The following is a 121,896-nucleotide window of genomic DNA, read 5'->3' as shown; positions in this document are numbered from 1 at the left end:
TTTTACCAATAATAAAAAAAACCTCACTTCACCCACTTGCTCACTCTGCAGCAGTCTCTTCTCTCTTCAGTGAATGGGACCTGCCGAAGGTGCGCGGAGGTCACTGCACGCTCCCACGTGGTTACGTCACCACGCAGATCGCAGGTCCTGCTCAATGAAGAGACTACCGCACAGCGGGTGAGTTTTTTTTTTTTTAACCCCTCCTGGGTAAAGTGTACCCGTTTTTAACGGCTGTTAGACGGGTGCACTCCTGTCAATTGGCCGTTAAAAACTGTCCCATTGATTTCAATAGGTCCGTCTGACAGCGAAAACGGCCAAAAATAGAAAGCTATTCACTGGCCGTTAAAAGAACGGCCAGTTGAATAGCCCCATAGACTTTCATTGGTGCTAAAAATGGCCGTGTGCCGGCCAATATTCACTGTCGTGTGCATGAGGCCTAAAACTGATGCTCACAGATGGGTTTTTTTTCATTTCTCTGAGGGATCGGATGTGAACGGTTGCCATCAGTCTCCACACATCTCCCAGACCCTAAACCCCCTGTCATGTAACGGAACGTGACGGATAACTTTCCCCGTCCTTCCTGCGCGCTCACCGCCGTCGCGGCCTCTCCTCAGATCCTGCGTGCGTCATTCCGTACGAAACGCCGCTGACGTCATCACGGCTCCAGCTACGCTTCGGTCACAAGGAGGAGCTGTGCTCTCGGTGGAGCTGAGGGAGGGTCACGAACTCTGACCCGCCGGGAACCGAGTGCAGCCCATAACGGAGTTTTCGTCGCCTGGCAGCAGTGGTCCGCTGTGCTTTCCCGGTCGCAGGTAAGACGAGCGCGAGTACTGGAAGGAGACGTGAAGGAAGTGACCCGGGGCTGTGTAATATGAGCTAGCGGGAGCGCTGGAGGACTCCGGCTGTTCCGCTCCTGCACATGAATACGTCCGCTTCACCCCCTCCCTGTGACCTCTGACCTCCACCCGACAGGAACAGCTTCCCGGAGACGCTGCGTGCTCCCTCTCCTCCCTCTGTGCGCGCACTTTACTGACGAGCCCCGGCTGTGTGCGACCTGTCACTGCGCCCGCACCCATGGCGGCACTCCAGCTTCCTGCTGCAGCCATATGCTGTGGCTATGCGATGGCAGCGCATTGTCTCTGGCTGTAAACTGGGAAATGGCTTAGGAATGATGGCAGCCTCGGGGGTAGTTGTATCACTTTTTCCTGAAAGCCCATGATCAGCCTTTGTGCAAAAGGGTGCTGCCTACTGCAAACCCACAGTGGTGCCCTCCTTACCAAGGCCTAAGGAGCGTGATCTGAGCCCTGGAGACAGCGGCCCAAGGAGCTCAACATCTGTGTGGCCTGGTCTGTCTTCTTGGAGATGTAAAGTAGAACTGGCTTAGGCATCAGTCATGGATCTGCAAAAACGCTTCCGTTACAATAATACAACCGCATGCATCCAACATGTACGGATCCGGTTGTATTATGTCTTCTATAGCCATGACTGATCTGTCTTGAACACCATTGAAAGTCAATGGGGGACGGATCAGTTTTCTATTGTGTGGAGAGAACACGGATCCATCCCCGTTGACTTACATTGTGTGCCAGGACGGATCCGTTTGACTCCGTTTTGTCAGGCGGACAGCAAAACGCTGCAAGCGGCGTTTTGGTGTCCACCTCCAGAGAATGGCGACTGATCGGAGGCAAAATGATGCATTCTGAGCAGATCCTTTTCCATTCAGAATGCATTAGGGCAAAACCTGATCCGTTTTGGACAGCTTGTGAGAGCCCTGAACGGATCTCACAAATGGAAACCAAAACGCCAGTGTAAAAGTAGCTTTAGTTGCCCATAGCAACCAATCAGATCCCACCCTTTCATTTTTTACAGCTCCTTTGGAAAATGAAAGGTGAATTCTGGTTGCCAGTTTCCCCTTACACCATTGAAAATTCTGCAACTGAATATCAGTTTCATTCATTTGAATGGGGCTGGCAGAAATCTGTGATTGCCGAAAAAACAACCCGTTCAAATGAATGGAACTGATTCACCCGTGACTGGTAAATCTGCAGTGTTGTTCAGTACCAGCAAAGTGTAGCAATTCTTATCCACAAATAAATTGCAGGGTTATCCAGGATTTCACCCCACCCCTCTGGCACCGCCACATTCAGTGTGAATGCTTAGGCCTTTTCCTAGGCTGTCACCATACATCTGAAAGGGCCTGAGCTGCAGGATCAGACACTGCTAGTATGCAATGTACAGCGCTGTGCTGGGTAAGCTCCGTTGTGCTGCCCATTGACATCTATTATGACAGAACGCCTCTTAAAGGCTTCCTTGGGGCATTCTGTTATATTCCGTGATAAAGGAATCCGTAACAGAATTGCCCAAATACCTGAACTTGAAAAACAAAAGTTTTCTCATCCCTACTGATGACCTAACCTGAGGATAGGTCATCAATATCAAATTCCTGGATAAACTCTCTAAGGCCTCATGCACATGACCGTTCCGGTTTTTGCAGTCCGCAAATTGGGGATCCGCAAAACACGGAAGCTGCCTTCCGAAATTTGCGGAACGGAACAGGCGACCCCTTGTAGAAATGCCTATTCTCGTCTGCAAAACGGACAAGAATAGGACATGCTATTTTTTATTTTTTTTTGCGGCGCCAAGGATCGGAGCAACGGATGCGGAGAGCACACAGAGTGCTGTCTGCATCTTTTGCGGCCCCATTGAAGTGAATGGGTCCGCATCCGAGCCACCAAGACTGCAGCTCGGATGTGGACCAGAACAACAGTCGTGTGCATGAGGCCTAAATCTACAGCATGTCAGTTTATTCTTTGGATTTTCATTGCGGATTTTGCAATGCAAAGAGTGAAATCTGCATCAAATTGGCGACCTTTCCTCGACAAAAAAACATTGTTTCGGTGCTGCCAACCCCCAGCTTAGGCTACTTTCACACTGCCGTTTCTGGGTCCGCCTGTGAGATCCGTTCAGGGCTCTCACAAGCGGCCCAAAACGGATCAGTTCAGCCCCAATGCATTCTGAATGGATAAGGATCCGTTCAGAATGCATCAGTTTGTCTCCGTTCAGCCTCCATTTCGCTCTGGAGGCGGACACCAAAACGCTGCTTGCAGCGTTTTGATGTCCGTCTGACAAAACTGGGCCAAACGGATCCGTCCTGACTTACAATGTAAGTCAATGGGGAAGAATCCGTTTTTTATGACACAATATGGTGCAATTGAAAACGGATCCGCCTCCCATTGACTTTCAGTGTAAGTCAAAACGGATCCTTTTGCATTATCATGAACCAAAAAAAAAAAAAATATATATATATATTTTTTTGTTCATGGTAATGCAAACGGATCCGTTCTGAACGGATACAAGCGTTTGCATTATAGGTGCGGATCCGTCTGTGCAGATACCAGACGGATCCGCACCTAAACGCAGGTGTGAAAGTAACCTTAAAGAGGACCTTTCACCTGTATAAACTATGGTAACTGAGTATGCTGCCATATAGAGCGGCGCCCGGGGATCTCACTGCACTTACTATTATCCCCGGGCGCCGCTCCGTTCTCCCGTTATAGGCTCCGGTACCTTTGCTTCTTAAGTTATAGTAGGCGCTGGCCAATCGCAGCGCACAGCTCACAGCCTGGGAGAAAAAAACCTCCCAGGCTGTGAGCTGTGCGCTGCGATTGGCCAGCGCTGCAGCCTAGGAGAAGGAGACGCCCACAGGACAAGGGAAGACACCGCCTACTATAACTTAAGAAGCAAAGGTACCGGAGCCTATAACGGGAGAACGGAGCGGCGCCCGGGGATAATAGTAAGTGCAGTGAGATCCCCGGGTGCCGCTCTACATGGCAGCATACTCAGTTACCATAGTTTATACAGGTGAAAGGTCCTCTTTAAATGCTGCAGACTTTGTGCTACAGAAAATCTGCACATGTGGACCTGCCCACTAAAAAGGTTCAGCAAAGCCTGTATTTTATACATTTCTATCTTTGTCCACCTTCTGTGAACAGCTATCGGTACAGGGGAGGTGTTATCAGTGACTGATAGCATTGTATGTCAGTGTACATAGAGAAGACTGTACAGGGGAGGTGTTATCAGTGACTGATAGCATTGTATGTCAGTGTACATAGAGAAGACTGTACAGGGGAGGTGTTATCAGTGACTGATAGCATTGTATTAGGGGTGGGCGATATAGACGATATAGGCGATATGCGATATAAATTTGTGCCACGATATGGATTTTGAGCATATCGCCTATATCGCCGGACCGCAATATGATCCTGAGCCGGCACAGTGGAGAAGGAGAGAGTCCCTCCCTCCCCACTGTGCGCGGCTGCCGCTGACCACCAATGACAAGAGGAGGAGGGGAGGGACTGACAGTAAATCATTGAGTTTTCACGATCTCAGTGAGCGCGTGAAAACTCAAATCCGATGGTATATTCTAACCCCCAGGCGTTCCCATGGTGACAGGGACGCTTGCCTGGGGGTTAGAACATACAGGGCCACGCCGCTGACAGTAGAACATTTAAAAACTAATCAGTAACTTTAACTTTATTAATTGGTGATCTCTTTACTGTATACCTTACTAGGTCTTAGCTCCGGTAACTAGTGATGTCCGGTTCATGAACGAATCGTTCATTTGAATCGATTCAGTTCAGTGAACCAGAGGAGTCGATTCACTTGAATGATCCGATCTGTTTGAAACGGCTCTCAGTCCCAGCACACAGACACTGCAGACAGAGACGCTCAGCTCACCACCTCACGCTGGCAGCAGGAGCCTGAGGGAGGGACTGGGGAGGAGTCAGTAATATGATCTTAGAGTGGAAGAGCTGCTTCTGCCAGCCCCTCCCCTCCCCGCCCACCAACCAATCACCGACCAGAGCTGAGGGGGCGAGGCCAGCACAGCACACTGCAGCTCTGACTCGAGTCCTCGGAGTAGTGCAGGGTCAGGGAGTCTAAAGGAATCGAATGAGTCACAAGAATCTAAAGATCCGACTCAGTCAGTGACTCATTCGATTCATTGAGTTAGAAGAGCCGGGAGTCAGACTGTAGAACAGTTTACACTGAGGCTGTCAGCTCTTGTTGCAGCAGTGATAAGGAGCAGAGAGATAAGAGAAGGGACAGATGACACAGAGTTTAGATTACAGGATGAATTAAATTAACCCTTTAGAATCAAATTGGCTTCTCAGGAGATATATATGTTAAAGGCATATATAGGCAGTACTACTGAATGAGATGCCTTTAACATATATATCTCCTGAGAAGCCAATTTGATTTGTGGGATCTGTGGATGGCACCGTTTAGGGGAGGGGGGGGATCTGTGGATATCACCTTTTAGGGGAGGGGGGGATCTGTGGATGGCACCGTTTAGGGGAGGGGGGGGTGTCTGTGGATGGCACCGTTTAGGGGAGGGGGGGGGATCTGTGGATGGCACCGTTTAGGGGAGGGGGGGATCTGTGGATGGCACCGTTTAGGGGAGGGGGGGGGGATCTGTGGATGGCACCTTTTAGGGGAGGGGGGGGGATCTGTGGATGGCACCTTTTAGGGGAGGGGGGGGATCTGTGGATGGCACCTTTTAGGGGAGGGGGGGGGGATCTGTGGATGGCACCTTTTAGGGGAGGGGGGGGATCTGTGGATGGCACTGTTTAGGGGAGGGGGGGATCTGTGGATGGCACTGTTTAGGGGAGGGGGGGATCTGTGGATGGCACTGTTTAGGGGAGGGGGGGATCTGTGGATGGCACCGTTTAGGGGAGGGGGGGGGGGATCTGTGGATGGCACCGTTTAGGGGAGGGGGGGGGATCTGTGGATGGCACCGTTTAGGGGAGGGGGGGGGGATCTGTGGATGGCACCGTTTAGGGGAGGGGGGGGGGGATCTGTGGATGGCACCGTTTAGGGGGGGGGGGGGGATCTGTGGATGGCACCGTTTAGGGGAGGGGGGGGGATCTGTGGATGGCACCTTTTAGGGGAGGGGGGGGGGATCTGTGGATGGCACCTTTTAGGGGAGGGGGGGGGGATCTGTGGATGGCACCTTTTAGGGGAGGGGGGGATCTGTGGATGGCACCGTTTAGGGGAGGGGGGGATCTGTGGATGGCACCGTTTAGGGGAGGGGGGGATCTGTGGATGGCACCGTTTAGGGGAGGGGGGGGGATCTGTGGATGGCACCGTTTAGGGGAGGGGGGGGGGATCTGTGGATGGCACCGTTTAGGGGAGGGGGGATCTGTGGATGGCACCATTTAGGGGAGGGGGATCAGCTCCCTGCTGCTGTGTGCACAAAGCACAGGGCAGCAGGGAGAGTGTAAAGTCCTATTCACCCTAATAGAGCTCTATTAGGGTGAATATGACAAGGGTTCTACGTTCTAGCCCTTAAGGAGACTAATAGTTATTAAATAAAAAGTAAAAAAAAGTTTAAACAATCCCCCCCAAATATAGAAAACAATATATCGCAATATATATCGCATATCGCACATGCTTAAAATTATATCGCAATATAGATTTTAGGCCATATCGCCCACCCCTACATTGTATGTCAGTGTACATAAAGAAGACTGTACAGGGGAGGCGTTATCAGTGACTGATAGCATTGTATGTCAGTGTACATAGAGAAGACTGTACAGGGGAGGCGTTATCAGTCACTGATAGCATTGTATGTCAGTGTACATAGAGAAGACTGTACAGGGGAGGCGTTATCAGTGACTGATAGCATTGTATGGCAGTGTACATAGAGAAGACTGTACGGGGGAGGTGTTATCAGTGACTGATAGCATTGTATGTCAGTGTACATAGAGAAGACTGTACAGGGGAGGCGTTATCAGTGACTGATAGCATTGTATGTCAGTGTACATAGAGAAGACTGTACAGGGGAGGCGTTATCAGTGACTGATAGCATTGTATGGCAGTGTACATAGAGAAGACTGTACAGGGGTGGTGTTATCAGTGACTGATAGCATTGTATGGCAGTGTACATAGAGAAGACTACAGGGGAGGTGTTATCAGTGACTGATAGCATTGTATGTCAGTGTACATAGAGAAGACTGTACAGGGGAGGTGTTATCAGTGACTGATAGCATTGTATGGCAGTGTACATAGAGAAGACTGTACAGGGGAGGTGTTATCAGTGACTGATAGCATGGTATGTCAGTGTACATAGAGAAGACTGTACGGGGGAGGTGTTATCAGTGACTGATAGCATTGTATGTCAGTGTACATAGAGAAGACTGTACAGGGGAGGTGTTATCAGTGACTGATAGCATTGTATGGCAGTGTACATAGAGAAGACTGTGCAGGGGAGGTGTTATCAGTGACTGATAGCATTGTATGGCAGTGTACATAGAGAAGACTGTACGGGGGAGGTGTTATCAGTGACTGATAGCATTGTATGGCAGTGTACATAGAGAAGACTGTACGGGGGAGGTGTTATCAGTGACTGATAGCATTGTATGGCAGTGTACATAGAGAAGACTGTACGGGGGAGGTGTTATCAGTGACTGATAGCATTGTATGGCAGTGTACATAGAGAAGACTGTACGGGGGAGGTGTTATCAGTGACTGATAGCATTGTATGGCAGTGTACATAGAGAAGACTGTACGGGGGAGGTGTTATCAGTGACTGATAGCATTGTATGTCAGTGTACATAGAGAAGACTGTACGGGGGAGGTGTTATCAGTGACTGATAGCATTGTATGTCAGTGTACATAAAGAAGACTGTACGGGGGAGGTGTTATCAGTGACTGATAGCATTGTATGTCAGTGTACATAGAGAAGACTGTACAGGGGAGGTGTTATCAGTGACTGATAGCATTGTATGTATAAAGGATATAGCAGATGATTGTCAGGAGGGAAGCTCCGGCTACTTTCACACTGCAAAAACGGATCCGTTACAATAAAAAACCGCATGCATCCGTCATGAACGGATCTGTTTGTATTATCTGTAACATAGCCAAGACGGATCCGTCATGAGCTCCATTGAAAGTCAATGGGGGACGGATCCATTTTCTATTGTGTCAGAGAAAATGGATTCGTCCCCATTGACTTGCATTGTGTGCGAGGACGGATCCGTTTGGCTCAGTTTCGTTAAGCGGACAGCAAAACGCTGCAAGTGGCGTTTTGGTGTCCGCCTCCAGAGCGGAATGGAGACGGAACGGAGACAAACTGATGCATTCTGAGCGGATCCTTTTCCATTCAGAATGCATTAGGGCAAAACTGATCCGTTTTGGACCGCTTGTGAGAGCGCTAAACGGATCTTACAGACGGAAAGCCAAAACGCCAGTGTGAAAGTAGCCCAGTGAATTAGACAGTAATTTATTTACATGCAGCAATCTCTTTTATAGGGTGTGGAGGATAAATCTCCAATAGCATCGCTCATCTCCATACAGAATCATTGTTTTGCCGGCAGCCTCTTTAGACAGTATAATCTGCTGCACAAATGATCATATTACCCGATGAATGAGCATTTTGCTCGTTCATCGGGTAATCGGCGGCACCTTTACACTGGCAGATAATCGCTAATGAGCGTTCCTACACTTGTTAGCGATTACGTGGCCGATGCTTGGCCTGTGTAAAGGGGCATTAAGTGTGCATACATAGCTGTCAGTCATTGATAACACCTCTGTACCAATAGCTGTTCACAGGAGTGGACAAAGACATAAATGTATAAATTACAGGTTTTACTGAATCTTTTCCCACAAAACAATATATTAGGCTACTTTCACACTAGCGTTCAGAGCGGGTCCGTTTGATGTCTGCTCAGACGGATCCGCTCCTATAATGCAGACGTTTGTATCCGTTCAGAACGGATCCGTCTGCATTATAACTTAGAAAAAATTCTAAGTGTGAAAGTAGCCTGAACGGATCCGTCCAGACTTTACATTGAAAGTCAATGGGGGACGGATCCGTTTGAAGATTGAGCCATATTGTGTCATCTTCAAACGGATCCGTCCCCATTGACTTACATTGTAAGTCTGGACGGATCTGTTTGCCTCCGCACGGCCAGGCGGACACCCGAACGCTGCAAGCTGCGTTCAGGTGTCCGCTTGCTGAGCGAAGCGGAGGCTGAACGCCGCCAGACTGATGCATTCTCAGCGGATCCGCGTCCACTCAGAATGCATTAGAGCTGGACGGCTGCGTTCGGGGCCGCTTGTGAGCCCCTTCAAACGGAGCTCACGAGCGGACACCCGAACGCAGGTGTGAAAGTAGCCTTAATCTGCTCAGCTCCTGCAGATTGCATTTTGTAGTTTGTCATTCGACCATTTCATTAGTTTGATTGCTTTTTAAACTCTCCATATAGGGGTTCTTTGCTTTTGCTATATTGATGACCCCATACTTAGGATGTACCAGCACTGCTTTCTCTTCTCTGTTTCCTGCTTGTCATCGGCATTATAGCGGCGTGTAGGTGGAATTACAACTCCTAACCGTCCTATTCACTTCTATGGGAAGGAGCTGTAATCACACTGCTCGCTGCAGCAACGTCTACAGTAAACAGTGAGGAGTAAGAGAGCTGTGTGCTCTACAAACAGCTGATCTCATATTGATTACCTATTCTGAGGATAGTCAATATAACAAAAGCGGAGAACCCCTTTAAAAGGCTTGTCATCATAAATATATATATAGTTTTTATTTTTAACCCCTTAGGGACGCATGACGTACCGGTACGGCATGTTTCCCGAGTCCTTAATGACCCATGACGTACCGGTACGTCATGGGTTTAAACCGCGATTGCGGTGGGGGTTAATCGGAACAGGATGCCCGCTGAAATCATTCAGCGGGCATCCTGTCACAACGCCGGGGGGGGGTCATGTGACCCCCCCATATCGGCGATCGCCGCAAACCGCAGATCAATTCAGACTTGCGGTTTGCAGCGCTTTCTGGGACCGCGGGGATCAGAAACTTTAAAATGCCCAAAATTTGCCAAAGATTTTCACTAGGGGTGCACCGAAATTTCGGCAGCCGAAAATATCGGCCGAAAATGCACCTAATCCACTTCGGCCGATATTGTTACATATCGGCCGAAAATATGGGGTGTGGGATTTGTCACCCACCATCTGCGGGCGGGCGCCGGGCGGGCGGTTTACTTTGTCACTGCATCTTAATTTTACCTTACAATCGTGAGGCTCCAGTAACTAACAACTCTGCAGGCAGAGCGGAGGGCGGCGTAACGTCACTTACTCACGTGACGCGCCTGCTCCGCCTCCTTCATTCATAAAGTGGGCGGAGCAGGTGCGTCACGTGAGTAAGTGACGTTACGCCGCCCTCCGCTCTGCCTGCAGAGTTGTTAGTTACTGGAGCCTCACGATTGTAAGGTAAAATTAAGATGTAGTGAGTGATTAGTCTGCTGTGAGCAGCAGGGCCGGGGCTGTTATGGGTAGGGGGATCGGTCTATGGCACTGCTATGGGGAGGGGGGATCTGTGCACTGCTATGGGGAGGGGGGATCTGTGCACTGTTATGGGGAAAGGGATCTGTGCACTGTTATGGGGAAAGGGATCTGTGCACTGTTATGGGGAAAGGGATCTGTGCACTGTTATGGGGAAAGGGATCTGTGCACTGTTATGGGGAAAGGGATCTGTGCACTGTTATGCCCATAACAGTGCACATATCCCCCCCTCCATAACAGAGCCACCCACAGATCCCCCTCTCCATAACAGCGCCACCCACAGATCCCCCTCTCCATAACAGTGCCACCCACAGATCCCCCTCTCCATAACAGCGCCACCCACAGATCCCCCTCTCCATAACAGCGCCACCCACAGATCCCCCTCTCCATAACAGCGCCACCCACAGATCCCCCTCTCCATAACAGCGCCACCCACAGATGAATTTCATTCATGAAAAAGAATTATTAATAAAATCATTAAAAAAAAAGTATTTTAAAAGTATTTGGGCAAAAAGGCAGTTTCGGTTTCGGTTTCGGTTTTCGGTCAAGGGCATCCTGAATTTTCGGTTTCGGTTTCGGACCAGAATTTTCATTTCGGTGCACCCCTAATTTTCACTCCCCCTGAACTATTTTATGCAGGGGGGGGGGGGGGGGGTGGTTGCGGGCGGTGCGGCAGGCAGGATCGCGATCCCCCGCTCGCCTCCTCTTGAATATTCATTGGCGTCCAGTGGGTATACCAGAGTGTCAGCACATTGCTGACACTCTGGTATAAACGGCTGACATCTGTGCTGTGATGTCAGCCGTTTAACCCTTTCCATACCGCGGTCCATACGGTATGGAAAAGGTTAACAGTCAGGGAGCCCCCCTCCTTCCCCTTCCCCGTCTGCTCAGTTGTGGCAGACGGGGAAGGTTCCCATGGCAACAGGACGCCTTCTCATGCTAAAGGCATAGATCTGTTCAGACAAAGTGTAAGTAAAATACTGTACAATACACTATATAGTGTACTGTATTATACAGACATCAGACCCACTGGATCTTCAAGAACCAAGTGGGTCTGGGTCAATAAAAAAAAAAAAAAACACTTATCACTGAATAAAAAATACACTACACATATTAGGTATCGCCGCGTCCGTAATAACCTGATCTATAAAACGGTCATGTTACTTTCCCCGCACGGTGAACGCCATAAAAATAAAAAAATAAAAACTATGAGAAAATTGAAATTTTGCCCACCTTACTTAATAAAAGTGATCAAAAAGGTCATATGCACCCCAAAATAGTGCCAATCAAATCGTCATCTCATCCCACAAAAAATGAGACCCTACCTAAGATAATCGCCCAAAAACTGAAAAAACTATGGCTCTCAGACTATGGAGACACTAAAACATGATTTTTTTTGTTTCAAAAATGAAATCATTGTGTAAAACTTACATAAATAAAAAAAATTGTATAAATATTAGGTATCGCCGCGTCCGTGACAACCTGCTCTATAAAAATACCACATGATCTAACCTGTCAGATGAATGTTGTAAATAACAACAAAAAAAAAAACGGTGCCAAAAAAGCAATTTCTTGTTACCTTGCCTCACAAAAAGTGTAATATAGAGCAACCAAAAATCATATGTACCCTAAACTAGTACCAACAAAACTGCCACCCTATCCCGTAGTTTCTAAAATGGGGCCACTTTTTTGGAGTTTACTTTCTACTCTAGGGGTGCATCATGGTGTCAAAAAAAAACAGTCCAGCAAAATCTGCATTCCAAAAACCATACGGCGCACCTTTCCCTCTACGCCCTACTGTGTGCCCGTACAGTAGTTTACGGCCACATATGGGGTGTTTCTGCAAACTACAGAATCGGGGCAATAGATATAGCATTTTGTTTGGCTGTTAACCCTTGCTTTGTTACTGGAAAAAAAAAATTTAAATGGAAAATTTGCCCAAAAAATCTAAATTCTGAAATTTTATCACCATTTGCCATTAACTCTTGTGGAACACCTAAAGGGTTAACAACGTTTTTAAAATCAGTTTTGAATACTTTGAGGGGTGTAGTTTCTAGAATGGGGTCATTTTTGAGTGGTTTCTATTATGTAAGCCTCACAAAGTGACTTCAGACCTGAACTGGTCCCTAAAAAGTGGGTTTTTGAAAATGTCTGATAAATTTCAAGATTTGCTTCTAAACTTCTAAGCCTTGTAACGTCCCCCAAAAATAAAATATCATTCCCAAATTGATCCAAACATGAAGTAGACATATGGGGAATGTAAAGTAATGCCTATTTTTGTAGGTATTACTATGTATTATAGAAGTAGAGAAATTGAAACTTGGAAATTTGCAATTTTGTACACATTTTTGGTAAATTTGGTATTTTTTTTATAAATAAAAATAATTTTTTTTTACTTCATTTTACCAGTGCCATGAAGTACAATATGTGACGAAAAAACAATCTCAGAATGGCCTGGATAAGTCAAAGCATTTTAAAGTTATCAGCACTTAAAGTGACATTGGTCAGATTTGCAAAAAATGGCCTTAAGGTGAAATAGGGCTGAGTCCTTAAGGGGTTAAAGACGACTTGTCACCACAAAATACATTGGAGTTGGCAGGCAGCATGTTATAGAGCAGGAAATGCTGAGCACACTAAAGCCTCATTCACATGTCTGTGTCCGTGCTCCAATCCGTGAGCAGGTGGTCAGTGATGCATCCGTGTTGGGTCCATGTGTCCGTTTTTTGCTGTCCGTGTTGCATTCGTGTTTCACTGTCACTGAACAGCTGCAAAATAATTTTCAAAGACTCTCTCCTTAATGATCCTTGAAACACGGATTCAAAACGGATGGCATCTGTGGTTTTCACGGACCCATAGACTGCAATGGGTGTGATGGATCAAAATAGAGCATAGGGCGTGCTAAAAAAACGGACCCATGGATCATGCCAAAACACTGATGTGTTTATACACACATTAAAATGAATGGGGACGTGGGCTGTCCGTGGAGAACACGTACAGCACACGCCTGTGGAACACTGACGTGTGAATGAGGCTTCATACATAGTTTTATGTGAAAAGATTTATAATTTATACATTTAAAGAGTAGTTACTAATACAGACATGTAAAGACCAGTGACAGGTCTATTTTAAGGCCTCATGCACATGACGGTATCCGTTTTGCGGTCCGGCCGCGTGCGTTCTGTATTTTGCAGAAAGTCCGTCTTTAAAGCAGTCGTGTTCTTGCCCGTGATATGGACAATGATAGGACATGTTCTATATTATTTTTATAGTTTTATTTTTTGCAGCTCGGATGTGGACCCAAACCTCGGTCGTGTGCATGAGGCCTTAACCTCTCACGCTCTGCTCCCGACAAACCACTATAAAGCATGGGTATGAGCGATGGCATAATAATCGCTACTTCCAATACTGTGGAGAAGATTGCTACATGTAGCACCAATCTCCTCCACGGACAAGCTGGTGGATGTCGAGAAGAATCGCTTCCTTCCCGACAATTGTCAGCCTCATCTGCTTGTCTAATACCAGCCTTAAAATCATCTGCCAGAGTTCATTATCCATTAGGGCTGCAGCGATTACTCGATGTAATCGATGCAAAAAAATCCTAGATGCAGTTTCCCTGTATCGAGGATTCGTTTAAATCGCATGACCATGGAGCGAGAGTGAATTTAAGCCTCTCACTCACCGCGGCCTCCCGTCGGCACCGCGCTGCACTGACTAGGGCCTTGTGTGCACGCATTATCAGCGCGCTGGTTGACGCTGTGTGTGATGTCAGGTCCCTCCCAGTGCATGCTGGGACATGGCAATAGATTGCATTGGGGCACTGGGGGAGGGGGACATGGCAATGGATGGCATGAAGGGGCAGATGGCACTGGGGGAGTGAGGAAATGGCATGGAGGGGCTGATCTGATGGCACTGGTAGAGTGGGGGACATGGCATGGAGGGGCTGATCTGATGGCACTGGTAGAGTGGGGGACATGGCTTGGAGGGGCTGATGGCACTGGGGGAGTGGGAGACATGGCATGGAGGGGCTGATGGCACTGGGGGAGTGGGAGACATGGAATTGAGGGGCTGATCGCACTGGGGGAGTGGGAGACATGGCATGGAGGGGCTGATGGCACTGGGGGAGTGGGAGACATGGAATTGAGGGGCTGATCGCACTGGGGGAGTGGGAGACATGGAATTGAGGGGCTGATGGCACTGGGGGAGTGGGAGACATGGAATTGAGGGGCTGATCGCACTGGGGGAGTGGGAGACATGGCATGGAGGGGCTGATGGCACTGGGGGAGTGGGAGACATGGAATTGAGGGGCTGATCGCACTGGGGGAGTGGGAGACATGGCATGGAGGGGCTGATCTGATGGATCTGCCGGAGTGGGAGACATGGCATGGAGGGGCTGATCTGATGGATCTGCCGGAGTGGGAGACATGGCATGGAGGGGCTGATCTGATGGATCTGCCGGAGTGGGAGACATGGCATGGAGGGGCTGATCTGATGGATCTGCCGGAGTGGGAGACATGGCATGGAGGGGCTGATCTGATGGATCTGCCGGAGTGGGAGACATGGCATGGAGGGGCTGATCTGATGGATCTGCCGGAGTGGGAGACATGGCATGGAGGGGCTGATCTGATGGATCTGCCGGAGTGGGAGACATGGCATGGAGGGGCTGATCTGATGGCAGTGGGGAACATCACATGGCAAAGGATGTCATGGAGGCACTGGGGGAGTGTGGGACATGGCAATGGATGGGATGGAGGGGCTGATGGCCCTGGGGGAGTGGAGCTGAAGGCAGTGGGGGAGCTGATGCACTTGGGCTGATCGAACAGGCAGGAACGAAGGGTGTTGGGGACTGACGGTAGGGGGTCTGAGTTTTTATAAAGGAAAACAGTCTATTAATTCATTTTTTCTTATTAAAAAACGCAGCATATTACAGTACCAGCAAAGTGTATGATTACCCAAATCTCATGTACACTTTAGGAATTTTTTCCATGCGGAAATTGACCTGCTGTACAGATTTCAAAATTTATAGCATGTCAATTATGTCTGCAGTATTAGCTGCAGATTTCACCTTTTCTAATGGAAGTTTGAGATCTGCGGCAAAACCACATCTAATTCACTCCAAAATCCGCAATTATAAATTGCAGAAACGCACATGAAACTGCACGGATGTTATGTGTGTTCACCTGCACTCCTGTGCCGGTGGCCTAAGGGGATCCAGCATGTTTCTTAAGGGGTCTTTAGGGCTCATGCCCACAACTGTGTGCTGGCCAGGCCCGTATTGCGGCCCACAAACAGCGGGCCCTTAATGTATGGGCCCCGGCCATGTTTGCACCCATTCACTTGAATAAGTTCGCAATCCAGAAGGTCCTGTGTGGAATGGAGGCATGGACGCACTACGGAGTGCTTCTGTGGGAATTGTCTCTGTGCCTCTGCACCGCAAAAAAAAAGAACATGTTCTATTTTTTTGTGGTGCGGACGGATCACGGACCCATTCAAGTTGAATGGGTCTGGATCCGTCTGCGGAATCCGCATGGATGTTGACCGTGCATTGTCGACCGCAAATTGCGGTCCGCAATGCACGGAGCGGCCGACCAGCGGTCATGTGCATAAACCCTTATGCTGGTAGTTTTATCAGACAACTGTTGAGAGGGAAGGTTTCCTTCCCAACAATCTCCTGCTGGTCAGTGGAAGATACCTTTGCATTTACATGCAATAATCTTCTCCACAGTATGGGGAGGAGCTATTGCTAATGCCATCGCTCGTCCCCATACAGAGTCATCCTACGAACACTTGTTAGCAGAGATATAAATGTATAAATTACAAGTTAGGGTCCATTCACACGTCCGCAAAATGGGTCCGCATCCGTTCCGCAATTTTGCGGAATGGGTGCGGACCCATTCATTTTCAATGGGGCCACAAAAGATGCGGACAGCACAGTGTGCTGTCCGCATCTGCATTTCCGGTCCGCGGCTCCACAAAAAAAAAAATAGAACATTTCTATTCTTGTCTGCAGACACGGACAAGAAAAGGCATTTTCATTATAGTGCCGGCCATGTGCGGTCCGCAAAATGCGGAACGTACATGCCGGTGTCCGTGTTTTGCGGATCTGCAGTTTGCGGACCGCAAAACACTTGTGGACGTGTGAATAGACCCTTATACTGATATTTTTTTTTCCCCCTCAAATTTTATATACCACTCTGCTCAACTCTTTCAGATATTCTGGAAGATTATCGGGGATGAACATTTGAACATTCCTTCGCTCGTTCTGACAATCTGCCCATCTAAATGTGCTATCGATCACCCGATGAACAAGCAAAACACTTGTTCATCGGGTGAAATGATCGTTATTGCTGGCAAGTAAATGATCATTCCTGGGCAGCAGGTTGTGCTGTCTAAACAGCGATCTGCTGCCCAGAAACAATGCAGCTGTATGAGGATGAGCGGTAGCAATAGCCATCCCTCATACTGTGGAGGAGATCGCTGCTTGTAAATACAACGCTTCACCTCCACTTAATGAGCAGCCAGTTGTCAGGAAGGAATGCTTTCATCCCGATAATTGGCTGCTCCTCTGTACATGTAAATCCACCTTATGAATTACAGATAGGACAGGATCCGCCATTCACAATAGGTTATTGTCACAGCTTATCTACCCCTTCCTTACACAGTGACCTTTGCTTAGGCAGAGCATGTCTAGAAAACTCTCCCATAGAAGTTAATGAGTCCCCTCCAGACGGCACGTTACTGTGGTCCATGTGGCTGCTGAAAAACATGTCTCTGAATCCCGTTTAAGGAAATGTCACCAAAAATGTTATCTGCCAGTTAAAACCAGATAGCGATTCTTCTCTGCTTTTACTTTCTAAATGTTTTTTTTATTTTTATTCTACTTGCTGAACATGATTATAGGGGAAGCCACCTTGCCTGAGCTTTTAAGTGTTTAGGCCTCATGCACATGACCGCATCTGTCTGGTGGTCCGCAAAATACAGATGCTGTCTGCATTTTTGTGGAGCCTTTGCCTTCAGTCATCTGTGTGCTTCCCACATCCCTATCTCCGTTCGGCAAATATATACAATGTGTCCGCAAAATTTGGACAATGGACCCATTGAACTCAATGGGTACACAGAAAATCCGGATGCAACATGGACAGTATGCATGTTTTGCGAATCTAGGATTTACATACTGCAAAATACATATGGTCGTGTGCATGAGGCCTTAGAGATACTCTTTACGGCAGCCCCATGGGCCAATAGACACAATCGTCAGGAGGGGACATCCTTGACTTCTGTGGGGGAGTTTTCTAGGCATGCTCTGTGACCTGTGCAGAGGTCAGGAGGGAGTAGATAAGCTGTGATATCACCTATTGTGAATGGTGGATCATGTGTTATCTGTCATTTTAATCCTCCCTATAGTGATATCACCTCTGTGTATAGATAAGCAGGTAACTGCAGTAAAGTGATCTGTGCAGACCAAGAAGTGGCTTCTATTATTAGGCTTATGATTTGGCTTATGATTTGAGTTTCTTAACCGCCTCCAGACCGCCTAACGCAGGATCGCGTTCCGGAGGCGGCAGAGTCAATGGCAGGGGGGTGATCACCCCATGAAGACTCCCTGATCACCCCCCTGTAAGGCTCCATTCAGACTTCCGTATGTGTTTTACGGATCCATGGATCGGATCCGCAAAACACATACGGACGTCTGAATGGAGCTTTACAGGGGGGTGATCAATGACAGGGGGGTGATCACCCCATATAGACTCCCTGATCACCCCCGTGTCATTGATCACCCCCCTGTAAGGCTCCATTCAGACGTCCGTATGTGTTTTACGGATCCATGGATCGGATCTGCAAAACACATACGGACGTCTGAATGGAGCCTTACAGAGGGGTGATCAATGACAGGGGGGTGATCACCCCATATAGACTCCCTGATCACCCCCCTGTCATTGATCACCCCCCTGTAAGGCTCCATTCAGACATTTTTTTGGCACAAGTTAGTGGAAATAGATTTTTTGTTTTTTTGTTTTTTCTTACAAAGTCTCATATTCCACTAACTTGTGACAAAAAATAAAATCTCACATGAACTCACCATACCCCTCACGGAATCCAAATGCGTAAAATTTTTTAGACATTTATATTCCACACTTCTCACGCTTTAGGGCCCCTAAAATGCCAGGGCAGTATAAATACCCAACATGTGAACCCATTTCGGAAAGAAGACACCCCAAGGTATTCGCTGAGGGGCATATTGAGTCCATGAAAGATTGAACTTTTTGTCCCAAGTTAGCGGAAAGGGAGACTTTGTGAGAAAAAAAAAAATCAATTTCCGCTAACTTGTGCCCAAAAAAAAAAAATCTTCTATGAACTCGCCATGCCCCTCATTGAATACCTTAGGGTGTCTTCTTTCCAAAATGGGGTCACATGTGGGGTATTTATACTGCCCTGGCATTTTAGGGGCCCTAAAGCGTGAGAAGAAGTCTGGGATCCAAATGTCTAAAAATGCCCTCCTAAAAGGAATTTGGCCCCCTTTGCGCATCTAGGCTGCAAAACAGTGTCACACATGTGGTATCGCCGTACTCAGGAGAAGTTTGGCAATGTGTTTTGGGGTGTCATTTTACATATACCCATGCTGGGTGAGATAAATATCTCGGTCAAATGCCAACTTTGTATAAAAAAAAAATGGGAAAAGTTGTCTTTTGCCGAGATATTTCTCTCACCCAGCATGGGTATATGTAAAAAGACACCCCAAAACACATTGCCCTACTTCTTCTGAGTACGGCGATACCACATGTGACACTTTTTTGCAGCCTAGGTGGGCAAAGGGGCCCACATTCCAAAGAGCACCTTTCGGATTTCACAGGGCATTTTTTACACATTTTGATTTCAAACTACTTCTCACGCATTAGGGCCCCTAAAATGCCAGGGCAGTATAACTACCCCACAAGTGACCCCATTTTGGAAAGAAGACACCCCAAGGTATTCCGTGAGGGGCATGGAGAGTTCCTAGAATTTTTTATTTTTTGGCAAAAGTTAGCGGAAAATGATGATTTTATTTTTTTTCTTACAAAGTCTCATATTCCACTAACTTGTGACAAAAAATAAAAACTTCCATGAACTCACTATGCCCATCACGAAATACCTTGGGGTGTCTTCTTTCCAAAATGGGGTCATTTGTAGTTTGTAAACGCTATAACTTTTACCCAAACCATTTTTTTTTTTTTACCCAAACATTTTTTTTTATTTTTATCAAAGACATGTAGAACAATAAATTTATAGAAAAATTTATTTATAGATGTGTTTTTTTTGGAAAAATTTTACAACTGAAAGTGAAAAATGTCATTCTTTTGCAAAAATTTCGTAAAATTTCGATTAATAACAAAAAAAGTAAAAATGTCAGCAGCAATGAAATACCACCAAATGAAAGCTCTATTAGTGAGAAGAAAAGGAGGTAAAATTCATTTGGGTGGTAAGTTGTATGACCGAGCAATAAACCGTGAAAGTAGTGTAGTGCAGAATTGTAAAAAGTGGCCTGGTCTTTCAGGGTGTTTAAGCTAGGGGGGCTGAGGTGGTTAAATAAATATTGTCACACAATTATAAATGTCACCAAAAATTCTTTAAAAATATGTTTAACTTAAAAACATGATTTAAACAATAGGTAATTTTCTGATGACACATTCCCCTTAACAGCAGCTCAGGCAGGATGGCTGCTCCCATAGTCGTGTGCAGAATAGAGAATAAAAACTAAACTAAAACAGATAAAATATGTTTGTGTCTCATTTTAATTAGTAAAAAAAATATAGTTGGCCTATTCCTTTTTATCTGCATCCGATCCGTATTTTTTTGCAGGTCTAATGCGTACCCATCCACTTCAGTGGTGCTGCCAGCACACCGCGTGCTGTCCGTTCAGTAGCACCTGCAAAAATATATAACATGTCCTATTCTTTTTTAATTTATTTTTTATTCTTTATTTCTATTTTGCAAAAGTAACAAAATTATTGCATGTTGAATCACATACATTAGAAAATAGTAGTCGGATCATGCCGACTGACATCATGGAGCATAATCCAACAATACACAAACAATTACAACACATAAGTCTGTGTATGATATTCAGCCTGTGGTGACAATAGAGCACCTTGATTCATCTGACAAGAACCAAACAAAACTAAAAGGGCCAAAAATGATGTGGCCTCAGCATGAAATTAAAAAAATAAAAATAAAAAATCAACAAACAGGAACGGAGGGAGCACAGGACAAAGATACAAAAGGGGAATTGGGGGACAAAGGATTAAGGAAGCAGGGGGAATAAGTGAAGTGTTCAGGAATGTCCAGACGACACTTTCAAGCCAGCAAGTTCCGATACTCCGAGGAGTCTTGAAAAGTGAACCAGGGGGACCACATAGTAACAAAAGCTCTGTTACCACCTTTCAAAGAGGCTGTGAGTTCCTCCATTCTCCGTATCTCTTCAACCTTCTGAATCCACATTCCCATAACCTGTCCTATTCTTGTCTGTGGTACGGACAAGGATAGGTCTGTTCTACCATGGCCCGGATGTTCCGTTCTGCAATATTGCAGAAAACTTGCGGCTGGTATAAATGTTTTGCAGACCACAAAACAGGCGACGGTCATGTGCATGAGCCCTTAAAGAGGATTAGTCATCCGATTTCACAACAAGCTGCATACGTTGTTAAATGGATCTCTTTGACCTGATGAGGACTTTGAAAAGCCACGCCATCATGGCCTACTATTGCTTTTTGAATGTTTTCTCCTTTTATTTTCAGAGGAGAAATCTTTCATAAATTATGGATCTCTTAGACCTGATGAGGACTTTGAAAAGCCACGCCATCATGGCCTACTATTGCTTTTTGAATGTTTTCTCCTTTTATTTTCAGAGGAGAAATCTTTCATAAATTATTCAGCCACCTCTCTGCTCCTCCGGACAGCCCAGGGCGCACTCAGCTAGCTGACAAAGGTGAGCACGCGGAAGAAGCTTCAGACTGCAGACAGGCAGGACAGTGGGTGAAAGAGGTTGTCACAGTTCTGTCCATTGACATCTGCGAAAAAAAAATCTGTGTTTCATCTGTGAAGCATCTATGTTTGGTCCGCGTGTCTGTTTTTTGCCCTCCGTGTGTCATCAATATTCCACAGACACTGCTCAGCTGAAGATTAATTTACAACACATCTCATATTAGCGGTCAGTGAAAAACGGACCAAACACTGATGCCGTCTGTGTTGTGTATATGAGTTTCACAGAGCCATAGACTGTAATGGGCGTGTTTGCTCTGCATCATGGATCTGCGTCCTGGATCAAACTAGTGCATGTCTCAGTGAGCACACATCACTGAAAAACGGAAATATGGACGAGGCCTTAATTATTCTTTATTGCAGGCGGATCTCCTGTGTTTGGTTTCTTCCTGAAACTTGACAAACCCTTCTAGAAAAAAAAAAGTCAGAATGACATAAAAAAAGCGGTACTCACCTCATCATTCCTAATGCTCCCCGGATTATTTCTGGTCTCTACTTCCTGGTCCTTCGCAATGCACACTGTCTATAGGGTACATGCACCCGATGGTGCAAAAACTGCATAAACTACACTAAATATGTGAAAAGACAGTTCCATACAGCTCACCTTTGACCAGATTAGAAGGCACTGACTGGCTTAGGAATAGCGCTTCTAGAATCAGAAAACAGTTTCGCATATGAGTAAGGCTACTTTCACACTTGCGGCAGTGTGATCCGGCGGGCAGTTCCGTCGTCGGAACTGCACGCCGATCTGCCGCTGACTGAAAGCATTTGTGAAACGGATCCGGATGCGTCTCACAAATGCATTGCAAGGACGGATCTGTCTCTCCGCTTGTCATGCGGACAGACGGATCCGTCTTGTACATTTTTTTAAATTTTTACCAGTCTGCTCATGCGCAGACTTGAAGGACAGATCCGGCATTCCGGTATTCTGAATGCCGGATCCGGCGCTAATACATTCCTCTGGGAAAAAATGCTGGATCCGGCATTCAGGCAAGTCTTCAGTTTTTTTTCGCCGGAGAGAAAACCGTAGCATGCTGCGGTTTTCTCTTTTGCCTGATCAGTCAAAACGACTGAACTGAAGACATCCTGATGCATCCTGAACGGATTACTCTCCATTCAGAATGCATGGGGATATGCCTGATCAGTTCTTTTCCGGTATAGAGCCCCTGTGACGGAACTCTATGCCGGAAAAGAAAAACGCAAGTGTGAAAGTACCCTTAGGCGTCTTTCACACTTGCGTTGTTGGGATCCGGCATGCACTTCCGTTGCCGGAGGTGCCCGCCGGATCCGGAAAAACGCAAGTGTACTGAAAGCATTTGAAGACGGAACCGTCTTCCAAATGCTTTCAGTGTTACTATGGCACCCAGGACGCTATTAAAGTCCTGGTTGCCATAGTAGGAGCGGGGGAGCGGTATACTTACAGTCCTTGCGGCTCCCCGGGCGCTCCAGAATGACGTCAGAGCGCCCCATGCGCATGGTTGACGTGATCCATGCGCTTGGGGCGCCCTGACGTCACTCTGGAGCGCCCGGGGAGCCGCACGGACGGTAAGTACACTGCTCCCCCGCTCCCCACTACACTTACCATGGCTGCCAGGACTTTAGCGTCCCGGCAGCCATGGTAACCATTCAGAAAAAGCTAAATGTCGGCTCCGGCAATGCGCCGAAACGACGTTTAGCTTAAGTCCGGATCAATGCCTTCCAATGGGCATTAATTCCGGATCCGGCCTTGCGGCAAGTGTTCCGGATTTTTGGCCGGAGCAAAAAGCGCAGCATGCTGCGGTATTTTCTCCGGCCAAAAAACGTTCCGTTCCGGAACGGAAGACATCCTGATGCATCCTGAACGGATTTCTCTCCATTCAGAATGCATTAGGATAATCCTGATCAGGATTCTTCCGGCATAGAGCCCCGACGACGGAACTCTATGCCGGAAGACAATAACGCAGGTGTGAAAGAGCCCTTAGGTCTCATTCACACGAACATAAGGGCTACGTGCCCGTGCCGTGGACTGCAAACAGCGGCCGGCAGTTCACGGGCACTGGCCGTGTGCACTCCGTTTACGGACCCATTGATTTGAATGGGTCCACAATCCACAACATACAGTTGCAAGAAAAAGTATGTGAACCCTTTGGAATTATATGGATTTCTGCACAAATTGGTCATAAAATGTGATCTGATCTTAATCTAAGTCACAACAGTAGACAATCACAGTCTGCTTAAACTAATAACACACAAAGAATTAAATGTTACCATGTTTTTATTGAACACACCATGTAAACATTCACAGTGCAGGTGGAAAAAGTATGTGAACCCTTGGATTTAATAACTGGTTGAACCTCCTTTGGCAGCAATAACTTCAACCAAACGTTTCCTGTAGTTGCAGATCAGACGTGCACAACGGTCAGGAGTAATTCTTGACCATTCCTCTTTACAGAACTGTTTCAGTTCAGCAATATTCTTGGGATGTCTGGTGTGAATCGCTTTCTTGAGGTCATGCCACAGCATCTCAATCGGGTTGAGGTCAGGACTCTGACTGGGCCACTCCAGAAAGCGTATTTTCTTCTGTGCAAGCCATTCTGTTGTTGATTTACTTCTATGCTTTGGGTCGTTGTCCTGTTGCAACACCCATCTTCTGTTGAGCTTCAGCTGGTGGACAGATGGCCTTAAGTTCTCCTGCAAAATGTCTTGATAAACTTGGTAATTCATTTTTCCTTCGATGATAGCAATCCGTCCAGGCCCTGACGCAGCAAAGATGCCCCAAACCATGATGCCCCCACCACCATACTTCACAGTTGGGATGAGGTTTTGATGTTGGTGTGCTGTGCCTCTTTTTCTCCACACATAGTGTTGTGTGTTTCTTCCAAACAACTCAACTTTGGTTTCATCTGTCCACAGAATATTTTGCCAGAACTGCTGTGGAACATCCCGGTGCTCTTGTGCAAACTGTAAACGTGCAGCAATGTTTTTTTTTGGACATCAGTGGCTTCCTCTGTGGTATCCTCCCATGAAATCCATTCTTGTTTAGTGTTTTACGTATCGTAGATTCACTAACAGGGATGTTAGCATAAGCCAGAGACTTTTGTAAGTCTTTAGCTGACACTCTACGATTCTTCTTCACCTCGTTGAGCAGTCTGCGCTGTGCTCTTGCAGTCATCTTTACAGGACGGCCACTGTTAGGGAGAGTACCAGCTAATTGCAGTGAGGTGTCAGCCAACTGGCGTCCAATCAATGAGATTAAATTGGAGGTGTTGGTTACAGCTGCCCTGAGCTGTAACCAACACCTCCAATCTCATCTCATTGATTGGACTCCAGTTGGCTGACACCTCACTGCAATTAGCTCTTGGAGAGGTCATTAGTCTAGGGGTTCACATCCTTTTTCCACCTGCACTGTGAATGTTTACATGGTATGTTCAATAAAAACATGGTAACATTTAATTCTTTGTGTGTTATTAGTGTAAGCAGACTGTGATTGTCTATTGTTGTGACTTAGATGAAGATCAGATCACATTTTATGACCAATTTGTGCAGAAATCCATATCATTCCAAAGGGTTCACATACTTTTTCTTGCAACTGTAGGATCCAACATAGAACATGTTCTGTCTTTTGTGGTGCTGCTGAGGCATGTACTGGACAGCCCATAGATGTGCTTCCAAACGTTTCTGTGGGCTTCTGCTCCGTGCCTCCGCAAAAGATACAGCGTGTCCTATCTTTTGCCATTCCTTGCGGCTCGCGGATCCATTCAAGTCAATGGGTCTGCATCCGCAGCGTGGCGTGCACACGGTCAGTGTCTGTATATTGTGGAACCGCCGTTTGTGGTCTGCAATATTGGCATGGAGCCCTTACGTTCGTGTGAATGAGTCCTCAGAACCTTAATTTTTTTTCTGGTCCAAAATGCGTAGATGCTGCGTCCTATTTTCTGTATGTTGGGATTTATCGTTTGCTACAATAAACAGTTTTTATTAGAAACTGGACCTTTCTGACGTTTTTCAGGTTTTCGCACTATTATCCATGTGATTTACTTTCGAATTGTATAACTGATTTTGTCTTGAATTTGCCTCATATATCACCATTTGCATTGAAAAGGGTAAAATCTGCACTGAAAATGTGCACGAAAAATTGACAAGCTGAAAATTTCTGCACCGTGTACATGAGATTTTGAAAATCTTACCTTACTTTTCTATACAAAAATCCACATTAATTTGTCTCTTGGAGCTTGGGGTGAAGAGACTAGGCTGAATCTGTCTTAATAGTTATCCCTAGGGATGAGCGAATCGACTTCATTGTAATACTGTACAGAGTTCCCACTCCGTACAGTATTAGAATGTATTGGCGCCAATGAGCCAAAGTTCTTCGTGAAGTCGCGCGAAGCATTGCGTAATAACTTCGTTAATTATTACTGTAAAAAACCTTGATACCGAACTCTGATTCGGTTCCTAGTGGTACTTTGGAACTGAACACGATCGGTACCAAGGTTGTTTACGGTAATAATTAATTTCCAAAGTTATTATACGAAGTCTCGCCCAACTTCACAAAGTAATAACTTCGGCAACTCGGAGCCAATACATTCTAATACTGTTCAGTGCGCTCGCTCCTTAAAATATTACGACAAAGTTTTTAGCTAATAGACTTCGGATGTACCATCCGAAGTTGATTCGCTCATCCCTAGTTTTCCTCTATGCACAGGATAGGGGATCAGAACACCCTGTAACATTCAGATAGATGCAGATTAGGGGCTAGGACAGAGGCTGTCATCGCATTAGACAGGAGGTATATCATGGAAAGTAGTCAAAGCAAGTGTTCATGTCGCCATAGCTAATCTTTACCCACGTCTAGAACCCTTTAAGGGAGTCTGTCACCACAATTCGCCTTTATAGACCACTTACATAGCACTATAACATAACTATAGATCAGTCAAATGGTACCTTTGTGTTTTTGTTTGGATGTTCGCCAGGGGCAAAAAATTGAGTTTTATTCATATGTAAATGAGGGCTCGCAAGTGCCCAGGGGCGGCGTTCGGGCTGTAGGTGCCCAGGACGCTCTGCCTTCTTCTCACATAACCCCTCCCCAGCCTGTTGCTTGGCCCGCCCTGTAAGCCTCTTACGTCATCCAGTGTACTGGCCGATATCCCGCCCGCGCATGCGCACTGCATGGAATGATGCTGCTGCCCACAATGGTCATCACAGTGCACATGCGCCGGCGGGATTTCGGCCAGTACACTGGATGACGTAAGAGGCTTACAGGGCGGGCCAAGCAACAGGCTGGGGAGGGGTTATGTGAGAAGAAGGAAGAGCGGCCTGGGCACTTACAGCCCGAACGCCGCCCCTGGGCACTTGCGGGCTCTCATTTACATATGAATAAAACTCAATTTTTGCCCCTGGTGAACATCCAAACAAAAAGACAAAGGTACCATTTGACTGATCTATAGTTATGCTATAATGCTATGTAAGTGGTCTAAGGGCAAATTGTGGTAACAGACTCCCTTTAAAGGAGAATTTATTAAGTGGGGCTTTAACATTAAGTGCAAACTGTCAGCTCAAACCCCCCCTCCCCCCCCCACATACTACAGTAAGGCTGGGTTCACATAACGTTTATATTATTCGCTTAGCAGATCACTTTACAGATACCCAAAAATATACTTTAGACCCTACCTAAGATGATCGCCCAAAAACTGAAAAAACTATGGCTCTCAGACTATGGAGACACTAAAACATGATTTTTTTTTTTTTGTTTCAAAAATGAAATAATTGTGTAAAACTTACATAAATAAAAAAAATTGTATAAATATTAGGTATTGCCGCGTCCGTGACAACCTGCTCTATAAAAATACCACATGATCTAATCTAACGGTGCCAAAAAAGGTATTTCTTGTTACCTTGCCTCACAAAAAGTGTAATATAGAGCAACCAAAAATCATATGTACCCTAAACTAGTACCAACAAAACTTCCACCCTATCCCGTAGTTTCTAAAATGGGGTCACTTTTTTGGAGTTTCTGCTCTAGGGGTGCATCAGGGGGGCTTCAAATGGGACATGGTGTCCAAAAAAAGTCTAGCAAAATCTGCCTTCCAAAAACCGTATGGCATTCCTTTCCTTCTGCGCCCTGCCGTGTTCCCGTACAGCAGTTTACGACCACATATGGGGTGTTTCTGTAAACTACAGAATCGGGGCCATAAATAATGAGTTTTGTTTGGCTGTTAACCCTTGCTTTGTAACGAGAAAATATTAAAATGGAAAATCTGCCAAAAAAGAGAAATTTTGAAATTGTATCTCTATTTTCCATTAAATCTTGTGCAACACCTAAAGGGTTAAAAAAGTTTGTAAAATCAGTTTTGAATACCTTGAGGGGTGTAGTTTCTTAGATGGGGTCACTTTTATGGACTTTCAACTCTAGGGGTGCATCAGGGGGGCTTCAAATGGGACATGGTGTCAAAAAAAACCAGTCCAGCAAAATCTGCCTTCCAAAAACCATACGGCGCACCTTTCCCTCTACGCCCTACTGTGTGCCCGTACAGTAGTTTACGGCCACATATGGGGTGTTTCTGCAAACTACAGAATGAGGGCAATAAATATAGCATTTTGTTTGGCTATTAACCCTTGCTTTGTTACTGGAAAAAATGGATTAAAATGGAAAATTTGCCAAAATTTTCACCATTTGCCATTAACTCTTGTGGAACACCTAACACCTTAACAACGTTTGTAAAATCAGTTTTGAATACCTTGAGGGGTGTAGTTTCTAGAATGGGGTCATTTTTGGGTGGTTTCCATTATGTAAGCCTCACAAAGTGACTTCAGACCTGAACTGGTCCCTAAAAAGGTGGGTTTTTGAAAACTTCTGAAAAATTTCAAGATTTGCTTCTAAACTTCTAAGCCTTGTAACGTCCCCCAAAAATAAAATATCATTCCCAAATTGATCCAAACATGAAGTAGACATATGGGGAATGTAAAGTAATACCTATTTTTGTAGGTATTACTATGTATTATAGAAGTAGAGAAATTGAAACTTGGAAATTTGCAATTTTTTTTTTTACAAATTTTTGGTATTTTTTTATAAATAAAAATGAATTTTTTTGACTTCATTTTACCAGTGTCATGAAGTACAATATGTGACGAAAAAACTATTTCAGAACGGCCTGGATAAGTCAAAGTGTTTTAAAGTTATCACCACTTAAAGTGACACTGGTCAGATTTGCAAAAAGTGGCCTGGTCCTTAAGGTGAAATAAGGCTGTGTCCTTAAGGGGTTAAAGGGGTTGTCACTTCAGCAAGTGGCATTTATCATGTAGAGAAAGTTAATTCAAGCCAGTTACTAATGTATTGTGATTATACATCCATATTGCCTCCTTTGCTGACTGGATACATTTTTCTTGTTATACACAGCTCGTTTCCATGGTTATCACCACCCTGCAATCCATCAGTGGTGGCTGTGCTTGCACACTATAGGAAAAAATACCGTCCGAGAACGTGGGAGCTCACATAGGCTGGTGCTTTCTTCTGTAATGTACAAGCGCAACCACCGCTGCTGGGTTGAAAACGAGCAGTGTATACTGTGATGGGAAAATGAATCCAGCCAGCAAAGGAAGCAATATGGACTAGGGTTGTTGCGAGTATCGATACCGGGATTTCCATTTTTTTGATACTGGGCTGCGCTGCTGTGCAGTCTAGTATCTCTGAACATGAGCGCGCTGCTGTCAGCGCGCTCATGTTCCCTCAACAGCACAGGGGAGAAGGAAGCTGTCTCTCCATCCCCCTGTGCTGCTGCCACCAATGAACGGAGACAGGGGCGGAGGAGGGGAGGGCGCACTGTGCCACCAATGATAGGACTTTTCCTACACAGAGCGGCGCCCAGAGATGTCCCTGCACTCACCATTATTCCTGGGCGCCGCTCCGTTCGCCCGCTGTGCCCCATTACTGTCTCCTCTCCTGCTCCATATGCTAATTACTATCGGAGCAATGGGGAGGAGACATCAGCTTCACTAGTGGGCGTTCCTTCTCTCTGCGCTGCGATTGGACAGCGCTACAGCCAGGGAGAAGGAACGCCCACTAGAGAAGCTGATGTCTCCTCCCCATTGCTCCGATAGTAATTAGCATATGGAGCAGGAGAGGAGACAGTAATGGGGCACAGCGGGCGAACGGAGCGGCGCCCAGGAATAATAGTAAGTGCTGGGACATCGCTGGGCGCCGCTCTGTGTAGCGTACTTAAAGACTACTTTATGCGTCCAGACTTTAACACATAATACAGAAGGCGGGTGCCGGTAGCAGAATCGCATTGCCGGCACCCTGCCCCTGACAGGGAGCTGCGATCAGCGGCAGTTAACCCCTCAGGTGAGGGGTTAACTGCCGCTGATCTGCCAGTACCCGCCTCCTGTATTAAGTAGGGTTGTCCCGATACCACTTTTTTAGGACCGAGTACAAGTACCGATACTTTTTTTCAAGTAGTCACCGATACCGAATACCGATACTTTTTTTAAATGTCATGTGACCGTTTTGGGGGATCTGTGGATCTGTGGATGACGCACTGTCATGTGGGGGATCTGTGGATGGCACTGTTATGGGGGACCTGTGGATGGCACTGTTATGGGGGATCTGTGGATGGCACTGTTATGGGGATCTGTGGATGGCACTGTTATGGGGGATCTGTGGATGGCACTGTTATGGGGGATCTGTGGATGGCACTGTTATGGGGGATCTGTGGATGGCACTGTTATGGGGGATCTGTGGATGGCGCTGTTATGGGGGATCTGTGGATGGCGCTGTTATGGGGGATCTGTGGATGGCGCTGTTATGGGGGATCTGTGGATGGCGCTGTTATGGGGGATCTGTGGATGGCGCTGTTATGGGGGATCTGTGGATGGCACTGTTATGGGGGATCTGTGGATGGCACTGTTATGGGGGATCTGTGGATGGCACTGTTATGGGGGATCTGTGGATGGCACTGTTATGGGGGATCTGTGGATGGCACTGTTATGGGGGATCTGTGGATGGCACTGTTATGGGGGATCTGTGGATGGCACTGTTATGGGGGATCTGTGGATGGCACTGTTATGGGGATCTGTGGATGGTACTGCTATGGGGTGGGATATCTGTGGATGGCATTGTTATGGGGTGGGGGGATCTGAGGATGGCATTGTTATTTGGTGGGGGATCTGTGGATGGTGCTGTTATAGGGGATCTGTGGATGGAACTGTTATGGGGAGGATCTGTGGATGACACTGCTATGTCATCCACAGATCCCCCTCATAACAGTGTCCCCCAATACACCGGGCCCCGCCGCTCACCGAAGTATTTATAAACGTGAATCCTTATCCTGTTGTTAAGTTGAACTAACGCTGCCCTCTCCCATGTTCCCCTGTATCCCCCTGTATCTCCACAGCACTTACTTAAGCTTCCATAGCAGGCAGAGCGGACGGCACCAGTAACGTCACTCACTGACGTCGCGCGCCTGCTCCGCCTGCTTCACTCATAAAGTGGGCGGAGCAGGCGCTCTACGTCAGTGAGTGACGTTACTGCTGCCGTCCGCTCTGCCTGCTATGGAAGCTTAAGTAAGTGCTGTGGGGATACAGGGGAACATGGGAGAGGGCAGCGTTAGTTCAACTTAACAACAGGATAAGGATTCACGTTTATAAATACTTCGGTGAGCGGCGGGGCCCGGTGTAAGAGTACAGTGACTGCACCGGGCCCCGCCCATAGTTACGCCCTTAGTATTCTATTTATGTATCGGGGCGGGGTATCGGCGGCTGAGTACCGCCGAGAAAACTCGGAATCGGTCCCGATACCGATACTAGTATCGGTATCGGGACAACCCTAGTATTAAGGGGTAATTATCATTGGTGGCGCAGTGCGCCCCCCACCCCATTAAAATCATTGGTGGCACAGTGCCCCCTCCCACCACCCCCCAGTATTAAAATCATTGGTGGCAGTGGCCACAGCGTCCTCTCCCCTCCCCCTCATTGGTGGTGCAGTGGCAGCTTCTGATCGGAGCCCCAGCAGTGTAATCCTGGGGCTCCGGTCGGTTACCATGGCAGCAAGGACACTACTGAAGCCCTGGCTGCCATGGTAACATCCCTGATGCTGTGTGCACAGGGCAGCAGGGACAGTGTGAGGTTCTATTCACTCTGATAGAGCTCTATCAGGGTGAATAGGACAAGGGATGAAAAAAATCCCAGGTTCTGGCCCCTAAGGGGGGAAATAGTTATTAAATAAGAAGTGTAAAAAAAATTAATAAAAAAAAAAGTAAAAAAAAAACACCAAAATATTAAGTATGAATCACCCCCTTTCCCAATTTCACATATGTTTATTTATTGTTTATACATTTTATATCACACATCGCCAGGTCAGAAAAGTCCAAACTATTAAAATATGAAAAAAATCTATGCGGAACAGAAAAAAAATAATAAAAACTGCGCGATTCGCCATTTTTTAAAATGCAGAATGCACATGGCTTTTTTGGTCTATTTTTTTCGCATGGTATCAAGTATCGCAATACTTTTTTATGGTATCGAAACCGAATCAAGAATTTGGTATCGCAACAACTCTAATATGGACAATCACAGTACATTAGTAAGTGTCTTGTATTAGCATTTATCATGTAGAGAAAGTTATTTGCTAAAGTAACAAAACCCTTTTAATACATTTTAGACTGGTGACACCTGACGCTATGTGGCAGTGCAGCTACTAAACTAAATGGCTGTACTGCTAAGTTACTGTGACCCCAGCGTCACAAGAAATGCAACACTGGGTGGATTTCTGGTTTTGTAGCCTAGCTCTTCTGTTAGCCAGCCTAAGGGTACTTTCACACTAGCGTTATTCTTTTCTGGTATTGAAATCCGGTAAAGGGTCTTAATACCGGGAAAAAACGCATCAGTTTTGTCCTAATGCATTCTGAATGGAAAGCAATCCGTTCAGTATGCATCAGGATGTCCTCAGTTCTGTCCCTTGTACAGTATTTGACCAGACAAAATACCAGAACAATACCGCACTTGCCGTATCCGGCATTAATTTCCATAGAGATGTATTAATGCCGGATCTGGTACTAAGTGTTTTGGAAATTGTCGCATTGCCGGATCCGGTTTTCCGGTCTGTGCATGCGCCGGGATATAGGAGGAGCGGGTTTCTCTTTTGATCTTTAAAAAATATATATTAAATACTCGATCTGTTATTCCGGATGAGACGGATCCGGCATTTCACCGGATCCGTCTAACGGAACCGGAAAAAAAAAGCTTTCCGTTTGTATACGGATTGCTGGATTCTAACAACGCTAGTGTGAAAGTACCCTAACTGCCAGTTTGTGGGAGCAGAGTGTCAGAATGCAAATAAGTATAAGGATACAAAGTACATAATCAAATTCCTTTACAAACAATGTGCTGTAGTTTGAGGGTATTGACGAGCTGACAGTCTTTTACATTTCTGATTTTTTATTTTTTTTTTTGCATAGTTTTTCACAGGCTTATACTTGGCACAAAACTGGATGTCCTAAAGAACATCTTTAATTCCAAAGGTTTTTCAGTGAAGACAGATCATGGCGTCTATAGAAGAAATAGCCCACCAAATTATCGAACAGCAAATGGGAGAGGTATCCTTCTCAGAATTGTTTAGTTATACTTTTGGCTGATGATTTCTCTGAGAGAGAGAATAACTGAGGCATGTAATAGAACTGCAGAATTTCATGCTAAAGTAAAAATATGACGGTGGTTATTTTAGCCCCTTAAAGCGATTTTCCCATCTCAGACATATTGCTAGGATATGCCCCCATTGTCTAATAGGTGCAGGTCCCACCTCTGGGACCAGCACTATCTCGTAAATGCAGCTGGCAAAGTGAAGGCTGGTGCACTGCGCGTGCGCGGCCGCCTGCCATTCATTTCTATGGGGCTGCCAAAATAGCCGAGCGCTGGCTCTTGACAGTGGAATGGCAGCCTGGTGGGGGTAAGCAGCTTCTTGACAGAGGTGCTATGGACAGTGTGGGCACTAGTGGATCTGTAAGACCTTGGGTGGAGTGACTAGAACTGAGGTGAATGAACAGCAAGAACTGGGCAGTTATAGCCAATACTGCCACAGTGAAAATTAGTATTCTGAGTCTATACTTGATCAATTGGCTATAACTGCCTGCTGTTCAACCCAGACTCCACCAAGGGGCTTATTAACCCTAGCCAGTGCCTCCCAGGGGCTTATTAACCCTAGCCAGTGCCTCCCAGGGGATTATTAACCCTAGCCAGTGGCATTAAAAAAAAAACTAAACATAATTTTGACAAATATTTCTGGCAGTTGCAGTGTAAGTTTTTGTCACCTGCCCAATTGTAGTAAAATGTCAATTTGTCTGAATACCTTAGAGATGGTTTATACCGGTTGGGGTTTGTTCACATCTGCATTGACGGCTCCTTCACAGATTCCGTCAAAAAGACTGGATACATAAAGTCCTGCATGCCAAGTCCTCCAAGCATTTCTGTTATTTCCTCTTACTGAGCAGAGCAATGGAAATTTACAGTGGTGATGTGAACTTACCCTAAGGGCTCATGCACACGAATATATCTTTTGTCCGCATCCAATCAGCATTCTTTGCAGGTCGGATGCGGACCCATTCACTTAAGTGCAGTCACAAAAAATGCGGAAAGCGCTGAGTTTTCTGTCTGCATCTGCACATCCGTTCCATGCCATCCACAAAATTATAGAACGTGTCCTATTCCTGTCCGCATTACGGACAAGGATAGGACTGTTCTACCAGAGGCTTGCCCTTCCATTCCGCAAAATGCGGAATGCACGCGCCGGTATCCATGTTTTTCGGATTGCAAAACAGCAAACGATCGTGTGACTAGGAGTTATAGCAGTAGGTACTGAGTTCTTCTATCCCATCACTGATGTCAGTTGTAGTCTTTCCAGAGGGCCACAGTTCCCTGTATAAAGAGCAGCCTTGGGCCTCTTTCACACGAGCGAGAATTCCGCCCTGGTGCAATGCGTGATGCAAAAGCATTGCGCCCGCACAGAATCCGGGCCCATTCATTTAAATTGATCTGTTTACATGTGCGTTGGTTTTCACGCATCACTTTTGTGTTGCGTAAAAATCGCAGCATGTTCTATATTCTGCAATTTTCACGCGACGCTGGCCCCATAGAAGTGAATTGGTCTGCGTGAAAATCATGATTTTCACGGATGATTGCTAAGAGATGTTGTTTGTAAACATTCAGTATTTTATCACGCTTGTGCAAAACGCAGTAGATTGCATTGCACCTGCGCAATAAAAACTGAACGCGATCGCAAACAAAACTGAATGGCTTTTCACTGAACGCATCCGGACATAATCGGGACACGCTCGTCTGCAAGGGGCCTTAATGTTGTGTAGGCCTACGTATTATTAAATTGCTGCAACTTTCGCACTCCTCCTCTGCTAAATAGTCCTCATTAATGCTAAGAGGAGTATTTTTACTCTTGTGAAAAAGATATAGTGCGATATTGGCATAAAAAACCTTATTCTAGTACACATTGCTCCTAGGCCTGTAGTCATATAAGCAGTTCCTGTTGAATTGTGTCTTAATATTAAAATGTAACTATTTTATTGTTTTATTAGCTTTCTCGCACACAGACTGAAGTAACACATACTGCATTGGTGGATGGAAATACCCAAAGGATACAGCTTATTCCATCTGAGTCAAGTGTTTCCATACCTCACCGAATACAGGTTTGTTAACTTTCTTACGAGAACATTAAGGCAGTAGAATACTTACTTTATGAAACTCCAGAGAAACTTTCATAAGTAGTGAAATGATCCTACCAAGTTTATGTAATGCACCAGCCATGCAATTAATACTCTCTCTCTTGTCCCCCCAAATGCATCTTTCCTGTACACTACACATCTGTACACAACCTGTGACCCACAATGCCATTCTGTGCATAACCCAACTATTGTTTCATTCCATTAGCTATAAGCTAAATACCCTTGGTGTGCCCATAATACTTAAGTGTTATTTACATGATTTTAAAACCTCAATTTTGCTAAAACATAGCAGTCATCCTGTGTAGTTATTCTGTGCCCACTGAGTGGATGCATGTTATTTCCTTAATTAAAGGCGTCTGCAGATCGTCCGGACTTGGAAACAATATACAATCAATGAATCAAGAATTAGTATCAGAGGTGCCTCAGCATGTATCTGGCGCATGAACTTATAATAACCAGTAAGCTTATTTTACATTGATCCGATAACATAGGAGCAAAATAAACCTACTGGTTATTATAAGTTCTTAAATAATGTAAGTGACAGGCACTATATATCCCGGGGTTGCATAGATATATCACTCAGATAGGTATAACATACACATACGTGGTTTATTTTCCATAAAAACTGATTAAAACCTGGGGTAGTTCATATTAATGAATAATAACATAAAATATCTCTCTAATATATCTATAGATGAGAACCATAGGCCCTAACTGATTTTTACATATATATGAGAACAATTGATATAACAGCGATTTTTATAATTTAAAGGCAGATGATTGGTCCGTAACACTATAATAAATATAGGTGTGATATTATATATATATATATATATATATATATATATATATATATATATATTATTATTATTTTTTTAATCAGTTTATTTTTTTATTGAAATAAACATTATCACATGAATATCATTAAGGAGTCCGTAGTTTTTTGTATAGTCGGTCATAAGTATATCAACTTACAAAAACATTGGTGTACGCAGACACCCATGACAATTTATGGTAAATCAAGATCTATATGAATATTGCAGCATTTAGGTAGTTGAACGTTGAACCTTGTATAAAATATCACAATAACATCCTTCCCCACCCTAGCCCAACTTGAGCAGAGAGACATCCGTACCAGTATGTGTAAGAGTAGTTATACAATTGGACGCCAAGACAGTTCCGTCTATCTACAATAGGCCAGCCTTTTAAACATTATACAGTAACTATATGTTTCCCCTGGAGAGGGAGTGTAAGGAAGACATTTGTCCCCGTATACATTCTTGAACTAGTGCCTGGGACGCTAGCTGTGCTGACTCAACCCACCCCTGCCATAAAGATAAAAACTTATTCGGACATTTTCGTTTAGCGTATACTCTCTTTTCTAATCTCAAAAATTATATTCATCCTATTAATAAACTCTTGTTTTGTGGGCGGGGCCTCTCATATCCAGTGTTTAGCTATTAGTACCCTAGCCTGGAACAGGAGTCTATGAATCCATAGGGAGTTCCTGTCTCCCAATCCCAGAGAGTCCAGTATCCCCAGTATACAAACCCTGGGGTCATTAGGTAGACATATCTGAGTTGCCATTGTTCTAATATGTCTGACATCCTCCCAGTAGGATCGCAATCGTGCACAGTTCCAAATCATATGGAGCAATGTCGCGTCCTCTTCCCCACATCTGGGACATTTTGAGTCTGAACGCACTCCAATTCGGAAGAGAAATTGTGGGGTTCTATATACTCGATGTATGAGATACAATTGTGATAGTCGCTGAGATTCACTAACCGTCAGAGAGGGAGTGAGGGCCAAAATATCTGTCCATTGTTCCTGGGACAATGCACCAAGATCCCTCTCCTATTGGACCCTTGCCTTAATGGTAGTAAAGAGGAGGAGACATCTATAATATGCCTATATAGCAACGATAGAAGGCCCTTAGTGGAAGAGGCTTTTAATAACTGTTTAACCACTGGGGGAAGATCAGAAATTCGTACACCCCTGGGAAATTGCATCTGAAACGCAGGTCTCAGTTGTAAACATTGGTAGAAAAATGTGTTAGGTAAGCTAAACTCCTCCTGCAACTGCGTAAAGGATTTGAAAACTCCTTCTGATTGAAGTTGTCCCAGGAACAATAAACCTTTTCTCTCCCATGGAGATAAACCCTCCAGGCGAAATATCTCAGGCACTTGGGGATTACGCCATAAAGGGGTAGCATCACAAAAACCAATGATACCTATCATACTTTTAAATTTAGACCATACTTTGGTCACTAAGGACAGGGTAGGGAACGTGGTCAAGCGCAAGGGTCTCATTTCCACTGTGGCAATCGGAACCCTCTATTTTGTTATGGATGAGATAATGGCAGCCGAAGAATCCAACTCTTCAGTCCGGAGCCATCCTTTAAAATGTTGCATCTGGGCAGCTATGAAATAGAGCCATGGATTCAGTAAAGATAATCCGCCCCCCTCTTTATTTTTTTGGAGCGTTGCAATACTTATTCTCGGCTGCTTTTTCCTCCAAATTATCCTTTGAATTTTAAAAAATACTCTTTGTGGAATCCAAACTGGAGAGTTATGGAGGAGATATAGCAACTGAGGCATAAGCACCATTTTTATAAGATTGCTAAATTTGTCACTAAATCCGATACTTGCCTCTTTCAGTTATAGGTCGCAGCAGTCAGTGGTTCTATGGTTTAATTTAATGTAGTCGGTCGGAGATAAAGTCACACCACCCCTAGATATTTAAATCTATCAGCTACTTGTAAGGGTAGGCATTTTACATCTAGTAAGGCTGGGAGTGGATCAAGTGGAAGAATCGTGGACTTATCCCAGTTAATGGTGAGTCCGGAATAGTTCCCAAATCCAATAATTTCCTGCATTATAGAATCTATGGAGTATTGTAAGTCCCCTACATATAATAATACATCGTTCGCGTATAATGAGACTCTTTCTTCCCGGTGATCCAGCTGAAAACCCTGCCAGTGTGTCGATGTGCGCAGCAGACAGGCAAGGGGTTCAATGGCAAGTGCAAATAGCAAGGGTTACAAGGGACATCCCTGCCGAGTACCCCTATGTAACGGAAAATATTCGGACAGCCGCCCATTTGCCCTGATTCTTGCAACTGGGGAGTAATACAGTAACTGTACCCAGGAGATAAAGCCTTTTACCAAAACCCATGGCGGTCATGACCTCCCATAGATAACTCCATTCTATACTGTCGAAGGCCTTAGCAGCGTCTAGTGACACTACAGCCCGGCAGCCCCCTGGATGTACTGGTCTTTGTGTATTAAGAAGCAGTCTCCTTAGATTAACTGCTGTGCTTTTATCTGGCATAAACCCAGATTGATCTATGTGAATTATCGGAGATATAACTTTATTAAGTCTATTGGCCAATACTTTAGCTAATATTTTGAGGTGTGCTATATATATATGATAAATGGATATTCAGGTCACTATAAATATTTAGTAGACAATAATGTATCTTCTTTATTTTATTAATTATATTGTTATATATTATTATTATTATTATTATAGTTGGGGCCTATGGTTCTCATCTCTATATTTATTATATATATTAGAGAGATATTTTATGTTATTATTCATTAATATGAATTGCCCCATGTTTTAATCAGTTTTTATGGAAGATAAACCACGTATGTGTATGTTATACCTATCTGAGTGATATATCTATGTAAACCCGGGATATATAGTGCCTGTCACTTACATTATTTTTGGTATTTTTTGAATATATACGGTGGAGGGTGGGCCGCAGGGAGAGCACCCATATTTTTTACATCTAAGAGGGTGAGCCACTATTATAGTTTTTTTTTTACTGATTATTATAAGTTCTTGTGCCAGATACACGGCTGAGGCACTTCTAATACAAATTCTCTCAATGCAGCTCAATTAGGGACCGGCTAGTAGTAATAGAATACCATTAGCATTTTTTTTTTTTTTTTTTTACATTTCTACCGATCTCTTTCTAGTTGTTAAAGCGTCACAAACTTTTGTCATAGAGACATATCAATGGTCATGGTCTGAGTGCTGAGATCCCCTACAACCAGTGGAGAGAATCGCTCACATATCATGCTCTCACTCCTCACAGTATTGAGATGGGCCCAATGACTTTTGTAGAGCCCGTCTCGTGCAGTGAGGAGAGAGCGTGATATGCACGCGCTTCTCGTTCTAGAGATCGATGGGTGTCTCAGACTCCCACCAGTCAAAACCTTTCATATGTCTCTTAGAGATATCAAGTTTTTTTTTTAAAAGCTTTAAGTTTTTTGACAGCCAGAACTTTTCACCTACAGATAATCATACACATAATTTTTTTCTAATCTGTTTTTATTTTCTGATTGTAGATTTATTTTTTATTCTGTTTCCTGAACATGATTACGGGGGCTGCCATTTTACCCGAGCTCTTCTTAACCGCATTGGGACGCAGACATAATAGTCTAGATCTGACTCAGGCTCTGTGACCTAGGCAGAGGTCAGGAAGCTGTAGATTAGCTACAAAATCACCTATTGTGAATGATCGATACAGACCAAGAAGTGGCTCCTATTATTAGGCCTAGTGGCTAGTGACATGGAAAATTAAAAATAACATCAACGAGAAAATATTTAAGTGTTTTTAATATAAAAACTTAATATAAATGAGTCATTTTCTGATGGCATATTTTTTTAAATATATTTAGCTTGTCACAGATCAGCAGACGGGTCAGAAAATTCAGATTCTTACAGCAGTTGATCAAAGTGGGACAAGCAAAAGGTTCATTTTGGCTAATAACGATGGCTCCTCTCCAAGTAAAGTGATCCTTGCAAGGCAAGATGGCAGTCAAGGCAAGGTATACCTTACAACTCCTGACGCTGCTGGTGTCAACCAGCTATTCATCTCAAGTCCTGATGTTTCTACACAGCACATTCAGGTAAAAAGCCTATGTTTTGTCTGCCCTGAAAACCACTATACCATTTTACTTGGCCTTACCTCCACTGCCACTTCCAAGAATTCTTTTTGTATCAACATTTATTTTGTGATAAAACAAACAATATATATCATAATACATTACATTTGTTTTTGATTGTGAAATATTTAGATACTTTTGAGCACAATTTTTTTAATTAATAAAAAAGCATATAAATGGAATTTGTCAACTTGATTTAGTTTTATTACCTGCAGTACTACGAGTGGTACTGTACATAGGGACTCCAGAACGCTATCTCTTCTTCTCATTCTCTCCTTTTCCTGTTCTTCAGCTGTCTGTCCTCAAAGCCTTGCTGGTTTACATTGTCTGAATTGGTGAGCTGTGTGTACATAGTGGAGTCCAGACAATGTAATGCAGCTGAGCTTTGAGGGTGCACACTTGGAAAAGGGGAGGGGGGGGGGAGAGACTATGAGGGTGCACACCTGGGGAGGAGAGTAACATTGACTCCGTACGTACAGTCCTGCTCATGTATTACTGGAGTTATAGGGTTGAATTAAAGTGACGGGTAGCTTACTCCCTTTAACTACATTCTGAGGTTTAATAATTGATTTCTTTTGTGTTTTATGCATTTGTTACTATAGATATTGTCAGATGCCCAATGTTTAGACCAGAATTTAAACAAACCAGTAGTGGATCTTTGTGTGGTCTGTGGCGATAAAGCTTCAGGTATGTATGATCACTCTAATTATACATTTAAGGGTTTGTCCAGTCTTTAACTGATGGCGTATCCTCAGGATAGGCCATCACTAGCTGATCGATGGGAGTCCAACACCCCGCAAACCTGTTGATCATCTGTTTTGTGAAGCGCCATCGCCATAAGTTGGTGCTGGAGCTACAGAGCATTATGGAGGACATCGCTTTTTACTGCAGTGCTGCTTCCATTGAAGTCCAATAAATACAGGGATTAAGCTGTTCAAGTACATGAGAATTGGCAAAGGCAGCAGCATCCTGAAGTCACAGACCCTCATAACCAGCATGTTGCAAACAAGCAGGACATGTTACCCCCCATTTACATTATAAGCTTTTTTTTTTTTTTTTGTGTCACACACAAAAGACTACTTATGTAAACAAAAGACCATTATGTGCTAATATAATCCTAAAGAATAAATATATTTTTTTAATGAAAATAAGACGTGCGTGTGTACTGTATATTGCAAACACACAAGACTAGCAAAAGCGAATAACTATATATTTTTTATGGAAAGTGTATGTATATTTTACACACAAAGTCCACTATATTATTGATAACACCAATATATTTTTTTTATGAAAAAAAGGGAAAACATTTGTGTACACATACACAATAACTGCTACACTCTTGCTAACTACGGTAATAACTATGGCTGTAATAAAAAAAAAAATCTTTATTTTAATAAAACAGCATGGTCACAACACAGCAATCTGCAGCACCACGGGAGCTAGCAGATCGTAAATCAACCTGACACTTTTATATGTCGGGTTACCATCCTTGGTCGCTAGAGAGTTGTTAAGTACATTTTTATTTTCTGATTGCAATTTTGTTTTTTCAGTTATCTGACATGATTATGAAGCAGAGGTCTCGTCTGGGCTGCTGCTTTGCTCTGTTACAGCAGTTTGGACATATGCTTTATATCAGCCATGTGAACAAAGAAACTGATGTCTGGAGATGCTCATTGACTGACATGGGAGAGTTTTTTTCTAGCCATGGTCTGTGCCCTGTGTGGAGTTCACTGTGAGGGAAGGCTGATGAGCTGATCTATAACCATCTACTATAGTAAATGGTGTGATCTTTATGAACAAATGTCAGTGAGCAGGGACAGGTTTTAAAGCCTCATGCAGACGTCCGTGGAACACGGTCCGTGAGATACTGGACTGGCATTGCAGGAGCGCACAGCGTCCTAGCAACCAAAGACACCGTGCGCTCCTGCAATGCCAGTCTGGTATCTCACGGACCGTGTTCCACGGACGTCTGCATGAGGCTTAAGAGTATGCACGTGCTCATGGTGAACCAGTACTATTGAGCATATGTTCATATTTAGAATATACCTTGCAGCTGTTAGGTCAGATTTACCTATTGGAAAATTTAAAACAACCAAAATGACCTCTCTTCCAATGTAGTATATGAATGAAATTTTATAAAATCTGGCTGATCCTATCTTTTCCTCTGTGGATAAAAACTCAGCGGTAAAATTGCAGGTCTGTCAGAAGTGCCTAGCAGTGTGTAGTCTACCATGCAGCTTGAATCGGTAGAGGTGGAAACTTGCCCCATTTCAGTCCTAGGGTCTGTTCACATTATTCGCAGGAAAGCTCCCTGGCGCATACATTAAGCGGACCCATAGGCTTTATACTGACAGGGACCCAAAGTGTGTTCTTTAGTCCTGGTTTAATTTCTATTTATTTTTTAACCATGAGTGCCTCTCTGTCCATTTAAAGGGGTTCTGCAGTTTTTTTAAACTGATGATCTATCCTCTGGATAGATCATCAGCATCTGATCAGCGGGGGTCCGACACATGGGACCCCCGCCGATCAGCTGTTTGAGAAGACAAACGAACTGAGCTTAGCCGCGCCCAGGCCAGTTGATACTAGTCGTGACGTCACTGGGCCAGCGGTAAACAGTGAGAAGGCCGCGGCGCTGCTGGAGCGCCGCTGCCTTCTCAAACAGCTGATCGGCGGGGAACCCCCGCCGATCAGATTTTGATGATCTATGCAGAGGATAGATCCTCAGTTTAAAAAAACTGCAGAACCCCTTTAATGTATGTGCTGGGATCTTTCTCATGGGATGCATCAGTCATGCTTTCTTCCTCAACTCTTCCAGGGCGCCATTATGGGGCGGTAACGTGTGAGGGCTGCAAAGGTTTCTTTAAAAGAAGTATTAGGAAAAACCTGGTTTATACATGCAGAGGATCGAAAGATTGTGTTATTAACAAACACTACCGCAACAGATGTCAGTATTGCCGACTACAAAGGTGTATTGCACTTGGGATGAAGCAAGATTGTAAGTATCTGTTCATACTCCTTTACCTTGCCTGTCGGATCTCTAATGAACCACCAATCTGATGTGTTATCCTGCAAATTGTTTGTTTTTTATCCAGTTGGCCTTGTTCACACAATGCTGCTTTGCTGCACTGTGTAAACAAGTCATTAATTGGCTGTTGGAACAGATGTCATAGTTCTTCTATTATAATGATAGTGTTTTGCTCTGTTCTCAACGAATTTTTGTTTCCAATCGGAGATGCATTTCAGGGGTATTTTCCAGCAGACGCTTTCAATGTATGCCACTGAACATCAAATTCAAAATTATTCTGCCATTTTTGTTTTTCCTACACAGTCGGTATGTGCAAGGATTTCTATTCTCCTTCACAGTTCTCTTACAATGTGGATGTATCTATAACAAAGTCGAAGGGCTGTAATGGCAATGGCTTTATTTATATCCGGAAAAGAACAAAATCTGTTCCAAATTCTTCCTCAGAATTCAGTTTTGAAGACATTTAATGCGTCATAATGGAATTAATATATTTTCCAACAGAATTGTATTATTTTATCACAGTTTGGTGACCTCTCTTCCATTTTCTTGAAATATCAATTGTTTTCATGCTTTTTTGCAAAAAGGTCTTTCGTCCTCCCCATTTTGCAGGAGAACTATGTATTTCTTAAAGGTAGGGATATTCCAGTTACATTTCCCAAGTCTGTGCAGGATCGGATAGGGGATAACTATTAGATCGGTGGAGGGCCTACCGTTGGGGCTGCCACTGATCACAAGAACTTGGGCCCTGTACCCTCTGCAGTCCCCTGAAATGAACGGAGCGGCCGGCTGGGCATGCATGCTGCCGCTTCATTCATTTCTATGGGAATTCTGGAGATAGCTCACTGTACTCTATCTCAGGAGCGCCTATAGAAATTAATGGAGCGCCACACGTGTACCCAACTGGCCTCTTCGTTTATTTCAAGGGATTGCAGGGGGTACAGAGACTCTGTACTTGTGATCAGTGGGGGTCCCAGAGATAGGACCTCCACCTATCTAGTAGTTATCCCCTGTTCTATGGATATGGGATAACATAATGTAACCGTAATACCCCTTTAATAAAGTGGAACAATCACCAGGCAATCTAATTAACAATGTTAACCTACATAAAACCTCTCTGTCTATAATTGACAGCACAACGTTCCACCTGGAGTAACCTACAATGTCATAACAAGAAAGCCAGTGGAGATAATATATCCAAATTCATATCACTTTATTATGTATAAAATATAGAGAGAAAGGGCAAGATGGAAAAAGTATACAGAGAAGCAAAGGGCATACAGTACAGACCAAAAGTTTGGACACACCTTCTCATTCAAAGAGTTTTCTTTATTTTCATGACTATGAAAATTGTAGATTCACACTGAAGGCATCAAAACTATGAATTAACACATGTGGAATTATATACATGACAAACAAGTGTGAATCAACTGAAAATATGTCATATTCTAGGTTCTTCAAAGTAGCCACCTTTTGCTTTGATTACTGCTTTGCACACTCTTGGCATTCTCTTGATGAGCTTCAAGAGGTAGTCCCCTGAAATGGTTTTCACTTCACAGGTGTGCCCTGTCAGGTTTAATAAGTGGGATTTCTTGCCTTATAAATGGGGTTGGGAACATCAGTTGCGTTGAGGAGAAGTCAGGTGGATACACAGCTGATAGTCCTACTGAATAGACTGTTAGCTGCTTTTTTCTTGCCATAATACAAATTCTAAGTAAAGAAAAACGAGTGGCCATCATTACTTTAAGAAATGAAGGTCAGTCAGTCAGCCGAAAAATTGGGAAAACTTTGAAAGTAAGGGCTATTTGACCATGAAGGAGAGTGATGGGGTGCTGCGCCAGATGACCTGGCCTCCACAGTCACCGGACCTGAACCCAATCGAGATTGTTTGGGGTGAACTGGACCGCAGAGTGAAGGCAAAAGGGCCAACAAGTGCTAAGCATCTCTGGGAACTCCTTCAAGACTGTTGGAAGACCATTTCAGGGGACTACCTCTTGAAGCTCATAAAGAGAATGCCAAGAGTGTGCAAAGCAGTAATCAAAGCAAAAGGTGGCTACTTTGAAGAACCTAGAATATGACATATTTTCAGTTGATTCACACTTGTTTGTTATGTATATAATTCCACATGTGTTAATTCATAGTTTTGATGCCTTCATAGTCATGAAAATAAAGAGAACTCTTTGAATGAGAAGGTGTGTCCAAACTTTTGGTCTGTACTGTATATTCCACTGGACTATCATGTATCCCCACAATGCTGATAAGCACTTATCGGGTACCAGGTCCGTGCTGTGACACAGAAACATCCAATGTGCACCAAAGAGGTGTATAGTATAACGTATACACACCCCAATGGGGAATTACATAATATACTGCAATTGCCTCAAGAAAAATTCATGGATGTTGGTGCGATCCACAGCCAGCGTCCATGGCAACCATCAGCAACATAGATATATATAATGCCTGGTACCAAAATATCCACAGCCTAATCTACACACAGCACACAATAGTATGTCTGTATAGCCTAATCAATAACATAGGCCTAATATAGAAGCTGTATATGGCAGTGTCTATAATGGTGTCTCAATAGACACTTGAGTCCTGGGACGTACCTGAAGACATGACCAAGCCCAGATGGATGTAATAGCCCTAAGCGCAAGACCTCGACGTGTGTTTCACCTCAGCGGCTGTACATAATAGTGATATGAACTTGGATATATTATCTCCACTGGCTTTTTTGTTAATCTAATTAACAAGCCTGTCTGAGACTGATACCTGACTAAAGGTACTATTACACCAGCAGATGTCATACAGATCACGATAAACGATCGAAGATGTAGAGACTCGTTAACAACAATTTTGCTTATTATATACATAGATAATCTTTAGTACTTGTGGTCGTTATGCGTTCACTTTTAAATCATTTTTTGTTATTACATGTAAAGATGGGGGGGCAGATGCTTAGTCAAAGTAGACGACTCCATATTATACAAACCGATACATTAACGAGGAGCAATAATTTTTTATCATGCTGAAAGATCACGATGGACGAGAAATGAGCAATTCATACTTATTACATCACACAATTCTCGTTCATTTTTACTCGCATGCACGAGACTCTGTACGATATTCACTCCGTGTAATAGGGCCTTAAAACCTAAATGCTCATTAATATTTCACTTGCATAATAATTTGAAACACAGTGTAGAGGTATATATTTGCATACATTGGACATTAGCTCTGTAAAAACATATTGGGGGAGATTTATCAAAACCAGTGTATAGGAAAACTAGCTTGGTTGCCCATAGCAACCTATCAGATTCCACATTTCATTTTCCAAAGGAGCTCTGAAAAATGAAAGGAATCCGATTGGTTGCTATGGGCAACTAAGCCTGTTTTCCTTTATACCAGTTTTAATTGTGTTGTATACTTTATTTTTTTATTTCTTTCCAACTGAATTCCTCTGTATAGAAGGGATGCACTGGGGACTATTGAGTCCCAGGATGTTACCTTTTTGGAACATGACACCCTAGATAGAACCTTGTGTACAGTGCTGTCCTGATCATTCTAGTCTCTTGGAAGTAGGGTTCGAGAACCCCAGAGATTTTGGTTTTATGCAGCCTTACCTGATTGCATTATTGTAACCTAGTTCATTCTCTGCTGAACGTTTCCAGCTGTGCAGTGTGAAAGAAAACCTATTGAAGCTGCTAGAGAAAAATCAACAAATTGTGCTGCATCCACAGAAAAAATCTACATTCGGAAAGATTTGCGAAGTCCTCTGGCTGCAACAACAACTTTTGTATCTGACAACAAACCCATAAGGTAAGCTCAGTTCTGCAGCAGATGACCTGTATGGCTTTGGATAAAACCTTGAGTACATGCTTTGTTCTGTGATGGTTTTCGTTATCTATAACTTACCATATAACTTATCTGGAGTACATTTAGGCTAGGGCTTACACAGCGACATGTGTCGCACCAATGTCGTGCGACTTTTATTGTAATGACAGTCTATGGTGTCACACTACAACATGCAACATACTGTTATACAACAGTCGCAAAAAGTCCATCCAAGTTGGATTTGCATCACAGTGCGACACGATAGACCAGGCATCCTCAAACTGTGGACCTCCAGCTGTTGCAAAACTACAACTCCCAGCATGCCCGAACAGCCTACAGGTATCAGCCTACAGCAGGGCATTGTGGGAGTTGTAGTTTTACAACCGCTGGAAGATGCCTGCCATAGACCATCATTACAAGAAATTTGTAGTTGTAGCCCATAAGTCGCACGATGCATGTTGCCGTGTAGCCCTAACCTCAGTCAAAATTTACAATGCCATCTAGTTTCCAAAGCACATGTTCATATCCTCCCTTCAGCTCAGCTGTTTTGTAAACCATATTTTCTTCCCAGGTCAAACAATTTGTTGGATTCTGGAATGTTAGTGAATATACAGCCTTCTGGAATTAAAACTGAGCCCATGCTAATAACACATGAAAACGTAAGTCTTCTGGTAAAATGATGAATGGATCTGAGGGTCCTTCTTCTTTCAGCAAATTATAGCAGCTTTTCTAGGGACTGCATTAGAAGTGAATTTTATGGACCTTAATTTGTATTTCGCCAAATCTTTGTGTGTTTATTTTTGCTCTGAAATAACCTTGTCTCTATTTTGTTCCTATAAAATGTTGTTTTAGTCCCCACAGCATTGCTCCTCTCCAGTTTTTGCTTGGCCTCAGTGGCACTGAATCAATACAGTGGACTGAGAAGGGAGGCTAATGCCAGGTGCTGCGAATTCACAAGATGCCACTGTAATGCATTTATAGAGATAAAATACTAAAAACGGGTCACAACGGGAAGGATAAAGTTGAAAAGTGTATTCAAATGGGTATAAGTTGCCAGCCATTAAGAGGCATATTTCCAGCAAATTAAAAGATTATTATTTTTTCTTTGTAGATACTGTAATGCTTTAACCTGTTTAGGACACAGGGCGTACAGGTATCGCGGCAAACCGCAGTATTTGTTGCTTTTACTGTAGGTTGCGGCCGTGCCATCGTGTCCCCATGCGACTGTAGGGGGGACCCGATGGCACGGAAGGCAGCGCGATGCCTTCCGGTGACGAGCCTGCGCTTCAACTTTTTTTTTTACTTTTTATTTAATAACTATTAGCCTCTTTAGCGGCTAGAACCCTTGTCCTATTCACCCTAATAGAGCTCTATTAGGGTGACTAGGACATCACACTCTCCCTGCTGCCCTGTGCATAGTACACACAGCAGCATGGAGCCGACTATGGCAGCCAGGGCTTCAGTAGCGTCCTGGCTGCCATGGTAACTGATCGGAGCCCCAGGATTACACTGCTGGGGCTCGGATCAGAAGCTGTTACCCTGGGGCCACTGCCACCAATGATTTAATAGTGTGAAGGGGGGGGGACGCAATTAATATAATACTTCGAAGAGGGAGAGTTCAGTCCCTCCCCTCCTCCTCCTCCTCTCTGTTCTCATTGGTGGCGCAGTGGCCACAGTCCCTCCCCTCATCCTCCTCTCTGTTCTCATTGGTGGCACAGTGGCCACAGTCCCTCCCCTCCTCCTCCTCCTAGTCTATTCTCATTGGTGGTCAGCGGCAGCCGCACACAGTGGGGAGGGAGGGACTCCCTCCTCCTCCACTGTGCCGGCTCAGGAGAACATGGTGAGTGCCGAGAGCGGCACATGCCATGTTCTACTGCGATATGGCGGTATAAACGAAATCTCTATAGTTGGCCAGATTTATATAGTTTATATTGCATATCGTCTATATCGCCCAACCCTAATTCCAATACAGAAGTATTGGAATGCATTGTAAAGGGGATCAGACCCCCAAAAGTTGAAGTCCCAAATTGGGACAAAAAATAAAGTGAAAAAAAAGTTGAAGAAATAAAGTTTTCCCCCCAAAAAATTAAAAGTTTCAAGTAAAAACAAAAACGTCATTTCCCCCTAAGAAAGTAAAAAGAAAATTGGTAAAAAATAGGGGGGGGGGGGAGAGAGAGAGAAAGGTATCGCCGCGTCTGTATCGACCGGCTCTATAAACCTATCACATGACCTAACCCCTCAGATGAAAACCGTAAAAAATAAAAACTATGCTTAATAAACCAATTACATCACAAAAAGTACAACAGTAAGCGATCAAAAAGGCGTATGCCCACCAAAATAGTACCAGTCTAACAGTCACCTCATCCTGCAAAAAATGAACCTCTACCTAAGACAATCGCCCAAAAAAAACAAAAAACTATATGGCTCAGAATATGCAGACACTAAAATAAAATAAAAATTGTGTAAAACTTAAGTAAATAAAAAAAGTATACATATTAGGTATCGCTGCGTCCGTAATAACCTGCTCTATAAAAATATCACATGACCTAACCCATCTGGTGAGCACCGTAAAAAATAAAAACGGTGTAAAAAAAGCCATTTTTTGTCACCTTACATCACAAAAAGTGTAATAGCAAGCGATCAAAAAGTCATATGCACTCCAAAATAGTGCCAATCAAATCGTCATCTCATCCCGCAAAAATCATACCCTACCCAAGATAATCGCCCAAAAACTGAAAAAACTATGGCTCTCAAACTATGGAAACACTAAAACATGATTATTTTATTTTTTTTCAAAAATGAAATCATTCTGTAAAACTTACATAAATAAAAAAAATAGTATACATATTGGGTATCGCCGCGTCCGTGACAACCTGCTCTATATAAATACCACATGATCTAACCTGTCAGATAAATGTTGTAAATAACAAAAAAACAACAACGGTGCCAAAACAGCTATTTCTTGTTACCTTGCCTCACAAACAGTGTAATATAGAGCAACCAAAAATCATATGTACCCTAAACTAGTACCAACAAAACTGCCACCCTATCCCGTAGTTTCTAAAATGGGGTCACTTTTTATTCTGGCTTAGACCTCAATCACCGTCTAGGGGAGAATTCCTCAATAGGATGTCCGATATACGCTTAGAAAAAGGTGTATATGTTAAAAGACAATGTGTAATGAAGTTTAACAAAATATGGGATACATGGGAGAAATTTAGGATACAGTGTCCGGATTAGCTTCTCTTCTTAGTTGGATTATGGGAAGGTAGAGGCACAGTCCGTGTTTCTGTGTGCTTTCTTTCTCCTTTATCTTATTTAGCTCTGGATGTACGATGTATGAAAGTGTTTAGTACTACGTATGATGGGTGTGAAGAGGAATGCTAAACAGATAGGAGAAGTACACCAATGGCTATGCTTATGATATATTAATAAGATAACCTATGTTGGAGTTCGGATCCGTTCCATCGCTCGGGTAGGGGGGGGGGTGATTGGGTTTTAGTTGGGTACTATGTTCAATAATTATAATGGATGGGAAATGTGGTTTGTACAGGGTATACTGTGTAACTAGTTTACTTGATTTTATGTATATCCTATGCTATGCCTGATGATATATTGCATACTCATGGAAGTAATTCTTTGGCCGATCATGTAATGCTATGGCACTATTGTTATCAACTGTTGCATGTATACTGTGCAGACTATTTTCTTTCTTTGTATTTTTGTGATTTTCAAAAAAAGTCAAATAAAAATTATCTGATTCAAAAAAATAAGGTCACTTTTTTGGAGTTTCTACTCTAGGGGTGCATCAGGGGGCGCTTCAAATGGGACATGGTGTCAAAAAACCAGTCCAGCAAAATCTGCCTTCCAAAAACCGTATGGCATTCCTTTCCTTCTGCGCCCTGCCGTGTGCCCGTACAGTAGTTTACGAACACATATGGGGTGTTTCTGTAAACTACAGAATCAGGGCCATAAATATTGAGTTTTGTTTGGCTGTTAACCCTTGCTTTGTAACTGGAAAAAAATTATTAAAATGGAAAATCTGCCCAAAATTTTTTGAAATTGTATCTTTATTTTCCATTAATTCTTGTGGAACACCTAAAGGGTTAACTACGTTTGTAAAATCAGTTTTGAATACTTCGAGGGGTATAGTTTCTTGAATGGGGTCATTTTTGGGTGGTTTCTATTATGGAAGCCTCACAAAGTGACTTCAGATTTGAACTGGTCCTTAAAATTGCTTCTAAACTTTTAAGCCTTGTAACATCCCCAAAAAATAAAATAGAAGTAGAGAAATTGAAACTTAAAATTTTGCAAATTATTTTTTTTAATAAATAAAAATGATTTTTTTTTTTACTCCATTTTACCAGTGTCATGAAGTACAATATGTGACGAAAAACAATCTCAGAATGGCCTGGATAAGTCTAAGTGTTTTAAAGTTATCACCACATAAAGTGACACTGGTCAGATTTGCAAAAAATGGCCTGGTCCTTAAGGTGAAAATGAGCCCGGTCCCTAAGGGGGAGGGGTGGGGGGTGTAAGAAGGAATTTTGGGTGGGGCGGAGGCCTCTTTAGCAGGGACAGCAGAAAGGTCGGGCCTGCGCTTCCCCACGTTTTTGCCGGGGATTGACTCCATTTAATTCTCCTTCTTCGGTATCCTGGCGCGAATCTTGGTGCCTTTTTCTGCCTTCGCCCACCTTTTTGTTTCAAGTGGACCTCTGCGGGACTCTGACTCAAGGCACCTCCGGATAAGCTGCATTGAGGGACACAGGCCGGGTAAGCTCTGTCTTCCCTTCCTACAGGGTTTAACCTACCCCCCCCCTCATCTTCCTACCTGTCACTACAGGGTACTCATTATGTCCGAGCCCAGACCCCAAAGCAGGCGGTCACTTCTGTGCGCCATTTTGCTTGTGCTTCTTGTCGCTTAAAATTTCCATCCGGTCAGTTAGATCCCCTCTGCTCTTCGTGCTTTGCTCCATCGCCAAGTGGCTCTGCCCCTCACCCAGTCGCCCCTACTGCCCAGCCTATGTTAGAGCCAGAGTGGGCGCGCTCCCTGTCAAGGATGGTACAGGACGTCTCCCATACCAACAAAGCCATTGTGGAAATACTGGGGTTTTTGTCCGCAAGGCCATTCTCTGACCAGTTAGACTGGGGATCCTGGGGCTCATTCCCTTCGCGGCCATCCCGCTAAACGGGCCAGACCATCCTCCCCTTTCCTCTGCCTCTCCGCCACCTCCCAGAGAGTCTTACTTCGACGTGTCCTCCTTGGAAGAGGCATGTTCTGAGGAGAGGTTTTCAGATGCGGACTTTGTCTCCTGAGAGTCAGTCTTCAAAACTGTCCTCCATGGTGGACAATCTCATTACAGCGGTTATCGAGACCTTACAGGTTGAGGACCCTGCACCCTCATTGTCCGGCCTTTTCCTTCAGGAGGACCCGTTGCTCGCCCAAATGTTTTCCCAACCACCAGGATTTTGATTCCTCTCTTTCCAAGGAGTGGAATTTTCCTGATAGACGTTTTGCCTTACCAAAACGCTTAGACGTCCTTTATTCATTCCTGGAGGATTTGACTAAGAAGTTGTTGTCCTCACCTATAGTTGACCCGCCAGTATCCTGCTTGGCAAAACATGCGACTTTGCCGATGGCGGATGGGGCTTCTTTCTCTGATATCAGGGATAAAAAATTGGAATCACTGTGACCGGTTTTTGCCTCTACATGGGTGAACAAAGCTATAGATGAGTGGGCAAACAATCTAAGTCAGGGTCTCTCCTCGGGGGACCCTTTGGAGGAAGATCAGAAGCGCAAGCCTTCCTTTAAACCTCGCCCCTCCTGGCGTCCCCGTCAACAGGGCTCCAAGTCCTATAACCCCAAGACCTCCTCTGCATGACGTGCAGCTTCCAGCGCCCTCTGATCTGGTGGGCGGCCGTGTTTATCTGTTTCGTCATGTTTGGCTGGCTCACATGTCAGATGCCTGGGTGAGAGATGTCATCTCAGAGGGTTACAAGCTGGAATTCAGGTCCCCTACCCCCCCTTCCGTGCCGTGTTTTTTTTTTTTTTCTCCCCGCTAGTCTCCCCTGACCTCTCCCTCTGCCGCAAATTAACGGGGCCCATACTTGGCGGGCCGCATCGCGCCACCATCAGCATCCAGGATCCCGGACGAACCCCCAACTGAAGGGGTTAATTCATTTTCACCAGCCCGCGCTGACAAGCGGGGTTGGCGCGAGGCTGCTCCGGGCCTCCCGACACTCCCCTTAGGCGCGCACTAACCCGAGACGGGTAGGCGCCCCCTGCAGATAGCCCCACCTGAAGGATGGCTTACGATGCTGAGTTTTCATTGGGGGACACAGCACCCACCCAGTATTGATATTTCATTTTGACACTATGTTTAGCTATGGGTTGCTTCAGTTTGGTTCGGACCACTGGCGTTTGTTGCGTATTTTTATTCTTCTTGTTTCGGTTTATTTATCCTAATGCTTGGGCACAAACTGATATGCTCTCTCCTGGCTGGGAATATAGCCTGCAGGGGAGGAGTTAACAGTTCTAGCCTAGTGTCGCCTCCTAGTGGCAGCAGCAAGCTATACCCACGGTCCTGTGTCTCCCAATGAAAACTCAGCAAGAAAGAGATTTTACAGGTGAGTCACCATAATCTAGTTTTTCAGGATAGTTACACAATTCTGCGGCAGGTAGTGATCATACCGGTTCCTCTGCAAAACCGTTTTCGCGGGTTCTACTCCAATCTCTTTGTGGTCCCCAAAAAGGAGGGGACGTTCCATTCTGGACCTCAAAGCACTCAACCACTTCCTTTGGCTCCGCCGCTTCCGGATGGAGCCCTTGAGATCAGTCATTGCGTCCATGGAACCGGGGGAGTACCTGTCCTCGACATCAAGGACACTCCTCTTGTTCCCATCTGTGTCAGTGACTAAAAATTTCTCCTGTTCGCAGTGGGCCCCATTTTACTACCAGTTTGTGGCCCTCCCGTTCGGCCTGGCCACAGCTCCCAGAGTCTTTACGAAGGTTCTGGCGGCGGTCATGGCTTTTCTCCATGCCAGGGGTATAGTGGCGATTCCATACTTGGACGATATCCTGATAAAGGGTCTCATTCCGGGCAACGTCAGATAGTCTGCGCATAGTCCTGGACACTCTGGAACGTTTCAGATGGATCCTGAACCGGCAAAAGTCGTGTCTTTATCCATCTCAGCGGATAACCTTTCTAGGCGTGGTACTCGACACCTTTCAGGCCAAGGTACGCTTTCCCCCGGAGAAGCTATCCACTCTCCGTCTTCAGATTCTCCCCTTGTTCTCGTCTTGTCTCTGCCTTCAAAGCAGTTCCCTATGCTCTGTTCCATACCAGGACTCTTCAGCGAGCGATTGTAACCAATTAGGACCGTTCCCCAGCCTCCCTGGATCGGCTTATACGACTACTTGTCCTGACCCGCCGGGCCCTCAGGTGGTGGTTGGTTTCCCCGATGCTGACGTCTCGCCGCTCTTTACTTCTTCTCCGTTGGATGGTGCTGACAATGGACCCAAGCCTCCGGGGTTTGGGGGGAGTGTTGGGAAAATCTATCCGTTCAAAGCGTGTGGTCACACGAGTATCGCTCCCTCCCAATCAACATTCTGGAATTGAGAGCAAATTCGTCTCTCTCTGCTTTATTGGACCGCCCATGTCCGGGGACGTCTTGTTCGAGTTCAGTCCGACAACTCCATGGCTGTGGCGTACCTCAATCACCAGGGTGGCACCCAGAGCCCGGCAGCCATGGCGGACACAGCTCTGATTCTCAGCTGGGCGGAGAGCCATGTTCCAGCGCTGTTGGCAGTTCACATTCCCGGAGTCGACAACTTGATCGCCGACTTCCTCAGCCGGGAGCGTCTCGATCCCGGCGAATGGGCTCTTCACCCGCAAGTTTTTCTAGCCATCTGCAAGCGATGGGGTTGGCCAGACGTGGATCATATGGCCTCCTGCTTCAACTACAAGGTCGAGAACTTCGTCGCGCAGTCCAAGGATCCAATGGCCCTGGCTTACAACGCCCTAGTGATTCCGTGGAGTCAGTTCACATTTCCTTACGTGTTCCCTCCTCTTCCCATCATTCCGCAATTCCTCCGGAAGATCAGGTCTGAAGGTCTACCCTTCATTCTCGTGGTCCCCGATTGGCCACGCCGAGTGTGGCATGCATCTCTCGTCACCCTCCACACTGGTGTCTTCCCCTTCGGGAGGGCATCTTGTCACAGGGACCGATCTTCCACCCGAATTTAGGGTCTGTACATTTTAACGGTATGGCTTTTGAAGCCACCATACTAAGGGCTCGGGGTTTTTCGGATGCTGTTGTCCACACCATAATTCGTGCCAGAAAGCTGTCGTCTTCCTGAGTCCGGACCTGGAAGTCTTACTTTAGTTGGTGCGAGCGTCACCAGCTGTCTCTCATTCCTTTCCTATTGCCGTGACTCTTATCTTTCCTGCAGTCGGGCATCGACTTGAGGCTGGCTCTTAGCTCCCTCAAAGGGCAAGTTTTGGCTCTTTCCGTTCTTTTTCAGCGGAAATTGGCTTTGCTTTCTGCGGTTCAGACCCTTCTGCATGGGGTTGCGCACGCTGCGCCCCCTTTCTGTTTTCCGTTGAATCTTTGGGATCTTAATCTAGTGCTCAGCGATCTCCAGTCTCCACCGTTTGAGCCTTTTGCATAAGATGTCGCGTCGCTTCGCTTCCTGTCCTACAAGGTGGCCTTTTTGGTGGCAATCACTTCCATCCGTAGTGTGTCGGAACTCGCGACTCTTTCCTGTCGGTCGCCCTTCCTGATCCTCCATCAGGACAAAGTAGTCCTTCACCTCGTTCAGTCCTTCCTTCCGAAGGTTGTGTCGGCATTCCATCTCAATGAAGAGATCATTCTACCTTCCTTTTGTCCTGCCCCGTCTCATCCTCGTCGCTTGACACTCTGGATTTAGTACAAGCCATTTGCATCTATCTGTCCCAGAAGTCATCTTTCCGGCGGATGAATTCCCTGTTCGTCATTCCAGAGGGGCCGAGACGAGGGCTGGCTGTGTCTAAAACTTCCATTTCCCGATGGATTTGTTTGGCTATTGTGGAAGCCTACCATGTCATTGACCGGGCCCCACCCTTCCGGGTTACTGCTCATTCTGCTCGGGCAGTGGGGGCCTTTTGGGCAGTGCTTCATGGGGCTTCGGCCCTTCAGGTATGCAAGGCGGCTACCTGGTCGTCTTTGCACACCTTTTCCAAATTTTACAGAGTACACACCTTTGCATCCTCTGACGCTTCTCTGGGGAGTAGAGTTTTGCAGACGGCAGTTCTCAGAAAGGCCGGAGGGTTCTTGTTTATGCCCACCCTTGGGACTGCTCTGTAACGTCCCATGGTCAAGCCTGTGTCCCCCAATGATACGGATAAGAAAACTCGATTTTTGTACTTATCGTAAACTCTGTTTTCTCTTCCGTTCATTGAGGGACACAACTCCCAGCCGTTCTCTCTTTTACGGGCCTCCTTGGTTTTCCTCTTAGTCCCTGTAGGAAGGGTATAGCTGAAGGTAGGAGCTCACACCTTTGTGCTTGGTGTCCGCCTCCTAGTGGCAACAGCTATACCCATGGTCAAGCCTGTCCCCCCCCAATGAACGGAAGAGAAACGGGTTTTACGGTAAGTAAAAAAATCTAGTTATCCAGTCATGTGACGTCGCTGTACATCAGACACATGGCCTAGTTACAGCTCAACCCCATTGTAGTGATGGGGCTGAGCTGAAATACTACCCACATCTATACAGTGTACAGCGCTGTGCTTGGAAAACTGCTGACTGCGCTCCCCAGAGCTCTGAAACTAGGTGATCATTATCATTTCACGGATAATCCCTTTAATCACATAGATAATAAACTGCAATACTTCTGTATTATAGAATATTATGCCTCCCTGTGTTGCACAAACATGTAACATATTAGTGCCTAATAGGCTCACATACTAGGCAGACCTGGGTCACTCTATGTGCAGGAGTGGATTTAAAAAAAATGAGAAGAAGTTCCTATCCTTTAATACATTCTCTCATTTTATGAGCTACTCCTGATGTTGGCTTAAAAAACGACCTGTCACCATGAAAATGTAAATTTATCTACAGGTAGCATTTTATAGAGCAGGAAGAACTAAACAGATTGATATATGGTTTTGTTTTATACATTAAAATTCCTGCTCATTCTGGGCTCTGAAGTCAAGCAGGCGGTCCTATCAGTGATGACCGGCTTCCCTCTATGACTGTGTATACAGAGATAGCTGTCAGTCACTGATAGGACCGTCTCCTTGGCTTCAAACCCCAGAAGGAGCAGGAATTTAAATGTTTAAAATACAAGTTTTACTATAAAACTATATATCAGTCTGTTCAGCTCCTCCTGCTCTATAACTTGCTGCCTGCAGCTCAAACACAGTTTTTTCACTTAAAAAACCTGTACTTGTAGTCTTACCCTTAGGCCTGGGGCTGCAATGTTAACACCTTACACTATGCAATCATGATCTTCTGTTAAACCAACGAGGTGCTGTGTTTGCTATTGACCTAGTATATAAACGGTCGGGAAGGTGTTATTTACCCTCATGTGTACCATAAATGTATATTTTTAGATGACATACTGTGCAGAATGTCTAACCCTTTCAGGACTGGAGGTTTTTTTTGCGTTTTCGTTTTGCGCTCCCTGCCTTCCCAGAGCCATAACTTTTTGTTTGCCATATGAGGGCTTGTTTTTTGCGGGACAAGTTGTACTTTCCAACGCCACCATTTAATATTGCATATGACTTAGTGGGAAGCGTGAAAAAAATTCCAAATGAGGTGAAATTGCAAAAAATAAAAGCGATTCCACCACAGTTTTACGGGTTTTTTATTACGACATCCGATGTGCGATAAAACTGACCAGTTACTTTTATTCTACAGGTCAGTACGAATCCGGCGATATGTATAGTTTTTCTTGCGTTTTGAAAATCTGTTTTTTTTTAGTTGCCATATTTTGACCCCTATAACTTTTTTGTAATTATGTGTACAGAGCTGTATGGGGGCTCATTTTTTGCAGGGCAATCTGAACTTTTCATTGATACCATTCTGGGGTGTGTATGACTTTTTGTAGAAAATGAAGTGACCAAAAACGGTGAATCGTCTATTTGGACGCTTTTTTCCGTTTAGCTGTTTGCCGTATAGGGAATATATTTTTATACTATGGGCGTTTTTGCACATTGCGACACCCATGATGTGTATTTTTGTTTAGTTTTTTAGTTTTATTTTGGAAAAAGGGGGGTGATTAGAACTTTTTTTTTTTTACTTTTTTTTTTTTATAGTTCCCATAGGGAACTATAACATGCAATCATCTGATTGCTATTATTATAGACTCCAATGCACTTGCATTGAAATCTATAATGATTTCACTACTTTCCTATGGAACCCTATTACAGCCAATGGCTCCATAGGAAATACTATGCAGCAGCCTTGTGTCATTCATAAAGACACGGGCTGCTGCATACACGCTACGGCTCCTCCGATCGCCACACGGGGGAGCTGGAGCACAACCAAAAGTGCGCACTTTCGGTTTCAGCACGCTCAGATGTCGTGGTCTGGATTAACCACAGCATCTGAGGGGTTAAATGTCCGCAATCAGCATTACTGCCGGTTGTGGACATTAGCCGCGGGTGTCTGCTACAGCCATCCAGACTAAAAAAATATCAAGAAGCCATTGGCTCCTAACCTGAAAAGTTTTAGCCAAATTAAATTTTTAGTCACCAAATTAAAAATGCAGTACATATAATTACAGTATAATAAAAAAAAAAAGACATGTCTTACCTAGGGTTGTCATGATACCAAAATTTTGATTCGATATCATAAAAAAAGTATTGCGATACTCAATACCATTTGATACCACGCGAAAAAGATAAAACGCAAAAAAAGCTGCGTGTATTCTGCATTTTATGGAACATCTGGACCATAATAGAATAGTCCTATCCTATTTTTTGGGAGGACAAGGTGACTAAAAAAAGGGCAAATTGCGCATTTTTCTTTTTTTTTTTCTGTTACAGCGTTCACCGCAAAGGAGATATATTTAAATATTTTAATAGTTCGCACTTTTTCGGGTGTGGCAATATGTAATATGTATTTTTTTTATTGTTTATATATTTTATATGTAAAATTGGGAAAGGGGGCGATTTAAACTTTTTGTATTTTGGTGTTTTTTGTTTTTTTTACTTACCAGACCAGAACCTGGGATCTTTTAATCCTTTGTTTTATTCACCCCAATAGAGCTCTATTAGGGTGAATAGAACCTCACACTCTCCCTTCTGCGCTGTGCATAGTAAACACAGCAGCAGGGAGCTTACCATGACAGCCAGGGCTTCAGTAGCGTCCTAGCTGCCATGGTAACCGATCGGAGTCCCAGGGTTACACTGCTGGGACTCCGATCAGAGGCTGCCACCTGCCACTAATGAGGAGGGGAGGGGACCCTGTGGCCACTGCCACCAATCGATTTAACAATGGGGCCACTGCCCCACCAATGATTATAATAGTTATAATACTGGAGGGGTTGGGGGCGCACTGCGCCACCAATGATTATACTTTATAATACTGGTGTTAAGGGGGGCGCACTGTGCCACCAATGAATATAATTAATACATCGATTTAATTGAATATAGTTTGCCTGAATACAAACGCAGGCTGCTGGTGCCAATTTTATCCCATACCCGGCCTCTGACTGCGTGCTGCGATCCACCGCAATTAACCCCTCAGGTGCCACACCTGAGGGGTTAATCATGGCGAATCGAAGCGCGCAGTCATAGAGGCTGGGTATGGGATATGGCCGGCACCCGCAGCCTGCGTTTGTATTCAGGCATAAACTATATTCATTGGTGGTGCAGTGGCCACAGCCCCACCCCTCCTCCTCCCTGCTATCAGTCTATTGGTGGCAGCGGTACAGGGGGGAGGGACTGCATCCTTCTCCCTTGTGCTGCTGAGGGAACATGACGCGCACTGAGAGCAGCGCGTGCAATGTCTGTTCAGCTCATGTGTGTCTGCTGGATCAAAGCCTTTTCTTCTTAGAGGCAGAATAACTGAGGGTCTAGGCGCAAATGGTGACAAGATTACAAAGTCTTGTTGCCATTTTACAATTCTAAGTCGAATTGGCGACTGTTTTGGTCGCCATCTTGAGCCCTGTGCTAAAAGAAGCAGGTGGCCACCCGCAGCTTGTACACCTGGGCAGGTGTACATGCACGGCGCTTGGCGTGAAAGGGTTAATGTCATTCAGGGGTGCGTTTCTGAATGCTCATTATCCAGGACCCCAGGCTTTAAAAAACAATAATAATTGGGGGCCTTTGACCTTAAAGGGAACATGTCATCAACTTTATGCTGTCCATACTAACAGACCGCTGAAATCAACTCGCCTGTCTCTACTTAATGCTGCCGTTATTCATAAGTAAAAAGTACCAACTTCACAATCGCAATCATTGCAGCCGAGGCCTTGAAAAGAGTCACGGCCACCTGAGAAGAGTCCTGGTTATTCATGAATTCCTGCTCTCCTGCTGATGACTGACCGTCTTCTACCTAGTTTTCTCCCTTTCTCTCTAGGAGAGAACTGCCAATCATCAGCAGATGGGCAGAGAGCAGGAGATTATGAATAACCAGGACTCTTCTCAGGTAGATGTGACTCTTCTCATTGCCTGTGCTGTTATTATGAAGCTGGTTCTCAGCAACCTCTTACTTGTAGCTGATGTGTGGCACACCGCTGACATCAGCATTTCTGTCACTATTTTATGCCGCCCTCAGTGAGGTCAGCAGAAAGTTGATGACAGGTTCCCTTTAGGTTATAAAAAAAAAAAAGACATAATATTCTCAGGTCAATCTTATTACATGTAAAATAAATAAAGCTATTACAAATGCTGTTCTAGACAAAGCCTAGAAAAATAAATTGTCTCATCATGGTGAACTATTGATTGAACAGATGAAATTGTAATTTTCTTTTTTTCTTTTTTCTTCTAAATCTCCACTTTGTTTTCCAGCAAGTCGAAGCCTGCCAGGGAGATTTAAGCACCTTGGCCAATGTTGTCACATCACTTGCAAATTTTAGCAAGACAAAAGAGACGTCTCAGTCCAGCACAGAACTCTCTGCTGTGGAAAGTCTGAGTAATGGTGATACGTCACTCTCCGAACTTCCGCAAGATAATCAGTCCAACAATGAAGTCACCAGGTACTTTTTTTTTTTCGTTTCTAAAGCTCCCTTTACACGAGACAACATCTCGTCAGTGGAGGAGGCGGCAGCATTTACATGCAGAAATCTCCTCCTCAGTATGGAGAGGAGTGATCGCTAATGCCATTGCTTGTCCCCATACAGACTCAGTTTGCCGGCAGCAGATCATGCTGTGTAAAACGATAATGTTTGTGACCACATGAATGATCGTTTACCCGATGATCGAGCATTTCACTCATTTATCGGGTAATTGGCGCATTTACACTGCCTGATAAGCACTAACGAACGTTCCTATGAAGGTCATTGGCGATTATCTGCAGGATTCTGAGCCCGTGTAAAGGGATCTTTATAGGGATGAGCAAATCGACTCCGGCTGCTTCATCCGAAGTCGATTTGCATAAAACTTTGTTGTAATACTGTACGGAGCGGGAGCTCTGTACAGTATTAGAATGTATTGGCTCAGATGAGCCAAAGTTATTATGAGACTTCGTGTAATAACTTTGTGAATTCATTTTTACCGTTAAAAACCTTGATACCGAACTCTATACCGAAGTTCAATATCAAGGTTTTTTTACAATAATAATTAAATCACGAAGTCTCATGAGACTTCGCAAAGTAATAACTTCTGCTCATCTGAGCCAATACATTCTAATACTGTACGGGAGCTCCGTATAGTATTACAACAAAGTTTTATGCAAATCGACTTCGGGTGACGCAGCTCTTTACATTGTGAACATGCGTAGCAAAGCCAGCTATTCATTTGGCTTGACTTCACAGACATGCAATTTGGGGGAGAATATACAGTGCTGCCCATAATTATTCATACCCCTGGCAAATTTTGACTTAAAGTTACTTTTATTCAACCAGCAAGTCATTTTTTGACGGGAAATGACATGGGTGTCCCAAAAGATAATAAGACTATGTACAAGAGGCATTATTGTGTAAAAAAAAACATTTCTCAGCTTTTATTTACATTTGAGCAAAAAGTGTCCAGTCCAAAATTATTCATACCCTTCTCAATAATCAATAGAAAAACCTTGATTGGCTATTACAGCAATCAAACGCTTCCTATAATTGCAGACCAGCTTTTTGCATGTCTCCACAGGTATTTTTGCCCATTCATCTTAAGCAATGAGCTCCAAATCTTTCAGGTTGGAGGGTCTTCTTGCCATCACCCTGATCTTTAGCTCCCTCCACAGATTCTCAATTGGATTCAAGTCTGGACTCTGGCTGGGCCACTCCAAAACGTTAATGTTGTTGTCTGCTAACCATTTCTTCACCACTTTTGCTGTGTGTTTTGGGTCATTGTCATGCTGAAATGTCCACTGGTGCCCAAGGCCAAGTTTCTCTGCAGACTGCCTGATGTTGTCGTTGAGAAGCCTCATGTATTGCTCTTTTTTCATGGTTCCGTTTACTGTTATTAGGTTCCCGGGTCCATTGGCTGAAAAACACCCCCAAAGCATTAGGTTCCCACCACCATGTTTGACAGTGGGGATGGTGTTCTTTGGGTTAAAGGCTTCTACTTTTTTACGCCAAATGAAGGAAACATCATTGTGACCAAACAATTACATTTTTGTTTCATCTGACCATAACACAGAAGACCAGAAGTCGTCTTCTTTGTCCAGATGAGCTTTTTCAAAGGCCAAGCGAGCTTTTGTGTGCCTTATCTGGAGAAGTGGCGTCCTCCTTGGTCTGCATTGTGCAGTGTCTGTTCGATTGTCTGCCTTGAGACATTGCCACCAGCAGAGCCCAGATTCACCTGGATGGCCTTGGTGGTGATCCTTGGATTCTTTTTCACCTCTCTAACTACCCTCCTGGCCAGCACAGCTGTCACTTTTGGCTTCCGACCACGTCCTCTGAGATTTTCCACAGTGCGGAACATCTTGTATTTTTTTGTTTGGTAGCTACTTACACCAGGCATGTTTGGTAAGTAGCTACCAAACATGCCTGGTGCTCCTCATCTTATAGGAGACAAAGATCGTGGATGAAATTGTTCTAAAAGATCCAACCCATCCAGTCCAGCAGAGAGAGTCTGGCTGTCAGTGGATGCTGTTGTATTGTAATGGATCATGTGACATGTAATGGATCATGTGACATGGATCATGTAGACAGGCAGGGTCCTCACACTGGGAAGCTGGTTTGGCACTCCCTGGCAGAGCTGACATGGAAGCGGTCACTGTTGAATTTTGTTTCCTGGCTGGCAAACGGTGGTTGTAAAATGTAAAAAAAAAAAATGGAATGCTTCCTTAGCTGTGCCAATTGTTTTGGCACAGAAATTGGGAACTTTCCATTGACTTCCATGTGCTCTTCATTTCAGTTCTTCAAGCATAACTAAAGCAGATTTACAGGGCAGCTTTGCAAAACATTGTCATTCTGAGTCACTATGAGATTAATCAGATGAATGATTACCATGCTTTTCTTAGTATCACTAGTTTGTATTTCAGAGCCTTTGATACACTAGCAAAAGCTCTTAACCCGTCTGAAAGCTCTTCCCAGGACTTGTCAGAAAACATTGAATCTAGCTCTAACCTCTTTCAAGACATTGGAGTTGTTGAAATGGAAGGACCCCTTCTTAGTGATTCCCACATATCCTTCAAGGTAGGGTTTGAAATTCGTTCTGTGCTCTTCCATGGGGCATCGTGGGTACCATGTTATAAACTATCCAGCATGCTCTTTAGGTGAAGATGAAATTGTATGAGTTTATAGGTAGCTTAGTCTGTGTTGGTTTTAGACTTGTACAGTATGTAATCCGTTTCTGGTTAAAATTGTACTTTATCTTGCTTCTGTTTGTTATATGCCTTTGTTTTTCAGTGTAAAACCTTAAGCTGTCAAACACTTCTTTGATTTGCACTGTAAGAATATTTTCACATTTGTTGGCATTTGCATATTGCAAATCTAACATGTTTTTTACTACAAGATACGCGCCAGAAATACGAGACTTAAAACCATAATTTCTCTTGCACATGAACTTTTTGGTTCCGTTCTGTGCATTGGGGAACGCAATTTGCATGGGTCCGTGATCCGTCCGTCCCTTGTTCTATCCTTTTGCGGAATGGAAGCACGGATCGGAACCCCACGGAAGCACTACAGAATGAATGGGTCCACATCCGTGATGTGGAATGCACACGGCCGGTGCCCTGTGTATTGTGGAACCGTCGTATGTGGCCCACAGTACGGCCACGGGAGCACTACGGCCGTGTGCAAGAGGCCTTAGGCGTCTGCTGCAGTAAGGGCGTCACTGTTACTCTCATTGCACCAAAGCACTACTGCTGTCTGTGGCCGGCCCCTCCCTTGCTGCTTTGATTGACAGGGCAGAGGGAGTGGCTGGCCACAAAAAGGAGTGGAGCCTGTATGCAACGAGAGCAACAGTGATGCCCATGTTGCACCAAAGGCCTAATTTGGATATTAAGAAAAAGTATCATAACTTGGGAACGTAGCCTCAGATCAACAAAAGAAATCAGGTGAACCACAGCTATGTGTCTATGGAAACCAGTTTAACAGGGACGTTGTTGGTAACAGGCTCCCTTAAAGGGGTTCTGCACTTTGTTTTAACTGATGATCTATCCTCTGGATAGATCATCAGCTCCTGATCGGCGGGGGTCCGACACCCGGGACCCCCGCTGATCAGCTGTTAGAGAGGGCAGCGGCGCTATAGCAGCGCCGGGGCCTACTCACTGTTTACCGCCGGCCCAGTGACGTCACGACTAGTATCAACTAGCGTTGGCGGGGCTAAGCTCCATTCAAGTGAACAGAGCTTAGCCCCACCCATGCTAGTTGATACTAGTTGTGACGTCACTGGGCTGGCGGTAAACAGTGAGTAGGCCACGGCGCTGCTGGAGCGCCGCTGCCTTCTCAAACAGCTGATCAGCAGGGGTCCCGGGTGTCGGACCCCCGCCAATCAGATGTTGATGATCTATCCAGAGGATAGATCATCAGTTAAAACAAAGTGCAGAACCCCTTTAAAACACTTCCCTACCGCCATATCACTATATATGTCAGTGGTAGAGTATTTAAACATGGCATCCACTCTGAAGTGCAACTGGCACCATAGCCTCCGGGTTTCTGCCGTTTTAGGCTGGGTTCACACGAGCGAATGCCGTGCGTGGCATCCGCTCCGTGAAAGAGTGCCAAGACCCGATGCAGACTGCAGAGGCACGGAGCATTAACATGACTGATAATGCTCCGTGCCTCTCTGTGACCTCTTTACTATGAAATCACAGTTGTCAAAGTTTTTATATTTACATATTAACACAGGGAAAACTATGTGTGGTATCACTGTAATTGTACTAACCCAGAGAATGAAGGTAACATGTCATTTTTACTGCATAGGGAACACTTTACAAATTAAACTTATAAAACTGTTGTGGATTAGCATTTTTTTCTGCAATTCCACCCCATTTGGATTTTTTATGTTTTCCAGCCTCCCACTACATCGAATACAATAATAAATAGTGCCATTAGAAAGTACAAGTTATTCCGCTAAAAAAAACAGGCCCTCGTATGGCTATTTGAATGGAAAAATAAGAAAGTTATGGCTCCAGGAAGGCAGAGAATGAAAAGCCGAACATTGCCCCATAATAAAGGGGTTAATAAAAATAAAAACATGGAAATCATATTTTCTTTGAAAGTAATGACATTTATAGAAGAAAGTAAAATTATTTATAGGGATACTTTTATTTTGCATGTCTGCACATTTTCCATTTATTTCTGCTTTCTGAAACCGTATGTTTTTGTATTCTTCCCAGCTGACCATGCCTTCCCCAATGCCTGAATACCTGAATGTGCACTATATCTGTGAATCAGCATCACGGCTGTTATTCCTGTCCATGCACTGGGCCCGCTCTATTCCCTCCTTCCAAGCTCTTGGGTGAGTATGAGACTCACAAATTCCTTTCACGTATTGCTGGCAAAGGAAGCCGCTTCTCTTGACCACTCAACAGTTAAATCCACAATTTTGAAATGTGTACTTTTAATAATCTAATAACCTATTTCAGAATTTCTCTCCAGCCTGCTGACTGTGTATGTTTGTTTCTTATTAGGCAAGAGGTCAGCATCTCTCTAGTGAAAGCTTGCTGGAACGAGCTGTTTTCGCTTGGTCTTGCTCAGTGCTCCCAAGTGATGAATGTGTCGACTATACTAACAGCGTTTGTTAATCACCTGCACGGCATGCAGCATGGTAAGAGCCTCTGCTTACATTCCCACATTATAGAGGACCTGTCACCGCTCCTGACAGGTCTGTTTTACCAACTACCTGATTCCACCTTGTAATAAATTTGGAGAAGCTATTCTTACGACTGTGTTGTGCCATTCCTTTATTATTCCAGCTGGAAGTTGTGAATTACCAGCAGTCTGGTAGTTGGGAGGGTGTCCCTGCACAGTCTGACACTATCCAGTCAGTGCTGCCAGTGCCAGACTGTGCAGGGAAACACCCCAACTGGTAACATCCGTCTGGACCTTCACTGCAAACTGCTAGAGGAATAATAACATATTGGTACAACAAAGTTTTATAAGAAGAGATGTTCCATAATTGTTTTGCAAGTATTTACCCGACAGACATGTCAGGAGAAGTTACAGGTACTGTTTAAGAGTCATCCTAGAATCAACATTTCATGTCGACGTCTATTCCAGCAGTACAGTGGAATCCATACATTTGTACCAGCAAAGTACAAGTGTACTGATTCCAAAGAGTGATATACTTCAGGTGCCTTATTGTTTAGTAAAACAGTACAATCCATGAATAAAGTACCGTATATTACAAAAAATAACTTCAGGACATTTAGAACATTTCTATATAAACTTGTCTAAAGGGTTAGTTAACCTTCAGATTGTAAATGTAGTGTGAATCTATGCCTTCTCCATAGTAGGAGTAGATTTGTTTTTCTGCTTAATGGGCAACCAAAAGATACTGCTAATTGTATTTAAGAGGTTTTCCAGCCTGTAGATATACACATATACATGTGTCCACAGTGCCTCCTTTGCTGGCTTGATTTATTTTTTCACCACATTGTACGCTGCTCGTATCCAGGGGTTATGACCACCCTGCAATCCAACAACAGTGGCCGTGCTTGCACACTATAGTAAAAAGCACTGACCTCTCAGGTAGCCCTGACTATGGGAGCGTACATAGGCACACATGCACAGCAGCTCCTGCCCCAGGTACATTGTATCTGTGCTGTAGCGGTGGTTGTAGCCCCTGCATACGAGCAATGTATAATGTGATGGAAAAATTAATCCATCCAGCACAGGAAGCAATATGGACAATCACAATACATTAGTAAGTGTCTTGTATTAACTTTATCTACATGATGCTGAAGTGAGACAACCCATTTAAGTTCAGTGTTTATTTCAGATATTTTTTTATTAAACAGAAACAAGAAGTACTAGTGTAAACGTAAGGTGCCCTGAATCGAGCAAAGCAAACAAGGGACATAGCGCATCACTCGCACCATTACACCCATACCAGTTTTACTGGCATGTCCGCCGTCTTCTTACCCATAACACTTTTTTGTGTGACTTGGCTACCTCGTAGTTGACCTTTTAGTTGGAAGGAGCACACCACAACAAAAAAAATTTGATTTCAAGACCGTGTCCTCTCTTCCGACAGATAAACTTACTGGAGACAAATTAAAGTTGGTGATGGACCACATCTTTAAACTTCAAGACTTCTGCAATAGCATGGTTAAACTTGGACTTGATGGGTACGAGTATGCCTACCTGAAAGCAATTGTCCTATTTAGTCCAGGTATGTTACTTTAGGCTTCAGTTTTGTTACGTGCAGAGGCCCACATTTACTATAAATGCACAACTTTCATGGTGTTTGCAGCAAAATGGAAAACCTCATTTCTCGCCCAGTTTCCTTGGGGGACACAGAAGACCTTGGGTATAGCTCAGCTCCATAGGAGGCGTGACACTAAGTGAAAACTGTTAAGCCCCTCCTCCAGCAGCTATACCCTCAGCCTGGAGAGAGGGACTGCCAGTTTTTGCTTAGTGTCCAAGGAGGCAAGACACTCCCTGCTTTGCAGGGCTGTTTTCTCCTTGTTTAAATTTTAGATTTTTACTTTTTTCTTTTCTTTTTTGTTCCAGATCATCAGGGACAACAGAGACGCACTAGACCTCTCTGTTTCTCCCGGGGTTGAGCTGCGCCAGTGCCGGTCACCCGCACTGCTGCCTCCCCCACAGAAGGCAAGGTGGATCAGGGCAGCCTAGCTCCCCTACATCCCGCCAGCGCAAGGGTCGCCCGCACGCCAAGTCCCTCTTCCAGCGTCCTGCCACTACGGTGCCAGTAGCTGAAGGGGCGACCCTGCTGGAATGGACTGAGGGTGAAGACGGCTATGGTGAGAGATTGGCTTCTCCAGCCCTACGTCCCCCACCTCCCCACTCTGGTCTCCTGCGTGCCTGACCCCCATACTGGGCCTCTGGTCCCCTGCCGGATCTACGCTGGCCCCTGGGGTGCCGCAGAGCAGCAATCTGCTTCTGCCTCCCCCCCCCCCCCTGCCTGGCTCCATAGGACATGCAGCCAGTGGCTGTCTCCCCTCAGCACAGGCACCTGGTCTCTGGGTCCATCCCCCCCCCCCCCCCCCCCCCAGGGGGCGGGAACTTCTCCAGGCGCGAATTCTTCCCGCCGGGAGGTTCCTCCGCCCCCAGGGGATCGCAGCGCCACCCTCAAGGCCGGATCCCTGTTAACCCTTTGGGTACAGGCCGGCTCCCAATGGACCTGTATGGTTGGCCCCCCTTTTTCCTGATAATCTGTGCCCCTATATGGTGGCCCCCTTTAGCCTCAGAGAGGCTGTGTTTTAAAAAAAAATAAAAAAATTATATATATATATATAATATTAACAGATTTCTTGTGGGCTGCGCAGGACGCTGCAGCCTCAGGTGCTGCATGTCTGCATACCCTCTTTCCACACGCGGCATGGTGTTGCGCTCCCAGCCTGCGTCGCTGTTAGGGCATTTCCCCCTTTTAGGCGGTTTTCTTGCCCTCTTCCAGGATACGGCGCTGGCCAAGTGCATGCGCCCCTTCCGTAGGCTGCATTCATCATCTCTCCAGTTATGGTGCCTGCCATGTGCATGACCCCCTTCCTTAGGCGGAACGCTGCACTCTCTCTGGATTTGCTGCCGGCCATGTGCGTGACCCCCTTCCATGGGCGGAACGCAGCACTCTCACTGGATTCACTGCCGGCCATGTGCGTGACCCCCTTCTCTAGGCGGAACGCTGCACTCTCACTGGATTCACTGCCGGCCATGTGCGTGACCCCCTTCTCTAGGCGGAACGCTGCACTCTCACTGGATTCACTGCCGGCCATGTGCGTGACCCCCTTCCATGGGCGGAACGCAGCGCTCTCACTGGATTCGCTGTCGGCCATGTGCGTGACCCCCTTCTCTAGGCGGAACGCTACACTCTCACTGGATCTGTTGCCGATCATGTGCATGACCCCCCCCTTTTTAGGCGGAATACTGCACTCTCACCGGATACGGTACTGGCTTGTGCACGACCCCCTTCCATAGGCGGAATGCTGCACTCTCACTGATGTGCTATGATGTACTTATGTACTATGTTACTATGCTGCACTCTCACTGGTTTCGCTGCCGGCCATAGGCATGACCCCCTTCCATAGGCGGTATGCTGCACTCTCATTGGATTCGCTGCCGGCCTTGGGTATGCCTCCTTCCCTCAGGCAGCATACATACATCCCTCTGTCTGTGGTTGTTTTTTCGCAGGTACGTTGCTGGCCATGTGCATGTACCCCATACATGGCGGGGTGCTTGCACTCTCGCTGGACCCGTTGTCGGCCATATGCATGACCCCTCTTCCATGGGCGGTGTACGCACTCTCGCTGGATTCGCTGCCAGCCATGGGCATGCCTTCCTTCCTTCCTCAGGTGACATACACACATTCTCACTGACTGTGTTTGTCTCTCACCAGTACGTTGCTGGCCATGTGTATGACTCCCATACATAGCGGGGTGCTCGCACTCTCCCTGGATGAGATGCTGGCCATGTGCATTACCCTCCCTTTTTTCTGGGCGGCATGCTACACTCTCACCGGATACGTTGCTGGCCATGAGCATGACCCTCTAACATGGGTGGAACGCTTGCACTCCCATTGGATACGGTGCTGGCCTTGTGCGTGACCACCCCTCATTCCATGGGCAGATTTTGGCACGCTCATGAGATTCACGACTGTCCTTGTATGGCTGTGCTGGACTTGTACATGTCCCCCTTCATTGGCAGAGTACTTGCACTCTCGCTAAGTTCAGTGTTGGGTGTATTATTGCACACTCGCTTAATGCTAGGATAACCCTGTGCATGTTCCCCTTTCACTAGGTGGACCTCCTGCGTTCATGCTGAATTATAGGGTATGTCCTGCTTCTCTGAAGTAGGTACGGCCCTAGGCATCACTCCCTTTTGGGACCGGCCTTTGCACTCTTGCCGACTGCAGTTTGCCAGGTACAATTCCCCCTTTCGGGGCGGACTGCTTGCGTTCCATTGCATGCTATACTAGGCTTGTGCATAACTCCCTTTCAGGTTGCACCTTGCACCTCTGTGGCGAGCCCCCTTCTTTCGCTGAAGTAACCTTTTTGCAGTGAGCGGACGTTCTTGTGCGTTGTTTGGGCTGTGTATGCCTTCTCCTCCTGTAGGTGGGTTGGCCTTCTCACTGCTTACGGGGCTGCTCGTACATATGCTTCACCTGCTTCCTGCGGCATACTTTTGTTTTCTTGGGATACGATGCTTGCCGCAAGCCTTGCACTCGTCTCTAAGGAGTTCATTCTGTCCACCTGACCCGGACGGGCTCTACTTGCTCTCTGCTGCACGGAGCTGGGTGGTACTCATTCATTTAGTTGGCCCTTCATCCCATGGAGTGTTCGTGGTTCCTAGATGCGTGCCCATTCGTCCTTCCACGGTATTGCTTCCCTGCGCTAGTGGTCACATGGTCGAGAGTGCTGTTGTCTGCAGCGCCCCTCGAATTCTTCGTTGGCTCTGGCAGGACTGCAGTTCCCTTGCCTGCTGCAATTTCCTCCTCTTCGGATGCAGTGTGGTATGAGTCCTTCCTCTTGGCGCCTCTACGCTTCAGTCTGATCTGCTACCAGGTGCGGGCCGCTTTTCTCGGGAAGGTCACCCAAATTCTCTTGGGTGCTCGATTACCCAGGTCCGGAGGACTTCCACCTTGGGTTCTTCAGGGTATTCGCCTTCTGCGAGGCGGTGAACCGGGCATCTCACAGTGTAGCAGGGTTCTGCTTTTGAGCTGTCCTATGACTTCCCTGTTGCCCACTCCTCCTTTCGGTTGGAGGGTGTTATGCCGGCCTCTGTCTCGACTACCATTATCTCGCCGTCTCTGTTTGGCTCCCGCTCGGTACAGATCACTCCGATGTGGCTTCTGCCCCGCCAGACTTCAGAGGCTGTTCCTTCACTGTCCTCCCCTTCTGGGGAGAGCATGGTTGTTCATGTGGATGGTTCCGGTGTTCCTTTTGGCCTCGTACTGTCTCCCTTGTTCACACTGGCTGTATTAGCTGTGCCTATTTACCGAGTCTACCGCGTTTCTGTCCTCCCGCTGAGAGCAGATTGCGTGGTCCATTCTAAGTCAATGGTCCTACTGTAGACTTACCTTCTCGGTAACTTGGGGGGACTACCTTTCGGTCCAGATTGTCCTTTGATCTCCCTCACCGGGACTGTAGAACATGGCTACATCAGCATGGACTTTAGCCTGTCTTGTCCTGGCATCTGGCGGATGCTGGGCAGACCCTTTGGTTCCTTTCCGTCTGTCCTTCTGCTCCGCCACTCGGGTGAATAGGGACAACGTTGCTCGGGGGCCGACGGGACCAGTTTTGTCGACCCTTCTGCCCGTGTTACTGGTCTGCGCCTGATCACATTGGGTTTTCGCCCGCTTGCCAGGCGACTCCAGCGGGTGCGCTACTGTCCGCTCCTGGCTGTGTTTCGTCCAGGATCTGTCGTAAGATTTATGTTTTTTTTGTCTGGGGTTCTGTGGGAAGCTGTGCATTCCCCACTCTGACTTTTCTCTCCCCATGGTTCTGTCTTTTTTTCCAGTCCGGCCTGGGACTGGGATTCCTTTTCTTGAGGTGTCAAGTGTCGGCGCTGTTCTTCCTCTTCCAGCGTTCGCCGGCCCTCTGGGCCTGTCAAGACCTTCTTACTCGAAGTGGCTCTTTGGTTCCTCTGTACTGTCCTTCGGTACCGCCCTGGGAACTACATACTGAGCTCTCGGCGCTCCAATCTTGTCCTTGGAGCCGTTACAGAAGTTCTCTCTACCCCGGCTGTCCTGTACGGTTGTGTTTCCGTATCAGTCGTGTCTCTGACGGGTGCCTGAATGGCCCCCTTTTTTTGTCCGAGCCTTCTGTCTTTCCCAGGACAGGGCTGTTCTACATCCCGTTTCTTCCTTCCTTCTGAAGGTGGTGTTTGCCTTTCGCTTCAACACGTCACCGATTTGGACGTTGTTTGGGCCTGGCCGTTTTTACTTGGAGATCTCCGACTCTTGTCGACGTTCGGTCTCTTGGGTTTCCTGGAGGCCCGCGCTTAGGGTTAACGGACTCCAGGGTGGTTTTTCCTCCGCGTTATCAGATTGGCTATTGCTGAGGTTACCGCACCGAGGGCAGGATTCTGCCTTGCTGTCACCGAGAGCGATCGGTGCCTCCTGGGCCGGAGGCATTGGGCTTCGGCCATGCATTTGGGCAAGGTGGCCACAGGTCTTCCTTGCACGCCTTACCGAGTTCTACAGGGTGCATACTCTGGCTTTGGCAGATGCTGCCTTGGCCGCCTGGGTCTGCAGGCGGCGGTTCCTTGATGCCTTAGGGTGCTTCGCCTTGGAGCTGTGGTCCCTCCCCTTTTGGGCTGCTTTTGAACGTCCCAAGGTCTTCTGTGTCCCCCAAGGAAACTGGGCGAGAAAACGAGATTTTTGTATAACTTACCAGTAAAATCTCTTTCTCGCTCTTTCCTTGGGGCACACAGCACCCACCCATTCATTGTTTTTTCTCTACACGGTTTCCGAGTTTTTTGTTACCCGTTGGGTAGTTGGCTTGTTGGTTCCTTGTTGGACTTTGCCTTTTCTCACTACTTGGACACGCAACTGGCAGTCTCTCTCTCCAGGCTGAGGGTATAGCTGTGGAGGAGGGGCTTAACAGTTTTCACTTAGTGTCACGCCTCCTATGGAGATGAGCTAAACCCAAGGTCTTCTGTGTCCCCCAAGGAAAGAGCGAGAAAGAGATTTTACTGGTAAGTTATACAAAAATCTCGTTTTTATAGAAGCCTTCATTATGTTATATGCATCAAAAAGAATGACTTTCCAATATTTTCACCATTTCTTGGTTTTAAACCTCAAAATGGACATGGGCAATTTTGTGTAGGTACATTTATGAAGCTGAGCTTTGGTACATTTAGAAAGTTTCGGGGCATTTGGACAAATGTTTGGTGCAAGCTAAGCCAGCAAATATACGGTAATCTAGACATAACAGTCTAAAGATGCACCAGGTTTTCATCCAGCATCAGCCACTATGATAAATGTGGTGCATTTTCAGACAGTCTACATTTACTCTTCCTACAAATTAGACCCGATTAGTAAATGTAAGCCATGGTTCTGTTCCCAAGAATTATCAGCACAAGCATTTTATAACTCTCTAAGGCTTTACATACATGACAATCGATTTCTTTGGGCTCAGGCTGTATCTCCATGTGCCCCTAGGCTGCTGTGAAGCCTAAGGCCTCTTTTACACGAGCGTGACGGATTAGGTCCGGGTGCGTTCAGGGAAACTCACCATTTTGCAAGCAAGTTCAGTCAGTTTTGTCTGCGATTGCGTTCAGTTTTTTCCGCGCCAGTGCAATGCGTTTTGATGCTTTTTTTTTTTTATATATGCGTGATAAAAAACTGAAGGTTTACAAACAACATCTCCTAGCTACCATCAGTAAAAAAAACGCATTGCATTCGCACTTGATTCCGGATGCAATGTGTTTTTCACTGAAGCCCCATTCACTTCTATGGGGCCAGGGCTGCGTGAAAAACACAGAATATAGAACATCCTGCGTTTTTCACGCAACGCAGAACTGTGATGTGAATAAAAAAAAACTGTCATTTACACAGACCCATTGAAATGAATGGGTCAGGATTCAGTGCGGGTGCTATCCGTTCACGTCACGCATTGAACCCACGCGGAAAACTCGCTCATGTGAAAGGGGCCTAATTCTATACAAATCACGAAAATTGAGCTAAAGGCTAACCCCAAGAACTTGTCGTTTTAATTCTGTAGAACTTTTGTTTTAATCCAGAAATGAATGTCAATGGTCACCACCAGCTTTTTACTGTGAGCACCTAAACCAGTCCTCATATCGCTGCTTTCTGACACCTAGTCTGACATGACATTTCATTACTGCAAACTTTTGTCTTAATTTCTACATTAAATATATCTGCAGATCACCCTGGATTGGAAAATGCATTGGATATTGAAAAACTCCAAGAAAAAGCCTACATGGAATTCCAAGACTATGTCACCAAAACATACCCAGATGATACCTACCGGTGAGATTGTTATATATGCATGTATATATATACCAGCGAAACAAGAAATTAACCCAAAGTGTCCCAGGGGAAGGGGCGGGAGGACGATGTCCACCCAATATAAGCCCCAAAACAGGGGACACACAGAAATAGAACTCGGTAAAAGCTCCCGAGTTAAATAGCAGAGACGAAGGAAAAGGAGCTCATGATACCAAAAAAGTATATTTTATTGAAACATGGTTAAAAAAATGACATAGATGGAAGCAATAAATATATGGTGCCATAAACATGACGAAGGTACGCCGAAACGCGCGTTGGGGTAGCGCCACCCTGGGTTTTCTCGCACACGGTTCCTGGCTTTGGTGAGTCCATGTTTCCTGCTGCCCTCCTCTGTTTATTTACTTTTTATACTTATTGGTCTGCAGCATATTTCCATCTCTCACTTTTTGTCTGCACACCAATTATTACTTACAGAGGTGCTATGCGTTTGACAGGTGTCCCACCTTGTACCTCATTGCTCCAGTACTCAGTACATGGGTTAGATCATTGATTCAGTATTGACTCCCATGCTTTACACATATACTGTACCATGCTTTTCTGATCCGTGCGCTTTTTCTCCCAGGGTGGCGTTTTTCTTTTTCTGTCCTCCGCTCCTATTTTCATCATGTTTATGGCACCATATATTTATTGCTTCCATCTATGTCATTTTTTAACCATGTTTCTATAAAATATACTTTTTTGGTATCATGATCTCCTTTTCCTTCGTCTCTGCTATATATATACCAGTTAGCCATAACATTAAAACTGCTGATAGGTGAGGTGAATAATATCCTCTCATCAGCTGTACCTGTCAAGGGGTGGGATATATCGGGCAGCAGTTGAGCAATAAATTCTTGAAGTTGATCTACTTTCATAATAGCAGAATTTTAATGGCTAGATGACTGGATTACAGGATTTCCAAAACGGTGAGTCTTGTCAGGAGTTTCAGTATTCAAAGGCTTTTTAATGCATGTGGTCTCATCCCACAGAAGAGCTACAGTAGCACAAACTCAAATAGTTGATGCTAGGTATGGCTCCCCAAATTGTTGGATTAACCAGTGCCTTGCAGTTTCCGGCGTAGGGTGCTGGCTAGCTGCTGACCATGACCTAAAAGGTTTACAATGAGTATATGAGCATCAGCGTATAGGGCAGGAGCTCACATTTTAGAGAGCTATTGCTCTCCTGTTTGTGGCTGCTCTCGTATGCCAGGCTTTTGTGGAGTAGTGCTTGTACAGGCAGGAGCAGCGGCCACAGGGGAATCCTCATTACATAACACATCCGCATACACAGTGCTGTATCGGAGTACGAATTATAAAGTGCTATAGGCACCTAAACGTCCGGTGCCTATTTCGCATGGAAAAGTAAAAAAAAATAAAGTGCATTACATAAATTATTTTCACATTTAGAATAGGCTTTAATAAAGTTTAGTTAAAAGTTTAAGTACAACTTAAGGCTTTAATGTTGTGGCTGACAGTGTGTGTACAATATATATTTATTTATATGTTTCTGGACACAACTAAACTTTTCTTCTTTTCTTAGGCTTTCTCGGCTCTTACTGCGGTTGCCAGCCCTGAGACTAATGAGTGCTGCCATTATGGAGGAGCTCTTCTTTGCAGGCCTAATTGGCAATGTACAGATCGATAGTATTATTCCATATATTTTGCGTATGGAAAACGCTGACTACAACAGCCAGATTGTTGGAGTCAATGTATAGCATATGTCTGACATACAAAAAAGGACTTGGAAAGCATTTTATTCTTGATTTCCTTTTAGAAAGAAGATGCACAAGATATTGAAGGATGTGTAAAAGTTTGCTTAAATATCTTCAAGTATCTTTTGTCGAATTGTGATCTTTTGATTAATTGTGCCTTTTTGGCACGGTGTATATATTACCAAATATATATATATATATATATAGAGAGAGAGATGTTTATATTGTTGTGAATGGCCTATGGCTACCTAGTCAGATATATTGAAAGCAGTGCTTTTTACCCTCCCCCAGAGTATCATGTTATGGTACGCTGCAGTATGATTTGTTATAATGAACTCCCGTTTTTATTGCAGTTTTGTGTTGCGTGCCTTGCCTGGATGCTTTCTAAGCTGTGCAGCAGGTTTGCAAGTGACCTAAGCTTATTTTATACATTCGGACTGTTTGAACAGTCTAAACTAGAATTTTTTTTTTTTTTTTTTTTTTTTTTTTTAAACTTTAATGAAAATCTTGTACGTATTCTCTAAGAATCACAGTACTAACATAAAAGAAATAATCTTCATGTCAAAGGATTTCTTCTTGTTCCTGCATGGAATAAAAATGCATTTCCATATTTTATGGTCTTTGTGACATTAGTAGTTATATAAGTCTCAGATTGTAATATATTTAAAGATTATATTCATTTTCTTATATTGGCAGCAGGTTTCTGAAAAAAAGCTATGTTTTATTCCATGAGGATTTATTAAGAGTACCCTTTCATTTGCTTGTTTCTGTAGTAAAGAAAGATAGGTTTTTCACAATGTTTTCCATTTGTAGGTGCTGTTGTTTGATCGTGTTATAGTTTCCTACAGCCCTTATCAATATGTAACATTAACGGTGTTGTGCAGTGGCTTAATAGTGATGACCTATCCCCAGGATCAGATCAGCAGGGATCTGGCTCCTGGCACCCCCACCGGTCAGCAGTTTGAATAGGTTATGGCGCTAGTGCGAGTGCTTCTTCCTCTTCAGTTTACCAGTGAAGTCTCCTTTGTGGCTGTGACGCAGTGTAATTACAACTGCTCCGTCCCATTAACTTAAATGGGATGAGAAGTAATTATACTGCATCGCCGCTACAAAGGAGACTGTGTACTGGTGAACTGAAGAGGAAGAAGCGCGAACTGCTGATCCGGCGCCTCTGTTGAGGATTATTGCATCAGCAATACAAAACAGAAAAGTCCTGCATGCAGAACTGTTTTGACCAGTAAAATGACAGACTCCCTAACAGGAACCCAACAATCCGATTGTAGCTATTGGTGTCCGTCTGGCAGTGTTGCAGATCCATATTTTCTGTTATTTTCGCAGCAGAACAGAGGAAATCATAAGCGCAAACGTGAAAGCTATTTTTTCCAGCAACATGTTAACTTGTGTAAACTGTAATCTTGTTTCCATTTAATTCTGTAGACCTTACTGAAGTTTCCATCACTCCATGACAAAACTTCTATGAAACCCTATCTGAAAGCAGCATATAGTAGGGGTAGAGATGCTGAGCTCCGGTATCTATAGTTTACTATGACTTAAAGGGGTATTTTGGTTGTTAAAGAGGTTGTCTCATCCCACCGTTACGAAGGTGAGATGAGACACAGTTCGGATCACAGTGCTCTGGCGCCCTGCTGTTTCAGTAGCTCTCATTGCCATGCACAACAGGCTATGCTGTCTCCCTAACTCAGAAATGGCATAGCTTGCTGTGTTACGCTGTTTCAGTAGCTCTCATGCACAGCAATGAGAGCTACTGAAACAGCAGAGCGCCAGAGCTCTGTGGTCGGAACTGTGTCTCATCTCGCCTTACTAACGACGGGATGAGACAACCTCTTTAAGTTATCCTTAACCTGAAACAAATGGATAACTTATTTCCACTGACTTCGCCATCAGGAATAAATAACTAATTTAAAAAATGTGTGGGGAAAAAAAACCTCTAAGAAAACACTTGTCAAAAACGCATGATATTCTTGATGTTTTGTCCGTGGCATTTGTCTCAGGTTATTTCCATAGGCTTCTCCATAGGAAATGAAAAGAACCGATGTCAAAACTGAGAGACTGAAAACCACTACTAAAACACTTGGGGGAAAAAACACAAAATTATTGCAGTTTATTTGTAAGACAAAATTGCATGTGAAGAAAGCCAAATAGGAATAATTCAGTTTTCAGCAGGCATGTCCTTTAGATCTTACTGAAGTTTGGCCGGTTTCCTATATTGATGACCTATCCTCAATCAGCTCTTTGGATAGACTCGTATGAGCACTTCAGTCTTTCACTGTTCACCTGCTCACTGTCGACATTGCAGCGGTGAGCAGGTGTAATTTCCGCTCCCCCGTCCCATTGACTTGAATGGTATAGAGCAATTATAATAACAGTCCATTCTGTCCCATTGAAGTTAATGGAACAGAGGAGCTGCAATTACACCTGCACACCACTGCAATATCTATGGTGAGCAGGTAAATAGTAAGGAGAACAGGAGAACACAGCGCTCCTGTCTCTAAAAACAGCTGGTTGGTGGGGTGCTGGAAGTCGGAACTCTGCCGATCTGATATTGATTACCTATTTCAACTGTGCCTAGGCCATGCGACTGAATGTGATGTCACTGGCCTATTCAAACAGCTGATTGGCAGGGGTGCCGGGTGTCGGACCCCCACCTATCTGATATTGATGACCTACCTTGAGGATAGGCCATCAGCTTCATTCCCAGAACACCCCTTTAATTTTTGGGACAAGTAAGGTTATTTTTACACTTGCGTCAGAGGATTCCGGCAGGCAGTTCAGTCGCCGGAACTGCCTGCCGGATCTGGCAATCCGGACACAAACGGATGGCATTTGTCAGACAGATCCGGATGCGGATCCGTCTGACAAATGCATTGAAATACTGGATCCGTCTCTCCAGTGTCATCCGGAAAAACGGATCCGGTATTTTTTTATTTATTTTTCCCCCACAGATTTAAAGGTCTGCGCATGTGCGGACCGGAAAAAATGGATCCGTCAATTCGGCAAGTGTTCAGGCACTAATACATTTCAATGGAAATTAATGCCGGATCCGGCATTCCGGCAAGTGTTCAGGATTTGTAGAAAAATTCAGCATGCTGCAGTATTTTCACCGGCCAAAAAACGTAAGAGGGACTGAAATGATGCATCCGGAACGGAATGCTCTCCATTCAGAATGCATTAGGATAAAACCGATCAGTTGTTTCCGGTATTGAGCCCCTATGACGGAACTCAATATCGGAAAAGAAAAGCGCTAGTGTGAAAGTACCCTTATAGAAATGGAAAAAACCTTTGCATCACTCACAAGTTCATTTGCAAAAAAACACACATTTGTGAACTACAAGACTTCTGGCTTGGTAAATACTCTAAGGAATGCCAGGCCTTACAAGAGTCTTACTATATGACAAAGGTGGCCACTAACTGCCTATTGGCCTAGCCTACACAATAATGCTAAGGTGCTGTCTTGTCAGTCATGGAAGCAAAGCAAATTTTCTTATGTAAACCCTTATCTTGGTCACAAGTTGAAAAGCTGCTCTGGTAGTAATCTCAAGGTTTTATGTAATGGGTAATACAGGTACCGGATATGTTCTTAGCACGGTAAGAACCTCTCCCTCGATTATCCATTGCATAGAATAACCTATAGAATTACAAAATCAACATGACCGGACAGACTGAGTACTTCTGTTACACTGTGCTATGCCCACTCAAATTTGCTCCTATAATACATGTCATTTTTTGGGTCTTGCACTGCAGGAGTCACTGAATTGTAGTCGTCCTCCACTGTCAGATGATCCCTGGAGAATTCTGTTGTCCAAAATTGATTTATTATTGATGTCTGGTATCATGTATTTGCTATATTCTGCGACTGTCTAGCCATATCCGGAACATTTCCTGATCACACAGAAGATAGCCATAAGCCATAGTTGACTTCCAAGTTACTGTGGCCACCCTCCCTGGTCTCCTGTAAGACTTACCAGCACATTAACCTGTTTTTCTGTGTTCTAGAATGAAATACATTTTGCTACGTTGTATAATGAAATGCTACTGTAGAAACCTCAGGTTTCTTAAAATTTACATTACGCAATTGCTACATAATAAAATATTGCTATTCATAATGACTTCTGTGTTAAGCTAACAAATGAAGAGGAAGTATGTTTGTGTTCTGCCTCCATGAAGTAGTGTTACGATATTTCACACTTTTTCCCATCAGCCAGTGTATGTTTTTATTTTGCAGGTAGCTACAACAAAAACACAATTTTAAGAAACGTATGGACCATAAGTCTAAGGGAATGTGTCTTCAGAAAATGACCTATTTATATAAATCACGTTTTTATGTTAAAGGGAACCTGTCATCAACTTTACGGTAACCTCACTGTGGGCAGCATAAAGTAGTGACAAAAATGCTGATTTCAGCGGTGTGTCACACATCAGCTAAAAGTAAGTGGTTGTCAAGAACGAGCATCATAGTAATTGCAGACTGGGCCTGGAAAAGAGTCACATCTACCTGAGAAGAGTCCTGGTTATTCATAATCTCCTGCTCTCCTGCCCATCTGACTCCTAGAGAGAAAGGGAGAAAACTAGGTAGAAGACGGTCAGTCATCAGCAGGTGGGCAGGGATTCATGAATAACCAGGACTCTTCTCAGGTGGCCGTGACTCTTTTCCAGGCCGCAATGATTGTGATATTGGTTCTCGGCAACCACTTACTGAACCGCTGAAATCAACTCGCCTGTCTCTACTTTATTCTGCCTTTAGTATGGGCAGCATTAAGTTGATGACAGGTTCCCTTTAAACATATTTTTTTAGGCTATATAATTTTATTTATTTTTTGCTTCTGAAAAAATAATCCTAAAATCATGCAGTTTTGGCACTGGCCACTAAGCCCAATACCCTTCAAGACTGAGTAGAACATTTATCATTCCCTGGACAACAGAAAACATTAGGTGGGGCTGGTGGAGATTTCCATTTTGGTGCATGGACCTGTACAGATGCGCCTATTTGTAATTATGGCATATCTGATGTCAGTGGGGGATAGATTAAGATCAGTGTGTAATGCGCAGGTCTTAATAAATGTCCTTACTGTTTGGATATATGCTATACACCAGCAACATGGGCCGTAGGAACCTGTAGACTGGAGATGTTGGTCATCCTTTAAGGGAGAGTTTTCTAGACATGCTCTGTGACCTGTTTAAAGGCCGTTATGCAGGGAGGGAATAGATAAGCTGTTACCATATTCTATTGTGAATGGTGGATCCTGTGTTATCTATATGTAGGTGTTATCTGTCACTGTAATACTGTCTGTGATGATTATATGATGACTGCTGAAATGTGATCTTTGCGGAATAGAACGGGTTGACATTACTAGGTCTAGTGGCCAGTTTGCAAATTCTAGGATTTTAGTATTTTTCTTTTCTATAAATATTGACTTGGAAAATTGAAATAAAAATCACCAAAAATCCTAATAAAAAAAAATATATATATATATATATATATTTTAACGTAAAAATGTGTTAAACATTAAAGGGAACTATCTAGTGAGAAATGGGCTGACAGTCTGCCACATATTTACATTTATGTACTGGTTTTTAAGAATTACACTGTAGAGCTACAGTGAGGAGTCCGATATATTCATGAGATGCAGTTTCCCCCTTCCTCCAGCCACAGAAAGACAGTTTTCTCCATATTACTGTGCAGATTGTAACCTGTACGTTCTTAAAAACCTCTGAATAGGCCCAAATAAGTGACAGAGCATTGAAATCAGGCAGTCACTGCACTATGTGGACCTCAGACAGCGCAGCATAGAGGAACCTCCAAACTTCCCTTTAAGTATACAACACATGGTATAGAAACATACCGACCTACTGTAACTAACATATGCCAAAATGGTGTCCTTTAGAAAACAATTTTATGACCGGATGTTTTTTGTTTTTTGTTTTGTTTTTTAATATTATTCAGGTATTGTGTAGTGTGTAGACTGCTACTCTATTTTGGCAGGCCAAAAAAGTATGGGTCCATTTCAGAAACAAAAAAAAAAAACTACACTTTATTGGGAAAAATGAAAAAGCAAGCCCTTTATATGTTAAATCAATCTGAACAGATTCCACTTTTTTTTCCTTACTGATCCATTTAATGGAAACCTAAAAATAAATATGTATACCTCAATAGGATGAGAATAAAGGTTAGGCCATGTGCACACGCAGCACAAAATATCCACTGTGCCCTAAAACGTGTTCCATGCAAATTTGTGATTTTGCGGAAGATTTGATCACTTGCGAACAATGGATGAAACTGGGGGCAGAATTTTCATCAGGGAATCTGCCCCTAAGATGATGAAATTGAATCAGCTCACCTCCATCCACTATGTTGGTGCATAAACACAGGGCCGGCACCCAGTTGATATATGGAAAATAGAAATATTGTTCCGCACACAGATAAGATCCATCCTACTTTATTTAGTCTTGAAACATATAGAAAAATGTTAAATCAGTTTTGCTTACGCATTTCTGGTGGACAACCACACTTAGCCGAGTAGTTGTCCACCAGTAACACATAAGCGAAATTGATTTCAAACGTTACCATGTGTTTCAAGACTAAATAAAGTATGATGGATTTTATCTCCGTGCTGAACAAATTTCTATTTTCAAATCTGCATCTAAGGTCCGCAACCAATCTGCCATGTGTGCACGTGACCGAAGTATTATTTCTGAGGCAATCAGAAACGTCACTAGGTCACTGCTTGTTTTGTATAAGTGTAAAGATTGTACTCCAGTGGCTGAAGTGTCCAGGTATGCTGACTTTAATGAAAATCACTTATTCCATTCACAACAGGTAGGATCTTCGTGTGTATGTATATGTGTAGATTCATTGTAAAACTATATGTAAATGTACTTTAAATGGCAACTGTAAATTCTATTTTCATTTGTATTTTCTAAAAAAATAAAATTGTATCTTTTTATGATAGAATAAAATTCCTATGTTTTTGTCCTATTGTACTAATGTGTCCAAGTACCGTATTATTATTATTATTATTATTATATATTTTTTTTTTTTTTTTTTTTTTTTTTTATTGAATACCATGTTATTTTGAACTCAATTATTCCTCTTCTTCAGTAGGTTATGTAACAGTTGTTCTGGAACCACCAGTACCCCCCACTTCCTGGTCTCGGGCTCAGCAGGGGAGAAATAGCAGAACTTCCAATAGGTGGTCACCCGGTTCCACCATTGATTGGCTGGGTGGGCAGCCCAAGACATTTCTGGCCTGTCGAGTCTGAGACCAGGAAGTGGAGATGAGGCAGGGACTAGAGTAGAGGATTCAAAGGGGAGTTCTCTCGATGCATTTTACTGCACAGCATCAGAATGTGAGTATGAAGATGAAAATGACATAACCAGCTCACCGCCCCTTTACTCTAGGTTGGAAGGTGTTTTGTTGCTCCTATATTTCCTTTTAAAGGGGCCTTCAGAGATTAAAAAACAGTGGGACACAGGCAGAGGATAGTCTGCAAAAAAAGAAATAAATACATTTACTAACCTACTGAATTTCCTGGTCTTAGCATACCAGGACGCTGCACAAATGTCACATTGATAACACAGAAAATGCACATACGTTGAGATTTATCAAGACACTATACTAATCTTCATCTTCCTGCGCTGGAGTGAGATGCGCCTAATTTATTAAGAGGCAGATGTCTCTTAAATTTGGTGCACTACAGGTGCCAGAAACACAAATCCTACACAGTAAGTGGCTGCCTTATTAAGGCAGGAGGCTTCTCCTCATCCCACTAAACCCCGCCCTTTCTTACCACTTTAAAAAAAAAGTCGTAGGAAGCGTTAAGGTATAGAAATATGGCGAGCACCATAATTTGTGACTTAGAAAAGTGATATCCCCCTTGGTGTTTGGCTATGTGTTTCATGGTATTTATTCATAGCATAGGTCAAGGCCAGACTATATCTTTGAAGAGTGTATATACAAAGTATTTTGGTTAGTGACTTTTTTCCAAAATGCAGCATGCTGTAGTTTTTTCTGGCATTTACTAAAAAAAAAAAAAAAAACAACACAGAAATTCTTTAAATATATGTGGCACAAAATTTAAGGCTAATGCCTCATTCACACGTCTGTGTTCGGTCAGTGATTTCCATCAGTGATTCTGAGCCAAAACCAGGTGTGGCTCTGAACACAGACCATAACTGACCAAATAACTGAAAAGTGAACTCAATCTTAGGGCTCATGCACACGAACATATTTTTTTGCGGTCTGCAAAACATGGATCCCAAAAAGTACGGATGATGTCCATGTGCATTCCGTAATTTGCGGAACGGAACAGCTGGCCCTTAATAGAACAGAACTATCCTTGTCCGTTATGTGGACAATGATAGGACACGTTCTATTTTTTTGCGGAACGGACATACGGAAACGAAATGCATATGGAGTAACTTCCGTTAGTTTTTTGCAGACCCATTGAAATGAATGGTTCCGCATACGGTCCGCGAAATAAAACATAACGGACTCTCCAATTCAAGGGAGTAGATCTGTGCGGGAAAAAAATGGACAGTACACTGACCTCATCTGTGTGAGCACCGTTATCCAAGGATGGGTGTAGGAAACACTAGGTGGCATTCTTCTTGTTTTTCCTTTTTTCTTAATGGCCATACAGATGGGGAAAAAAAAAAAACGCAGAGACAAAAACTGATTCAACTGAAATGGAAACTCATCAGTTTATGGTGGACAGAACACAGACTAGTTTTACATTGCTTGCCTGAATGAGCCTAAAGCAGGCATGCTCAACCTGCGGCCCTCCAACTGTTGTAAAACTACAACTCCCACAATGCCCTTCTGTAGGATGATAGCTGTAGGCTGTCAGGGAATGATGGGCGTTGTAGTTTTGCAACAGTTGGAGGGCTGCAGGTTGAGCATGCCTGGCCTAAAGGAACCAGACTGGATTCTCAACCAAAGACTGGTACTTTTGATCCAGTGGTATTTTCTCCATCTCAGTATGATATACTGATGTTAAGGGCTCATGCACATGAGTGTATCCTGTTTTGCGATCCCCATAACATGCATACCGGCCATGTGTGTTCTGCATTTTGCGGAATGGATAGTCCAGCCCTCTTTAGAACAGTCTTATCCTTGTCCGTAATGCAACAATTATAGGACATGTTCTATTTTATTTTATTTTTTGCGGATGCCACGGCATGAATGGTCACGGGTAGGGTGGCCAGACATCTGGATTTTAGACCCCTGGTCCGACGCAAGGCAGCCAGAAGTCTTTTTTTTTTTTGTAGTTCTGGATGAGGGAAGACAGGCATGGTCACTTTAAGTATCCCCAACCCTATGGCAGGAGGCAGGGCCTGGCAGCATGTCCAGATCACACAGAATTGGCGCTGCTGCATCGGCCAGTTCTGGTTTCTGCAGGCAGGAACAAAGGAGCACTGAGCCAGTGCCCCCTCTACTCACTCACTGGCGTCTGGCCCAGCCATCCACGATCCCACCACCACGCTCTCTCTCTGACTGCCAGGCATAGTCAGTCAGTGTCTACTCAGCCAGCCAAGCCTCCAGTGTTCAGCAGCACTAGTCTATTCAGCATGAGCCAGCCCAGTAGGCACAAGGGCCTAGGCCCAGTTACTACTGGTATCTTCTGTATATTATATATGTACAGCTGGTATGAATTATACATGTTATATTAGCTCTTTTAATATATATATATATATATAAAAAACAGATAATGCAGCAGCACAGTCAGATGTGATGTACCGGGTGCAAAGTCCCCACAGAGGTCGGCTCTTCCTCCACGATATATATCAAACGAATGATGAGGCAGCACTTCCAGTATGTGGTGAACGGGTGTGGACCCCAAACTTTATTCAAGCTGGCTTGAATAAAGTTTGGGGTCCACACCCGTTCACCACATACTGGAAGTGCTGCCTCATCATTCGTTTGATATATATATATATATATATATATATATATATCAATCTATATCTATATGTGAATATATGAATAGATATCTGTTCCACACCAGATGTGTTTTATGGACGTCTCTTATCAGATCATGGTTTAGCCATGAAACACCCATTGTTCCTCGGACAGACAAATTTAGAGAAACCAGTGTAGATAAATCCATGTCTCTAAACAATAATAAAAGTATAGTCTTCTCTATATATTCACTTTTAACACATTAAACTTGCTATGAACCCATCTTGTTTTTTTCCAGGTTCATGCTGATCACATGCTGTTAAAGGCAATGATCATCCATATTGAATATAGTATCATCAGATACATTGTACACTTATGAAAATGCACAACACATCAGAGGATGGATACATGTTCTCATTCTGTTTACGCCAAATTCGGACTCTACCATTTGAATGTCTCAACAGAAATCGAGACTCATCAGACCAGGCAACATTTTTCCAGTCTTCAACAGTCCAATTTTGGTGAGCTCGTACAAATTGTAGCCTCTTTTTCCTATTTGTAGTGGAGATGAGTAGTACCCGGTGGGGTCTTCTGCTGTTGTAGCCCATCCGCCTCAAGGTTGTGCATGTTGTGGCTTCACAAATGCTTTGCTGCATACCTCGGTTGTAACGAGTGGTTATTTCAGTCAACGTTGCTCTTCTATCAGCTTGAATCAGTCAGCCCATTCTCCTCTGACCTCTAGCATCCACAAGGCATTTTTGCCCACAGGACTGCCGCATACTGGATGTTTTTCCCTTTTCACACCATTCTTTGTAAACCCTAGAAATGGTTGTGCGTGAAAATCCCAGTAACTGAGCAGATTGTGAAATACTCAGACCGGCCCGTCTGGCACCAACAACCATCCACGCTCAAAATTGCTTAAATCACCTTTCTTTCCCATTCTGACATTCAGTTTGGAGTTCAGGAGATTGTCTTGACCAGGAGCACACCCCTAAATGCATTGAAGCAACTGCCATGTGATTGGTTGACTAGATAATTGCATTAATGAGAAATAGAACAGGTGTTCCTAATAATTCTTTAGGTGAGTGTGTATATACAGGGGGGGTGCGGCAGGCGGGATCGCGATCCCCCGCCCGCCTCCTCTTGAATATTAATTGGCATTCAGTGGTATACCAGAGTGTCACTCTGGTATAAACGTCTGACATCTGTGCTGTTAAGTCAGCCGTTTAACCCTTTCCATACCGCGGTCCGTACGGACCGCTGTATGGAAAAGGTTAACAGTGAGAGGGGGCTCCCTCCCTCTCCCATAGGGGGGCTGCTGTGCCTTTGCAGCCCCCCGACAGGATGGGGTCACAGAGGGAGGGAGCCCCCCTCCTTACCCTTCCCCGTCTGCTCAGTTGTGGCCACAACTGAGCAGACGGGGAAGGTTCCCATGGCAACAGGAGGCCTTCTCAGGCATCCTGCTGTCCATGGTGCTGAACAGATCTGTGCTAAAGGCATAGAACTGTTCAGACAAAGTGTAAGTAAAATACAGTGCAATACACTATATAGTGTACTGTACTGTATTATACAGACATCAGACCCACTGGATCTTCAAGAACCAAGTGGGTCTGGGTAAAAAAAACACATTTATCACAAAATAAAATTAAAAAAAATACACTACACATATTAGGTATCGCCGCGTCCGTAACGACCTGATCTATAAAACAGTCATGTTACTTTTCCCGCACGGTGAACGCCAGAAAAATAAAAACTATGAGGAAATTGAAATTTTGCCCACCTTACTTCCCAAAAAAGATAATAAAAGTGATCAAAAAAGTCGCATGTACGCCAAAATAGTACCAATCAAACAGTCGTCTCATCCCGCAAAAATCATACCCTACCCAAGATAATCGCCTAAAAACTGAAAAAACTATGGCTTTTAGACTATGGAAACACTAAAACATGATTTTTTTTGTTTCAAAAATGAAATCATTGTGTAAAATTTACATAAATAAAAAAAAAGTATACATATTAGGTATCGCCGTGTCCGTATCGACCGGCTCTATAAAAATATCACATGACCTAACTCCTCAGGTGAACACTGTAAAAAAATAAAAATAAAAACGGTGTAAAAAAATATATATATTTTTTGTCATCTTACTTCACAAAAAGTGTAATAGCAAGCGATCAAAAAGTCATATGCACCCCAAAATAGTGCCAATCAAACCGTCATCTCCTCCCACAAAAAATGAGACCCTACCTAAGATAATCGCCCAAAAACTGAAAAAACTATGGCTCTCAGACTATGGAGACACTAAAACATGATTTTTTTTTGTTTCAAAAATGAAATCATTGTGTAAAACTTACATAAATAAAAAAAATTGTATACATATTAGGTATCGCCGCATCCATGACAACCTGGTCTATAAAAATACTACATGATCTAACCTGTCAGATGAATGTTGTAAATAACAAAAAAGAAAAACGGTGCCAAAAAAGCTATTTCTTGTTACCTTGCCTCACAAAAAGTGTAATATAGAGCAACCAAAAATCAGATGTACCCTAAACTAGTACCAACAAAACTTCCACCCTATCCTGTAGTTTCTAAAATGGGGTCACTTTTTTTGGAGTTTCTACTCTAGGGGTGCATCAGGGGGGCTTCAAATGGGACATGGTGTCCAAAAAAACAGTCTAGCAAAATCTGCCTTCCCAAAAACCGTATGGCATTCCTTTCCTTCTGCGACCTGCCGTGTGCCCGTACAGCAGTTTACGACCACATATGGGGTGTTTCTGTAAACTACAGAATCAGGGCCATAAATAATAAGTTTTGTTTGGCTGTTAACCCTTGCTTTGTAACTGGAAAAAAAAATATTAAAATGGAAAATCTGCCAAAAAAGTGAAATTTTGAAATTGTATCTCTATTTTCCATTAAATCTTGTGCAACACCTAAAGGGTTAACAAAGTTTGTAAAATCAGTTTTGAATACCTTGAGGGGTGTAGTTTCTTAGATGGGGTCACTTTAATGGAGTTTCTACTCTAGGGGTGCATCAGGGGGGCTTCAAATGGGACATGGTGTCAAAAAAAACAGTCCAGCAAAATCTGCCTTCCAAAAACCATACGGCGCACCTTTCCCTCTACGCCCTACTGTGTGCCCGTACAGTAGTTCACGGCCACATATGGGGTGTTTATGCAAACTACAGAATCGGGGCAATAAATATAGCATTTTGTTTGGCTGTTAACCCTTGCTTTGTTACTGGAAAAAATGGATTAAAATGGAAAATTTGCCCAAAAATTGAAATTCTCAAATTTCATCTCCATTTGCATCTCCAATAACTCTTGTGCAACACCTAAAGGGTTAACAAAGTTTGTAAAATCAGTTTTGAATACCTTGAGGAGTGTAGTTTCTAGAATGGGGTCATTTTTGGGTGGTTTCTGTGGCGAAAATAACCTCGCCACTGGGTTTTGGAGGGGCCTGTTTGCCAGCTTCTTGCCTCAGGATTATGGCCCATACTAACTTTGAAGGAGAAGACAGACCGGCCGCACAGCTTAAATCTGTGGAACTGTTTTGGGCAGGAAAGCCATGCTTGCGGTCAGCCAAATGTGACTTCCATGGAATTCGGGAACCCCTGCTCGGATCTGGGTGATCTTTGGATATGTTGTTCACCCAAATCAGAGCTATCCATGGATGTATACATTATGGGGATATGTGGGGTTTGGAGGTGTGTGACAGAACCATCTGTCTTTGGAATTGTATTGTGTGTTATGTGAGGGTACCCAGATAGCTATGCAATGGAGCCTGTTCGTGAAATTAAAGACTTTGGCTCCATGTCGATTTTATTGTATTCGTGTAGTCTGAGTGCCATTCACCTAATAATATGTACTCAGACTTGAGCTATCTGGGGATATGTTAAATGTCTGTGTTTACTGTAAGGGTTGTGACATTGTATGTTTAAATGGTGATTTCTGTCCTGTTGTCCCCACGTGTGTATTGGCGATTTCCCTTTGTCTTGAGAGATAATTGAATTGCTCCTCGGGTGTCTCCAGGGCAGAGAGGAGGAAACCATGATGCATTGTAGGGATGTATTGTGTCTGTGTATCCTGAATTGCTGCATATCTGTCCTGTGTCACAGTCTTCCATCTGGTCCCCAAGGGGTGTGTCCACCAGATGGGGACCTGCATAAATACGGGCGGGTAGCCCTCAATAAAGAGTTCCTGTTTTACATTCAACATAGAGCCTCGTCTCATGTGTGTGGGGATTGCTATATGTGTATACTCACCTGGCTATTACTCCTAGCTCTTGTAAGAGCTGTTCCTGGTTCCTGTGGTGGTATCTGTGTCGAGTGGAGTGCTTGGAGTCCTCGGGAGGCACTGGGAGCATTTATCAACGGAGGTACCCGGTCGGGGTGCCAGGAGATCCGTTACAGTTTCTATTATGTAAGCCTCACAAAGTGACTTCAGACCTGAACTGGTCCCTAAAAAGTGGGTTTTTGAAAATTTCTGAAAAATTTCAAGATTTGCTTCTAAACTTCTAAGCCTTGTAACATCCCCCAAAAATAAAATATCATTACCAAATTGATCCAAACATGAAGTAGACATGTGGGGAATGTAAAGTAATAATTATTTTTTGAGGTATTACTATGTATTATAGAAGTAGAGAAATTGAAACTTGGAAATTTGCAATTTTTTACAAATTTCTGGTAAATTTGGTATTTTTTTATAAATAAAAATTTTTTTTTACTTCATTTTACCAGTGTCATGAAGTACAATATGTGACGAAAAAACGATCTCAGAATGGCCTGGATAAGTCAAAGCGTTTAAAGTTATCACCACTTAAAGTGACACTGGTCAGATTTGCAAAAAATGTCCTTAAGGTGAAATAGGGCTGAGTCCTTAAGGGGTTAAAGGAGTAGGGCGCTGTGGAGGTCACTGTTAGGGTCCATTCACACGTCCGTGTGTGTTTTGTGGATCCACGGATCTGCGGATCCGCAAAACACGTACATTGGCGATGTACGTTCTGCATTTTGCGGACCGCACATCGCCGACACTTAATAGAAAATGCCTAATCTTGTCCGCAATTGCGGACAAGAATAGGACATGTTCTATATTTTTCGGGATCGGAATTGCGGACCCGGAAGTGCAGATCCGGGCAGCACATTGTGCTGCCCCATAGAAATGAATGGGTCCGCAATTCCGTTCTGCAAAATGCGGAACGAAATTACGGACGGGTGAATGGACCCTTAAGGGGGCAGGGGCCACTCTTAACGAGGCAGTTGCTGTGGAGGTCACTGTTAAGGGGACAGGGGCCACTATTAAAAGGGCAGCTGCTGTGGAGGTCACTGTTAAAGGGGCGGGCACTGTGGAGGGCACTGTTAAAGGGGCAGGCACTGTGGATGTTACTGTTAAGGGGGCAGGCCGCTGTGGAGGTCACTGTTAAAGGGGCAGGCACTGCGGAGGTCACTTAAGAAGGTAGGGTACTGTAAGGTGACTGTTAAGGGAGCGGGGTACGGTGGCAGTCACTGTTAAAGAGATGGGTGCTGTGGAGGTCTCTGTTAAGGGGGCAGGGAACAGTGGAGGTCACAGATAAGGGGATGGTCCCCTATGGAGGTCAGTGTTAGGGGGCAGGATGCTGTATAGGCAGGGCTTTTTTTCTCAGAGAAAAGGTGGTGGAACTCACCCCCCCTCTTCTGGCCACGCCCCTACCCAACCCTAGGACCGCCCCCCCTACCTGCCCCTAAGACCGCCCCCTACCCACCCCTAGGACCACCCCCTCTACCCAACCCTAGGACCGCAAGTAAAATTTGGGGGGGGGGGGGGGGGTATAAAAGTCCAGCCCAGCAAAGAAACCCCCCAGATGGGGATGGCACTGTTAATGGGGGATCTGGGGATGCCACTGTTAATGGGGGATCTGGGGATGGCACTGTTAATCTGTTAATGGCGGGATCTGAGGATGGCACTGTTATGGGGTGGAGGATCTGGGGATGGCATCCACAGATCCCCCATCCTATAACAGTGCCATCCACAGACCCCCCCCCACCCCATAACAGTGCCATCCACAGACCCCCCCCCACCCCATAACAGTGCCATCCACAGACCCCCGCCACCCCATAACAGTGCCATCCACAAACCCCCCCACCCCATAACAGTGCCATCCACAGACCCCCCCACCCCATAACAGTGCCATCCACAGACCCCCCCACCCCATAACAGTGCCATCCACAGACCCCCCCACCCCATAACAGTGCCATCCACAGACCCCCCCACCCCATAACAGTGCCATCCACAGACCCCCCACCCCATAACAGTGCCATCCACAGACCCCCCCTCCTTAACAGTGCCATCCACAGACCCCACATTGCCGCTCCAGTAGAGACTTATAAAATGTGTAATTAAATGAATAATGATTCATGCTGCCCCTCAGTAAGATAACTTTCAAAATATTGTACTCACAGCCGGCTACTGTTATCGTAATGCAGGCGGCCGGGCAGACGAGCGGCAGCGTCACTGACTGACGTCACCTGCCTGGGCCGTCTGCTTCATTCATAAAGTAGGCGGCGCACGCACGTGATGTCAGTCAGTGACGCTGCCGCTCGTCTGCCCGGCCGCCGTTCCGGTGCGTTCCGCCAGAAAAAAAGCCCTGTGTATAGGTCACTGTTAAGGGGGCGGACCCTTGAGGAGGTTACTGTCAAGGGAGTGGGATGCTATGAAACTCACTGTTAAAGGGGTAGGCTGCTGTGAAGGTCAAAGTTAAGGGGATGAACTGCTGTGGAGATCACATTTTAAGGAGGCGGGGCACTGTGGGGGGTCAGTGTTATATACAGGAGATACTCAGGTTATACCAGCATGGTCCATATCACTATATACAAGAATATGTATAACTTATACCAGCTGTACATCTATATTTGTATAAAGGAGATACCTATGTTATACCAGCATGGTCCATATCATGATATACAAGATGTATAACATACCAGCTATACATACATAAATATATACAGGAGATACCCATGTTATACCAGCATGGTCCATATCATGATATACAAGATTTATAACTTATACCAGCTATACATCTATAATTATATACATTATATATAATTATAGATGTACAGCTGGTATAAGTTATACGTCTTCTTGTATGTAGTGATGTGGACCATGCTGGTATAACCTGGTCATGTCCGGTATAAAATAATATTTTTATATATATATATACATACATACATACACACACAGCTGGTATAAGTTATACATCATCTTGGTATAACCTGGGCATCTACTATGTAGTACTATTGTGTGCCACTGTCCCTGGTACAATGTCCTCCTTTTTGGGGCTCTGTAAGTGGCCACCCTAGTCAATGACACTGTGCTGTCCGCATCTTTTGCTGCCCCATTGAAGTGAATGGGTCCGCATCTACCTACCTTTGCGATCACAAATACAGTCTTGTGAATGGGACCTAAGAACAAAGGTATGAGTATGATACCTGGGGCCAGAAATCATATTAATAATCACTATACATAATCGTGTGTAAAATAATGCTTTAAAAGTAACAAAGAATGTATCATGCATTTTCTTCTGCTGACTAGATCTGTAGTAAACAATAATCATTCATGAGGAGGAGAGCGGGACACTGGGCATGCGTAGGAGCAGTGGGACTGTTTCTTCTTTGTCGCTCCAGTTCCCAGCCGGAGCACTTTGGGAGACGCACGCCGCCTGCAGCCGGGCACAGTATGGAGTACTTCCAGTTAGTGCGGAGGGCGCTGCAGCAGGTCCGTGGACAGGGCGGACTCATCGGCTCTTTCTGGCAGTTGCTCAGGTCAGACTTGCGGGTAGGCGCAGGTGCGGGCACGCTAGGCTCCGGGGCAGCAGTCTGTCACCTTGGCTGTCACCTTGTAGTGCTGACCTCTGCCTGTCTGTACGCAGGGGACAGCAGTGCTCAGGTCCGGGGGACTACACTGCTCCTCTGTCCGGACAGATTACTTGGGGACACCGGCTTCCGTATTACAGCACATCTAAACATACTTACTTCATGTAGCATAGACAGTGCATGTGTCTGATCGGTGGGGATCCAGCTGTCCTGTCTCCCCTATTTTCCATTACTGCTTGCCTTACAGTCTATAGGACTGCCAGAGGCTGGTGAGTGCTGTACTTGGCTATGTCCACACTTCACCACTCCATTCAAAAGATGGCGACAGACCCCTGTTTTCATGATCACTGGGGGTCCCACTAGTCCCATCTGCAATCTGAATCTGTAATGTGTCAATCCTTATTGGAAGAGAGTGACCTGCGACTGCAGGATTTGGGGGGACACATAGGTCTGCCCAGGAAATGTAAGGACAAAATAGTAGTATGACTGGGAAGGAGACCTTGTGGTAGGACCGTGAGACATGCATTACTTTGGTCCATGATGCAGACCAAACATGCCCATTGAAGTCTACGGGTCCGTGAAAATCACACACAAGACATGGATGGCATCTGCGTTGCCTCTGTTTTTCACGGAAAACAGATAGGAAATGCTCTTGAAATTAATTTTTAGCTAAGCAACGTCTGGATTATGGATAACACACCGAGGGTAAAAACGGATACAGAGACCATCCACCGATCCGTCACCGATTAAATAAGGACACTTTTTTCACATATGTTATACGGACACAGAAATGTGAACGTGGCCTCACTTGATGGCAAGCAAGCGCCATACGTGTACAGGTCTTGGTGCAGCGCTTTAATGCAGAGCACCGTACATATGGTGCAGGATTAAAGCTCCTGCCATCCAGCAGGAGGATGGCAGCTCCCCGGTTGTCAGTGACTGCTGTGACTCCGAAGAGAAGACAGAAGCGGTTTATTACAGCAGCCTTCTCTTCTGCTCAATGAGCCCCACAAGGGGCCGTTTTCCCCTGTAACTGGGACTTCTTTTGGATGCCCAAGTTACAGTGGAAATGACAAAACAAATGTTAGTGTCCCTCGGAGGTCTCAGGGGATATATTGTGGCAGAAATAAATTTAAGAAAATAAGTATAAAATATATAATAAAATACAAATAAAATAAAAACGTCCCCACCAACTGAAACCTGAATCCATTATCGCCCCATAATAATTTATTTTGGGATCAGTTGCGTATTTAAAGGATTACTTTATATATATATATATATATATATTTTTTTTTGCTAAAGTGGAGGGCAAGTGATGGGTAACAATTTTGCAATAGACTTTATTTAGCCAAAATGTTTATTTTTGGTAGAAAACTGGGGCTGAAATGGCCCTTAGCAGCACTCTTCAAAAGAGCGTTGCTAAGGGCCATTCGTCTCCGATTAGAAAAGACGGGCTGTGCAGCCAGACGTGGGGACAATGGAAGAAAAGGGCCCCATAGAAATGAATGGGACAGCATCTAATCCGCAAAAAAACGGATCTGCATTTTTGCGGACAGCATACGGCCGTCTGAATGAGCCCAAATTGCCATCTTTTTTGTAGAGGTGGCACACTGCAACTACAATTGCTTGACCCATTGAAGTGAACGTATTGTAATTGCACTGCACCGCCACTACAAAGGAGACGACGTGCAGGTAATTATGAAGAGGAAGTGCGCTTGCACAAGGGCTGCTACCACTTCAAACGGCTGATCGGCAGGGGTGCCGGAAGTCTGACCCCTGGAGGTTTTATATTTGTGACCAATCCTAACCTATCCTCAGGTTTTGCGTAATCTAACAGAGTCCTTTTACAGGAATCAATGTTTCAGGCAATTATCAGGAACAAAGCAAACACTCCAGATAATTGCCTGGTCTTTAGTGGAGGCTGTATTTACATGAAGCAATCACCTCCGCTGTATGCGGCTGTTTTGTTTTTTCCTGGCCATAACAGTTTTTTGTTTTGTTTTTGTTTTTCTCTATCGATGTAACCATATAAGTCTTTTTTGTGGCGCGTATTCTATTTTCGGGTTGCATATAACTTGTTAGCCTTTAGTACCGTTTTTTGGGGTGATAGTGGGGGGGAATGCAGTATCTTCATTTACACCAGTGTTCTGACGCAAATGAAGCCAGAAGTCTATGGCAGCTCTGAGGCACGGATTACTGGTGGATTCGCCTAACATATGACTAGGCGTACGTAGAAAGCATTGGACTTGTTTGTGGTCATTGTTTTTACTGGTATACCTTGCATGCTAAAGGAAGTCTTATGCACAGAAATACACAAGACTTTTTCAGAAAGTAAAATTGCCCACAGAGGTGTAATTGTGACCCGTGCCTAGAGTAAAAATAAAGAGAAGAAAAATGTTCCTCAGGTCTTCACTGTCCAAGCTTAAAACCAGCCCTATAAATGTGATGGCTGTTTTTGCCAACACCATGGAGGAGAGTGGGTAATGAGATCTGAAAGTGGAGGTCTCCAATCCCCCATTCTCATCTCCATACCATTACTAATTTCTCCTCAATCTGATGTGGGGTGCACGTCCCTATATCCATAAAATCTTGACACTAATGGCGGCTTTAACAAAATAGTCTCTAGTGTGGGGAGCCCGTCAGGTTAGCTCTAATTTACTAAGAGGTCATAATCTCTTTTCAGTAAAGCCTGTATTACACAGGCCAATTAAGCAAACGATCTTCGGGAGGGAAGCGTTCCATCCCGGCAATTGTCTGCTAGCTAGCGGAGGTGACCACTGCTATTACATGCAGAGATCCACTCCACAGTACGGGGAGGAGCGATCGCTATGTCATCGCTTGTCCCCATGCTGTATATTGTTTTGTAATTGGCACGATCTGCCGCAGGCCGACCCTTTCTGACCCATTCATACAGTCATCTGAATGAGCCCTAAGGCTGGGTTCACACTTGAGCGCATTTTATATGCGCGTTTAACGCGCGTTTTTGTCGCGCGTTTTTATGCGCGTTTTTTGCAATAGTAAACGCGCGTTTGACTGCAGTGTCCTATGGCTACAAACGCGCGTCAAAACGCCCCAAAGAAGCTCAAGAACTTGTTTGAGCGTAGGGCGTTTTTCAGCGCGAACGCTCAAGTGAGAACCAGGGCCATAGGGAAGCATTGGTTTTCATGTGTTGAGCGTTTTACAGCGCGTTTGAACGCGCTGTAAAACGCTCAAGTGTGAACCCAGCCTTAAGAAAAGAACTGAGCTGTAGTGAGCGTTGATGCTTCGTCAGGAGCCTTGAGGGTGAAACGCGTGTCGAGGTATCTGTGCGTGGGGCGGCATTCCTGGCTATAAGGGAACCATGTCACAGGGTATGTTTGAGTAAGATATTTATGTTTTATTTTGAGGCGTATTATAGGTGCACTCTTTGGTTTATTGAATGCATTTGCAGTGTTGCTGTATGGATTATATATTTGGAATACTAGTGCAGTTCATGTGATTACTTCTCTTATATCATTTTTTGTTATTTTAATTTGTCCAGCAACACTGCCAATGCAGTATCTTGGATATTTGACATACCTGTGTGTCTATGGTGCTATGTTCCTATCTAATAACTGAACATATTGATGTTCTTTTGTGATTTTTTTTTGGTGATTATTGGAGATTTTGTATCTCACTATCTTGTTAGTGATATGCTTAGTAGCGCCATTTATTTCCATCTTATATCTGGAAGGCACGGATCACTATACTTAGGATAATACCCTTTTCAATGTTCTCTGGCTCATCTTCCATCTTGCCTTTTTTCTTTAATTATTTTTTTCTTTCAATTATTTATATTTTTAATATTTTATTCAATAAAGATTGTTATATATTTTTTTGTATATTTGTAATCCCATAGTTTTTTTTGGTATGAGCAGAAATGAGTCATCAGAGAAAATTCAGATCCCTCTATTAGAGCATCTCAGCCCTGTATAGAAAAAGGGGCTCCATATTTTTTCATAAAGATCTATTTACAAAATTATTTTTAGCTCAAAATGAGTACAATGCAATAAAAAAATACACTCAAAGATGTACATAGCCTTTAATACATGTATAGTTGTGGCACCGTTGTCCCCAGGTCAGTGACTTTTATATGGATCCTCACCCACATTCCCCTTCTGTGCACCCACAAACTGGCCCTGGAATATACAAAGAGGACTTCAACTTGAGTCCAGTCCATTATGTGTGCTCGCTCGGCAGTCCTCTCCTGTATTCCAGGGCCAGTTTGTGGGCGCACAGCGAGTGAAAGGGGATGAGTATCACTATACAAATAACTGATCTGGTGTCAGCATCAGTACTATGCGTGTATTAACCCCTTAGTGACCACCCATACTCCTTTTTATAGCGGTCACTAAGGGGCCGAAGGCTGTGCCATCGTTTTTTTTTTTTTTTTTTTTAAACAGCGGCCCAGTCTAAGCGCTGCACGGGTCCCCCGGGGAGCGGGAACCTAGCTCTCACATGAGAGTCACACTCCTGCTCTAACAGCCCAGACCGGCAGGAGTGCCGATCCGGGCTGTTTAAAGCTTTACATGCCACGGGCAATGGCTCCCGCCGCATGTAAAGCGCTTACAAAGAGAGCGGACTGTGTGTATAGTCCAGCATTCATCACAGGTGTAAATATAGGTGCACATGTGGGAGCTACCTATTGTCAGCAACATGTATATACTTTATATGTCAATTATATTATAGGATTGGTTTAGCCAGTAAGATTGTTACAATCGCATAAAATTGACAAAAGAAGTCATGCTTTCCTAAGGTCTTCTGCTGCTCCTCACTTACATCATTTTACACATTTTTCTAGGCGGTAAAATTTTAACGACCACACAAAGGAGTTTTCCAGGATTTTTTTGTTGATGTCCTCAGGATTGGCCATCAATATTAGATTGGCAGGGTCCGACACCCTGTGGCCTTGCAATCCGCTGTCTAGACCTGTCTGATCTAGCTTGTCATCGCAGCTTGTAAATGGGAGCAGTGCTGTAATTACCAGCTCCAGGACTGAGGAGTTTAGCTCGGGTGCCCCAAAACCACTGCAGACCAGCTGATAGGCTGGTGCGGACTGTCCCGAAGATGGGCCATCAATATAAAAACCCCTTTTAATCTGTAATTTCTTTTTCTCTTGTAGGACAACTGACCTGAAAACTGGTACACTTGTTGGAATTGACAAGTATGGCAACAAATACTTTGAAGACAAGCGTTACTTCTTTGGTAAGATTGGTCTTTAGGTTTTGCCTGATAAGTCAATTATTCTCACAGGGTGGAAGGGTCACACTTGTAAAATACCACATGCACCATACCACAACTAGTTCACACTGCTCAGTATTTTGGGGGCATGCCAGTTGTAAGTTACAGCGCACTGGATGCTTTATTGCCTCTGGAAATATGATATTGTCCATCTGTAGACTCTCTTTTTTTGCAGGGCGTCACCGGTGGGTAGACTATACAGTCGAGATGAATGGGAAGTATACCTACTGGAATCTGGATGGAAGTATGGTACCTCCTGAATGGTGAGTACAATTTCTTTTAATTTCTAATGCTAACAAGCTGTCTATGTAATTGTTGAGTAGTGTTTTTATATTTCTGCATAACCTATGGCAGGGCTTGACAAATTTCCTTGGAATCTAGGAGCCAGCTAAAAAAGTTAGGAGCCAGGCGGTGCCGCGTCATAAAGCCCCTAGTAGGTGCCCCCCCCCCCCTACTTCTCCATAGAGCCCCCCCAATAATGCTGTATACCATGTTACATATACCCCCGCTCCGTCCCCGGACCCTATTGACTATAATGGGGATGGGGGTGGAGCTCCGGCGCAGCATGGCAGTTTGCGGTGAGAGGCCGCCGGACTAAAAAGTTGGACATGCAGTACTTTTAATATAAAATTCAAGATGGTGGCTCACTTCAAACGTGATTGCGGAGCAGGTGCTACTAGCCCTGGTAAGAGGGACACCCACCCTCTGAAAATGTGGATTGGAAAGCTATAGTAAAGGGCGAGCACACTTCATTTGGACTAACACTAAAATTTAATTTAAATCACACTTAATTTCACACGTGTATAACGGATAGATAAAAAGTTATAAAATACAATAAAATACAAAGTGAAGTGTATTTTATGCTTTGTATTTTATTGTATTTTATAACTTTTTATCTATCCGTTATACACGTGTGAAATTAAGTGTGATTTAATTAAATTTTAGTGTTAGTCCAAATGAAGTGTGCTCGCCCTTTACTATAGCTTTCCAATGCAGTACTTTTAGTCCGGCGGCCTTTCACCATGCACTGCCGTGCTGCGCCGGAGCTCCACCCCCATTATAGTCAATGGGGACAGAGCTGCGGTCCGGCAGAAGGACGGATCCGACAGGGTGAACAGCCTGCCAGATCCATCCTGCCGCAAGTGTGAAAGTAGCCTTAGTTCTATAGCTACTGAATGAGACAGAAGAAGGGATGCCTTTAACATATAGATCTCCTTGAGAAGCCAATTTGATCCTAAAGGGTTAATTCAAACTGTAATCTAAACTGTGTCATCTGTCACTTCTCTCATCTCTCTGCTCCTGTCCCTTAATCTTATCACTGCTGCAACAAAAGCAGCCAACAGCCTCAGTGTAAACTGTTCTAGAGTCTGACTGACCTTTTAACTCAAAGAATCGAATGAGTCACTAACTAATTCGGATCTTTAGATTCTTTTAACCTGAGACTCATTCGATTCTTTCTTACTTAGACTCCCTCCTGTACTTGTGTCAGTGACTCAGAGCTGCTAGTGCTTGCCTTGCCTCAGCTCTGATTGGTTGGTGGGCGGGGAGGGGAGGGTCTGGCAGAAGCAGCTTCCACTCTAGGATCAGATTACACTCCTCCCGAGCCCCTCCCCTCCCTGCTGCCGGCGTCTCTGCTATTGTGTGCTGTGACGGAGCTGTTTCAAACGGTGCTGCCTCCGGACAGAACGGCAGCTCCGCACCCATCGCCCGGGCACCTTTGAAAACGGGCTGACAAATACCCAAGCGCCAGGACTAAATTCCTGGTCGCCATGGCGACCTGGCGCCTGGGATTTGTCGAGCCCTGACCTATGGCATGTGGCTGCTGGTAGAGTATCAATTCTTTATACAGTCCATGTGAAGTCACGGGTTGTCTCTATTCTGCTGAAGGATTTAGCAGTCAGCAGTAGGGAGTTTCAATACCCTGCAGCCCTAAAATGTGTGCATGAGCCCTAAAGGTGAAGCTGTGCAGGTCACGGAGCACTGATTCCAAAGAATAATCCTTGTACTAAAGATGCATGCTCAAAGGGGACTTCTACTAGTGCACCCTCTTCCTTTCCTCCCTGTGGTAATTGGAGCCAAAAAATGTTAACTGCCTGCAAAGTATGCTGGGTACTAATATTCTACTCACCATATGAAATAATTAACGCTGGTTAGAAAGTGAAGAACCAGCAGTGTTAGTTGCATGAGAAACAGCTATCTCGTTTAAAGGGGTTTTCCAGGCTTTACATATTGACAGCCCATCCTCAGGATTGGTCATCGATATTAGATAGGTGGGGTCCAGCTCCCTGGATCCCCTCTGATCAGTTGGGGATGGTGGCCGTGGTGCTCCGTGAATGCTTAGACCTCTTCCTAGGCCATGTGATGTCACGTTCATCGGTCACGTGGCCTAGGTGCAGCTCGGCCCCACTCAAGTGAATGTGACTAAACTGCGATTCTGAGGATAGGTCATCGATATGTAAATCCCGAAGAAGCCCTTTGACTTTCCAGCAAAGATGGTATTGATCGCTCTGTATTGGTTAGGTTGTGTAGTCCCTATTGTGCCTTCAAGAGCTTCACATTGTACAGCCTTTGAACTATCCACACAAATCAGTAAACATGCGCTTTTGGTATTGATGTCCTATCCCCCATCTCTGTGAATAGGAGCTGTGCTGCAGTTACCAGCTCAGTCCACTACACGGTGGACAGAGCTTTTTAGTTCCTGCGCTGCAACTAAACAGATGATCGATCGGGGTACGTGTCAGACCCCTGTCAATCTGATACTAGTGGCCTATTTTGGGGATTGGCATGCCTGTTCAAGACTTTTATTAGGGTAGAACATAAAAAGGAAATAAGAGGAAATATTTAAATATACAAGGGTGTTACCCAGGGATCAGGGGTAGGTAGTTAAAGAGGTTGTGCAGGCAATATATATTCATGACCTATTCTCAGACCCCTGCCAATCAGCTGTTTGAAGAGGAGGAGGCACTCACATTGCTTCCTCTTCATTACACCTACCGTCGTCTTGGAAGTCTCAGCAGCGCAGTTTAATTACAAGTACTCGCTCCATTCACTTGAATGAAGCCAGTACTTGTGTAATTACACTGCGCCGCTGCTGCAAAAGGAGAAGACATGTAGTGTAATGAAGAGGAAGTAGCGCTCACACGGGGCACCGCCTCCACTTCAAATAACTGATTGGCGGGGATCCCGCCGATCAGATATTGATGACCTATTCTGAGAATAGGTCATCAATATATATTAAGAACAACACATAGCCTCATAAATTTAACCATATGGGCGTGTCTATTACACAAACACCAAACCTACAACTATGCTCCACAAGGAGACACAAAGACACCATGCCCAGTATAATATCCAAAAATATAATCAGTTTATTCAATAGAAAGAGGGAAAGAGGAGAAAGTATATCAATAATTACTCCTCTAGGTAGCCCAGAAATAATTAAGCATACATATTAGAAGGTAAGGGGGATGTCCTATTAGGGTTTGCAGTATAAAGACCAGCACTCCGTAATTCCAATGATGAAAAAAAGTTTTCCTTTTATTCGTCACCCATGTGTGACGCGCGTTTCGACACTAGTTTGTGTCTTTATCAAAGTACAGGTGATAACAGCTCATCGTAGTTTACAAATGGCATCATTATATACAATTCAAATAACCCGCCTCTTGACCACGTAGGCAGTCACATGGCGAGGGGCGGGCTGAACCGTCCCCGGCCATGTGACCAGTCACGGGGCCAGTGCGTCATACTGCTAAGCAACCCAACCAAACAAACTAATCAAGAGTGGAGTGCGGTAAGATAAGTATCTAATCCATATGTTATTATTTTATCGAGGCAATTTTTGATCCCTTACACATCTCATATATATACTCCATGGATAACGATACATTATAATTAAAACATCACCCCCTCATACAAGAACGGATATATGGTCACGGAGACAATGATGTCAGTCACACGATACATCATATGACATAGAACCGTTGTCTCAATTACAAAAAATGTTATAAAAGAATATCACATATCACAGGAAATAGGTTGTGCTGCAGTATTCAAAAAGATTCATGTCAGGTTCAAACATATGTAGAGAACCGCGGTATTAATTACAAAACAATAGCATGCATAGATACAAAATGACAGACCACAATTATCTATCACACACATATAGGATCAGAGAAAACAATTAAGTGAATATTCCTTATTTAAGCCTTTGGGCGCAAGCGTCTCAAGTCGATGGATCCAATATGCTTCACGCTGGTGGAGCATCTGGATCCGATTTCCTCCACGTCGAGGTAAGGTCACTTCTTCTAGAATTTGAAAACGCAATTGTGAGATGCGGTGATTTTTTTCTTTAAAATGTTGGGGAATAGGTAGCAAAATATTTTCTTTCCTAATTGTGGACTTATGTTTTGCTACCCGGTCCTTCATACGCATTGTCGTCTCTCCAACATAGCACAACCCACAGGGACATTTAAGTAAATAAATCACAAAGCTGCTGTCACATGTGAAGTGACCCCGAATGGGGATTTGCTGTCCTGTCTGTGGGTGTGCTATGCTGGAGCCTTTAATCACATTGGAGCAGTGAACACAGTTAAGACAGGGAAATGTTCCCTTCCTAACTGTAGAGAAAGTGAGCTGTCGCTGAGGCATCCTGTCACTCCCTATATCTGCTCGGACAATCATGTCCCTAATATTTTTATTTCGCTTGAAACACATCATGGGACGGTCCCTAAATTCCTGAATCTCAGGATATGATTTTTGTAAGATGTTCCAGTGTTTATAGATGACAGCCTTAACTCGGTCCATCCAAGGATGGTATTTTACCACTAACGGTATTCTTTGTCCCTTGTCTTTCCTTTCTGTGGGATTTTTTATCTTATCCAGCTGTTGGTGTAATAGATAGGGCGGATAGCCTCTGTCTATAAATTTCTCAGTCATCTCCCGTAACCTGAGGTCACGTGTGTCCTGATCCATGACAATATTGGCCACTCTTCTGTATTGCGAGTATGGCAAAGATTTTTTTACAGTAGATGGGTGATTACTTTGGAATGACAAGAGACGATGAGCTGTTATCACCTGTACTTTGATAAAGACACAAACTAGTGTCGAAACGCGCGTCACACATGGGTGACGAATAAAAGGAAAACTTTTTTTCATCATTGGAATTACGGAGTGCTGGTCTTTATACTGCAAATATTCTGGTATCTACCTCTTGACCGCGCACCTGGACCGCGACTGATGCGCAGTGCCGCCCATTCATTTATCTCATTGATGTCCTATTAGGGTTGTCACGATACCAAAATTTTGATTCGATTTCGATACCATAAAAAAGTATTGTGATACTCGATACCACGCAGAAAAAATAAAAAACCCCAGAGAGAATGATGAGACCAAAAAAAAATGACAATTTTTTTTTTTATTTATTTATTTTTTTTTTTTATGCCGTTCACCACATATGAGATTTTTTAATAGTTCAGACTTTTTCGGACGCGGCGATACCGAATGTTTATTTTTTGTTGTTTATATATTTTTATATGTAGAATTGGGAAAGGGGATGATTTAAAATTTTTATATATATATATTTTTTTTTTTTCAATTTATTATTTTTATTAAATTTTTTCCCCATAACGATTATCGGGCTCTTTTAATCCCTTGTCCTATTCACCCTAATAGAGCTCTATTAGGGTGAATAGGACTTTACACTGTCCCTGGTGTCCTGTGCTTTGTGCACACAGCAGGGAGCTTACCATGGCAGCCAAGGCTTCAATAGCGTCTTGGCTGCCATGGTAACTGATCGGAGCCCCTCGATTTTACTGCTGGGGCTCCGATCAGAAGCTGCCACTGCACCACCAATTAGGAGGAGGGGAGGGGACCCTGTGGCCACTGCGCCACCAATGAGTATAATACTGGGGTGGTGGGGGGTTGCACTGCGCCACCAATGAATTTAATACTGGTGGGGGCGCACTGGGCCACCAATGATTATAATACTGGGGTGGGGGGCTCTCGCTGCGCCACCAATGAAGATAATTAACACGATTATAATAATGAGGAGAAGGCCACTGCACCACCAATGCATATGATTAACCCTTAATCATAGTTGTAGGCTGCGGGTGCCGTATCGCATACCCGGCCTCAATGACAGGGCATGGTGATCCCTGTCAGTTAACCCCTCAGGTGACGCAGTTTGGCGAATCGCTGTGCCCTGTCATTGAGGCCGGGTATCTGATATGACCGGCACCCGTAGCCTACATTTGTATTTAAGGGTTAATTATATGCATTGGTGGCGCAGTGGCCTCCCCCTTCGGTATTGATCATGTTAATAATGTTCATTGGTGGCAGCGGTACATTCACAGCCTCTCCCCTCTCTTTTCAATTGTGGCCAGCTGCAGCTGCGTCACAGTGGGGAGGTGAACTGCCTCCTTCTGCACTGTGCTGGGTCAGGAGTAGTGTTGAGCGAACTTCTGTTTTAAGTTCGGCGTCTAAAGTTCGGCTTCCGGTTAGTGGAGAATCCCGATATGGATTCCGAATTCCGTTGTGGTCCGTGGTAGCGGAATCAATAATGGCCGATTATTGATTCCGCTACCACGGACCACAACGGAATTCGGAATCCATATCGGGATTCTCCGCTAACCGGAAGCCGAACTTTAGACGCCGAAGTTAAAACAGAAGTTCGCTCAACACTAGTCAGGAGAACATTGTGCACGCCAAGGGCGGCGCGTGCCATGTTCACTAACTGATACAAGGCTGCGCAGTAGCACAGCCTAATATCGGAAAATAGTAAATCCCGGTATCTTATCAATGCAGGTACAAAAGTATCAATTGGGTATCAAAAGTTCGATACCTGGTGCATCCTACATCCTATTCGACCCTCAAAGTACCATAATATATAGGGCTACATAAATATCACACCCAGAAACTCCCACTAACAAATCCATTGGTTTCTTTTCCCTCGATAATGTCTACAAGTGGGCTTTGGTGGTGGGAGTTTCTGGGTGTGATATTTATGTAGCCCTATATATTATAGTACTTTGAGGGTCGAATAGGAGGTCCCCCTCACCTTCTCGTATGCATGTTTAATTATTTCTGGGCTACCTATAGGAGTGATTATTGATATACTTTCTCCTCTTTTCCTCTGATGTGTTTGATCTTTTTTGGGTGCATCGAATCGCTGGTCAGTGATTTGGTACAGCAATCGTGGTTATTGTTACCATTTCTAAAGTGTTCTTCCCATTTTATGCTTTTAATCATGTCCTTTTGATTTTCTATTGAATAAACTGATTATATTTTTGTATATTTTACTGGGCATGGTGTCTTTGTGTCTCCTTGTGGAGCATCAATATATATTGCCTGCATAAACCTTTAATAAGATCACATGGAGCGAAGATAGAGCTTCTGTGGCTAGTAAGTCGCTAGAAGGGGTAATAAAAAAATAAAATTAAAAATAATATATGTATTTATATAGTAAAAATATGGCAGCACCAACCAAAAAACAGGTGGGTGCTAGCTCAAAGGGAAAAAGGTTACCCAAATGTATAATAAAAAAAAAAATAGAGCAGCACTCCAAAGTAGCAGTAAAAAATTATATCTTTATTCACCCATAGGTGACGCGACGTTTCGGCTCCAACCTGAAGCCTATCTCAAGCAATGTGAACTTTCCAAAGTAAACATATATAGTGAGAGGAAGTGACATCATCACATTAAAAAAGGGTGTTTACAAATGAACCAGCAATTAACCCATGCTGGCATGTGCAATAATAAATACATCAAAATATTACAATTGTATCAAAAAAATCTTGTGCAACAAATTCATAACATCATAAAAAAAAGGAATACAGTAAATGTCAATACATAATTGGTACAAAATCAATGTGTACATAAAGTGCTACAAAATTACCCATGATTAAATGGTTAAAAACCATTATTCCAGTTCATTTGTGTGTGGAAAAAACCGGAACACGTGATGGTGGGCGTAGGTGAAAGCACACGCCAAGGCAACTTACACAACCCCATTATAGATCGACCGCTATACACGGTGTCCCCGCTTTTAATCTAACCTTTAGATTTTCTATTGAATAAACTGATTATATTTTTGGATATTATACTGGGCATGGTGTCTTTGTGTCTCCTTGTGGAGCATCAATATATATTGCCTGCATAAACCTTTAATAAGATCACATGGAGCGAAGATAGAGCTTCTGTGGCTAGTAAGTCGCTAGAAGGGGTAATAAAAAAATAATATAAATATATATATGCTCATGCCACACTCGCCCTCACCAATCCTACTGAAGTCCATTACCTAAGCTTGGCTCAACATGCGGGGAATGCCAGGAGATGCCTGCTCAACAAGTCACTGGCTGAGGCGGCTTCTGTGTGCAATAACGCAGTTTGCCGTGTTCCATACAGTAAAAAGAAAACACCTGGCATATACCGCCAAACAGAAGCCCGGTATTTTGCCCTTCATCAGTATAATGTGACCCAATAGGTCCGTTTAATGTAAATGCACAGTGTGAAAAGACTTTTATACTTCATTATAAAACTTGATCATTAGTCGCAACTTTAATTGAATTTGCTAATGAGGCGTAACTGTTATCATTGGCATTTAGTGTGAAATAGTTCTTTTTTTCCCCCCTTGGAATATGTCGAGGAGATGTTCTTGCTCGGCCAATTGTGTTTTCTCACAGTGTTATGCCCTTTTCAGAACAATAGCAAGTCACTGAGCACTTCTGGTGGCTGTTCCGCACAGGAACCATATGGCAAGATTCTAGCCAACAATAATCTAAAAATTGTTTGCCATTTCCTATGGATCGTTCCCCAGTACATCGCTGGTATGCCAAATCACAGAACAAAAAAAAAAAAACAATGTTTTCTAGGAGTCATTTTTTTCACCCTTCACAACTCTCTTTTCTTGTCAATGGGGATATGAATTGAAGAACATAAAGCTTGCTTGTCCTGCTGGTTCCAGGGACCTCAGCTTCACACTAGACCTGCTCAGAGCAGAGATATGGCTGCATATGTGGTGTACCTCACCATGAACTCTATGACCGGTACTGAATCACATGCTCCATTGATCTGTATCTCCCATAGAGCTTACCTAGTAGCCCACTACATTTGTAATAGACACTGGTAGATGGATTCCTTCTCTCTATGCCTGTCTCTGAGATGCTTATTGTGCGTCTTGTAGGCTTGCATCAAGAGACTGACTTCCAGTCCACACTGGACATGCTGTGTGATTTGGTATATGCAGTAGAACCAAAGGAGCTGATTCAAGAAGAGAGCCATCGGTAAGAAAATTACCTACCAATCTGTTATATGTGGAAAGATCTCCATTTGGAGCAGGTTTTCAGTCCTAGGGATCAGATTTATGGTATCTCTAAAAGATATATGATAAATAGTATTTGTGAGTTTTCACCGTAACACTTAGGGGAGGAATGTATCAAGTTTGTCTGCTGGTTTTCTGCTGCGCCAGAGTTGCAGTTTTTGGCACAAGTGCTGTTGTGTGCCAAAATGTGCCATTGTTTGCCGTTTTACACCACCTTCTCCGTTTTAAAATGGGCCGTTTTAAAGCTATTGTGATTAGTTTCGATCATAGTTATCGTTGCTACTTTTTAAACACATTTGCAAAAAACTTCGCAAAATCGCTCCAGTGAGGGATTGGAAAAGCCGAGTAGTATTCCTAGAAAAAGTGTAAGAGTTACAGATCCACTATATTGAACAAACACTGATAAATATGGCGCACCATTTGCTGACCCAAAGTCAAAGCAATTCTAACTTCAAAAAGTCCTATCATGATACTTTCCCCCTTATATGGTTTTCACTCGGAAGAGGATTATTTATTTTTTAATCTTTATTAGAATATCAGGTTTATGATGAACAACAGTGTAAAAACTGCATTTGCAGGGGTTGTTACTGAGCCCCGAGGGCAAGGGGGCCCAATGCAGATCATCTTGGTGAAAAAGCACTCTTGTGACCCATGATCTGGACCCTCCTCGGTGTGGCTATGTAAGTTCTGTGCCGTATACAGTGGCAGGATGTTATGTGCGCTGAGAGTCACCTTGTGTGCACGGACACATAGAGGAGCAGGGGAGGGTCCAGGTCTGGGCCATGTGATGTAAGTGCTGCAGACCTCCTTACCCCCCCCCCCCCCCTTCCCCGAGCTTGGTCACTTCCCTGTAGACAAGAGTAGCCAGAATCAAGGAGAGAAAAATGCCTTGAGTTTTATTTTTTTTATTTTTTATATCTGATCTGCTTTTCATGGGGAATAAGATTGGGTGGTTTCATTTTAATGTGACATGGGATTGTGGCATGGGCCCACTTATGTGTTACTTGGGGCCCAGCATGCTCTAGATGCTCTGATGATGAGACAATTGGTTAAATATTTTAATATTATATCTTCTGTATACCAGTAACGTTTTGCTTACGGATGTCCAGCCAAGATGGCTGTTGTTCGGATCACTGGCTTGGAAGGAACTGCATTTGAATGGAACAATATGCACACTTCTGCCACGCTCTGAATATTTTTGTGACCGTTTAGTGATTGCAAATCCCAACATAATCCTGTTGGTGTCCTCATAGTCCTCTGAATGGCTACTATACTTCTATGACTTTACACTATTGTTCACTGTTGGTTCATTTCTGCAGCTTTTTTTTTTTTTTTATCTCCATGACCAGTAACCCTTTAAGACTTGAATGTAAGTTATTTGTATGGTTCCTGGTGACATTGATCATTTATTTTTATTTTTTTTGTCTTGGGTTTGTTGATAGAATTTCTAGTTTCTATCTACTAAATCATAAAATACTCCAGTAAATCCACAGCTGTTCCTGCTCCACAGTCATCCCTGCCATTGTTCAGCTGGCTGCAGCGATGGAATGCTGTATACCTCACGTGTCCTCTGCAGCCAGTCTCTGGCTTCAGTAGTCTTGTGCTGTATAGCGCTGCAGTGGTTATGTTAGGTATATGGGCACGGCACCACTGCAGTCATCTAAACAAACACCAGCGAAGAGGGCCAAATCTCTACCCTGGAAATAGTGACGGGCTAAGTGGCGAGTATAGCTTCATGTTTTATCATTGAGCTGGCTTTTAAATATCTCGGACAGTTCCTTTTAAAACGCAGTATACATTTACATTGAACTATACTGATAGAAGTAGTGCTGTGTCTTTTGCACTGACTATCTCCACTCTAGGGCTTACAAATTATTTTGTATAAACTGAGTGTGCCTTATCAAAAGATAAAATATAACTTTTATTTAGATAAATTTTAAAATTAATTGGGTAAGGTAATAACTAAAAATGCAAGATAAGGTTGAATAGCCAGGTCTCCTTCTTTTGCTTCAGGCGGGGGGGGTCAATATAACTGGCGGCTTTCATGATTTATTCCAGCCTATAGCTGCTTTCCCTATCAGTCCCTAGTCTCAGGTTAGGGAAACCTAGCATGGCTGTATGTCGGAGCACTCGCCCTGAAAAGAGCGACCCCCAGCCTCAGGATACCTCGGGCCTGGTTTAAATCACAATCCTCACTCTCTTTGCTAAAGTATTTCTTGCTCGATTGCTTCTGCGCGTTTCGCCTATTATATAGGACTCCTCAGGAAGCAATGTGTCTAGTCTCAGCATTAGAATAAGGCAGTGGCAACATAGTAGCTGAATTACCTTCCTTTTAAAGGCATAAGACCTCCCCTTCCTATGTACGTCAACATGAGTGGGCGGGTAGGGGCAGATCCGGGAGTACCGTCTTCATTGTGATCTCGCTCCCTGCTCCTGCCTCTAGGCGGACGTGACGCACAGGGGGGGCGGGCCTGTTGTCATGGGGATCTTCCCCGGCCGGCCCTCCCGCTGTCGGTTTCGCCTCTGATCTGATCATCTGGACGATTCAATGTCATGGGCAGCGCAGGAGTACTTACTATTATCAGTTCCTGCGCAGCATCGCTTACATTGAATTTATTACAGATGTCAATGTACTATCGCAGAGTGATCTATCTCGGACATTCTGGCAGCCAGCCTGGCCGCCGCCTCATTCATATTTTTGGAACATTGTTGATACTCTATCAAAATTTGAGATCTGTATTTACATATTTATCATCCCATATGTGGTTAACCTACACATGTGGGAGGATGTATAGGACATTATGGGCGCTCACAGGACTCGCACATTCCTAGACGGATACGTCAGTATTTATGAATAAAGGCTGTTATATATCATTGGTATAGCTATCATTAATACGGCTGTGATGTCCTGGGATTTCCTAGGCATAGGGGGTACAGTTGCACATACTCTCCCCATTTGAGGTGTCATCTTCTTCTTCTTCTGTGTGAATAATTGGCCCCATGTTTTTTAAAGGGGTCTTACACACACATATAAGCAGGATTATAGGAATGGCTTAACAGATAGCATCTCATCCAGTCCATACATCTCCGGATTTGCGGACCCATTCAAGTGAATGGGTCCGCATCCGTGATGCGGAATGCCCACGGAACGGCACCCGTGTATTGCGGATCTGCAAATGCGGTCCGCAATACGGCAACGGGCCGCACACGCCAGTGTGAAAGAGGCCTTATTCTAATGCTGAGACTAGACACATTGCTTCTACGCGTTTCGCCTATCATATAGGACTCCTCAGGAAGCAATCTAGCAGAAGCAACCCAGAAAGAAATACTTTCCCTAACCTGAGACTAGGGACTGATAGGGAAAGCAGCTATAGGCTGGAATAAATCATGAAAGCCGCCCGTTATATTGACCCCCGCCTGAAGCAAAAGATGTGGCTATTCAACCCCATTTGCATTTTTAGTTATTACCTTACCCAATTAATTTAAAAATGTACCTAAATAAAAGTTAAAATATATCTTTTGATAAGGCACACCCAGTTTATACTAAATAATACATCTACATTGCTATCGAGACGCCTCAGCTAATGCCAGTGTAATTTTTTGCAGTCAATACAGATTTATTTTATTTATTTATTGATTTATTTTTTGAGCCATAACACTAGTCCCAGTTGGCTCCAATATATGATTGTCCGGGCTTTGAATTTAAATAGTTCTCTCCCATCATATTTCTAAATAAGGAGGAATGTTCACACATGGCCATGCATTACAGTACCGTCCAAGTAGATGTTATTTTTCAAAATCCACAGAGAAAGTTGACCTGAAGTGCAGATTTTATATCCATGCTTTGTATTTGGCAGTGGATTCACAGTGGATTTTGGCAGGTAATCGCTGAAGAATCTGCCCCATGTGGCCATGCCTTCTAAAAGCAGTGTCCTCACAAAATCACATATTGTTTCAAGTAACTTTGTCTTGTGATCTCATTCTAGGCATCGCTGGCTGCATTGCATGACAGAGGAACCCCCATCTTCTCATCCTCCTACTACTCATACATTTGTATGGGAGAATCACAAAATGAATATGAGTGCCACTCCCGAACAGTATGTTCCATATCCAACTACTCGCAAGAAGATCGAGGAATGGGTTCCTCCTGCGCCATCTAAGAATTAACTGCACGTTGTAGAGATATACAGTATTTAATAAAAAATGATCAGTACTTTCAAGATTGAAGTTAATTTTTTTCAGTTATAGAAAGTCCGTTTTATGTGTGGACAGTCCATAAGGTGTGGACAGATGTAAGTTATTCAGGCATACAACTATATAAAGGTAATGGGAAAAGGGCTCATCTCTCACATTATCCTTTGTCAAGTTAACCTGAACAGAGAGCTCACTTAGAGGGAACCTGCTACATTGAACATGCTGTCTGAGCTGCAGGCGACATGTTGTAGAGTAGGAGGAGCTGAGCAAATTGATATATAGTTTTATGGGAAAAGATTCCGTAAAACTTGTTTTTCATTCAATTCCTGATTATCCTGGGCTTTTCACAAGACCAGCTGCATACAAATGAATGGGGATGCGTGAAAATCGCAAGCAAGCGCAGATGGTTGCTAGGAGATGATGTTAGTAAATTGATAAAAGTCCAATTTACTGTATTATTTTCCCTTATAACATGGTTAAAAAGGAAAATAATAGCATTCTTAATACAGAATGCCTACTAAAATGTTGCTTGAGGGGTTAAAAAAATATATATTAACTCTCCTTATCCTGTTCGTGCAGCTGGCATCATCTTTCTTCATCTTTCAGGACCTGCAAAAGGACCTTTGATGACGTAATCGCGCTCACCACGTGGTTAGCGTGGTGACGTCAGCGCAGGTCCTGCTGAATGAAGATAGGATTATGTCATCAAACGTCCTTTTGCAGGTCCTGAAAGATGAAGAAAGAAGACTATGCCGGCTGCGCGAGCAAGAGGATGAGGTGAGTTAATTTTTTTTAAAAAATTTTTTTAGCCCTTCAAGCAACATTTTAGTAAGCATTCTGGATTAACCACTTCCCGCAACTGTAACGCCGAAAGGCGTCATTGCGGCGGCTCCCCCAGGCTACGCTAACGCCAATAGGCGTCATCTCGCGTGAGCCGAGATTTCCTGTGAACGTGCGCACACAGGCGCGCGCGCTCACAGGAACGGAAGGTAAGAGAGTTGATCTCCAGCCTGCCAGCGGCGATCGTTCGCTGGCAGGCTGGAGATGTGTTTTTTTTAACCCCTAACAGGTATATTAGACGCTGTTTTGATAACAGCGTCTAATATACCTGCTACCTGGTCCTCTGGTGGTCCCCTTTGTTTGGATCGACCACCAGAGGACACAGGTAGCTCAGTAAAGTAGCACCACTACACTACACTACACACCCCCCCCCCCCCCCCCCCCCCCCCCCGTCACTTATTAACCCCTTATTAGCCCCTGATCACCCCCCTGTCATTGATCACCCCCCTGTCATTGATCACCCCCCTGTAAAGCTCCATTCAGACGTCCGCATGATTTTTACGGATCCACTGATAGATGGATCGGATCCGCAAAACGCATCCGGACGTCTGAATGAAGCCTTACAGGGGCGTGATCAATGACTGTGGTGATCACCCCATATAGACTCCCTGATCACCCCCCTGTCATTGATTACACCCCTGTCATTGATCACCCCCCTGTAAAGCTCCATTCAGATGTCCGCATGATTTTTACGGATCCACTGATAGATGGATCGGATCCGCAAAACGCATCCGGACGTCTGAATGAAGCCTTACAGGGGCGTAATCAATGACTGTGGTGATCACCCCATATAGACTCCCTGATCACCCCCCTGTCATTGATCACCCCTCTGTAAGGCTCCATTCAGACATTTTTTTGGCCCAAGTTAGCGGAATTATTATTTTTTTTTTCTTACAAAGTCTCATATTCCACTAACTTGTGTCAAAAAATAAAATCTCACATGAACTCACCATACCCCTCACGGAAACCAAATGCGTAAAAATTTTTAGACATTTATATTCCAGACTTCTTCTCACGCTTTAGGGCCCCTAGAATGCCAGGGCAGTATAAATACCCCACATGTGACCCCATTTCGGAAAGAAGACACCCCCAGGTATTCCGTGAGGGGCATATTGAGTCCATGAAAGATTGAAATTTTTGTCCCAAGTTAGCGGAACGGGAGACTTTGTGAGAAAAAAATTAAAAATATCAATTTCCGCTAACTTGTGCCAAAAAAAAAAAATTTCTATGAACTCGCCATGCCCCTCATTGAATACCTTGGGGTGTCTTCTTTCCAAAATGGGGTCACATGTGGGGTATTTATACTGCCCTGGCATTCTAGGGGCCCCAAAGCGTGAGAAGAAGTCTGGTATCCAAATGTCTAAAAATGCCCTCCTAAAAGGAATTTGGGCACCTTTGCGCATCTAGGCTGCAATAAAGTGTCACACATCTGGTATCGCCGTACTCAGGAGAAGTTGGGGAATGTGTTTTGGGGTGTCATTTTACATATACCCATGCTGGGTGAGAGAAATATCTTGGTCAAATGCCAACTTTGTATAAAAAAATGGGAAAAGTTGTCTTTTGCCAAGATATTTCTCTCACCCAGCAAGGGTATATGTAAAATGACACCCCAAAACACATTCCCCAACTTCTCCTGAATACGGCGATACCACATGTGTGACACTTTTTTGCAGCCTAGGTGGGCAAAGGGGCCCATATTCCAAAGAGCACCTTTAGGATTTCACAGGTCATTTACCTACTTGCCACACATTAGGGCCCCTGGAAAATGCCAGGGCAGTATAACTACCCCACAAGTGACCCCATTTTGGAAAGAAGACACCCCAAGGTATTCCGTGAGGGGCATGGCAAGTTCCTAGAATTTTTTATTTTTTGTCTCAAGTTAGTGGAAAATGCTGATTTTTTATTTTTTTTTTTTCATACAAAGTCTCATATTCCACTAACTTGTGACAAAAAATAAAAACTTCCATGAACTCACTATGCCCATCAGCGAATACCTTGGGGTATCTTCTTTCCAAAATGGGGTCACTTGTGGGGTAGTTATACTGCCCTGGCATTCTAGGGGCCCAAATGTGTGGTAAGGAGTTTGAAATCAAATTCTGTAAAAAATGACCTGTGAAATCCGAAAGGTGCTCTTTGGAATATGGGCCCCTTTGCCCACCTAGGCTGCAAAAAAGTGTCACACATCTGGTATCCCCGTACTCAGGAGAAGGTGGGGAATGTGTTTTGGGGTGTCATTTTACATATACCCCTGCTGGGTGAGAGAAATATCTTGGCAAAAGACAACTTTTCCCATTTTTTTATACAAAGTTGGCATTTGACCAAGATATTTATCTCACCCAGCATGGGTATATGTAAAAAGACACCCCAAAACACATTCCTCAACTTCTCCTGAATACAGAGATACCAGATGTGTGACACTTTTTTGCAGCCTAGGTGGGCAAAGGGGCCCATATTCCAAAGAGCACCTTTCGGATTTCACAGGTCATTTTTTACAGAATTTGATTTCAAACTCCTTACCACACATTCGGGCCCCTAGAATGCCAGGGCAGTATAACTACCCCACAAGTGACCCCATTTTGGAAAGAAGAGACCCCAAGGTATTCGCTGATGGGCATAGTGAGTTCATGGAAGTTTTTATTTTTTGTCACAAGTTAGTCGAATATGAGACTTTGTATGAAAAAAAAAAAAAAAAAATCATCATTTTCCACTAACTTGTGACAAAAAATAAAAAATTCTAGGAACTTGCCATGCCCCTCACGGAATACCTTGGGGTGTCTTCTTTCCAAAATGGGGTCACTTGTGGGGTAGTTATACTGCCCTGGCATTCTAGGGGCCCGAATGTGTGGTAAGGAGTTTGAAATCAAATTCTGTAAAAAATGACCTGTGAAATCCGAAAGGTGCTCTTTGGAATATGGGCCCCTTTGCCCACCTAGGCTGCAAAAAAGTGTCACACATCTGGTATTGCCGTACTCAGGAGAAGGTGGGGAATGTGTTTTGGGGTGTCATTTTACATATACCCATGCTGGGTGAGAGAAATATCTTGGCAAAAGACAACTTTTCCCATTTTTTTATACAAAGTTGGCATTTGACCAAGATATTTATCTCACCCAGCATGGGTATATGTAAAATGACACCCCAAAACACATTCCTCAACTTCTCCTGAGTACGTAGATACCAGATGTGTGACACTTTTTTGCAGCCTAGGTGGGCAAAGGGGCCCACATTCCAAAGAGCACCTTTCGGATTTCACTGGTCATTTTTTACAGAATTTGATTTCAAACTCCTTACCACACATTTGGGCCCCTAGAATGCCAGGGCAGTATAACTACCCCACAAGTGACCCCATTTTGGAAAGAAGAGACCCCAAGGTATTTCGTGATGGGCATAGTGAGTTTTTATTTTTGGTCACAAGTTAGTGGAATATGAGACTTTGTAAGAAAAAAAAAAAATCATCATTTTCCGCTAACTTGTGACAAAAAATAAAAAGTTCTATGAACTCACTATGCCCATCAGCGAATACCTTAGGGTGTGTACTTTCCGAAATGGGGTCATTTGTGGGGTGTTTGTACTGTCTGGCCATTGTAGAACCTCAGGAAACATGACAGGTGCTCAGAAAGTCAGAGCTGCTTCAAAAAGCGGAAATTCACATTTTTGTACCATAGTTTGTAAACGCTATAACTTTTACCCAAACCATTTTTTTTTTTTACCCAAACATTTTTTTTTTATCAAAGACATGTAGAACTATAAATTTAGAGCAAAATTTCTATATGGATCTCGTTTTTTTTGCAAAATTTTACAACTGAAAGTGAAAAATGTCATTTTTTTGCAAAAAAATCGTTGAATTTCGATTAATAACAAAAAAAGTAAAAATGTCAGCAGCAATGAAATACCACCAAATGAAAGCTCTATTAGTGAGAAGAAAAGGAGGTAAAATTCATTTGGGTGGTAAGTTGCATGACCGAGCAATAAACGGTGAAAGTAGTGTAGTGACGATTTGTAAAAAAGGGCCTGGTCTTTAGGGGGGTATAAACCTGTGGTCCTTAAGTGGTTAAAAATGCTATTATTTTCCTTTGTAACCATGTTAAAAGGGAAAATAATAAAATGAATAGAATTACCAAACCCGAACTTCAGTGAAGAAGACTGGGTACCACATTCAGTTTTTTCTCACGCACGTGCAAAACGCATTGCACTAGCGTGGAAAAAACTGAACATCGGAACGCAATCACAGTCAAAACTGACTGCAATTGCGTGCCTACTCGCGCAGTTTTCCCGCAATGCACACACTACGCATCTGGAGCAAATCCGGAACGCCCATGTGAAAGAGGCTTAATAGTACCTAACAATTTGCCAAAATGTCATATTTAGAGCATACCTCAGGAGTTTCTCCCAGCTGTAATTCTCACCATGTGACAGCAGGAGGTGCCATCATCAGATAGAGCAATAATGGTGCCAAGTCTATTGCACCTGCCCCGTGACTGAAGCCAGCAGGAAGAAATCAGTGTGGGTGCACATTACAAAGTTCTACCTTTTCCTGAGCGCTATCTGTGGGGGTAGTATTTTATGATTGTGTACTACCACTTTATTAAACAGACCATTTATATCTTACAGCTTTTTCCTGCAGGAGAACATCTGAGGAATGTATTTGATTTAAAATGCTAAGTAAGATATTTAAAGAATGTAAATCAAGGATGAGCGCAACACACTTTGATGGCTTCCACATTTGTTACCATAGACAAGAGACGCTATTAAACTCTGAGATGGATCTTCAGGAAAATTATTATACCAACCTTGTTTACAGGGCATTGATCCCCCCCTCTTTCTAGTTAGGCTACTTTCACATTAGCGGCAGCCTTCTCCGGCAGGCTGTTCCGAAGGGTCAACAGCCTGCCGGATCCATGCCGCCGGAAGTCCGCTCCGGCCCCATTCACTATAATGGGGGCGGCTAGAGGTCCGGCCGCAGCACGGCAAACATGCCGAGAGGCGGCCGGTATAAAACTACGAGCGGACTTCCGGCGGCATGGTGCACTAGCGGCAGCACGGATCCGGCAGGCTGTTCACTCTTCGGAACAGACTGCCGGAGAAAGCTGCCGCTAGTGTGAACGTAGCCTTACTATAAATGTCATGCCAGAGATATATTATTTAAGAAGGAAGATTATTTAATATATGTGTAGGACTGCTGCCTTCTCCAGTGTAGAAACAGGCAGTCTAGCAAGCAGACCCTTTCCCAAGTTGAGAACTGCAGCTGCAATTTCCAGTATGACCTGGATGCCAAAAGGCCTGCAGAAGAGGCAAATTCATGCAGGATATATACATTACTGGAGACAACATACCTAACTAGACTGCTTTAATCCGCGTGCCTTGATTTATTGTTTTAGACAAACATGACTTATCTCACTTTACAAAATATATGCTTTTAAAAATTAATCCAGTAAGTAAAATCCCTGGGTGTATTTCTGCAGAACGGTGCGGATTCTTTACATGCCCATCAATACTGCAGTCAGTAGGGATGCACTGTGTACACTAATCTTATGCAAATAGGATCAGTTATCAATATTAGATTGTTAAGGGTCTGACACCTGGCAACCCCACGATCAGCTGTTTAGGGCAGCCCCTCGCATTGGGTACTATACAGTGGCCAAAGCCGAAACAGAATTATCTAACCACTGTTTAGTGGCCATGCTGGGGTACTGCAGCAGGAACTGCTTCCTGGATTGGACTGGACAGTGCAGGATTTGGGCGTCTATTCTGGGACGGCTGCAGCATGTCTCAATTTCAACTGTATCTGTGTCCTGAGGATGAAGGTACAGCTATATACAATGGTAAAGCAGGAGCTATCCGCTCCGTGCTCTACCATTCACCGGCTTGTGTTCTCCCCAGCAGCAGGCTTGATGCAGTGACTTCATCGCGCCTGCTGAGCAGGAGATTGTACAGGCCAGAGGATGATCACCAGCCTATGCTCTTTCCAACCTAATAGGCGCAATGATGTGACTGCATCGCGCCTGCTGAGCAGGAGATTGTACAGGCCAGAGGATGATCACTAGCCTATGCTCTTTCCAGCCTAATAGGCGCAATGATGTGACTGCATCGTGCCTGCTGAGCAGGAGATTGTACAGGCCAGAGGATGATCACCAGCCTATGCTCTTTCCAGCCCAATAGGCGCAATGATGTGACTGCATCGCGCCTGCTGAGCAGGAGATTGTACAGGCCAGAGGATGATCACCAGCCTATGCTCTTTCCAGCCCAATAGGCGCAATGATGTGACTGCATCGTGCCTGCTGCTGCGGAGAGCATGATGTGCTCTGGTTATAGGGGGAACTGGGCTTGGTGAGTATTACTTTATTTTAACAACACTACACGGCAGCACTACTGTGAAGGTGGCGCAAAAAGGACTGGCCGTACATAGATTGGCTTTAAGCAGGGATAGAAACGTGGGTTATTGTAAAGAAAATTTGCCACTTCTGTTGTCCTCTCTTGGTGCAGATTTTAACGGGGTTTCTGGTATAATGATTTTTAAGCAAATGAAGATGAAAATTCAATGTATGAAGGTGTGATGGCACACTCGCATATGGAATAAACTTGAGATGTTAGATGTCTTGGTTATATGATATAATATTTATTATTGGTAAACTGATATGAACTAAGCATCAATTAGATAGAGTCTGTTGTATGGCCACAAGTAGATGGTACACTATGCGTTTATAAACGTCAATTCAGGTTGAATGTACAAGGTATTATGTACGAGTATCCATTAGACAAGCTGAGTACATATAGGTAGGCTGAGTACAAATAAGTAGGCCGAGTACATATATGGGGTAGAGCTGGTTATGTAAGGTGCTAAGTGTAAGCTGAGTACATATAGGTGCAATGTGCAGGCTCAGTACATCATTATACAGGCTAAATAAAATATGTGTGCTATGCACGTTTGGTATAGAGGCGCTATATGCAAGCTCAATACATGAAAGTGCTGTATACAAGCTCGGTACATGCAAAGTGCTATGTGCAAGCTGAGTACATTCATAAAAAGTGCTATGTGCAAGCTGAGTACATTTATAACAAATGCTATGTGCAAGTTAAGTATATTTGGATAAGACAGATGTACTAAAATCCAAATGCTCACTAAAATCTAATAAATATGTGCAAATGCGCAGGTTCAGTGCATACAAATGTAGTCTGGATCCATATATAACTATATAGAGGCTGAATACATATAGGTAAATTGCATGAAATTTTCAATTCAGGTATTCAAAGACGTGCTGAATGTCCGTTGGGTATACCAAAATATTGTAAAAATATACTGGATATAAAGAATAGTTGATATTTCCACAAAGGAAACCGCGCAGGTCCTTGCAGGACAAAGCAGAAACACAGCGGCGTGGAGCGGTAATGTACACACCCTCTCTTTCCCATACAGGCTGCAATTAACAGCTAATACAAGTTTTAACATCATCTCAATATGAGAATACTAGCATAAGAACTTTGCTTACAGGAAAACAAGCGGATTCAAGTGAACTGTATAGTTCCAGAAAGAGCGCGAATTCCAACCACAGTCAATTCCTGTACAACCATTATTTGGGTCAAACCTAATAGACACTCTGTGTCTGCTTATTACAAGCGCTCTCCGCTGATTATATTGTGCATATTTGAACATATATTTATGGATTCAATTTACAGCTAAACTCTAAACTGTGATTGATATATAGAAACCAAAACGCTGTCTTGTACTTCGAACTATATACCTTTGTGGAAATATCAACTATTTTTTATATCCAGTATATTTTTACAATATTTTGGTATACCCAACGGACATTCAGCACGTCTTTGAATACCTGAATTGAAAATTTCATGCAATTTACCTATATGTATTCAGCCTCTATATAGTTATATGTGTATCCAGACTACATTTGTATGCACTGAACCTGCGCATTTGCACATATTTATTCGATTTTAGTGAGCATTTGAATTTTAGTACATCTGTCTTATCCAAATATACTTAACTTGCACATAGCACTTTTTATAAATGTACTCAGATTGCACATAGCACTTTTCATGTACCGAGCTCGCACGTAGCACTTTCATGTATTGAGCTTGTATATAGCGCCTCTATACCAAACGTGCATAGTACACATATTTTATTTAGCCTGTATAATGATGTACTGAGCCTGCACATTGCACCTATATGTACTCAGCTTACACTTAGCACTTTACACAGCCAGCTCTACCCCATAT

At 44.1% G+C, this 121,896-nt stretch overlaps 2 protein-coding genes across 7 annotated transcripts; both read left to right on the top strand.

Annotated features, from left to right (window-relative positions):
- The first annotated feature begins 298 nt into the window (after positions 1-298).
- NR2C1 (nuclear receptor subfamily 2 group C member 1) lies at positions 299-78,020 on the top strand. 6 transcript variants are annotated; one of them, XM_040408911.1, is made up of 16 exons: positions 299-812; positions 21,231-21,310; positions 32,790-32,927; positions 34,914-35,024; positions 39,748-39,978; positions 40,617-40,701; positions 42,830-43,009; positions 46,708-46,855; positions 47,442-47,529; positions 60,868-61,055; positions 63,500-63,653; positions 65,801-65,922; positions 66,095-66,231; positions 67,660-67,797; positions 74,469-74,574; positions 76,132-78,020. In XM_040408911.1, exons 3-16 carry the CDS (start codon positions 32,874-32,876, stop codon positions 76,304-76,306), a joined length of 1,917 nt encoding a protein of 638 aa, XP_040264845.1. In that variant the 5' UTR covers positions 299-812; positions 21,231-21,310; positions 32,790-32,873; the 3' UTR covers positions 76,307-78,020. The 6 variants fall into 6 exon arrangements, with proteins under 6 accessions (XP_040264845.1, XP_040264812.1, XP_040264839.1 ...); XM_040408878.1 differs by having other exon boundaries at positions 63,488-63,653; XM_040408892.1 differs by lacking the exon at positions 299-812 and adding an exon at positions 872-1,186 and having other exon boundaries at positions 63,488-63,653.
- A 15,835-nt stretch (positions 78,021-93,855) lies between these two features.
- NDUFA12 (NADH:ubiquinone oxidoreductase subunit A12) lies at positions 93,856-112,856 on the top strand. Its single transcript, XM_040408868.1, has 4 exons — positions 93,856-94,010; positions 99,202-99,284; positions 99,496-99,583; positions 112,623-112,856. Exons 1-4 carry the CDS (start codon positions 93,925-93,927, stop codon positions 112,801-112,803), a joined length of 438 nt encoding a protein of 145 aa, XP_040264802.1. The 5' UTR covers positions 93,856-93,924; the 3' UTR covers positions 112,804-112,856.
- Positions 112,857-121,896: the final 9,040 nt, after the last annotated feature.

The sequence above is a fragment of the Bufo bufo genome, chromosome 1 (assembly GCF_905171765.1).
Source record: "Bufo bufo chromosome 1, aBufBuf1.1, whole genome shotgun sequence".
NCBI classification, from domain to species: domain Eukaryota; kingdom Metazoa; phylum Chordata; class Amphibia; order Anura; family Bufonidae; genus Bufo; species Bufo bufo.
Note: the sequence above shows the minus strand (reverse complement) of the source record. Positions and strands in the feature narration are given on the sequence as shown.

Coding starts and splice junctions, on each gene's coding strand:
- NDUFA12 (XM_040408868.1), top strand. CDS start 93,925: ATGGAGTACTTCCAGTTAGTGCGGAGGGCGCTGCAGCAGGTCCGTGGA. Junction 99,285..99,495: donor AGACAAGCGTTACTTCTTTG/GTAAGATTGGTC, acceptor CTTTTTTTGCAG/GGCGTCACCGGTGGGTAGAC. Junction 99,584..112,622: donor AGTATGGTACCTCCTGAATG/GTGAGTACAATT, acceptor ATCTCATTCTAG/GCATCGCTGGCTGCATTGCA.
- NR2C1 (XM_040408905.1), top strand. CDS start 32,874: ATGGCGTCTATAGAAGAAATAGCCCACCAAATTATCGAACAGCAAATG. Junction 40,702..42,829: donor CTGTGGCGATAAAGCTTCAG/GTATGTATGATC, acceptor CAACTCTTCCAG/GGCGCCATTATGGGGCGGTA. Junction 63,654..65,800: donor ATTCCCACATATCCTTCAAG/GTAGGGTTTGAA, acceptor TATTCTTCCCAG/CTGACCATGCCTTCCCCAAT.